The sequence below is a fragment of the Elephas maximus genome, chromosome 5 (assembly GCF_024166365.1).
Source record: "Elephas maximus indicus isolate mEleMax1 chromosome 5, mEleMax1 primary haplotype, whole genome shotgun sequence".
Classification (NCBI taxonomy): Eukaryota; Metazoa; Chordata; class Mammalia; order Proboscidea; family Elephantidae; genus Elephas; species Elephas maximus.
The window spans coordinates 45,648,452-45,752,783 of record NC_064823.1 but is presented as its reverse complement, the minus strand read 5'-3'; the positions used below and the strand labels follow the sequence as shown (position 1 = coordinate 45,752,783).

Below are 104,332 nucleotides of genomic sequence, written 5' to 3'. Positions count from 1 at the left end.
AAAAGTGTTTTGTAATAACCCTTTTATACATATAGGGGTTTTCCAATAACTTGATTGTAATGAAATATCCTTTTCATATATTCCTAGATTATACATGCTGATATTTATTTAGGGCTTTTGCACTGACAGTCATATCTGATATGAGCTGTGTATACATGTGTGTGTTTGTGCACATGTGAAAAGGCTATCTTTTCCAGGTTTAGATATCAATGACTTCTTAGAAATAATTTGCAAGCATTCCATTTTATATTTTAGAAGAGTTTAAGTAATACTGGAATTATCTACTTCTATGAAGAGTCACAAGGGTAGTTCTTTGACAACTACCTCATTTTATTTCAATGGTATTTGTTAGGTTAGGTTTTCTATTTCCCCCTTGAGATTTTTTTTTTATATTCTAAACTCATTTGCATTTCTTCTGTGTCTGAATTATGTTCTTCCTTTTTATTTCTATATTTGGATAGTTATTCGATTGCTTTCTATGTTGTTAGGTAAACTATTGAAATAGTTTTTCCCCCTCAAGAATCAGCTCTTACAGGTATTTACAAATTCTGTTGCTATTTGTTTTCTAATTAACTTCTATTTTTACTTTGCTTGATTCTTTCTTTGTGCATTCTTAGTTTACTTTGGGTTTACTTTTCTAATTCCTCATGTTGAATGCTTAAGTCATATATTATGTCTATCTTTTATTTAGTAATATAGAAATATTAGGTTATGAATTATCTTTTGAGCTTAGCTGTGACCATATCCTGTAGGTTGCTACATATATTGTTTTTATAATTAGTCTTCAGGTATTCAGCAATTTTAGTTTTTATATATAACTTTTGAGTTTGACTTGAACACTGAATCCAATCTCCACTCACCTCCCAAGGTATTTTGCTTGTACAGTGATTCCCTTTCTCTCTGGAATCTTTTGTTCTCACCATTCTACTAAAACTGCTGTTATCAAAATCATCAATTATCTCTTTCCTGTCAAATCTGATGATAACATCTTAATCCTCATCTAATTTATCCTCTCCTGGTTTTCCTATTACATCCCCATCTCTTCAAGCTCATTTCCTTGGTCTCCTTCCCTGCTCAGGCTTAAATTTTGGAGTAAGAGGGTTCAGTCCTTAGTCCTCTTATCTACGCTTCTTTCTGCCACTCCAACATTATGTTATGCATCCCCTAGTGTAGCTCACTCTCTTCCAATCCGAGGGCTTTAAATACTACTTATGACTATCAGACCTCTCCTCTGAGCTCAAGATTTTTACATCTTATTGCCTATTTGACCGCTCCTCATATGTCTTATAGACATCGTATACTCGTTGTTGAGTCAATTCCAACTCATAGCAACCCTATATGAGAGAGTAGAACTGCCACATACAGTTTCCAAGGAGTGCCTGGTGGGTCAAACTTCCAACCTTTCGGTTAGCAGCCGTAGCTCTTAACCACTGTGCCACCAGGGTTTCCAATATGTTGGTAGTAGAGACTCTTAGTTGCTATCTGAGTTTCCAAGGGCTGTGTAATAAAACAGCACAAGGTGGGTGGCTTTAAAGAATAGAAATTTATTGTCTCACAGTTCTGGAGGTAGGAGTTTGAATTCAGGGCATCAGTAGGGCTCTGCTCTCTGTCAGCTATAGGGGATAATCCTTCCTTGTCTCTTTCAGTGTCTGGTAGTCTTAGGCATTTCTTGGCATTCCTCGAGTTGTGGATATACAGTGAAGCCTGGAAAACTGCCTTGTTTTTCCAGGCCTCACAAGTTTTCTACCATTGACAGGGTATAGTTTTAGCAGTTTTCTATCGCTTGTTTTAGTGGAAAATATTCGAGGTTTCCTTCTCTGACAGGTTTCCACCTTACACAGGTTCCAGCTTTCTAAGGTTTTACTGTATCTTCATATGTCATCTTCCCCCTGTCTAACTCTCCATGTCTGTTCTCCTCTTTCACAAAACACCACTAAGAAGGAATAAGGACCCACCCTACACTGGTATGACTTCATGTAAACTTAACTGATAACACCTTCAAAGGAAGTCCCTATTTCCAGTCACAGTCACAGGGGTTAGGACTTCAACATATCTTTCTGAGGGACACGATTCAATCCATAAGAGCTTCTCACTAATCTGCTCTCCACAGTGATAAAAAGAAGGCTGGACATATAACGAGACTATATTTTCCAGCCTCCCTTGCAATTAGGTGTGGTCATTTGACCTTGTTCTCTACAGTAAATACGAGTGGAAGTGATAGGTACTATTTCCTGGCCACAGTCCTTTTGAGAACAGGTATGCCTCTTCCACACTCTCCTTTTTCCTACTGGCTAGAATGAACTATTAGAGTGGGCTTGAATGAGGCAAAGGAGCCCTGGTGGTGCAGTGGTTAAGCACTTGGCTGCTAACTGAAAGGTTGGTGATTCAAACCCACCAGCTACTCCACAGAAGAAAGTTATGGCAGTCTGCTTCCATGAAGATTTACAGCCTTGGAAGCCCTGTGGGTCAGCTCGACTCTGTCCTATAAGGCTGCCATGAGTTGGAATTGACTGACAGCAGTGGGTTTGTTTTTTTTGGTGAATGAGGCAGAGTTCTTGTCAGCCTGGGACCTGAATGGCTGCATGAGACAAAGGGGCCCACCAACCTGATATCTTCACCTCAGACCGTAACATAATGAAGAAATACATTTTATCTTGTAAAAGTCATTACACTTTTGGATCTCTTTGTTATAGCATTTTTAGCCTTTTATCTTAACTAACATAGAAGTTTCAGCTCAACTAACTTCCAGAAGGGATGTTATCTTAAAAAAAAAAAAAAAACTCGCATTTTTTGTGTGGCTAGGCAAGCATGCAGTCAGAGTGACAGGGAGGAAGACAGAGTAAAGACTTCTTAATTTTAGTTCAACCCCGTGCTGAGAATTTACATTTCCACCATGGGATTCTTATAGATTCCCAGTGATTCTTATTTATACATAATAATCACCTGGGAATCTTGTTAAAAATGTAAATTCTGATTCAGTATATCTGGGGTGGAAAGGCAAATTCTCAGCAGGAGATCAAACCGGAATGAACTGATTGAAAGTCCTGGGTAGAACTATAGCCACAAAGTGTAGGCTGGAAACCCAGTGAGATGACTTACACCATTTTGCAAGTAGAAAAGGAAAGACATATGTTAATAAATGTTGGCCTCCTATAATAATAATATAATAATAATAATCTATCGATAATAGATTTGATGCATCGAACACTAATAACAATGTTTGCCTTGTGGCAAAGATCAGAGTAAGGGTGTTGCCTTCCCAAAGAAACCTGTATTTCAGCTAGCCTTGACATGGCCCTATTAAAATGAGAGAGAGAGGTATAGACACAAGGAGGCAAAGAAATAACGCAGGCTTAAGACTAGGACTAGAGAAGACTTTGGTTGTGGTTAACTGCACATGGAGCTAATTGGAAGCAATTAGATCAGAAGCCTACTACGGTTTTCAAGAAATTTTGTTGCCACATAAACCATGAACCTGTCCTGAAAATGTCTGTTTCCATTAGCTACTTAAAACAGCTCTCAGGCTTTCCAAATTTGCACTGTAAAAAAAGGTTTGGGAAAAATGTACAGCCTCCAATAAGGTCATATGCTCCAATAGTCACTTCAGATGCAGCTATGGAAGTTTAATGGACAGGAAGTTCCTCCAGCTTCTTCTTCCTAGTCTGTCTTGATCTGGAAGCTCTGCTGAAACCTGTTCACCATGAGTGACCCTGCTAGTATTTGCAGTACTGGTGGCATAGTTTCCAGTATCAGCAACACGCAAGCCAGCACAGTATGACAAACTGACAGACTAGGAAGAAGGACCTAGCAGTCTACTTCTAAAAAAATTAGCCAATGAAAGCCTTATAAACAGCAGTGGAATACTGTCTGAAGATGAGCACCTCAGGTTGGAAGGCACTCAAAATATGACTGAAGAAGAGCTACCTCCTCAACGTGAAGTCGACATTAATGACATGGAGTAAAGCTTTCCAGACCTTCATTTGCTGATGGAGCATGACTCAAAATGAGAAAAAACACCTGCAAATATCCATTAATAACTGGAATGTGGAATGCAAGGAGTATGAACTAGGAAAATTAGAAGTTGTCAAAAATGAAATGGAATGTATACAGATAGATAACCCAGGCATTAGTGGGCTGAAATGGGCTGATATTGGCCATTTTGAATCATGCATTCATATGACCTACTATGTCAGGAACAACAAATTGAAGAGGAATGGCATCACATTCATTGTCAAAATGAACATTTCAAGATCTATCCTGGAGTACAATGCTGTCAGTGATAAAATAATATCCATATGCCTACAAGGAAGACCATTAGTACAACTATTATTCAAATTTATGCACTGACCGCTAATGCCAAAGATGAAGAAATTGAAGATTTTTTACCAACTTCTGCAGTCTGAAATTGATCAACTGTGAAATCAAGATGCATTGATAATTACAGTTGATTGGAAAGCAAAAGTTGGAATTGAAGAAGGATCCATATTTGGAAGATATGACTTTGGTGATAGAAAGGATGCTAGAGATTGCATGATAGAATTTTGCAAGACCAAGGACTTATTCATTGGAAATATCTTTTTTCAGTAACATAAATGGCAACTATACAGGTGGATCTCACCAGATGGAATCAAATTGACTGTATCTTAGAAAAAAGACAACGGAGAAGCTCAATGTTATTAGCCAGAACTAGACTAAGGGCTGACTATGGAACAGACCATCAATTGCTTATATGCAAGTTCAAGTTGAAGCTGAAGAAAATTGAAACAAGTCTATGAAAGCCAAAGTATGACCTTGAGTATATCCCACCTGAATGTAGAGACCATGTCAATAATAGATATGATGCATTGAACACTAATGACAAAAAAGCAGGCAAGTTGTGGAATGACATCAAGAATATCATACATGTTTACAAGGGTGGAGGGGTGGGGATGGAAAAATACTTAATAGACATAGATAAGTGGTAATTTTGGTGAAGGGTAAGACAGTACACAATACTGGGGAAGCCAGCAGAGCCTGTACAAGGCAGGGCCATGGTAGCTCCATAGATACACTCAAACGCCCTGAGGGACTGAATTGCTGGGCTGAGGGCTGTGGGGACCATGGTCTCAGGGAACATCTGGCTTAACTGGCATAACAGAGTTTATAAAGAAAATGTCCTACATTCTACTTTGGTGAGTAGCGTCTCGAGTCTTAAAAGCCTGTGAGTGGCCATCTAGGACACCCCACTTGTCTCACCCCTTCGGGCGCAAGGAATAATGAAGAAAACTAAAGACACAAGAGAAAGATTAGTCCAAAGGACTAATGGCCCACATCTACCATGGCCTCCACCAGACTTAGTCCAGTACAATGAAATGGTGCCTGGCTACCGCCACTGACTACTCTGACAGGGATCAGGATAGAGGGTCCCAGACAGAGCTGGAAAAAAAAGTAGAACAAAATTCTAACTCTAAAAGAAAGACCAGACTTCCTGGCCTGACAGAGACTGGAGAAAACCTGAGAGTAGGGACCCCAGACACCCTTTCAGCTTGGTAATGAGGTCACTCCTGAGGTTCACCCTTCAGCCGAAGATTGAACAGGCCCATGGAACAAAACAAGACTAAAGGGGTGTACCAGTCCTGGGGCGGGGACTGGAAAGTAGGAGGGAACAGGAAAGCTGGCAATAGGGAACCCAGGGTTGAGACAGGAGAGTGTTGACATGTTGTGGGGTTGTTAATCAATGTCATACAACAATATGTGTACTAACTGTTTGATGAGAAACTAGTTTGTTCTTTAAACCTTCATCTAAAGTTCAAAAAAAAGAATATCACACATGAAGAAAGTAAGAGGTCATTAAAAAGACAGGAAAGAAAGAGACCAAAATGGATGTTGGAAGAGATTCTGAAACTTGCTCTTGAATGTAAAGTAGCTAAAGTGAAAGGAAGAAATGATGAAGTAAAAGAGCTGAACAGAAGATTTGAAACGGCAGTTCAAGAAGACAAAGTAAAGTATTATAATTAAATATGCAAAGATCTAGAGTTAGAAAACCAAAAGGGAAGAACATGCTTGGCATTTCTCAAGCTGAAAGAACTGAAGAAAACATTCAAGCCTTGAGTTGCAATAATTGAAGGATTCTATGGTGGTGTAGTGGTTAAGAGCTACAGCTGCTAACCAAAAAGGTCAGCAGTTTGAATCTGCCAGGAACTCCTTGGAAACCCTATGGGGCAGTTCTCCTCTGTCCTATAAGGTCACTATAAGTCAGAATTGACTCGATGGCAGCAGGTTTGATTTTCAGTTTTATGGTCAAAAAGGAGCCCTGGCGGCACAATGGTTGAATTCTAACCAAAAGGTCAGCAGTTTGAATCCACCAGCTACTCTTTGGAAACCCTGTGGGGCAGTTCTACTCTGATAGGATCACTATGAGCCAGAGCCGACTTGATGGCAATGGGTTTTGTTTTTGGGGTTCTATGGTTAAAAATCAAATGATGCAGGAAACATCAAAAGAAGATGGAAGGTTTGGATGGCTTCGCAGGAGAATTCTACCAAATTTTCAGAGAAGAGCTCACACCAGCACTACTCAAATTATTTCAGAGCATAGAAAAGGAAAGAATACTCCTGAATTCATTCTGTGAACTCAGCATAACCCTGATACCAAAGCCTGGCAAAGACACCACAAAAAGAAAGAAAATAACACGCCAATATTTCTCATGAAAATAGATGCAAAAATTCTCAACAAAATTCTAGCCAAAAGAATTCAGCATTATATCAGAAAAATAATACACCACAACCAAGTGGAATTCATACCAAGTATGCAAGGATGGTTCAATGTTAGAAAATCAATCAACATAATCCACCACGTTAATATAACAAAAGAAAAGAATCACACGATCATCTCAATTGACACAGAGAAGGCATTTATTTGACAAAGTCCAACACCCATTCCTGATAAAAACTGAATATAATAAAGGGCAACTGTACAAAACCAACAGCCAACATCATTCTCAACAGAGAGAGGCTGAAAGCATTCCCCCTGAGAATAGGAACATGACAAGGATATCCTATATCACCACTCCTATTTAACATTGGGCTGGAAATCCTAGCTAGAGCAATAAGGCAAGAAAAATAAATACATAAATAAATAAGTAAAGAAATAAATAAATGGTATCTAGATTGGAAAGGAAGTAAAATTATTCCTATTTGCAGACAATATGATCTCACATATAGAGAATCCAAAAGATTCCACAGGAATACTACTGGGACTAATAGAAAGATTCAGCAGAGTAGCAGGATACAAGGTCAACAAACAAAAATCAGTTGGATTCCTATACACCGAGAAAAAGAACTTCAAAAAGGATATAAGGAAAACTATAACATTGATAATAGAATCTAACCAGAATCTTGTAAAAGACCTATACAAAGAAAACTACAAAACACTGTTGCAAGGAACCAAAAGAGACCTACATAAATGGAAAAACATACCATGCTCATGGACAGGACGAGTCAACATGGTAAAAATGTCAATCCCACCCAAAGTTATCTACAGATATAATGCAATCCAATCCAAATACAAACAGCATCCTATAACAAGATGGAAAAACTAATCACCAACTTTATATGGAAAGGAAAGAGGACCCAGATCAGCAAAGCATTACTGAAGAAAAAGAATAAAGTAGGAGGCCTCACACTACCTGATCTTAGAACCTACTATACAACCACAGTAGTCAAAACAGCCTGGCACTGGTAAAATGACAGACACATAGACTAATGGAACAGAATCGGGAACCTAGATGTAAATCCATCTACCTATGGTCAGATGATCTTTGACAAAGGACCAAAATTCATTAAATGGGTAAAAGACAGTCTTTTAACAAATAGTGCTGGCAAAACTGAATGTCTATCTGAAAAAAAATGAAACAAGACCCATACCTCACACCATACACAAAAAATAACTCAAAATGGATCAAAGACCTAAATATAAAACCTAAAATGATAAAGATCATGGAATAAAAACAAGGGACAACACTAGGGCCCTAATACATGGCATAAATACCATAGAAACCATAACTAACAATGCACAATCACCAGAAGATAAAGCAGATAACTGGGAGCTCCTAAAAATTAAACACTTAATGCTCATCAAAAGACCACCACAAGAGTAAAAAGAGAAGCTACAGACTGCGGGAAAAAATTTTCTTTTTGGCTACATATATCCGACAAGGGTCCAATCTCTAAAATCTATGGAATACTTCAACACCTTAAGGACAAAAAGACAGCCCAATTAAAAAACTGGCAAAGGATATGAAGAGACATCTCACCATAGAAGACATACAGGTAGCTAACAGACACATGAGGAAATGCTCACAATCATTGGCCATTAGAGAAATGCAAATCAAATCTAGAATGATACCATCTCACCCCAACACTGCTGCACAAAAAAAAAAAAAACCCAGAAAATAACAAATGTTGGAGAGGTTGCAGGGAGATTGGAACTCTTATGCACTGCCAGCAGGAATATAAAATGATACAACCACTATGGAAAACAATATGGTCCCACTTAAAAAGCTGGAAATAGAAATACCATACAATCCAGCAATCCCACTCCTAGCAATGTATCCTAGAGAAATAAGAGTCATCACACAAATAGACATATGCACGTCCATGCTCATTGCAGCATTATTCACAATAGCAGTCAGATGGAAACAACATAAGTGCCCAACAACAAGTGAATAGATAAACAAATTATGGTACATACATACAATGGAATATTATGCAATAATAAAAAAAAAACTGTGATGAATCTGGGAAACATCTCACAACATGGATGAATCTGGAGGGCATCATACTGAGTAAAATAAGTTAATCACAAAAGGACAAATATTGTATGAGACCACTATTATACAAATCCAAGAAAAGGTTTACACACAGAAAAAAATCAATCTTTGATGTTAAAAGGGAGGAGAGGGGTGGGGAGGGGAAATCACTAACTAGATAGTAGACAAGTGTTAACTCTGGTGAAGAGAGAGACGACACACAATATAGGGGAAGTCAGCACAACTTGACCAAGGCAAAGTCATAGAAGCTTCCTAGGCACACCCAAACACCTTGAGGGACTGAATTCCTGGGGCTGAGGGCTGGGGACCGTGGTCTCAGAAGACAACTATGTCAATTGGCATAACATAGTTCATAAAGAAAATGTTCTACTTCCTACTTTGCGAGTAGCATCTGGGGCTGCTTGTAAGTGGCCATATAAGATACATCTACTGGCTACATTTGAAGTACAGGAGAGTGAAGAAAACCACAGACACAAGGAATATATTAGTCCAAAGGACTAATGGACAACATGAACCACAGCCTCTACCAGCCTGAGCCTAGAAGAACTAGGTGGCTCCTGGCTACCACCACTGACCACTCTGACAGAGATCACAATAGAGGGTACAGGGCAGAGAGGGAGAAAAATGTAGAGTAAAATCCAAATCTACCAAAAAAAGACCAGACTTACTGGTAAGACAGTGACTGGAGGAATCCCTGAGATTATGACTGCCAGACACCCTGCTATCTCAGAACTGAAACTACTCTCGAAGTCCACCTTTCAGCCAAAGATTAGACAGGCATATAAAACAGACAATAACACACATGAGTAATGTGCTTCTTAGTTCAGACAAGTATACGAGACCAAATGGGCAACACTTGCCCAATGGCAAACACAGAAGACAGGAAGGGACAGAAAAGTAGATGAATGGACACTGAAAACCCAGGGTGGAAAAGGAAATGGGAGAGTGCTGACACATTGTGGGGATTGCAACTAATGTCACAAAACAATTTGTGTACAAAATTTATGAATGAAAAACTAATTTGCATTATAAACTTTCATCTAAAACACATACACACATGAAAAAAGATTACAGCCTTGAAAATCTTTTGGCGCAGTTCTACTCTGTCATATGCAGTTGCTATGAGTCAGAATTTACCAACGGCAATGGGTTGGTATCGCAATCTGTAATTATTTTGTTTCTGTTGTAACAATATTTGTTGAGAAGAAAAAGCACTGAATGGTTTTAGCATCCCCTTCTTGAACGCCCACTAACCCTGTGTTTCTACTGATCCTCCAAAGAGAGATTATGGGAAGCCACATCAGAGGCCACAGAGATGCAAGCAGGGAACAGCAGCCATAGGTTGAGAGTAAAGATGGAAGCCAGGTCACAGAGGGAAAACAGGCTGTAGGGTAGACTGACAGTGGTAATAATAATAATAAAAAAGAAACAGAAAGCCATACAAAGTCTGGGGAAGGACGGAAGGTGCTGGACTAACCAAAGCACATGAGCTGGAGACCCACACTGGTTTCTGTAAGCATGAAAGGAAGTACGCTGTGGTCTGCTAGGCCTCTGCCTGCACTGCCACTGCCCTTGGACAAGCTTCTGCATGGATGAGTGCTCCCCACCCTACTCCCTCCTCACCAACTGGAAGCATTCTCTCTCTCCTCTGTTTGAACAACGATTTCTCACATCACTAGATTGGCATTAGTTGTGCATGTGTGCCCATAATTCCAAGGTTACAGACAAGTGCTGATGTTAGCTGTAACTCCATGCTTTTCTCTGCTCAGGGTGTGCCGTGAGACCAGGAGAACTGGATACTGCCCGGCTATGACTACTGAACGTTTTGATCAAGGATTCTACTGAGGAATACTAGCCAAAAGGGGGGAAATGCAGATCAGAATTAGAAATTATCATGGGCCCCAAACTTTCTGGAGCCATGAAGGCTGAATGAACTCCTGAAATTATTGCCCTGAGATAATCTTTAAACTTTAAGCCAAAATTGTTTTTAGGTGCTGTCAAGTTGGTTCCTACTCATAGCGACCCTATGTAAAACAGAACTAAACACTGCCTGGTCTTGAGCCATCTTCACAATTATTGTTATGCTTGAGCCCTTGTTACAGCCACTGTGTCAATACATCTCACTGACAATCTTCCTCTCTTTCACTGACCCTCTACTTTACCAAGCATGATGTCCTTCTCCAAGGACGTGGTCTCACCATCCTTGCTTCTAAAGAACATTCTGGCTGTACTTCCTCCAAGACAGATTTGTTCATCTTTTGGCAGTCCGTGGTATATTCAATATTCTTCTCCAACACCACAATTCAAAGGTGTCAATTCTTCAGTCTTCCTTTTTCATTGTCTAGCTTTCACATGCACAGGAGGCGATTGAAAACATCATGGCTTGGGTCAGGAGCACCTGAGTCTTCAAGGTGACATCTTTGCTCTTTAACACTTTAAGGCGGTCTTTTGTAGCAGATTTGCCCAATGCAATGCATCATTTTGTTTACTGACTGCTGCTTCCATGGGCGTTAGTTATAGATCCAAGTAAAACGAAATCCTTGACAACTTCAATCTTTTCTCTAGCAGGATGTTGCTTTTTGATCCAGTCGGAAGGATTTTTGTTTTCTTTATGTTGAAGTGTAATCCATACTGAAGGCTGTAGTCTTTGATCTTCATCAGAAAATACTTCAAGTCCTCCTTACTTTCAGCAAGCGAGGTTGTGTCATCTGCATATTGCAGGTTGTTAATGAGTCTTCCTCCAATCCTGATGCCCTGCTCTTCTTCATATAGTCTAGTTTCTTGGATTATCTGCTCAACATACAGATTGAATAGGTATGGTGAAAAGATACAACCTTGATGCACACCTTTCCTGACTTTAAACCATGCAGTATCCCCTCATTCTGTTCCAACGACTGCCACATGATCAATGTACAGGTTCTTCATGAGCATAATTAAGTGTTCTGGAACTCCCATTTGCAATGTTATCCATAATTTGATATGATCCACGCAGCTGAATGCCATTGCATAGTCAGTAAAACACAGGTAAACATCCTTCTGGTATTCTCTGCTTTCAGCCAGGATCCATCTGACATCAGCGATGATATCCCTGGTTCCACGTCCTCTTCTGAATCCAGCTTGAATTTCTGGCAGTTTCCTGTTGATGTACTGCTGCAGCCACTTGTGAATGATCTTCAGCAGTATATTATTTGTGTGTGATATTAATGATATTGCTAGATAATTTTCACAATTGGTGGGATCATCTTTCTTGGGAATGGGCATAAATACAGACCTCCTCCATTTGGCTGGCCACATAGCTGTCTTTCAAATTTCTTGGCATAGACGAGTGAGTACTTCCAGTGCTGCATCCATTTGTTGAAACATCCCAATTGGTATTCCGTCAATTCCGTGGTCTGTGGTTTGAACCCACCAGTTATTTCACAGGAGAAAGATGCAGGAGTCTGCTTCCATAAATATTACAGCCTTGGAAATCCTATGGGGAAGTTTTACTCCGTAGGGTCACTATGCGTCAGAATCTACTTGATGGTAATGTTTTGTTTTGTTTTCTATTCCTGTGCCACCGCTGTATATAGATTACCGGAAGCAATAGCTTGTGTAACAATTTAAATGACACTGACTATGAGAAGTTATATCAGGAACTTGATGAGAACACAGATCTTGCTCTGCCCTCTGTTTGTACACTGTTCCTACCCCAGACTCTCATGTAACTCTTTCCCTCACTTAATTCAAGCTCTGCTCAAATATCACCTCCCCAGAGGTGCCTAATCCATTCCTTCTAAAATCACACCTCCTCATTTTCTATCATCTTATCCTCCCCTACATTTCTTCATAGCCATTACTGTCTTGCTCCCTCATGAGAAGGTAAACTCTTTCAGAGCAGGACTTTTGTCTTGTTCCAAGCTGAATTTCCAGTACCTAGAAATGGCCATCATCCGTCTCTCAGTTTGTGGAGACTCAAATATGCCAAGGATCATGAAGATGGCGCAGGACCTGGGAATGTTTAGTTATGTTCTACACTGGGTTGCCCTGAGTCAGAGGTGGCCTGAGAGCAACTAACAACAGTAACAACAACAACAGAAATGGCCAAGCCATTGTAGGCTCTCAGTAAATATATGCTGAGAAAAAATGGCTACATCGTTAAGAGCTTTTTAATACTAAGTGTCTGAAGTTATGTGTGTTTGGTTCTCTTTTGTTATTTATCTCTATCACGTTGTGATCGAAGATAGATAATTTTATTTGTGTGCGAAAAAACTGAGGTTACTGCTTGTAAGGCGGCATTGCCTGGTACGAACCTAACCTGAAATATGTTCTATTGGAAAAATACAGATATTGCTAAAAGCAAACTGCTTTGATCTGGTCTTACCTGTTTGTTTTTCAGACTGAGATAGTGAAATATCACTTCCATGGGAGCTCTACCTTTTTTTTGGAATGATCACTGGTGGTCACATCTGTAGCACAACAACCAGTAAGACCTTTGGAAAGTCTTTTGAGTCTTCTCAGTTTATGGTTCAACAAAGTCGGATAGAATTAGTTACAGCTTACTCAAGACAGAAGTTAAAATTCACTAGGCAGACCCCAATCGAATCCAACCCGATCACGATTTACTGAATTTAAGCCTATGCTGGGTATTGTGCTGGGGACAAGGTAGGTACTGCTGGTGTCCTCTTCTCAGACTGGTGTTTCATGGGAACACGGAGTGATGTAGGCAATTAAAACATTATGTATTAAAAGCTACACTGTTGTTGTTGAGTGCCATCGAGTTGATTCCGACTCACTCTGACTCATAGTGACCCAATGTGACAGTGTAGAACTTCCCCTTAGGGTTTCCTAGGCTGTAGTCTTTACGGGAGCAGATCACCAGGTCTCTTCTCCAACAGAGCAGCTGGTGGCTTAGAACTGCCAACGTTTTGGTTAGCAGCTAAGTGCTTAAGCATTGTGCACCAGGACTCCTTTAAAAGCTACACTGTGCTGTTGCTGTTAGGTGCTGTGAAGTTGATTTCAATTCATCGTGACCCCACATGATGGAGGAGAACGGCTCCCATAGGATTTTCCAGGCTGTAGTTTTTACAGGAGCAGATCAAGTCTTTTTCCTATACAGCCACTGGGTAGATTTGAACCATCAATGGTTAGCAGCCGAACGGTTAACCGCTACACCACCAAAATTTAAAACAAACAAAAAAAACCATTGAGTCGATTCTGACTCATAGCTACTCTATACGACACTGTAGAACTGCCCCATAAGGTTTCCACGGAGTGGCTGGTGGATTCAAACCACTGACCTTTCGGTTAGCAGCCAAGTTCTTAACCACTGTGCCACCAGGACTCCAAAGCTACACTGTTGTTCTTGTCAGGTACTGTCAAGTCAGTTTCGACTCATAGTGATCCCATGCACAATAGAAGGAAACTGCCTGGTCCTGCGCCATCCTCACAACTGTTGCTGTGCTTGAGCCCATTGCTGTAGCCACTGCGTGAATCCATCTCGTTGAAGGTCATCCTCTTTTTCGCCAACCCTCTCTTTTACCAAGGGTGATGTCCTGCTCCAGGGACTGATCCCTGCTGATAATATGTCCAAAGTATGTAAGACGCAGTCTCGCCATCCTTGTTTCTAAGCAGCATCCTGGCTGCACTTCTTCCAAGACTGACTTGTTTGTTCTTTGGGCAGTCCATGGTATATTCAATATTCTTTGCCAACAGCACAATTCAAAATCATCAATTCTTCTTTGGTCTTCCTTATTCATTGTCCAGCTTTTACATGCATAAGAGGTGACTGAAAACACCATGCCTTAGGTCAGGCCCACTTAGTCCTAAAGGTGACATCTTTGTTTTTCAATATTCTAAAGAGGTCTTTTGCAGCCAATTTGCCCAATACAATGCATCTTTTGATTTCCTGACTGCTGCTTCCATGGCTGTTGATTGTGGATCCAAGTAAAATGAAATCCTTGACAACCTCAATCTTTTCTCCGTTTTTCATGATATTGCTTATTGGTCCAGTTGTGAGGATTTTTGTTTTCTTTATGTTGAGGCGTAATCCATACTGAAGGCTGTGGTCTTTGATCTTCATCAATAAGTGCTTCAAGTCCTCTTCACTTTCAGCAAGCAAGGTGTGTCATCTGCATAACACAGGTTGTTAATGAGTCTTTCTTCAATCCTGATGCCCCGTTCTTTTTCATATAGTCCAGTTTCTTGGATTATTTGCTCAACATACAAACTGAATAGGTATGGTGAAAGGGTACAACCCTGAGGCACACCTTTCCTGACTTTCAAATATGTGGTATCCCCTTGTTCTGTTCGAATGACTGCCTCTTGATTCATGCACAGATGCCCCATGAGCACAATTAAGTGTTTCAGATTCCATTTTCTGCAATGTTATCCATAATTTGATATGATTCACACAGTCGAATGCCTTAGCATAGTCAATAAAACACAGGTAAACATCTTTCTGGTATTCTTTGCTTTCAGCCAGGATCCATCTGACATCAGGAATGACATCTCTGGTTCCATGTCCTTTTCTAAATCCAGCTTGAATTTCTGGCAGTTCCCTGTCGATATACTGCTGCAGCCACTTTTGAATGATCTTTAGCAAAATTTTGCTTGGGTATGATATTAATGATATTGTTCGACAATTTCTGTGTTCTGTTGGATCACCTTTCTTGGGAAAAGGCATAAACATGGATCTCTTCCAGTTGGTTGGCCAGGTAGCTGTCTTCCAAATTTCTTGGCATAGACAAGTAAGCACCTCCAGTACTGCATCTGTCTGTTGAAATATCTCAACCGGTATTCCGTCAATTCCCAGAGCCTTGTTTTTCACCAGTGCCTTCAGTGCAGCTTGGACTTCTTCAGTACCATCAGTTCTTGATGATATGTTACCTCCTGAAATGGTTGAACGTCTATCAATTCTTTTTGGTGTAACAACTCTGTGTATTCCCTCCATCTTTTTTGATATTTCCTGAGTCATTTAAAATTCTCCCAATAGAATCCTTCAATATTGCAACTTGAGGCTTGAATTTTTTCTTCAGTTCTTTCAGCTTGAGAAGTCCTGAGCATGTTCTTCCCTTTTGGTTTTCTATCTTCAAGTCTTTGCATATATCATCATAATACTTTATTTTGCCTTCTTGAGCAATCTTTTGTTCAGCTTTTTTACGTCATCATTTTTCCTTTTGCTTTAGCTACTTAATGTTCAAGAGCAAGTTTCAGAGTCTCTTCTGACATCCATTTAGGTCTTTTCTTTCTTTCTCTCCTGTCTTTTCAATGACCTCTTGGTTTCTCCATGTATGATGTCCTTGATGTCATTCCACAACTAGTGTGGTCTTTGGTCATTAATGTTCAATTCATCAAATCTATTCTTAAGATGGTCTCTAAATTCAGGTGGGATATACTCAAGATCATACTTTGGCTCTTATGGACTTGTTTTAATTTTCTTCAGTTTCAACTTGAACCTACATATGAATAATTGATGATCTGATCCGCAGTCGTCCCCTGGACTTGTTCTGACATGATATTGAGCTTTTCCATCGTCTCTTTCCACAGATGTAGTCAATTTGATTCCTGCATATTCCATCTGGTGAGGTACAGGTGTATCAGTCACAGTTTATGATGGTGAAAAAGGTATTTGCAATGAAGTATTCATTGGTCTTACAGAATTCTATCATGCGATCTCTGGCATCGTTTCTATCACTAAAGCCATATTTTCCAACTACTGATCCCTCTTCTTTGTTTCCAACTTTTGCATTCCAGTCACCAATAATTATCAGTGCAACCTGATTGCATGTTTGATCAACTTCAGACTGCAGAAGTTGGTATAAATCTTCAATTTCTTCATTTTTGGCCTTAGTGTTTGGTGGGTAAATTTGACTAATAGTTGTATTAACTGGTCTTCCATGTAGGTGTATGAATATAATCCTATCACTGACAATGTTGCACTTCAGGATAGATGTTGAAACGTTCTTTCTGACGATGAATGCAATGGCATTCCTCTTCAAGTTGTTGTTCCCTGCATAGTAGACCATATGATTGTCTGATTCAAAATGACAAATACTAGTCCCTCTCAGCTTACTAATACCTAGGATTGGGAAACCCTGGTGGCGTAGTGGTTAAGTGCTATGGCTGCTAACCAAAGGATCGGCAGCTCAAATCCGCCAGATACTCCTTGGAAAACTCTATGGGGCAGTTCTCCTCTGTCCTATATGGTTGCTATGAGTCAGGGTTGACTTAATGGCACTGCACTTTTTTTGGTTAATGCCTAGGATATTGATCTTTATGCACTCCATTTCATTTTTGACAATTTCCAATTTTCCTAGGTTCATACTTTGTACATTCCACATTCCAATTATTAATGGATGTTTGCAGCTGTTTCTTCTCATTTTGAATTATGCCACGTCAGCAAATGAAAGAGCTGAAAGTTTGACTCCATCCATGTCATTAAGGCCGACTCTACTTTGAGGAGGCAGCTCTTCCTCAGTTGTATTTTGAGTGCCTTCCGACCTGAGGGGTTCTTGTTTTGGCACTATATCAGACGCTGTTCTGCTGCTAGTCATAAGGTTTTCACTGGCTAAATCTATTCAGAAGTAGACTGTTGGGTCCTTCTTCCTATTCTACCTTGTTCTGGAAGCTCAACTGAAACCTGTCCGCCATGGGTGACCCTGCTGGTATTTGTATACTGGTGGCATAGCTTCCAGCATCACAGCAACACACAAGCCCCCACAGTACAACAAATTAACAGATGCCTGGGGGCAAAGCTACACTAGGGGAGCATATATGACATGAGTGTCAACGAAGCAACAAAGCAAAGAAGACTTGCTTCCTGGGTAATGTTAGCTAAGCTGGTAAGTGGGACTGTCCAATTGAAGAAGAGAAAGAATAGAATGTTTTCTAACCCAAAGACAAGATATAGAAAAACTAAAATACAAGAGTGTCATGGATTGAATTTTGTCCCCCCAAAATGTGTGTCAACTTGGCTACGCCATGATTCCCAGTATTGTGCGATTGTCCACCATTTTGTCATCTGATGTGATTTTCCTATGCGTTGTAAATCCTACCTCTATGATGTTAATGAGGTAGGATTAGAGGCAATTATGTTAATGAGGCAGAACTCAATCTACAAGATTTGGTTGTGTCTTCAGTCAATCTCTTTTAAAATATGAAACAGAGAAGCAAGCAGAGAGACATGGGGACCTCATACCACCAAGAAAGCAGTGCAGGGAGCAAAGCGCATCCTTTGGGCCCGGGGTTCCTGCATAGAGAGGCTCCTCGACCAGGGTAAGATCAATGAAAAGGACCTCCCTCCAGATCTGACAGAGAGAGAAAGCCTTCCCCTGGAGCTGGTGTCCTGAATGTGTACTTCTAGCCTCCTACACTCTGTTTAACAAACTTCTGTTTATTAAACCCATCCACTTGTATTTTTATTATAGCAGCCCTGGATAACTAAGAGGGCATGCAGATGGGACATTACACTTTGCTCCAGACACCATCCCATTTTCACCTGCCACTATTCCTTTTTTCCATTTCCAGTTTTTCAGCCTGTAGGTTAGCCTTTTCTCCCCACACACCCATTGCTCTGGTAGGGCTTATATGCAAATTCAAACCAGGAAGAAATAAGCAAAGAAAATGGCTAAGGAGTAGCGGCTGGAGCCTGGAACGAAGCCTACATTACGCTGACAAAATTTGATTTTCTGCAGAAAAAATATTTTGATAACCACATTTTTGGACTTCATTAGAAGGATCTGAAATGGATGACACCAAGCTGTTTGCCTAAAATAATGTCCCAAGCCTAAATTGGCATGGATGTTTCCCGAGGTTAAAATAGAAACTTGTTTTGCTAACAGAACACAACTTGGAAATCAAAGAGTCATTTAAGCTGAAACCATTATTTTTTCTTTTGTTGCAGAAAATGACTCTTTTTATACACCCTGAGAAATCAGGAGAGTGAAGTCATCCTGCCACAAAACTTTCCATTAAAAACGTGAAGTTGTAGAAAACTCAAAAAGAAAGAATGAAAAAGTTTTCATGTAACAAATTCATTCCACAAACATTTATGAGTACCCACTATGTGGCAGACACTATTTTAGGCACTAAAGATACCTGCCCTTGTAGAGCTGGCATTCTAACAGAAAAGAAACAAGAAATAAGCAAATTATGTAGCAAGCTAGAAGATGAGTGGTATGGAGAAAAGACAGAGCAGAATAGGGATCAGAGCTGGTCTCATCAAAGAGGTGATATTTGAGCAAAGACTAAAAAAAGGGAGGATGTGAGCCATGCAGATAACCTGGGTGCAGGCAGAGGTAACAGCCAGTCAATGGCCCCAAGACAGGGCATGCCTGGAGTGTGCCAGAAAGGGCGAGGACGCCATGGACTGGAGGAAGAGAATAGATTAGGTCCAGTGGTAGGCAAGACAGCTGATAGAGGCACAGGGGGCTATTTGAAGTAGGGTTTGAGAAGACGGGTGACTTGACCTGATAAATGCTTTAACGTGTATTTTAGGACAACGATTGTGTGTTTTCATATGAACATAGTTCTTTAGCACAATACTTTTTACTTTGCAACAATAAAGCAACGACCGCTTAAAATAGTGTCTAAATGATCTCCTCCACAACATCAGGAACCACAGCACTGCCAAGCAGTAACAGCCTCCCTCTCTGGCAGGCACGTGCCGCTGGAGGGGCTGCCACTGCTATTCTTTCAATGTGCTCAGAGTTGAGCTGGCAGAGATAGAAACAGTCTCCACGTTTCTTCTTCAGCACCCGACTGGCGAGCCAAACATCTCTTTCGGTTGGTTACAAAATAAAAATTATGTCTTTGCCAACTCTGTGGGAGAAGCAACTCCCGGAGTTTGCCTTTGCTAATTTGTCCAAGTCGTGCTGTGGTTTCACTGAAGGCAGACACAGCTCAGCTCCAGCCCCATAAACTTCTCCCGTCTTGGTCTTCTCCGCCTTGCGGCAGAATCTATGGCTAGCCCCTGTGGTTACCACCTGTTCGGGCGGAACCTGCAGAGCGCGCACCTACGCCCCGGGCTCCCTTCCTTCCCGGCTCACCCTTTCTTGCTCAGCACCCTGCTTTCCATCTCCTGGGACCGGCTTGCAACTCTTCTCCCAGCCTGGGGCTCGTCCCGCTTGGCTAGCCCCCAAAAGACGTTGCCTTCCCGCAGCGCCCCCGCCCCGAGTTTCCCGCCCCGCAGGCCCCTGGGAGAGGCCGAGCGCCCTCACCCCTAGCCCGAGCTGGGAGGGCGGCGAGTCGGGCGCACGCGCGCCCCCACTCCCGCGCCCCTCCCCTTGGGCAGCGCGGCTCCCCCTGCAGCGCCTCCCCTCGCGGGAAAGGAGCCGGAGGGGGCTCCCGCCGCCGCGCCGCAGACCTGCTCCGGCTGCTCGCCGCGCCGCTCTCCTCGGGAGTGGCAGCTGTGGCGGCGGCAACGACAGGGGGTTTCCGGGGAGCGCAGCTCGCAGGCGCCGCGGGAAAGCGGAGCTGAGGAGGCGAGCGCGCCTCAATCCCGCGCCCAGTACACACAACCTGTTCTCTGCGCTCGGCTGCTCTGCCTCCAGGACTCGCCGCCAAGCATGGATTTTCTCCTGGCGCTGGTGCTCGCGTCCTCGCTCTACCTGCAGGCGGCCGCCGAGTTCGACGGGAGGTGAGTTGGACCCGGGGCGCCCTCTCCTCCTGCGAGTGCGGGGTTCACGCTCCGTGCTCTGGGGTCACCTCTCCCGGGGGTTACAGGGTGAAAGAGGCGACTCCCCTGCCCAGAAGTTGGGCCACGGATAGGAGAGCCGTCGAGCCTCTCTGAGCGGCTGCGTTCTCCCTGTGAATCCGAGAACCCTGTCGCGGCTCCGCGCGGCTTCCGGAGGGCGGCTCAGCAGAGGGGCGAGCGGCCACTTCGGCTCCCGGCTCGGGAATTAGGCTGGGGGACAAGTGATATTGGAGGCCGGGATCGCGACTCTGAGCTTCAGCACCCTAAGCGAAGGCGACGCGCGGGACATCCCTTGCCCAGAATACTATTTAGACGGCTCTTCAGTGGGGAAAACTTCCATTTACTGGGGCGAAACCTCGGCTTGTAGCTGTCAGGGCTGGTCACACTTAGGGGTGTGAAGCGACTGGGCTACGAGCGGGGACCTGTTTGCCTCCCCATTTTTTTTATTTTTATTTTTGAGGGAGGAGGACTTAAAATAAGGACCAAGGTGGGGGGAGCGCTACGTGTGTGAGTGTGAGTGTGAGTGCGCCCGCACACTGCTCCTGAGACCTCGGGCAGCCTGACTGCTGCGTGCTCTGACAGGTTCCAACAACCCCGGGCTCCGTCTCCGCTGTCACTCAGCCGTTCCTCTGGCGGCGGCGCGCGGCGCCCTCTCCACCCGCCGCCGGATCCGCTCGGGCGTGTGTGTGAGTGTGTGTGTGTGCGTGAGTGTGTGTGTGTGTGTATGTCCGTCGGGAGGCTGTACTGGGTTACCCCACTCCACGCAATTACAGACCCGACTGCCCCGGGGCGCCGGTCGCTGCTGCTAGCGCAGAAACCGAGGCGCAGTCGGGGGTGGGGTGGACGTGGGGGTGGGGTTAACCTGGGTCACAGGGCCACCCAGTCACACTCCTTCAGCGACTCCCCCTTCTGCCCCGCCATGAATCTTTCTGCGCAGTCCCAAAGAAAGATGCCGCACCTGTTTAACCTGCAGTCTTGGAACGAATCAATTCCACGATAGATTGGCTTTCTTGTACCAGGAGGGGAACCAGTGGAGCGCTGAGATGCAAAAGCACAGCTGCTTGTTTACCACGCGGCTGGAGGATATAGGAGGTTCCGGGTTATTATGTTCTTTTTGAGCCTAGGGGCTTAGTAGAGAGGTAAAAGAAAGGGCAGTTGAAAAGATAAGGAGAGTTTAAGAAAAGGTGGCTATGGGCCGGAGGCAAGACTTTTTTAATTTTGATTTTTTAAAACAATTGTTTGCCTAGGCACACATGGATGTGTTTTGCATTTCTTGCTCCCACATTTCCAACAAGAAATACATCAGCTGATTATGCACACGATTTTAGTACAGCTTTAAAAAGGTATTTAAAACACTCAGCTGAAATGTCAGTCCCCTGCACTCTCCCAAAATGTCATTTAGGTGTGAATCTAAACAAGGAAACAATTTACCAAATAAGGTGTCAGGAGTGGAATCTGGTGGATGAATCAGTGTCCTGGAACGGAGCACTTTCTTTAGTCTTTACTTACATTAAAAGCTGCTGCCATCTACTCCATTCCAACTCACCGAGACTCCATAGTACAGGGTAGAACTGCTTCACAAGCTTTCCAAGGAGCAACTGGTAGATTCTAACTGCCACCTTTTGGTTAGCAGCCAAGCTCTTAACCTCTGCACCACCAGGGCTCCTTATTTACATAAGAGAGGAAAACATTATGAATTATTGATGCAGGAAAGTTTCAAACCACAAAGACACTTGAGATGTCAGGTGCACCTTAAACTGTCCTTGGTTTGATTTAGATTTCCTTTTCTGGTACTCTTTTTTTTTTTTCCCCTGGGAACTTTTTCTCCCAGAGTCATGTCTCCAAAAGAATTCTGTTTCATTTGATCCCTTCTTATGCCCCTTCCCCTTTCACCCTTTATATGTGACAGAAATGAATTATTTTCTTCACTGACATGTCCTGCATTATTTAACACTTGTCAGTTTAGATCAGTCACTCAAAAGTGCCCTTCCCCTCCCCTAACAGGTGCCTATCTTTGAGGAATCTGTTTTATTTCAAGCTTCAGAAACCACCCTGTGAGTAGCAGCCCTGAGAATTCTTGATTTAACTGGTGCTATTTACATTTAAGAAAAAAATCTCTCCCCCCTTATGCATTAAGATATGTATGTGTATTTAACTGTCTGAGATTTGGAATTATATCATAACAGAACTATTTCAGTGAGGGTGCTCGATCCCTAAATTTCTGCTGGCATGAAGGAGTTAGTAGGAAATTATTGCATGTGGTTTTAAAAAATTCTAAAATAACAAAAAAGAAATTTATATTTAACTTCAATAGTGTCTTTATTTATTTTGGATCTTTTTGTTTGGTAGGTGGCCCAGGCAGGTAGTGTCGTCCATTGGCCTGTGCCGTTATGGAGGAAGGATTGACTGCTGCTGGGGTTGGGCTCACCAATCCTGGGGACGGTGTCAGCGTGAGTATCATCCCCGAGGCCTCCAGCCACTTGCGAGGTGGGGCTTTCCCCAGTCATTCATGGCTTCACTCTGCACACCAGAGGGCTTGTTACTGAGCATGGGTTGGCTGTATGGGTCTGGCATGTGAGGGAGATTTCAGGCATAGTCCCTGACTCCTTATTCTGCTCCTTATATACAGAGCTGCCTGCATTCAGGTGCAGCTTTGTTGTTCTCAGACAGCCACCTAGGATGCTCATTTTAGCTTTTGCACCCAGTGTCTCCATCTCCTGTTTCTTCAACAGGCTCATTTCTTTCTTTGCTCTAGGCTCTGAGATGGAGGTAAGATAATGAGTCTAGACTGTATTTACACTAAATAAATTCCGAGCTGCATGGCACTTACAAGATCCTTACCATAGCTGTAGTGAGAAGTGGCCCATTTGTAAGTCAGCTTTTGAAGTGAGGTTGCGTTGACTGCTCTAAATGGACCACCTAGGATAATCAAATAAATCCCTGAAAAAAACATCATTCTTAAGTTCTATAAGTAATCAACATCATGTAATAGGTGCCAAGTCAGAAAAATGATTTTACCTTTGCCAGGATCGCAAATGCATATTTTAATGATAAAATTCATAGCCTCATCACAAGAGTTTGGGAAACTTTTTCTAGCATTTTATATGGAGCTCCAATTTTATCCCTACTTGCCCTCCTGCCTCCCCCTCCCCCGCATCCCCAAACAACCAAATACATTCCCAGGACATCTTCAGAGTATTATGTTGGCATGCCTGGTGAGATGATGGGAACTAATGTTCATTCCACATTGGGATGTATGCTCTATTACCCCAATGAGGAAGGGGCTTAGAGGAATAGAGAAGGGTAGTTTAAAAGGCTGGAGGTAACAGGGAAGAACCTTCCTTAGACATGTGTTAGCAGTGTGAGGAGCCAGGTAAATTCAAGTTCAGGGGAGTTAGGAATTCCCTCAACTATCTTAACCTTTAAGAAATACACATGATAACTGTCCTTAATTTTGTGAAGGAGGGAGAGGGACGGTCACAGGTTGACTTTTCTGAGTTGGGGATGGAAAAGTGAAGTGTCTAATGCTTGTCTACTTGCTATATGCAAGCCACAGACCTCGACCCTTGGCAGGTTGGCCACTGAATCTTATTGGAGGGAGACAGGCAAGTCACCATGCTACCACTGGTTACCCTACTTCACGTTGTATTTAAGGGCAGGTGGCCAAAAAGAAGAAAGGTGCCAGCTGGAATTTAGTGTGCTGCCAGTTATACCAGAATGTCAGAGTATTTACGCAGCCAGAGATTGCAGGTGTGGAATTTAAAGGGACATTAGACTCCTGATAACCACAGGGTGAAGACAGGACCATTCTCTTGGACACATGAACACACACACACACACACACACCCCAACACACATCCCTCTTGAATAAAAAATGAGTAGTTTCTTTGCAAGAATGGAGATAGCTTCCTCCTTCTTGGCTGTCTTAATTAGTAGGACACCTCCGTAGTGAGTGTTGAAGTGCTGTGGGGTGCACACAGTCCCTGAGCTCCGCCCAGGACAGGGCGGCGGTGGCAGCATGCCTGGAGCAGCAGTGGAGTGCACCTTCCGAGAAGGCAGGCAGAGTGCAGGCAATCAGGAGAGATGTAGGAGTGTATGTACACTCTGCCATATGTGCTAATGAATTTCAAGAGAAAACGCTTTGGATTCTTAGAGGTTTACCAACTGTGGAATTCCCCAGGAAGAGCCTCTAAGAGCTGTTCTGTTTCTCTTTACTATGTAATTAAGTTTTCTCTACTATGAACTAGCTTGGCTGTTCTGAATTTGAGTGAGCAAAAAGACCTTTCATAGTTACAGTGGCATTACAAAATTTAAACCTCCAAGCTATTTTCTAGTACTTCTCTTTCTGCACAGTACCTTTCTTAGAAGATATGGGACATTATTTTATTGTTTTATATACCTTAATCTTGTTTCCAAAAGAATGCAATGTGGTTACATATAGTATTTGATAGTATTTTCCTTTTCCTTCCTGTTAATCGTCATGAATCTGAGGAAACTGCCACATGACATGAATTAATTTTTGAGATGAAAATGTTATAAAAACATGTAAGATGATACTGCACAAATCACAGTGCTTTGAAAGCATGAAGGTTTGAGAGACAGTATAATGGAGGGGAACATGGATTCTGGAGCAGGACTAAAAACCAAAAACCAAACCCAGTGCCATCAAGTCAATTCTGACTCCTAGCGACCCTATAAACCCAAAACCCACTGCCGTCGAGTCGATTCCGACTCATAGCGACCCTATAGGACAGAGTAGAACTGCCCCTTAGAGTTTCCAAGGAGCACCTGGCGGATTCGAACTGCCGACCTTTTGGTTAGCAGCCTTAGCACTTAACCACTATGATACCAGGGTTTCCCTATGGGTTTAAATTCCAGTTTCACCTCTCATTATCTGTGTGACTTTGGGCAAGTCGCTTAGCCTTTCTGTGCTTCATTTTTCTCATTCTAGAATGGACATAAGGTAGTACATACCTCATCTATCAATACGAGGCTTAAATGAGTTACTATTTTTAAAGCGCTTATAACTATTCAGAGAAAATACTATGTACATGTATCTGGTAAAATTAAAGAAATATAAAAAAATACTGCAACTAAAACTGTTGTGGGTTGGCACACACCCCCTGCCCATCAGATTCTTTGTTCATTAGGCATGCTGTGTATAAATTTTTGCATTTATATTGCCAAAATTAAAAATGGTTCCAAGGTGCTCTGTGTTGCAATGAAAATAAAATCCCTTTACGTTGAAAAGGGCCAGATGGTTCTTTACCAGTAATATTAAAGATGGCAAGGTTGTAAAAATAAGTTAAAGATGGACATGTCCTTCTGTGTGTTTTCATTTTTTCCAGAATCTCAGATGGTCCAAATGTCTTTTGTCAGTTCAGAGTTCTGCCTGCCTTTGTTTTGATGTAAACAGGTAGAGGAATGTGGGGGTGAAAGGTCAGCTCAGAACAGCACTAAGACAAGCTTTGAGGACACATGGAATATCTCTGAAAACTTGATTATTTTCTACAGAAAGCCTTTATGAAATTAAATTCTTTGCCTTTATGAACTTGCATTATTATTCTTGAGCAAGTAAATCTAGTCATGGATTACCTATAAAAATTCCAGAGCGCTTCTAGGAAATTTGATGTAAAAGATGTTTTTTCCTTTCTGACCCTTAGGTAATCTCAGAGCTCTTTCTCCAGAGAAACATTCTCCCTTCCTTATCAAAGGTGCTCCGCTCTTCATTTTTCTGAATAATTCACAACGGAATTTTCCTTTTAGTCAGCACAGCAAAACAGAAGGGACGTATTCCCACCTATACACAGAACCTCCTGATTTATCCCTGAGGTGTGTGTGTAGATGGGAAAAGTGGTACCTTTATTATATTATCTATCAGACCTCACACCCTAGTGCAGCGACCCTTTGGTGAGTGTCTGTTTCATTTGGTTGAGCATTTGTAGACGTTTTGGCTCTATTCTGTGAGTCAAATATACGTGTCGCTACATAGCGTACTGCATTTCATTTTCACTTGCTACTTGCCTTTTCAGGGGCTTGTGGGGAGAGGCTGACTAACATGGCAGGGTGCTAGAGTTGCTAAACTTCCCTTCTGGCTCACTCTGTCTAGGCTCAAAGCCACATTCAGCCAGGAGACTTCCCATCCTCCCATCTGGGACTGAGGAAGGAAGGACCAGAGATGCTACCCAAACAGGCATAGGAGTTCTTCTTCTGCTTCCTGCCCACACCACCCCTCTATCCCAACATTCCTGTCCTGCATGACCTATTCCAGAAATAGGCAGGTTGTGTTTTCATAGTTCTGTTGTAGGTCATAACCCTTGGCTTCTTTCTAGTCTTTGCTTTGCATTCTTGACTCATAAACAAATTTCTGGCATACTGAAAATTCAGGATCTGATCATCTGTCTCGGGCTTTACCTTTATTGACTATTGGTGTGGCTCTTTATTGTAAGGTGGAATTTGCTTAATTTGGTCCTACACTAATGGTTACGTTGTGTACATTCATAGCACACAATCCCTTAATCACTCACGGGTCAGCACAAAATATTTGTGTTTCTTGCTCTGTCCTTATTTTATTCCTTAAGTTTTCCATCATCTCAATGCACATTTCATTTTAGGTATATTAACAATTTCTCTACTCCAACCAAGTGGAGACCTCTGTAATTAAGATTTTTCAGGGTTTGTATGTTTTATTTTTAAAAGCTGTGTATGCTATGGAAACAATTCTTAACAAAGAGCACTAGACAACTTGGGGAGACTTGGGTTCAAATCCTGACTTTTGCACCTGATTAGTTCTCTAACAGCTAACAGGAGCCCTGGAGGCACAGTGGTTAAGCGCTCAGCTGCCACCAAAAGGTTGGTGGTTTGAGCCCACCAGGTACTCTGTAGGAGAAAGATATGGCAGTCTGCCTCTATAAAAATTTAAAGCCTTGGAAGCCCTAGAAGGCAGCTGTACCCTGTCCTGTAGGGTCACTATGAGTCAAAATCGAGTTGACAGCAACGAGTTTGGTTATTTTTTTGGTTTTAGTTCTGTAACGTTTCTCAGCTGCAATTTTTTTTTTTTCAAGCCAATTTCTAAAGTACATTCCAGTTTTAAATTCCATCTGAGAACTTCCTTAAGATAGGAAAGCATATCTAGATCTAGCTATTGTCTCTGTTTACCTGGAGATTTGGCTCTATATGTGGCTTATGACAGTGTGTCTGTTGAAAACACTTTATGGAGCTGTGAAGAAAAATTCAAAATTCAACTAGCTCAGGTTTCAACAAAGCTATTCAGTTTCTGAGTGTTTTGGCTGTCAGTGAGCAATTTGTGGTTTCTAAAGGAAATTATGTGAATTGGGGTGGTTTTGTATCATTTATCCTTAAGACCAGGCAAAACGTAGATGTTTTGCCATGTTTCGGATGGAGATACTGGAAGGATATAAAACCTGCACCAGTGATTGGACTTTGCTTTGTTAGTTCTGACCTCATTTCCTTCTCCCTCCGGCCTGAAGTTAGTAAAGGCTACAGCTGAACAAATGCCATGTAAAGTGAACATTTTCTATTATCTACTTAAGGTAATCTCATAGGTTAGTGCAATATAAATCAAAAAAGCAACATGGTAACCAAGAAATAACTGTTCACTCTGAAGTATTTTAGAGTTGTTAAATAAGATAAAATAAAAGAAATTTTAGTTGGATAATGTATACCACCAGCTAATGATTGTGGACCACTGGAAAGTATAATGAGCAGATAATTAAGTTAATTTTTTCTGCCTTTCGACTGCAAAGACTGTTAGCTTAAGCAGATAATTTTGGTATTTAGTAAATGAAATGCCTAAATTTAGTGTTTCATTTCTTGCTTGTATCTGGTTTCAGAAAGCCCCATTTCAGCCTTGTAGGTTTTGAATACTTTCTTTAAAATATCCAAGAGAAATGAAAAAGATTGGAATCTGGCCTGAAGGCCAAACACAGTGGTCCTCCCAACAGAGAGGTTATTCCTGTGAATGCCCGTCCATTTGTAGTCCACAACCTTTAGTGATAACCTTTATTGAACATAAATTAAGATTTTATACATAAAGCAACTTTTTAATACCTGTACAATCGTTTGGACCCCAGGAGTGTCTGGCAGTCTGAAGGGCATTGTGCTTTCCAGATTTCCGGGGCCAGCTTAATAGAGTTGGGCTTGCGTTACTGTCTTAATGTTTATCAGCTTTCTCCCCTAATATTGGGGTGAGATGCAGAATTTGCTTCTTTTGTGGGGGATAGGAATAAAAGGAAGGCAGTGGAAAATCTTATAGTTCACTTTCAGTGCTAATCCTGAATCCCCAAATCCTTCTTAAGAAGTGAAGTTTTTTGCATAAGCTTATTCAACCACCACTTTCCTTGAAAAGGCTATTTAAGAACACCATGTACTTTGGGTAACTTCAAGTGGTCTTGGAATACAGACTTCAAACTAAAAATCAGTGTTGAAGAAGTCTGACCTTTTGAAACAAGTAGTCATTGAATTTGTGGACTCTTCAAAGTTAAGTTCCAAAGAAATTAGAGTTCTTTCAATCTTTTTCGCCATTAGAACTGATCTTTATATAATACTATTAAGATCTACTAATTTCCTAAGATCCCCTCATAAAGTTAATCCAGGCAGGTCTTAACCTTTACGGATTAGAAATCCTAGCACCTCTCAAGCTGGGAGGTGAGACCAAGCGAAGAGAAGCAGCGCTCTGGTCTCTGCAAGTTCACTGCTAGATGTGCCCTCAGACTCCTGCCTCGGTGATTTGCTGCTTTAAAGCACGCACATACACATTGACACCAGTGAGGTGCTTGGCCTCAGAAACAACACTGCATTTGCTACTTGGAAATTTTTTGATAAGCTTTCATAAAATGTAGGCTTGTTTTTTCTCCTGCTATAGCGGACATATTATCCAACATTTTTGTTTAGTGCTTTTTATTGTAAAGTCCATGTTATATTCATTTTGACTCAGATGAATCAACTGCATGCCTTCAGGTTGATAACCCTGTGGTGCTGGGTGATTCCACTCTGTATCCTTCAGTGAGTGAAGGAGGGAGGATACACCGCAGGGACTGGATGCTCATCGTGGGGCAGGTGAAAGGGAAGGAGGGAAGGTTCTGACGGTCCGACCCTCGCTACCCCCACTTCCACCCTGCACAGGCACTTTTGCCCCTTCCTCATCAATTTTCTGTGGGTTTTCCCCCATCGGTCTTTTAAAATATTTGTTTCTTTTGTAATAGATAATACGTTCATTCCCTCAGCTGCCCAGTTACCTTTCTCAGAGTCAACGTGTATTATCAGTCCTCTTGGATACCTTCCAAAAATATTTTACGTACTTATGGCCAAATTCCTGTGTATCTTCTTCCCCCACCAGTTTTCTACAAATGGGAGGGCACCGTACACACTGTTCTACATCTTGCTTTTTGCTTTCTTAACGATATTTCTATACCATCAGTACATGAAGAGCCTCCTCACTTTTCTTTTGTCTGTTTGGCCAATGGTTTGGCAATTTTGTTGGTCTTTTCAAAGAACCAACTTTTGGTCTGTTGATTCTTTCTATTGTTTTTTTCTCTTCTCTAGTTCATTAATTTTTCCTCTAATGTTCATTTCCTTTCTTCTGCTGCCTGTGGGCTTCTTTTGCTGTTCTCTTTCTATTTGTTCGAGTTGTAGGGCTAATGTTTTGATTTTGGCCTGTTTTTCTTTTTAGAAGTGTGTGTTTATTATTATAAATTGCCCTCTGAGCACTGCTTTTGCTGTGTCCCGAAGGTTTTGGTATGATGTGTTTTCACTCTCATTTGATTCTAGGAATTTTTTTATTCTGTCTTTGACTTCTTCTATTACCTAGTTGTTTTTAAAACCAAAAAAACCCAAACCCATTGCTGTGGAGTCGATTTCAACTCCTAGTGACCCGATAGGACAGAGTAGAAGTGCCCATAGGGTTTCCAAGGAGCAGCTGGTAGATTCAAACTGCCGACCTTTTAGTTAACACCTTTTAGTTAGTGTCTGAGTTCTTAGCAAGGTGTTATTCAGTTTCCATGTATTTAATTTTTTTCCCTTGCTCCTCCTGTTACTGATTTCCACTTTTATGGCATTGTGATCAGAGAGAATGCTTTGTATTATTTTGATGTTTTAGATTTTATTAAGCAGTTACTTTGTAGCCTAAAACATGGTCTGTTCTGGAAGGGAACTGTTGCTGTTGGTGGAGTATTCGGTACACGTCTATGAAGCCAAGTTGGTTGATTGTGAGCCATCTCACTTTTTCATGGATTTATAGTATTCCATCAAAATAACTTATTAACCAGTCCCCTACTGATAGAATTTATGTTGATTTTAATCTTGAGCTAAATCACGAGATTCCAAAATAAATAGCCTTGAGCATAGTTTTGTTTTGCATGTTGACTTAGTAATCTAGTGCTGCTTTAACAGAAATACCACAAGTGGATGGCTTTAACAAACAGAAGTTTATTTCTCACAGTCTAGTGAGCTAGAATTCCAAATTCAGGGTGCTAGCTCCAGGGGAAGGTGTTCTGTCTCTGTTGGCTCTGGAGGAAGGTCCTTGTCATAAATCTCTCCCCAGACTAGGAGCTTCTCTGCACAGAAACCCCTGGCCCAAAGATGCGCTCTGCTCCTGGTACTGTTTTCTTGGTGGTATGAGGTCCCCAACTCTCTGCTTGCTTCCCTTTCCTTTTATCTCTTGCAAGATAAAAGGTGGTGCAAGCCACACCCCAGGGAAACTCCCTTTAGGTTGGATCAGGGATGTGACCTGAGCAAGGGTATTATATCCCACCCTAATCCTCTTTAACATAGTCTAATCTTGCCTCATTAACCATAGGCAGAGATGAGGATTTACAACATTTAGGAAAATTATGTCAATCACAAAATGGAAGACAACCACACAATACTGGGAATCATGGCCTAACCAAGTTGACACATAATTTTGGAGGACATGAGTCAATCCGTGATACATGTGTTCTCATATTTCTGTAGGATAAAGTTTTAGAAATGGTCAGATGACATTTGTAATTTTAATCAAGTGGCCAATTGTTTTTTACTGGATGGTAAGTAGGTAATGGGAAAAACTGGATTGTACTGCTGATTAAATGATCTGCAACCCCATATGCAGAATCCGATGAGTTTGCTTGGTTCTAAAGTGCTCTGATCCCTACTCTTTCCCAAGAGAATTCTCTGATGAGTAAGTGAAGGTCTCTCTAACCCCATCTTTTACTGCTTTCCTCCTGGACCAGAAGCAACTGGTTGATAAAGGTAGGGTGAGATTTGTCCATTTCGATGGGGTCTCTAATACTCTACCTAGCTCCCTGCCTATCAGTGTCTACTTTTTATGGATGTGGGTTCCAAGAAATACTCACAATTTCTTTCAGGAGTTGCTTAATTTATTAATTTTTTATTTAGTTTAACCATTATTATATGTATGTGTGTGTGTGTATATATATATGTATGTATATAAAAACCCACTGCCGTTGAGTTGATTCCGACTCATAGCGACCCTATAGGACAGAGCAGAACTGCCCGGTAGAGTTTCCAAGGAGCGCCTGGAGGATTCAAACTGCCGACCTCTTGGTTAGCAGCCATAGCACTTAACCACTACGCCACCAGGGTTTCCTGTATATATATAAAAAATTTTTTTATAAAAAAATAAACACATCTTGGAGCCCTCGTGACACAGTGGTTAAGCATTTGGCTCCTAACCAAAAGGTTGGCAGTTTGGATCCACCAGCAGCTCCTTGGAAACCCTGTGGGACAGTTCTACTCTAAGTCAGAATCAACTTGACGGCAATGGGTTTTTTTGGTTAGACACATATACGTATAGTGTATGTGCGTGTGTGTATATAAACTGTTCGCTTTTTTACTAGACCCATGGTCTGTTAGAAAGGAGTATGTAAGAATTTGGAGATCTGAATTAGAATTTTGGTCATATCTGTTACCATAAAAAGATTTGTGGGAAATATTAAAACAATCTCGTAACAAAACACTTTCAAAAAGTGTAGTAAAAATATATATATATTTTTCGTTAGTTATTCCATTCTCATTCTTATTTCAATTACATACTTAATTATACACATACACACACACGAAGATAAGTCTTTGTAATGTCCCTGTTTCCCAGTCACTGAGTTCTAATCTCCAACAAGCAACCACTGTTACAGAGATTTCTAAGCATTTCCAAAAATATTACCTTTTTTGTACAAATAATAGCATGAAGTATAAACTATTCTATATTTTTCTGTCATAAAATACTACATTTTGAAAACTGTCCTTAGTATATGAAACCTGACTCATTTTTTGAAATTGTGCACAGTATGCCATTGTTTGGATGCAACGTAAATAACCCCCGTTCATTGATATTTAGAGTTTTTTCCAATATGTTGTTTTTGCAAAAAACAGTGCAATGAATCTTTGTGTATTTGTCATCACTGTTATAAACGTTTAGGTGTGGAGGAATTGTAGGGAGAAGCTGTCTCTATATTAGTATAATAATTGAAGAGTTCCCATTTTATTGTTATAAACTGCCTTATGTAAAATATGTACTTTAAAGAAGGGTAAATAGTGACTAATATCTGAGTGGAAATCTCTGTCTGGTCACTTTCTATTTTTGATTCTTTAGACCAGAACCCAAAAAATTTTTGATTCTTTAGAAGACACTTTAAAAGATCAATAGGATTTTTTAAATTTTATTATTTTTTTCTATTAGTGACTCTATAGAACAGAGTAGAACTGCCCCATAGGGTTTCCAAGGAGCAGCTGGTGGATTGGAACTGCCGACCTTTTGGTTAGCCGCCAAGCTCTTAACCACTGCACCACCAGGCTTCAAAGAGGAATAAATCATGACTAATATCTGAGTAGAAGTCTCTTTCTGGTCACTTTCTATTTTTGATTCTTTAGAAGACACTTTCAAAGATCCATAGAATTGATTTTATTTTTGTCTATTTGTGCCCTGCTTTGTTTGGGGAAGGATTTGAGCTGGCTTCTAGGAATGAATGCAATAAAGTAAAAAAATCGAGTTAACATGGGCTAGAAGGGATTGGGAAGGCGATTATTAATTGGCAGATGTGTGAGCCGTGGAATCCTAAAAATGTTTTACAAATTTGACTCTTGGTTTCTGGTAACCGCAGGAAAAAGGGAAATGTTATTGCTCGTATAATTAATGTTGTTTGTTAGGAAAAAAAGCACCAGTTATTTGGGGGAAATAAAGGATTTTCCTGCGTGTAGTTCTGAAAGAAAACTTTTATGGTCCTTCATATAGTGAGAGTGAATGGTAGAACAGAAGGGCCCTCAGCAATGTTTCAATTGTAAAGGAAGCGGTAGATTTGGTAAAGCTGTTTCATAGGAGATCCTTCAACATAATGTGAGACCCTTGCTGTAAAGTGCGGTCCCTGGAAAGCTGTTCTGTATGCAGCTTAACAAATATTACCTAAATATTTTCTGTTGATTCAGTTAGGTTTAGCTATGTGGTTTGGGCTTTGAATGAACAATTCCAAGTTAGACAAGGCAGTTCAAAGTTATAATCTTTAATGAAGTCCTGAAATTTGCTGTATTATTGACTAAAAAGAACAAACTCATCGCCATCAAGTTGATTCCAACTCATAGCGACCCTATAGGACAGAGCAGAACTGCCCCAGAGGGTTTCAAAGGAGTAGCTGGTGGATTCAAACTGCTGACCTTTTGGTTTACAGCCATAGCTCTTAACCACTGCACCACCAGGGCTCCATTGACTAAAGGCCAGTCCTTATGTTTTAAAGATCAGTCATCAATCGATGGAGGTGGTTTCCAGTGGCATTGTGAAGGCAGTGCAGATAGGTGCCCTCTATGCCCCGGTGTAAGAGAATTCTGCAAAGAAACCAGTGGGAGAATGTTTGGTATCAGTTTTATACTAAGTTACTATCTTTGCATTAATTGGTTTTCAATATGTAAACTCATCCCTGTTTTGCTACGTATTTATACATTTTTCTGCACATATGCCTTGGGATAAGAAGGAAAGGCACAAGCATACTGCACTGCTTCCACCATCATTTATCCTACTTATGTTGACACAGTAAACCCAGGAGTACCAGAATCCTTCCCTTGACCAGCGCTCATTTTCCCAAAGCTTCTGATTGTTACAGGTGTACAAAGGAGCCAGAAAACGAACTAAACCCCATTGCCATCAAGTCGATTATGATTCATAGTGACCCTATAGGATGGACTAGAACTGCTCTATAGAGTTTCCAGGGAGCGGCTGCTGGGTACAAACTGCTGAACCTTTGGTTAGCATCCAAGACCTTAACCACTGTGCTTCCAGGGCTCCAAAGGAGCCAGAGTGACCCCTAATTGTTATATTTGTTCAGCTGAATCCCATGGACTGCTGCTTTATCCTCAGCCCCTTAGGCCTGAATAGACTGAAAGTAGAGTCTGTGGGAAGCACTTTTCCATTTCACCATCCAGTACCCAAACTTAAGTCTTGCTTCTTGTCATTGGGGTATGAGGAAGGCTTGACACGTATTCCTGAGGCCCGAGGAACAGTGGAACCTGAACCTTTGATATACCTGTGCCCGAGGAAACTCTCTTAAGAGTCGAATCCACCTTAGAAAAGATGGTTTTACTCATGCACCAATCCAGTATGTGCTCTTTCTCTTTGGGAGAAGCAGAGAGAGAGGCTTTGAGTGCCTTTCCCCAGAGACTAGTACAAACCAAGACTCTAACCTCTGATTTGCCACCACAGACCAAGTTAGAGGGAGCTGAGGGGCTAGCATTACCAGGGCCAAGATCTTCACTTTTCCTGGGAAGCAATAAATGATCAGTCCCCAAAGAAATTTTGGCCTTAAAAACTTTCAGAGTTATTTTAATCACTGACTATAGCTATATAAAAATACTAGTGGCCCTGACAGGGAGCACAACAGAGAACCCCTGAGGGAGCAGGAGATCAGTGGGATGCAGACCCCAAATTCTCATAAAAAGACCATACTTAATGGTCTGACTGAGACTAGAGGAATCCCAGCGGTCATGGTCCCCAAACCTTCTGTTGGCACAGGACAGGAACCATCCCCGAAGACAACTCATCAGACATGAAAGGGACTGGACAGTGGGTAGGAGAGAGATGCTGATGAAGAGTGAGCTAATTATGTCAGGTGGACACTTGAGACTGTGTTGGCATCTCCTGTCTGGAGGGGGGATGGGAGGATAGAGAGAGTGGGAAGCTGGCAAAATTGTCATGAAAGGAGAGACTGGAAGGGCTGACTCATTAGGGAGAGAGCAAGTGGGAGTATGGAGTAAGATGTATGTAAACTTATATGTGACAGTCTGACTTGATTTGTAAACGTTCACGTGAAGCTCAATAAAAGTTAATAAAAAAAAATTATACATAAAAAAAAAAGTACTAGTGGCATAGGCCTAATGTGATAGTGCATCCTTATGAACCTGCCAGGGCAAATTATGTGCAAAATGTATACTGAGTTACTAAAAAAAAGAAAAAAAAGATCTTTACGAGGTATAGAGTTCAATTAAGTAATAATCAAATATAGAAGTTTTCCATTCTGATGTACTAAAGATTCTTTTTACACTTTCTGATTTCATCACATTTTCTACTAATTAAACAGTTAATGATGGTCATAATGGAATTCTTAATAAAATTCCTAATAAAGTCAGTAAAGGGAGTATGTAACAGCCCAGCTATGATAAAGGAATAAGATATGTGGTATAATATTGACAGGCATCTGTGTGTTCATTGAATATTATTTTGTGGATGCTGTCAAGAATTTTAGTTTTAATTTGGTTTGATAAAATGGAAGGGCAAAGAGGTATGCATAATCACAAAAGGTTTCTTAGCTTTGGAATGTAGTATTTGGTTTTGGAGAAGAAATGGGTTTTTCCTAATTATGTTTTATTCAGAAGCCCTCATTTTCTGCCATACATTAACTCATAAAGAAAAAAAACATTAACTCATACATTTCCTAAATCTGGAGACCACCTTGGTAGTTGTTAGATACCAGAGGAGAGCCAATTCAAGACTAAGGATTTGCCATAGGCAATTTCCATGTGGATAACAAGATTGAAGTAAATATTAAAACTAAACCTTTCATTTGGTCAGTATCTCTAACCATTCTGTAGATTAATGTAGAAGCCCCTGGTTGCTGCAAACAGTTAAGTGTTTGGCTATTAACCAAAAGGTTGGTGGTTCAAACCCACCCAGAGGCTCCTTGGAAGAGAGCCTGGTGATCAGCTTCCAAAAGGTCACAGCCTTGAGAACCCTAGGGAGCAGTTCTACTCTGCACAATATGAGGTCGCCATGAGTTGGAATCAACTCAATGGCAACTGGTTACTAGTTAACTGGTAAGTAAATGACATAACCTCTCTAGAACTGACATTCTTTTCCTATTATAACATCATCAGATCACGAGGTTAGGACTGCCTTTTGAAATATTGATACTTTACGAAATTTTACAAAATATGTCCACCACAGTTTAAATTTGTGCTAATGTACACAGAAGGAAGAAATAATTAGAAATCCCTGAATTTGTGCTTACTTTTCCAAAAGAATATTGTTTCACAATAACCTTTGGCCTTGTTTGTATAAATCATAGTCCTTAAACTTAATTTCTATGGAAGGTCCTCAAATAGTCAAAGGTGTTGTTGCTAAATTCACAGTAATTAACTCAATGATAGACTTTCCAATTATAAACTCCTTTCCACCCAAAATATTTTTCCAAAGTTTTTGGTGCCTCCTGTTTTGTTTTAGTGTGAGCATATAGTAGACACTTGGTAATTACTTGCCAATTGTTTACATGCCAACAAATGACAGAACCATTGATAATTAATAGAAAAGCACAAACCACATGCTTACTTGTTCAGCTTTTTAAAAAAATGTACATGGGTGTTCATAATTGATTTTATATTTTTATACATTTACTATGGTAATAGTTTCTACTGCTTAAATTGTCCCAAGTTTGTGATTACAATTAAGTATCATGGTGTTTCACATAGAGATTGATGATTTCAGGGTACTTTGTCCCCTGGATTGAGTTTTAAAATCATTGTTGAAGTAAAAGATTCGTTGTACATTAGTGTCTATGTAAGGCCAAGAATTAAAACATTCCAATGTATATTTTCATTTCTTAATTAAGGTGGAAGAGTTTTTTTGAAACAATTACTTCTTGGGAAAATTATAAAATTATTAAGAAATAATTTGCAGATTTGCTAAATGGTCTGTTCCCTGACCTTGTGTTGAGATCTGAAGGGCCCTTCTACAGCTTCAATACTTAGAAGGTAATGTACTGAAAGTAGAGATCAGCCACATTCTTGCTCAAAATGTCCTTCATAAGGTCCCTTGTCCTGGATGTTAGCATTATAAATGTGCAGAGTTGCATAGTTGTCTGTGAAGAGACTTTGCCAGGATAATACAAACTCTTCTGGCAATGAGAAATATAGTATAAAATTGAAGGTTGAGGTATGGAGAGTTTCTAGAGTTGTTACTGAAGGTTAGGGTTGGAAGATAGAAGGACAGTGTTAGGGAGGACCTTTTTCTTTCCTGCATGTACCTGGCATTTGTTACCTGTAAGGAGGCGCATGTGTCATGCTGTGCTGTCTGCTCACGAGGCTGTGTGACTCCAGGCTTGGTATTGTAACTGCAAAAGCTGTCTTAGTCTATAGAATTTTATTATTTCCTTTTCAAAGATTTTGCTTGGTTCAACATTCAGACATTTTATAGTCCTTTATAGTAAATTAAACTCTGCACTAGAAGATAGGGGTACTTTTGGGTAAGAGGTGCAGTTCCTTGAGATTTCTTAACTTTCATTTTCTTTAGCACTGTTTAAAGCCCAGAATTGGCTTCAGATCCATAAATCTGTGCTTAACACGAGAGAAAAAAGTAATCCCCAGATAGTTTAGTTTCTCTGGTTTGTATGAGCCACAATTTCATCAGAATCATCTGAGTGCTTATTATTTTTCACTACATCTAATAAAGCACATAACATCACTGGGAATTCTTAGATGAACTGAAGTAGTGATTCTTGGACAGGTCGCAGGAGAAGGCTCTGGAGTTGTAAGCTATAACTGAGTGACTTTGCTGGCAGCGTTGTATGCTTATGCATTTACTCCCATGACCACCTTACAATGGTGGTAGAGAAATAGATTATCAAGAGAAAAAGAGATACGTTTCTATACTACGTGCTGCTAATGAGTCCTATTTTAGTGCTTTCTACTTTGTTGTTGTTAGGTGCCATTGAGTTGGTTCCGACTCACAGCAACCCTGTGTACAACAGAATGAAACACTGCCTGCTCCTGTGCCGTCTTCGCAATCATTGTTATGCTTGAGTCCATTGTTTCAGCCACAGTGTCAGACCATCTTGTTGAGGGTCTTCCCCTTTTTCATTGACCCTCTACTTTACCAAGCATGATGTCTTTCTCCAGGGACAGATCCCTCCTGATAACATGTCCAAAGTATGTGAGATTTTAGTGGGGTTTATATTCCACAAAAGATGCATGTAGGGCATTTATCTTTGGTAACTTTCACAGCAATTGCAATGGTTGCCTATGAAAGTTTCTTCACGCGTCAATGGCAAATAGGCCCCAGAAACTTCTTGGAAATCATCGCTTCCAGGTTTAACCTTGCTTTCATTTAAAATGCAGTTTTGTATAGTTTTGAAAATGCAAATTTCACTTGGTGTGGGTTATTGGCTAAAATTTTATGCTAGAGGTTTTATTTAAGAGGTATACATGTTGAGATGATAAAATTTAAGGCTATATTACATTTAGTGCAAAAAATGTGACCCATGTTTGAGATATTATAAGAAGAAAACAAACTATACAGAACTGCTTGGCTGCTTGGGCACTAATACAGCTAGTTAGAAAATAATGATGTTTGCTATTCTTTGTTGAGTTGTGTTACCTTTGGGTTAAAAGCATTTCAAATATTTCTCCTGTTAAATTATTCAAAATTGGCTATTAAGGAACACTAAAGAAATGGTATCCTTTTATATTTTTCCTTCTCATGCATAACCATAGTCATAATTTTTCTTAATATGTGATCCAGAATGTAATTTGTTACTTATGCTTTGATTTATTTTCAGCTTTTTGCTTAGATTGTACCTGATATATTCCATTATCCTATTTTAAGAAATGTGTCTACATCAAGACATGGTGAGTTCTTTTAAAATTAACAACAACAAAACAAAACACTAATTTGTTATAAATCTAACTAACGTGACAAGCAGATATAATGTACGCCTGTAAAAATACAGAGCAATCATTCTGGATCACTAATTCAAATTATTGCTTTGATTGAATCAAATTGGACTAAGAACTTTTCTTTTTTCTTCTGCTATTACCCCCAAAAGGCCTCATTTGATTAACTTTAAATTATAGGAGCAGATATACACATCAAAATTTAAAGTGTAAATTTTAAAGAGGAAAGGCTTTAATCCGGAAGAGAAGTAATAAAATCATCATTTCTCTTATCTCTAGAACCTCTAGGCTGGTCTGAACACTGACCATTATCAGTAATGTTTCAAGTTTCTTTCCATTACTTTCATCAAACTGGGTTATTTATGTATCTTCAAATGAAATGGCTGAGCTTTCACGGTAATTCTTGTTGCTATTGACAACCAAAGCAGCCATGCAAGAAGAAAATGCCACGGAAGGGAAGGTAAAACAAAAACCAAAAAACCCTTAATATTTCCTCCCCAAAATCGGAGAAAAAAAGAACATACAGCCTGTCAGAAACAGGTAAGTAAAGACGTATCAATCTAAAAATTACCAGCCTTGCTAACTAATGGATTTAAAGTTTTACATTTTTTTTTTCAGATGTTTTGTCCAACACTAATTTAAATAAAAGGATACTGTCTCTAGGAACCAAAAGTTAATATTCTGAAAGTGAAAAATTGGATTGGAAGGTGCAGTGTCACAAAAGGTCTGGAGTATTTTAATTTAGAATTTGGATTACAGAAGAATAGCATAACTTCAATTATTGGTTAATATTTTTGTTACAAAATGTTTTTTAATAACAAAATGGTGACTAAAATATTACTATTTTAAACATGTCCTAGATTTTTTTTTTGTTTCAGAAAAGCACTGAAAGTTGAATGTGTGTAAGTCTCCGGGAATGTAACAAGTTGATAAATACCCAAGTCCAGCCTGGTTACAGAGAAAAGATCTGGAATTTCTTTTTTTGGACATTTGTTTTGCAGCTTTCTACGTCTTAAGGCAGAGAATAGCCAGGATAAGGTGCCAGCTCAAAGGTTAGATGAACATATTTCTTGAAATAATTTTGGCTAATCTATGTCTGGAAAGGCATAACTTCTCAATAATAACTTTGAAAGCATTAAATAAAACTTAACATTTGTTATGTTTTTCAGTTGCTTTTTTGGGGGGGAGGCGGAAACTATATTCCTTAAACATTTGCTTATTCTCTTCATAATTATACTAAGTCAGTTTTAATTTAGTTATTACAGTAAACTTTTCCCTTTCAGTTTATGATTTCTTTCTCCTGTTTTATGATTCTAATAAATTGACCTCTACCCTAATCTAAAGGACAGTTTATATGTTTATTACTTAAAGAAGCAAACATAAAAAACAAAATCCACCAAATGAAATTACTAACACCAGACTATGATTAACCTGAGGGAATTGTATCTCATATTCATTAATTCTCCGTGGAACAATTCAGGTAAGAAATACTTTTATTGGGTAAGATATACAAGATGTTATAATAGCACCTTTGGGTATTCATGCCATCACTTTGGTGCATAAAATGTTCATGGAAATTTTGGGTGAAATACGTGATATTCTAATGTTTTGTGGAATTTATGCCAAAAAGCCAATGTAGTTTAAAACTGACTGATGGAAGATACTATCTCATGTCATAGAAAATCTTTTTATGGTAGGATTTTAGTAAAAACATTTGGAAACAACATATATTGTGCTGGAAATAGAAGTTAAGGAATTCCTTTGTTCAGGCAGACTTATAAAATCAAAGCACAGGTATCTTATAATTATGAGCAGATAGAAGACTGACTAGCAGAGGTGTGGCTGAGGTCATGGAGGCAACACCAAGGAACGAACAGAATGTGCGCATTGTCACCAGCACACCTGGATTCGGGACCTGTTCCTGTGACCTATCAGCTATGAGATATTAAACATTTTATTTAACATTTCTGAGCTACAGTTTCCTAATCCTTGAACCTACTTTGCAAGATCGTTGCTGGCCTGAACTAGAGTGCCCTGTGCAGAACAGTTCTTGATAAAAACTTCTTGTTGTTAATGTGTGATAATATAATAGAATGCAAATGGAGAACTCTGAGCAGTGTTTCACTAGAGTCTATCATAGAATATATAGTATAGATAGTATAAAAAAATTAAAAAATTATTATAGCATTTAATAAATGTATCCATGGAAATATATCCTCTGCAAATAAGCAATTGAAAGTAGAAAAGTTCTCAAATTATATATTTCTGAAATAAAATTTCCACTGGATCCCTCTCTGTGTTTCTGAACCATTCTGCCTCGACTTCACTAATAAGTAATATTCCTCTGTGAAACTCAGAGTGGATTACAGTTTTGTTTGCTCAGCAGTGTTTGCAGGTGGAAAAGGAATTGGAAGGAAATAGAACTGAATTGTAGAACTTCAGCATTTAGAGCTACTATGATTTATTTGGAGCCCTGGTGGTACAATGGTTAAGAGCTGGGCTGCTAACCAAAAGGTCGGCAGTTCAAATCCACCAGCTGCTCCTTGGACACCCTGTGCGGCAGTTCTGCTGTGTCCTGTAGGGTTGAAATTCGCTCAATGGCAAAGGATTTGTTTGTTTTTAGTTTGTGATTTATTTAACAGACATTTGAGAGCTTACAACTAGGGATAAGGAGCTAAGTTAACTTCTGGGAGAGATACAAGAATTACTAAAACATGGACCCTTGCTGGCAAAGAGCTCAATTTGATAAGATAGTTGGCTGTTATTCCTTTCATGAATCTAAGATATGAAAAAGTTAGGGCAAAAGAATTGAGGGAGTTAGGGGAAGAACTGTTTCCTGCTGGGGAGAATAAGGGAAGACTCCATGCATGCAGTGGTTACCAGTTGATTCATTCATTTGACCAATATTTATTGAGCGTTATTATCTGCCTGGTCCTGGACCTAGCGCTGTGGATATCATCACAATAAGATGAAGCTCTGGGCATTAGTATCACTGTCAGTGTTTAAGGCCCACAGATCATGACGGTGGTGATGAGGTGTGTTTTCATACAAGTGTGTTTCGGTATAGGACACTGGGGCAGCATATCTGAGAGTGACATATCCCAGACCAAGAGCGATGGAGTCATGATGGTCCAGCCAAATCCTGAGGGATAAGTAAATCAAGTGAAGGCAGCCTGGGAAGACAGAAAAGAGAATTAAAACCTCAGAAGTGAGAGCGAAGGGGCACATTCTGGGAAACGCAAGAGCCTCAGTTCAGCAGTGGGGTATATGTTTGAAGGGCCTCTCAAGAGAGGTGTGGTGGGAGAAGTAGGAATGGACTGACTCATGGAAGGCCTTTGATGTTACATGAAATAAATAGGTCAGCTTTTATCTGAAAATTACGGAGGACCATTGTAAATATTTGAAGCAGGAAAATTACACAATCAAATTACATAATACAATGCATCGTATTTCATTGTATTATGTTAGCTCTGGGCTGCTAACCAAAAGGTTGGTGATTTAAACCCATTAGAGGCTCCACTGGAGAAAGACCTGGTGACCTGCTTCCTTAAAGATTACAGCCAAGAAAAACCCTGTGGGTAGTTCTACTCTGTCCCATAGGGCCGCTGTGAGCTGGAACTGACTCCATGGCACCCCACACCACCACCACCACCAACAATGTATTTAAAGAGTTTATAATCCGGTCCTGATGGGTCAGATGTAGTTTACAGGTGAATATGGTTTTGCTCACAGAGTGTTCTAACATTTTTATAAATTGTTTGCAATTTCAGTCTTTTCTTGAACAATCAGTAACTCTGCAGTGCTGCAAGGAATAGGTGGCCTGGAGCTGCTTAGCATGCTCCATTTCACCAGGGAACTCATTTCCTCCAGAGCTGAATGCCTGGGACTTAGAGGCATTAAAGGTTCTGGGGCCAGTTTTTGAACATTTTAATCATTGGCGGTATGGAGAATAGACATTTGAGGCTCAGGACTAGAGACTGTTACAGTAAAATCTGGTGGGAAATTAGGCTTTTTTTTTTTTTTTTAAAGTAATTGTGGAACAGAGAGAACAGGAATTGAAAGATACTAAAAAGGAAAGGCTGGACCAGCATATAGTGTAGGGCAGTGGTGGGGAGCATGGGCTTGGCAGACGTTTACACCTGGCTGCTGTAGTGAGCTGTGTTTTAGACAAACTTACCTAACCTGAGCTTTAGTTTCCTTTTTTTTGTAAAATGTAGATAAACATCTTATCTCATAGGGCTTTAAGGAGGATCAAATGACAAAATACTTTCAGTGCACATATTTCAGTAACTGGTTCATTCAACCAAGTGGTGCCTGTGGTGGTGGTGATGATCGTGGGGAGTGAGAAAGATGGAGGAATCAGTGATGACTCCCAGGTGTCTGGTATGTTACTCAGTGAGCCAGAGAACACAGGAGAGGGTGTAGATAATGACTCCTTTTCGGCATGTATGTTTAAAGTGCTTGTGAGACTTTCAAGTGGAGATGTTTGATTTGTGCTTGTATTCTGGAATCTGCAGCTCAGGGGTGAGATCTAAGCAGGGCACAGGCTATGATCTGATGATCTCACCACCACCCTCCCACTCAAACCTTCCTTCCCTTTCATCAACTTCAGTCAGCACTGATCATTGTCCTGACTACCACCTCTATGGAGGATCCACTTGAAACAGTATAAGAAAAATGTGGGATAGGTAGAACGTTGCAAGTGTGCTGCAAGGTTATCTAATCATTTTAAATTCTTGAAAAAAATTCCAGGTTACCATGTTGGTCTATGATTGAAAGAAATGAATAATTCAACATGCATTTATATCAAGGGCTGAAAAAAACTATCCAATATAAACTTTATCTTTTTCCCCATTTGGCTGACTTTTTCCCCTGTTTTATGTCATTTTCAGTTCTAATTCTAAGCAAATATTCTACTGAAAGCAACTCATTGTTGGGACTGAATGATCACACTTACTTTTTTAAATTTGAATTTCCTCCTAGCTCAACACGTTGAAACTCAGCCCTGACTCAAGCCCCAGCTCAAATGCCACTTTCTGCCTAGACCTTCCTGAGTTTTTTTTAGCAGGAATTCTTCTCTCCCTTCTGTACATTTAATTGTTAACACTTGCAGGGAGTCTATCCATTTTACCCTATATTGTGGTTATCAGTGAACCTGTATCATTTGTTCTGCTGGACTGTTAGTGTCTTGAAGGAGGGAGCTGTCTTATACATCATTATATCCAGTATAATAGCTTTGCAATGCTTATTCCAGTTCAGTTCAGTACACTTCTGAATGTGTGAGGACCAGGCACTTCAGGAAAGACAATTTACTAATGAAATGAATGCACTTAATTTATTTGCCTGTCTTACAACCTGATTACTTATCTTAGATCTTCACTCTTGATTGAGGTTCTAAAAAGAAATCGACTTACATGCATGAAAACAAAATGTCATCTGATTGTGTCATCTCCTACTTAAAATCCATTGATGGTTTGCAACTGGGGATACAGTTCCAGTTTTTTGAGTACAAGGCTCTTTAGACTTGGCAACTCTCTTATCTTTGAAAAACTATTTTGTTTGTTTGTTTTAGTACAGGCTTAGTTACAGTGGGCTGTCATTGCATTTCTAAATACCCTCTGCTGCTTCATACCTTTTTGGCTTTGCTTATGTTGCTCATTTCAAGGAAAAGCCCTCACCCATCCCCGTGGTGAGTTCCAGCCTTTTAGATTCAGCTCACACTTTCTCTTCAAAGCCTTTCCTGACATCTTTCCTACTCCCACCTCCCTGCGGAGAAATTCCTTCTGTATTCCTTTGTACCTTGTACACCTGTCATGTCTGTCTTTGCCAGGAGACTGTAAGCTATTTCAAAGCAGGAACTGTGTATTTAAAGAGCTAACAGTGCAGTGGGGGAGCTAGATAAGAAAAATATCTATGACTATATAGTGTGATGTATGTATATAAGTAATATGAACATATCTATAATTTATGACGGAGGCATGCACTGGGGAAGACCACAAACTCAGTAAAAGGGGCTAAAGGCAGTCTTGGAGATGGTAAAGTTTAAGCTGAGTATTGAAGCATGTCTAGATATGAGTCCAGCTGACAAGGGGAAGAGTGGCATTCCATGTAGTAGTGGGGAGGTATTAGAGAGTGTGTTATTTTCTGGTTCGTTTGTGGGAATGATTGGAGATAAGGTTTGTGAAATAGGCAAGAGGCAAATCATGAAATGTGGTGCTGAATGGTGTATCAGGAGTTTGAACTAGTGTGATGATCTAACTAAACATGTTGGGGAGCCAATGAATGAGTGGGTTTGCATGATCCCTCCAATGGCAGTTCAGGCCTGGATTCAAGTGTCACAATACTGAAGGCAGGAAGACCATTGTGCCATCTCTTATTTAACCAATCCCTTATTGATGAACGGAAACCCTGGTGGCGTAGTGGTTAAGTGCTATGACTGCTAACCAAGAGGTTGGCAGTTTGAATCCACCAGGCGCTCCTTGGAAACTCTGTTGGGCAGTTCTATTCTGTACTATAGGGTCACTATGAGTCGGAATCAACTCGATGGTACTGGGTTTTTTTTAAAATTGATGAACGTTTAGGTTGTTTCCAAAATTTTGTATAAAGCTCTCCATCAGATAAATTTGGAATAATTAATGTTTTCCTTTAAAAAAAGAGCCAGAAGGCCAAGCAGACAAATGCCTCATCATATGTCTATGCACAGGCATAAAGTTGATTCCTTTTTTTTTTTTAATTGTGGTAAATATATATGTAACAAAACATTTGACATTTCAACAATCTGAACATGTATTGAGGAGCCCTGGTGGCGCAGTGGTTAAAGCGCTTGGCTGCTGACCGAGAGGTCAGTGGTTCGAACCCACCAACTGTTTTGCTGCAGTCTGCTTCTGTAAAAATTTCAGCCTAGGAAACCCTACGGGGCAGTTCTACTCTGTCCTGTAAGGTTGCTATGAGTCGTAATCACCTCAACAACAGTGGGTTTGGTTTGATTTGGGCTCACATGCACAGTTCTGGGATCAATTATGTTCATTATATTGTTTAACCTTCTCCCTTATTCATGGCTCAACTCATTATAAATTAAAAAAAGGACTCCTTAAAACATAGGGATTTGGGGTGCTGAAAGAGGTGATGATGGTTACATTGATTTTTTTGGCCTTTTGTGATGGTTGCTGACTAAGCCTGCTCAAAGTTAGAGCAACATATCTTCAGCTAAAACAAATGTGATAATCTTCAACTAAAGGAAACTCTGTAATGTGTTCCATTGTCTCCTGATGAATTCTTACATTTTAAAATCAGGTGACTTGTAAATTTTCTTTTTTTTTGGAAGATATTTTGTTAGCACTGCTTCCTCTCTAAAGCTTTTTCTAACTCTTCTGAACCTATGTAATTGATCACGTCGTCTTCTGTATCCTTTACATACATCTGTTATTAAAACCTCTTTGCTTACTTCTGTCTCTCCTTATTAGACTTACCTACTAGAGGATGAGGACTTGGTCTCTTGTTCATCTTTTTATCCCCAGTTGTTAGTAGAGTGCCTTGGACACTGAGGCTTCTCCTCTGCCATCCTTATAACCCTCATCACCACCAGCATTTTATTGAGTTCTTACTATGAGATGGGCACAGTTCTAAGTGCTTTATTTGGATTTTCTCATTTAATCCTCCTAGTATCCCTACAGGTAGGTATGAACCATGTGGATTTACCATTTTTTAAGTAAAAAATGGCAATGTTGGCAACTTCTTAGGGTTCAACCTATGATTTCCATTTGAGAGCACAGAGCAGCTGGGTAATGTGCATAGACCACACATTTCCTAAGTGGTGGAGCTGGGGCTCTAACCCCAGTATTTGTGCTCTCACCCCCTTGTCTGAAGTGTTTTGATAAGTAAACAACTGCTCACACGTTAAATAATAATGGTTGTCAAGGTATGCATACTCATTTGAGTTTATAAATTTTTCCTGTTTTTTAAATTTTCAAATCCACAGAAGAGTTGAAAGAATAGGAAGAGAATATGTCCACATACTCTTTATCTACAAATCTACAATTGTTAACATTTTACACATTTGCTTTCTTTGTGTGCGTGTGTGTGTGTATATATATATATATATACACACACACGTGTATATATGTGGAAGCCCTGGTGGCATAGTGGTTAAGAGCTATGGCTGCTAACCAAAAGGTTGGCAGTTTGAATCCACCAGGCCCTCCTTGGAAACTCTATGGAAACTCTAAGTTCTATTCTGTCCTATAGGGTCGCTATGAGTCGGAATCGACACATATATATACACACACACACATACACTGGTGTGTGTGTGTGTGTATATATATACACATACACTTTACTGAACTATTTGCAAGAAAGTTGCAGATATAATGGCACTTTATGTCTGAGTACTTCATATATCTCCTAAGAACAGGACATTTATTTACAAACTGCATAAAATTAACATTGTTACAATAGCTTTGTATAGTAAACAGTCCATATTTAAATTTACCCCGTTGTCCCAAAATGGGTTTTGTAGTTTTTTTCTTTTTGACATAGATCCAATTAACAGTAGATATTGAATTTAGTTGACATATCTCTTTGGTCTTCTCTTTAATGTAGAATAAATTCTAATTTTTTTTTTTGCTTCTGGAGAGTGACATTTTTGAAGAGTCTAGGCCAGTTGCTTGGTAGAATGTCCCATAGTCTTAATTTATCTGTGGGTTCCTCCTCATTAGATTCAGGTTCAGCCTTTTTTTGCAAGAATTTCACGCGATGGTACATTACAGTATTCCCATTACACGTAATGTCAGTTTGTTCCATGATTGGTGACGCTAAATTTGGTGACTTGGATAAATCCAATAGGTTTTTCTACTGAAGACACACCTTCTTCTCTTTGTAATTTGTAAGTAATCTGTGAGGTGGTACATTGAGATTGCTTGAATATCCAGTTTTCCAACAAAGTTTCACCCAGTGAAAGTTTTAACGTTTATGGATAATCTTTGCTCAAACCAAATGTTTCAGTGATGGTTGCAAAATGCTGCTTTTCAAATTCTATTATTCCTTCTACATGTTAGTTGGCATTCTTCTTAAAAACAAGCTCTGCCCCTCCGTTCCTCAATCACTTTGGACCCACTGATTTTTTAAATTCATTTTTATCAATTGCTATTATTCTTCTTCTTGATGCTCAAATTGCCCCAGATTTCGCCAGTGGGAGCTCCTCCATGTCAGCTCCTATGTCTTTTTCACATGTTCCCATCATTCTTTGCCTATCTCCTTGTTTTTTGCCAAGGCAAAATACTCCAGCCTCCTTGCCCCGGCCCTGACTCTTCTCATTGGGGAATGGTATTTATAAACAAAGATCTGGGACTAGGTATGCTCTTTGCTACTGTTATCCTACTTTAGAAATAAACATTACTTTGCACTTCCAAATAAATAGTAATACTTATCAGTCAATTAATCTAAATTCCACTTTTGTATTGCAATGAAAACAGAAAGTTCAAATTGCAAGTAAATGATAAATGACAAAACTGTTCAGAGGAAGGTTTGTTTTAAGTGGAAAGGTATTGTGCTTAATTGTGATAAATAATAGTTGGCTTGAGATGCACAGATGCAAATGCAATTGCTTGTTTTCCTTGCACTACTTCAGGAATTAATAGTTAAGTAATGACAGATAAAATAGATACTTGAGAATTTATCTGAGTCTGATCCTCCCAAAGACAAAAACACAGTAAATTATTGTCAGACACTCTACGGACCAGAAACCGTTATTTATTTTAACTTTATGCTGTAAATTACCAATTGATTGACTGACAGTATTTGGCTTTACTTTATGGTGAGGTAAGTTCTTAATGACAATAATATCAGATAAAATGTGAGCCCTGAAGCAAAATAATAACTCCTCGATGTAGCAATACCTCAGAAGAGACAACAATCCTATAGTTCATTAATGGTTCATAATCTGGCCTTCGTACAGAACAGGCAACAAAGAGATTTATTTTAAAACGTTTTGGCAAGGTTACTTTGATTTTTTTCAATTATAGATTGTGTTCTTAATTGCAGCTTTTTCTTATTGAAAATGTAATTTAAATACCTTCATGCCTTTAATCACTGTTGACATTCCATACTCCTCCCGTCCTTTCCTGTTTAGTGTTTTACTATAATCTCACTCTCTCCCTCCCAAATCTACTCAAAACACTGGTTTTTCTGGTCTTTTTCTGACAAGCTGAGGAACTAGAGGATTGAGCATGGGACTTGGATAAGAAATTTTCATTGAATTGGTCAAGTCACTTAACCTTCTTTGCTTTCTCTTGTCTGCTGGTAAAATCAGGGATAATTCCTGCCGCTCGCCTGCCTTATATGGGTATTGTGAGAGTAAATCTCGTCAGTCATATGAAATGGTTTTGAGTTCTGTATTCATGAGAGCATTTAATAGGTAGTATTTTATAGTGATGACAATCAGAGAGACACTTTTATTTTGTTTTTTACTGCTACAGGAATTTAGATTTGAACATAGGATAATTCCTTTCTATCTGACAACTAGAATCCAGGGTATTATGAAAGTTGGAGATCTTGGACATTAAAATTCTTTCCTCTAAGTTTTGTTCTACTTGTGATATGCAATGACTCCAGGTACTTTCCAGTGAAGACTTATGAAATTCTACCTATGTTCCTTCCAGGTCTCATTAATACAGAGTGAGTTGTTTCATTATTCTTTCAGCAACTTTCCTTCTTCCAAGGCCAAATGTTCTTTGAAAAAAACAATCATCATGGTGATATTTCTTGTTATATTCTCCTGTTCTCTTCAAATGAGGTGGTCCATAATACCTGAGTTCTGTGAAGCTCTCTACTTGTACTGAAAGCTCTCTGAAATTTCCCAATTTTGTATCTATGCATTCATTCTTCTGCCCTGCCTTTATCTGCTTCAATGTCTCTTTGTTTCTAAGCCACACACCCTGGAGGAGAAGGCTTTTGTCTCCCTTTTAGTGGTGCCATGTCAGAATAACCAGACATACCTACAACACGATGTAGGTAGCAAAAATTACACGTGATTCTTAGGGCTCCAAACACAATCTTATTTGCATTAAGAAAATCTTTCTCAAGTTATTAACAACACCTGAGGCTGGGTTGGTTTTTTCCTTTTCACATTCTAGAGCCACAGTCTGCTTGGGCATCTGAACTTATCTTTATTTTTTAAATGTTGGCACTTGACTCTCATTGTGATTAGCTTACATAAGAGGCATTATAGAGAACTAATTTTCCCCAACTCCTTTGATAACTCACTCAGAAAACATTGTCCAGCTCTCAGAACCACTGCTCCATCAGTTACAACTTTTAAAAATAAAATTTTAGATTGCAGGCATACAGAAGAGGTTCAGATGTATGACACTAAAGTGCTTTATACTTGCTAGTTGAGACTTGTTCCTTTTTTCTAGTTAAAACGACGACTTAGAGGTTACTTTAAGGACATTTTGGGATGTTATGCTGCGGGAATGTTAGAGGGCAAATTTTGTGGGCGTGAATTACCCCTTTGGGCTTAATTCTGGCAACCATTTTATTAAAAAAATCTGTCATTCGTTTACAAGTTGTGACCCTCACTGGCTTTTATTTACTGAAATGCCAAACTGTGGATACAGAGGATATTGAATCATCAAGAAAGGCGCAAACTTCTTTTCTTTCTTCTGCATGAAGGTCAAAGAGGCAATTCTGCTCTTTCTGATTAACCTGTAGCACCATTAGGTGCCTTGTTCCTCTACAGCACGTGCATCATCTATTTCTTCTGTTTTTAGACGACCGATGTGAACTGGATCTCTGAAAACAGACCACTTACCCATTTGTTTGCTGACCAACTATCCACAGAGTAATGGAGGTTGTAAAGGCTGGTTTGTGCCGGCCTCTGAGAGCTCACATTACAGTGGAATGGGCTACCAGAAGGTGGACCAACTTACAAGAAAGCTGGAAATCATGTTTCTCTTGTCTCAGTGTAGGCGTGTGCTTTCTTGTATGGGTTACTGATGCTGAATGACTTAATGATGATAATGCATTTAATTTTTACCATACCCAGGGCTGCATTTAAAGCATTTACTGATTCCAAGAAATTTCTTAGATGTAGAAGTGAAGTTCTTTATATACTCCCATGACTATATGGTAGATATAAAATAACTTTGACAAGCTGTATTTCTATGTTAGAATCTACTCATAATGCTTCTATCTAAGAAAACCTTTCAGCAATATCACTTTGATATTAAACACAGACTAAAGTCCAGATTCCACTTCAAGGGCAGTCAGCTAGTAATTATGTTTGGCTGCAAGTAGTAATGACACTAAGAACAGTGCTAAATTGCTAGGATGGCAGTTTAGTATTAATATTGTGACTTTTTGCTCCACCCTCCTTCCATTTTCAAATCACTTCTTGCTCATAAAGTGGCTACTGAAGCTTCAGCCATTACTTGCACATTCCAGATCAGAAGACATACGAAGGCCTCCTTTTTAAGTAGCAATCGAAAAACTTCACCCAGAAACTTCTGTATATTAGTTTCCAAGGCTGCTACAACAATGTATCACAAACTGGGTGGCTCAAAACAACAGAAGTTTGTTGTTTCACTGTTCTGGGTACTAGAAGTTCAAAATCAAAGTGTCAGCAGGGCCATCTTCCTTCAAAGGCTTAAGGGAAAAACCCTTCCTTGCCCCTTCTAGCTTCTGGTGGCTGCTGGCAGTCCTTCACCTTCCTTGGTCATAGATGCATCCTTTCATACTCTGCTTCCATCTTCACATGACCTTCTCCCCTGTGTGCCTGCGTGTCTGTGTCTCTGTGTTCACATTTCCCTCTTTCTATAAGGACACCAGTCATAGTGGATTTAGGGCCCACCCTAATTCAGTATGACCTCATCTTAGCGTGATTACATCTACAAAGAGACTATTTCCAAATAAGGTCACATTTACAGCTCCTGGGTGGACATGAATTTTTGGAGGACACTGTTCAACCGAGTATATTCTGCTTACATACCATCGGCCAAAATTTAGTCACATGAGACCTGTGTCTACCAGAGAGGGTAGAAAAAGTAGTTTTCCATTGCTAACTCATTCTCCACTTAAAAAAAAAAATTGTTTTGTAAAGAAGGGAAACAAAAATGCCTAAGTATCCAGCAGTTTCTACTGGCCTTTTATGATCTGGTCCTGGCCTTTCTCTCAGTCTCAATTGTTGTTATGAGCACTTTACACAGAAGCCCCAATAACACACTAGCACACTCATTCTTTTGTCACCCCCCCCACCCCATTTTTGCTCATTTCTGAAAGGCTTTTGTCTCCCACCCTCATTGTCTCTGCCTCTTACCTCTAGGGCGTTCCTCAGATCACAGTTCATACATGAGGCCTTTCTGGGACCTGCGGTCAGTTATTACACACTCTCCCCCCTTTCTTTATCTCTCCCTCATAGCCCTTATCATGATTGGGCTGATATAGTTTCACAATTAATTTTTCATATCCTCTGTGACTCTCTCATCCTACCAGATTTGCCTGGTATAGTACTTTGTATATACCAAATGTTCAGTACATGTTGTTGAATTCAATTCCAGACGTAATGCCAGGAAAATCATACAACAAAGTGCTGTTGTCGTTCAGCATTTTCCAAAGGGTTTTCTTTTTTGTAACAATAAGAAAAAAAAAAAAAGATTATAAAAACTCTATCACGTTTAATAGCTGTTGGCTGATCTAAGTGTGGTTGGTTACTTTAGTTGATTTTCAGAGTGCAAATAGCAGTTTGTTTTAAAATACTGACTCCATAAACATGTAAGAAACATTAACAGTCTTGACCTCTTGGTATGTGTACATTTGATGTGCCCAAGATTAGGCACTCCACTGAGAACAAACAACAAAGAGAAGGGGGACAATAAAAACTTTTGTTCTGTAAAGCACCTAAAAGCACTATAAATGAATGATCATTAATTTGGTCAGGGGGTTCAAATGGCAGTACAGACTGGGAGCCTGAAGTTTAATTGTTTCATAATGTGCTTCTCCTAAATAAGTTTTTTCATGTTTTTAAGTGGTATTTTCCCAGTTACTTTATTTTTATTTTTAAGAGATATTTTCAAAGTCTAAAAATTCTTGGGATGGGGTGTTAAATGATTTGACTTGGATTTAATTATTTTAGGTGTTCGCTTTTTCTTTTTAAATACAGCACTCTGGGTGTCTCAGCAATGCTTGATTCATTTAGGGTGTATTCCGATTTTACAGTAAGATTTATAGAACATCTTTTTTTTTTTTAAACACTTAAAAATTTTATTTGTTTTTAGGGCCTGGAGTTATAAAGAGTTGTTTCTAGGCCCTGTTTTTAAAACTTCATATAAACCATCTATCAGATATATAATCGATTGAAGAGTAATATTGTAAGCCCCTCCTGAATAGTTAATTTCTTTTTGCAGACCTGCACAATATTACTTCTCTTTGAATTAGATGACATGTCTAAAATCAGACTTCAAATGTTTTCCAAGTACATTTCTCTACCATTTACTCTCTGCTCCTCCTAAAACCTACTGGGCAGCAGTAAGGACCAGAAGGAGGGCAGGATCCAGTTTAGGGTGACAAGCAAACAAGCAAGAAAGGCCTAGAAAGTAAAATTGGCAAATCAGACTCGTGGAATACCAGGTGAGGCAAGGGCTACTGAGAGTCAGTGAGAACACATAGAAAACAAGAGTAGCATGCACATGTTTCACTGGAGTGTTAACGTTTTGAAGGAAACAATGTTTGAGAATTGTCGGAGAGGAAATGGGGATCACATCCCTGACTGGAGAACAGCAAGAGCTAATGTGGGAATGAACAAGTGTCAAGGGCATCAAAACTCGATGTCATTGTTGACGTTGTTGGAACATGTCCAAACTCAGCCAGTCTCTTCATTGCTGCACTTCCCTCACCTCCAGTCATTGCATGGACCCAGGTGGCCACCACAGCAAGTAGACCAAGTTGTCTGCTCCCCGGCTCCCTTCAATTTCCAGTCCTGTAAGGGGGTTGGTTCCTTTTGATGGGCTCTGACTTTTCCTGCCTCAAGCATCTGACAGCAAACTGCTTGCTTGAAAGTCAGAGAGTGAAACAGTCCCTTTTTTTTTTCCTTCTGAAGGTCTTGTCTCCAGTTCGGGAGGTTCTGCATAACCTTTTCAAATGCAAATCGTGGTGGGACTCAGGTTTTCAACCTAAACCCCCTCCCCATATAGGGCTACTGCATTCAGACAGCCTGTGTTTCCCTTGGGCAAATTCTAGTTCCCCTTTTAGCATATCCAGTCCAGTATTGGCTGAAGGCATGGAGTTACACACTCCCTGTAATCTTTAATACCCAATATTCCTTTCTACCATATAGATCTCCTTTAGAGTACTAGGTGAGAGAAACATTCAATATCCATATTATATTTAGATAAACACGTAACCCTTTTAAAACATTCCAGTTGCATCTTTTAAAACGTTCTAGTTCCACGCCTTAACTATCTTCCCATTCATATGTATACAGCCTTGGGCCTCTGAATGGAACCAGAACATCCTGGGTCCCTATCAATCATCCTGCTTATCTAGCTTGTTTTTTTGCCCCAGGCCACTCCAGATGGGGCTTTTCTCCCTTCAGCTGCAGCATACCCTCCCTTCAGCCATTACAGGCAAGGACAACCAAAGCAACCATCCAAGAATCAAAAGTTTCATTTCCCAAGCTCCTTCATTCTTCTCTTACAAAGTCTTATGCTTTCATGAGTCTGGAGCCATTGCAAAGAATCCCACTTCTGACGCCAACTGTAAAAAATGGGATGGGGGCAGTGTCTGATCTCTAACGTCACAAGAGGGAGAGAGAATCAAAATCAACAGCCTAAGGTTGATTCCTATGAGGTGGGGGTCAGACATGCCTCCTCTCTCTGCCATTTTTACCAATTCTGACACCAGCCATCCCTCCCACAGCACTGTCTACTTCTCTCCTGGGTTTGATAATTCATTGCAATGGCCACACAGAACTCACAGACAATACTCATGATTATAGGGTTTATTAGGGAAGTTAATAGTTACAATTAAGGCTCAGGAACACTCAGGATACAGTTCCTCCATCGAGACAGCCTCTTTTCAGCTATGCTTGCAGGCACACCTCTCTCTGGCCCTAGGCCTCTGCCCAAAGGTACTTAGCTTTCAACCTCTGTGAGCTGGGAAGCCCACCGTGCCATCTCCTGCTGCCAGGCCTCTCCTGCCACCGCTTCTCAGTGTCTTCAGGGCTACCGCTTGCTCTCCATCTCCTGGGTCCAGAAGATTCTCAGCACAGGGATCCCAGGTCCAAAGGATGTGCAGGCTCCTGATTGTTCTTGCTTGGTGGTGGTGGTATTCTCTCTTTCTCATCTCTGGGATGGCTTACCTCAAGCCCAGCAAGATGGAAAAACTGATTAATCCCTTTGGTGGGCCCCAATTACCATATCTGGACAGTCTCACCCAATTACTTGGGTAGAAGTTACAAGATCATGGCTAGAGAGGCCACATGAAAGTGATCCATGGCACCACAATGTTGTTCTGTCTTCTCTGTGTACTCATGTTTTAAGATCCAACTCAGCCCTTTTCTACAAGACTTTCTGTGCAAATCCATATGGATTTTCTCTTTTGACAATTCCTTCACATATATCATGTGTGTCATCTATTTTGCTCATAAATAAATGTTGACTTGAATTAAAAATGTGGTGGTTTTTTCTCTTCATCTAAATTATAAACTCTTTGAGACCAGTGACCGTGCTATATAACTCCTTTTCATCTCTCATAGTACATGACATAGTACTTTGCACACACTTGCAATAGAGCAAGATTTATCAATCTTGGCATCCTGAGATTTTAAATAAAAAAAAAAATAGGCTGGATAATTTATTGTTGTGGGGGTGGCAGTGAGAGCATTTTAGGATGTTTAACAGCATCCCTGGCCTCTACCCACTAGATGCTGCCAGTAGCACCCCTTCCCAAGTTGCAATAACCAATATATCTGCAGATATTGTCAGATGTCCCCTGGGGAGCAAAAGCACACCCAGTTAGTTGTTAAAACAGGATAAACATACCTGTTTTAATAATCTGGTATAGAGTGTTTTATACCACTGGTATAAAGTAAAGGGAATGAATTCCAACTGCTATTTTTGCAGGATGGGAAGACCTGTGAAAAGACTGAGAGATGCTTTAAATAATTTTGAGGTCTTCAGGGAAGAAGAACTTAGTTGATGGAGAATAGTAATGTCAAACTGAGAGCTTTGTACTTTGTATTTGCTGTAATAGACTATAGAAAAGCCATTATAGATTGATGAGCAATTGTGTTGCACCTTGGAGTTAAGGATGATCAAGATGATAGAAGTATTCTTAAACTGACGTTCCAAAAAGTGTCAAGGTTTAGTTTTTATTTCATTTTGTCTTGCTTCATACTTAGTAATACCGTTTCCAATAAAATATTTATTTTATAATTTAACTTGAAATATATCTGGATTCATACATATCCAAAATCATTGGAATAAGAACTACTTTTTGAAGTGTATTTGAGAGAATGAAATTATGACAAGAAATTATAAAATTATAACTTTTGACTAACATCAGTTATGTTTATGCATAGTTTTATATATGTATAAAATATATATGTATATATATATGTATGTATGTATTTTTTATTTTTACTATTGAATGTTGTCCTCAATTTTAGCAAATTTTCCAGGCCCAAGTGATACACACATACACTTGCACGCCCATATACATACATACATAAACATGTAGTTTACACAGTGCTTACCACTACAGGAACAATGATTTTATATATTTTTGCTACTTTGTTGTAAGTTATTTCTTCTGTTTTTCTTTTTTTATCAAAATTTTTCTTTTTTTTTTTTTTTTAGTACATGACAGAGATGCTATGTTGTTGATGTGATGCCAACATAGAAATAATGTGAGATGTCCTTTTTTCACAGCTGTGTGTCAACCACAGTGCAAACACGGTGAATGTGTTGGACCAAACAAGTGCAAGTGTTACCCTGGATATGCTGGAAAAACCTGCAATCAAGGTAGGAGAACAGTCTGACAGAAATACACACTCATAAACTACCTCTATTCCTGCCAAATCTAAAAAACTTTAAATTCTCATCCCAAACCATTCTCTATAGCTATTTTTTCTCAAATATGTGAGCTGTCATTTTGTTAATAGATAAAAATATAACAGTAAATATTTGTAAATTATTTTCAGCAGAGGATAATAAATAATGTAAATAAAAATGTCACTTTTTTTGCACTTTAAATGAAGGTTTACAGAACAAACTAACTTCTTACTAAACAATTAGTACACATATTGTTTTGTGATATTGGTTAACAACCCCATGGCAAGTCAATACTCGCTCGCCCTTCTCGATCTTGGGTTCCCTTTTACTAGCTTTCCTGTCCCCTTGTGCTTTCTAGCCCTTGCCCCTGGGCTAATGTGCCCCTTTAGTCTCGTTTTGTTTTACGGACCTGTTTAAGCTTTGGGTGAAGGGTGAACCTCAGGACTGACTTCATTGCTGAGCTAAAAGGGTGTCTGGGGGCCGTACTCTTGGGATTTCTCCAGTCTCTGTCAGGCCAGTAAGTCTGGTCTATTTTTTGTGAGTTAGAATTTTGTTCTACATTTTTCTCCAGCCTTGTCCAGGACCCTCTATTTATGATCCCTGTCAGAGCAGTGAGTGGTGGTAGCCAGACACCATCTAGTTGTACTGAACTCAGTCTGGTGGAGGCCATGGTAGTTGTGGTCCATTAGTCCTTTGGACTAATCTTTCCTTGTGTCTTTAGTTTCCCTATTCCCTTGTTCCCGAAGGGGTGAGACCAGTGGATCATCTTGGATGGCTGCTCACAGGCTTTAAAGACCCCAGACTACTCAGCAAAGTAGAGTGTAGAACATTTTCTTTAAAAAAATATGTTATGCCAGTTGAGCTAGATGTTCCCTGATAGCATAGTCCCCACAGCCCTCAGCCCAGTAATTCGGTCCCTCAGGGAGTTTGGATGTGTCTATGGAGCTTCCATACCTTACCTTGTATGAGTTGTGCTGGTTTCCCCAGTATTATATACTGTCTTACCCTTCACCAAAGAAAATGTCAGCTTATTCTTATTCTTAATCTCTGAAACAGATTAAAATGTATTTTGAAGAGAAGTTCTGCACCAGGAGAGGTAACTTTGGGCACGCCTTGTTCTTCCATGAACCAGTTGGGTAGACTTGGGCAAATTGTTAACCTCTTTGAACCTCGGTTACTACTTAGGTAAAACCCCCTTAATAACAGAAGGCAGGCAGAGGTTTGACTTGAAATTTTGAGGTTCCTTCAAACCCTGAAAACTTTGGTTCTATTATTAAATCTCCCTTCAATAGCTGACCAGTTTGAAATGTTCCTTTGAGAAATAAAACAATTCATTCAGTAAATCATATTTAACTGGCATCGGTTTCTTATAAAAGCAAACATTTATTTAATACTCATTATGTCCCAGGTATTTTTCGTATATTAACTGCTTTCATCCTTACTTTAGGAGGTAGCATGTTATTTATTATAATTAAGTTACATTTAATAACATTATTATTCCATTTTTCATTTGAAGATACTAAAGCTTAGAGATTTGAAGTGCCCCTACCAAATTCACAGAATTAGTTGGTAAAAGAGGTAGGATGTCAACTTAGAGTATTGTTTTAAAAAATCCACATTTTTTCTACCATATTAATTGTAGAAGAAGAAAATATAATTGGAAATGTGATTGTCTGGCTCATGCTAACAAGTTCAACAAAGCTGTCCTCTTAACTGGAAACTCTGGTGGCGTAGTGGGTAAGAGTTCAGTTGCTAACCAAAAGGCCAGCAGTTTGATTCCACCAGGTACTCCTTGGAAACCCCATGGGGCAGTTCTACTTTGTCCTATAGGGTCACTATGAGTTGGAATCAACTCGGCGGCAATGGGTTTGGTTTTGGTCTTCTTAACTAATTTCAGCCCCCAAATTTCTACCATTAGGACTTAAAAAGCCAGAAATAAAAGAAAGCTGAGCCCTCGTGGCACGGTGGTTGAGAGCTCAGCTGCTAACCAAAAGGTCGACAGTTTGAATCCACCGGCCACTCCTTGGAAACCCTATGGGGCAGTTCTCCTCTGTCCAATAGGGTCACTATGAGTCAGAATGTACTCCACGGCAGTGGGTTTGGTTTCTGGTTGGGGTCAAATTTAGGTAGAAAAATAGAAGAGAGTCAATTTTTACTTATTTTTAAGATTAATTTCTCCTGTCATTTGATATTTGAAACCCTGCTGTGGGGCCTAAATATCCCATGATACAGAAATGATATTGTTGAAATTCTTGTCATAAAAAAAAAAACTCGTTGCCATCAAGTTGGTTCCAACTCATAGCGACCCTATAGGACAGAATAGAATTGCCCCATAGAGTTTCCAAGGAGCACCTGGTGGATTTGAACTGCCAACCTTTTGGTTAGCAGCCATAGCACTTAACCACTACACCACCAGGGTTTCCCCTACATAAAAAAAAAAAAGTTTGTTTTTTTTTTCCCCCTATTCCAGGATACTCCTTGAGGTATGTCATGTGATTTATAAACATAGTTTTCAGCACAATCCAGAATACAATGTTTGAAAGTATGTATATTTTTTCCTGAACTATCAGATGAAATCCATTCTAGTAAAATGTGAGGTGTTCCATGATAGGACGAGCTGTTATTTTAAAGTGGGTTCTTGTTTTATCTGCTACTTGATATATAACTAATTTTTCTAATGATTCTTTTCTAAATTTTCTGTTTTAACATTGGTTTTTCTTTTACCAAATACACCTGGGCAATCTTTTTGAAAAGATGATATTCTTATGATCTCAATTTACTCTTTTAAAAATCCGTTTGATTTCCATTCCCCAGCCTGAGTTCACAGTGGCAACATGTTAGGTCTTGGCTATTGAGTTATCAATGTTCGTATTAGAGTCCCAGTATACTTCTTTTTGTAAAGTGGTGAAAACAAACCATCAGAGGTTTCATTAATTTATCAGCACCACAAAACTTGTTTGTCCTGTTGCCAGAAAATTATATAAAGAGGTCTGATAAAAAGAAACTGTTTTTGAGACTGTAGAAAAATTCATTTAAATTTATTTGCATGAGGTACCTTAACTTGAATATGCTTCAAAGACAGTAAAGCTATTGTTGAAATGAGGATCTGTCACTAGTTATCTCTTATTTTCAGAAAACCAGCTTCCCGTAAGCTTTTGTCTGTAACATATAACTCTTTCTCTAAAGAAAAAATTAGAATATATTAAGTTAAAACATTGCTTTCCAAAACCATATTCCTTAGAGGGAAGAGGATTTCATCGGTAGCAAAACAGGTTTTTACACTTGCAAACCTAGTGCTAACACGGAAAATGTAATATCAAGGCCAATGTTGAAAATAAAACTCAAGCTTAGGACAAACATACCTGTTTTAGATCATCTCTTTTCCCTCCTGACAAAAAAGGCTCCTGATGGATAAAGGTTTGTGCTCTCGAAGAGCAGGAGCCCCTTGTGGTATCTCTCTGATTTCTGGGTTCCTGAAGAAGCCTTGGAAACCCTGGTGGCATAGCAGTTAACCGCTAAACAGCTGCTAACCAAGATGTAAGGAGTTTCAATCACCAGGCGCTCCTTGGAAGTTATGATGCAGTTCTACTCTGTCCTATAGGGTTGACTATGAGTCGAAATTGACTCGATGGCACTGGGTTTATTTTTATTTTTATTTTGAAGAAGCCCTGGTCACTTAACGGTTAAGAGCTTGGCTGCTAACCAAAAGGTTGGCAATTCGAATCCACCAGCCGCTCCTTGGAAACACTATGGGGCAGTTCTACTCTGTCCTATAGGGTCACTCTGAGTGGGAATCGACTCAACAGCAACAGGTTTGGTTTTGGTTTTTTTTGAAGAGCCTATTATTGAAGTGATTTGCACATAAGTGCATATTAAATATTGGTTAAACAGATGACATTTCATATAATAGTTCTTGGTCTTGACACGCATAGGAACGCGAGAGGGTTCCATGGAGTTGTCTGGTCCAGCACCTTAGACAGTTTCTTAATTCTCCACAAAAGCCCTGTCAGATTGAGAGAGACTGCTGTGAGTGACCTGTGTGTGAGAACTACTTAACTAACTAACCAGTTGCTCTCTAGTCAATTCTGACTCATGACAACCCCATGCATTTCAGAGTAGAACTGTGTTCCATAGGGTTTTCAATGCCTGTGATCTTTCAGAAGCAGATTTCCAGGTCTTTCTTTCAAGGCACCTCTGGGTGAATTTGAACTGCCAACCTTTCAGTTCATAGCCCAGCATGTAACTGTTTTTGCTACCCAGGGACTTGCTTAGTGCCCCCATAAAGTCATTAGAGCAAGTCGTATCTGCTAAATAAATTAACTTTGACTTTTTTTTTTAACCCTTGCCCACAAATTTTAATAAAGTGGAAAACGTGCCCCAGAAAAAAAATGCCCCAGAGATATGGGAAATTAAACTGGTTCATTTTTTCTCTAGGTGAGAAATGTCAAGAAGGGGTAAATTTGAAATAATTTCACAGAATTGGAAATTAGCTTTTGATTAAAAGTAGGTTTTGGTATAAGCCAGTATTTGCTGAGAACTTTGTTGTGAGTTAGGTGCTCTAAGAAATAACCCCCTGGAAACATGCTTGGTGGAGTTAACAGCTTGAGTAAATGACAGGCACTTAAGGAGAGCTTTTAGAGCTGTCTGGGGAGCAGCCAGAATAGCAGGGCAAGTTGCATTTTGGAACTGGCTTAATTTAACAGCCTTGTCACAAGCTTTGTGTGAGTCTGCTGTTGGTGATCGCTGTTGGTGCTGTTGCTCTTCCCTCGGAGTCTTTTTCTGGATTTTCTACACCTAGTTCAGCCGTGGAACTCTGAGGGCCCAGTGGTTAAGGGTTCAGCTCTTAACCAAAAGGTCTGTGGTTCAAACCCACCAGCCGCTCCTCGGGAGAAAGCCGTGGCAGTCTGCTTCCGTAAATATTTATAGCCTTGGAAACCCCATGAGGACAGTTGTACTCTGTCTTATAGGGATGCTATGAGTCAGAACAGACTCGACGGCAACGGGTTTGGGATTTTTGTTTGTTTATTTAGATCAGATATAAAACCACAGGCAGGAACTGATCATTACCATGCTTTATGAGGCACATGGTACGTTTCACCGTACTCAAAATTCTAATAGAAACTCTGGCTAGATTTTCCTTGATCATTTATTTCCCTCCCCCCTTAATTTCTCCAGTAATTTTATTCATGGATATTTTTCCCTTCTGTAATTCTCTGTATCTATACAAATCCCCTTCCCCGCCAGCTAAAAAAAAGAATATTATTATATAGCTTTTCCAATGGGGAGTGATCTTGAGCATGTAAAATATCATATTATTGCATGTTTTTGGGAGTGAAAGAATCATTCTTTTGAATTCACAGCATGCTTTGTAAATTTGAGAAAAAGTAATTTACCAGTCTCGATTAATTACTGATGTTTTCACATGGTTTATGTTTCATATATTGAATTCCTTATCCCAGTAAAAGAATTGGTGTCCTGTAGCACAGAACTAGCAAATTTTGGTGGACTAAAAAAAAAAAAAACAAAACTATTTTTTTAGTTTTTTTTTTATTAAAGCTGAAAGTTGATGGCTTTCTAATCACAACAGTCTAAATACTCTAACCCTAATATTAAGGTTGTTGCCGACAGCCTGGGTTTTTGAACGATGTGTAGTTTCAACCCCAGAAACCAATGTTCATTTCATTTGGAAGTTTAATGGACCACTAATAATATAATAGCCTTGAAACAGGATGTGATTTCTTTATTGTCTCTCGACTTTGATTCTCACCCATCTTACAGGATTTTGGTAAGCTAATAATGGCAACGGGTAATATTTTTAGCACAAAACTTCTTACGTATGTTCTGATTAAGTGCCACCTAAATGTAGCATAAGTTCTTATATTTGACTGAAACTCTTGATGATCCATCATGCTATTTATTTATATAAGACCTCTAAGCAAATCATAAATTTGTCCATAATTTTGGAGTATTACAAACTATTGGACAATTGTATTATTGTGCAATATAATAATATAGGAAAAGTCATAAGTTAGTCCATTAAGGCCTCAAGGTCTCTAAACAGAACAGATTGATTGTAACCAATGTTTGTTTAATCTTTTTTTAACTGAGTCTTCTCCTTCTAATTGATGACTAAAATCCTACTTTTTAAAATCATCATGGCTTTTTTTTCCCTCAAGTCTTTTTAAAATTGGTATGCAGATAATGAATTGTGAACTTGTGTGTGTGTCTTCTTAGGTAGAAAGATGTCAGTGATAGATTTTAGGAAAATTAAAATAAAAATTAAAAAAAATGAAAGAACAAAAGAACTGGCAAGTGTTTTTTTGTAAATCATCTAAATGCATTCTTTTTAAATTCCAACAACTTTCTGTAATTGTTTAATATATACTTATAAGGATTTTTAGGGCTATAAATGACATCAGTTCAAAGTTGACTCTTGTTACCTTCTTCCTGGTGTGAAGATGAACAATTCTACCCAACTCCTCTTGACCAAGGCAGTGAACAGCCTCTTTTCCAACCCTCGGATCATCAAGCCACAAGTTTACCTTCAAGGGGTGAGCGTGCATTGTCACAGGTGGTCTGCTCCTTCCACCTGCACGGCTTCCTGCAGTTATGTCCCTTCTTGCACACGTGTGAAGACTAGCCCCAGGAGCGCCCAGTCTTCAGCAGCCTACGCATGTGAAATAAGCAGCAGGGATTGCCACCTGGTGCTGATTCTCTGTGCTCTTTAAAGCCTGGAAGCCTCCACTGTTCTTTCAATGCGTCAGCATCATTGCTCTTCCTCTTCTTTTCTAGGGTTCTCGTGTATTTTAAAAATCAGACATGCAAAATAACTTTGTTTTCATATGTAGCAGAAGTCAGGAATTCCAAAGCAATGGAGATTGGGATTTTGATGGCTTTTACCAAGCAGATTTTAGAAGTGTTCAAGTCTTCTTTTCCCACCATCATCTATTTGGGGTGTAGAGTTTACACTACCTAGAAACCAAGCCTACATCTGCTTCTTTCATTTGGTGTACGTTTTGTAATACTAGAAAGCCCAATTTCTGATACCAGTACGGCCTTTAATTAGCTTCAGAATTGTGAGTAAGCCATTTAAGGCATTTGGGTTTTAGGAATCAAATCTATACCAGTAGGGAGAGAGTAATGCCTGCCTTACTTGAATGCAGGGTTGGTGTGAAGATCAGAACTCCAAAAATAATTTCTGCATGATGCTGGAAAGTTTTATAGAAAAGTAAGGTGGTAGTATTATTTTATAATTCTTCTAAGCGAGTGTATCTCTCACACACTTATAGATTTAGGAACTTAGAATGACTGAATTAAAATAGCTTAAATTATTAACTACTGCCTCTCTACTGATACAGAACTTGATGCATTTATGTATTTTCTACACAAGGGATGAGGACAATGAAATTAGTTTCCGAGTCATTGATAACTTAAAGAATAGAAATAATGACAGTTGGCATATTGACTGCTGTTTGTCTCTGCCTTCCACTTTAGTCAGATAAAATTTAAAAGCTTAGATTTCTGAATCATTGCGTAGTATAAGCCTCAAAGGGAAAAAAAGTCCAAATGCGTTAAAATGAATGAAAGATTATTTTCCTTACAAATTCATTAGGTTTTTTTATTCAATTAATCTCTTCAAGATTTTTCCAGCTAATTTTCAGTAATCTGCATGTTAATAAAATTTCTGATTCTTTTTTTTCCTGAAATGTAATAAGAATGCTATGCAGCTTGCGTTTATGTTCTGGACTAGCTCTCTTCTCTCCACCAACTCCTCCCTGCCCCCCCCCCCAAGCTCCCAAATCCACCAAGCTGCTTAAATGGACTCCTCACTGTAATACCTGCTCTTTAAGCACTGTGTTACATAATTATAGCATTTGAGTGTAAATGGTTTAATTGGAGAGTGTTGTCTTTGGAGTAATAAGAGAGGAACATGATAGATGTCACTAAATATCTTTTCATTACAGATTTTCTTTATAATTATTTGTTATTTCCTTATAATTAATTTTCCTTATAAGCTTCCAAAGAAAGAGTAAACTTTAAAAAAAAAAAAAAAACCTCAAAATAAATTATTCTTTCCTAGGTTCTCTTATCAGCTTTTAGGATTTATGTGAGACAGTGTCATCAAGAGAGTTTTCATGTTCCTAATATTGTTCTGCTTATTAGTATGGGAGCATTTTACTATAATTTGGAAATATCATTTTTGAATTTCTGACTTAATATGATAACACAAGTGTTAATAGATCTGTACGCCAAGAGATTGTGATAAGGAATGTAGAGTTATTGGAAGCAGTACATATTAACGCCATTTCATAAGGCATTAGGTCAATAAGAAAATAAAATATAATAAGAATAGAGTAGAAATTCTGAATAGTATTGAAGAAAAAGAGGCTTACTGTGACACCACATGCTTTTCATTTTTTAAAGCTCCCTGTTGTAGCAAAAGTCCGATATTTGGTAAGTATTGATAATAAGGGATGACTGTGCCTCCTATTTCATAATTTCTGCAGCAGTCTTTGTAACGGTCGTTGTGAAGTTTGTAGGGGACTCAAGCCTGTGACAGATGGGGAAATGATGGCAGCCTAGGGGAGATTGACACTAGCCAGCTGTCAAGGAGTATCATCCAGCCCATCAACAGTTGTGGGTGTACAGTTCCCCCAAATTGCTTTCAGTGCATTTTAATACTTAGGTGCCATTTTAATAATAAAGAGAAGAACATTTTGCCAACAAAATGTCTCTACATTTACCCATTGAACGTTACATGTTTACTTCCCTTTCCAGATTATTTCAGAGTGATTCCCAGTTTTTTGAGGAATAATGACAGCTTATCTTTTTTTTTTTTTCTTTTTCAATATCATAACCCTTCACCCCAAAGTGCTTTTTTTCATGGGAAGGTAAGGAAAAATTTGGGTTGAAGCAAGTCTCTAAGACCACTAGCAGCCCCAGTATGGATCATGAAGATACTCTAAGCAATCCAAAAAAAAAAAAAAATTATTATTATTTTTTTTCATCCTAAGGGGCCCTATATTCCAAGTCTGGAGCCAGATTGTGGAAGAGCTGCCTCAACTGGGCTTCTGCTCCAGTCCATGGATATGGTATCTGATGAGATTTCCATCAGCATTCATATCTTTTGTTTATGAGCTGCCTGGAGCTATAAGCTTCTGACCATTTTCTGTGTATCGTTAGGAACCCACGAAGTTTTTGTGGTTCTTTAAAAATAATCATTAGGGTCCTTTATGGACACATATTTTATATCCATCACTTTCCCTCCCTTGAGATGTAGAACTCAGTCTTACTCTATAGCTTTGTTTTTGTTTAGTGCAGAAAAATATTTAAAACACAAAGCCTTTCTCTAACAATGTACACAGATTTAACTACTATTTGCTATTATACAATTCGGAGCTTTATCAAAACCAGGTGTGATGTATTAGAAATGATGATTAACTCCTCCTAAAAAGTGAGAAAGGATTTTTTGTCTCTAATTTTTAATAAGTATTGAAATACAAGGTAGAAGAATATGGGAAGGTGATAGAATTTCTCAGTCTTTCTTCCTTGATTAAAATTTTTTTACTTGAATTAATAAAGGAAGAAATCAAATTTTTGTTGATAGTGTAATCTACAAAGTACCTTCTATGAGGAAAATTTCTTCTGAAATGTTTTTTAATGTGATTTTGGTGTTGACTGAACAAGAGACAATAAAGTAGAGAATTGAGAAGCATCAGAGATAACACAGGTATCTTGGTTCATTCATTTCACCATCTAGGCTGCACCCAGCTAGGGATCTGCTTACAGTTATGGTATGGGTAGGAAAAAAAAAAATTCAAGGTAGAAAGTCAGTAGAATATGAAACAATTTTAGATGCAATAATTTTCTGGTGATTTGAAAATATAACCTGCTAGTTTAGTAAAGGAAACCCTGGTGGCATAGTGGTTAAGAGCTACAGCTGCTAACCAAAAGGTCGGCAGTTCAAATCCACCTAGGCGCTCCTTGGAAACCATATGGGGCAGTTCTACTTGGTCCTATAGGGTCGCTATGAGTCGGAATCGACTCGACAGCAATGGGTTTGGTTAGTTAAGTGAAATATATAGATTTTTAATAAATGAGATCAGATTTAGATTTGATTAGATTTGAAAACAACTTTGTAAATAGATTTTTTATAATCTGCATTTCTAGTTCAATGATACAGATAAATTAAACAATTATGGTAATCAGGTGGTTCTAGACAAAATAAATATGTGGTCACATTTCTTTTTAATGAAGTCTGTATTTTGAGCACTACTATTTCAGTGTTTATTTGTCATTAGGAGTTTTATATTCACTTGAGGCAGTGCTCCACATGGATTGAAAATTTTTCACAATGGGGAGTCCACTAATTCATTTAACATTGATATTTAAACCAGTAAACCTAAAATGCATAATCATAGACTATTATGTATTGGCCATTAGTATTTCCATATGTTCTCCTTAACTGCTGAATGAATGATAATACCTAGGAGGGGTTTGTTTTTTTTTTTAGTTCATTTGTAATTTGAATGCATTACTAAAGTAAGAAACTGAAGCTTGCTTCTTTTAATCTGAGATCTGTGCAGAGTCTACAGGATTGAACAAGAAAGACCACGATAATGGTGACTATATTTTAGGTAGCTTTTACTCTCTGAAAATAAAGCTTTCCTTTGGGAAGGTCAAAACACTCTAATGCTTTAAAATCTGTGTACTTTCTGTAAAGTAAAATAGGCTCATGTGATATCGCCTTTAAACAGAGAAAGGAAGAAATTGAAAGAGTAAGATCACATTGCCAAGAGTGAATCTAGAAGTAATCTAGATATTTTGAGGATGTTGTCAGAGAAATGATTTAAGGATCCCTGGTGGCACAATAGTTAAGTGCTTTGGTACTAACTGAAAGGTTGGAGGTTCAAACTCACCCAGTGGCTCCTTGAAGAAAAACCTGGAGTTCTGTGCCTGTAAAGAGTACCTGTTGCCATCCAGTTGATTTCAACTCATAGTGACCTTATAGGACAAAGTAGACCCACCCCTTAGGGTTTCTAAGGCTGTGATTCTTACTGAAGCAGACTGACACATCTTTCTCCAGTGGAGGGCTGGTGGGTTGGAATCACCGACCTTTCAGTTAGCAACCAAGTGCTTAGCCACAGTACCACCAGGCCTAGAAAATCCTATGGGGTCAGTTCTATTCTGTCACATAGAGCTGCTATGAGTCAAAAATTGACCTGATGGCACATAACAACAGCAACACCCATGAGGAGATTAGCATTCTGCTCTTTCTAGGGATGACAAGGTAGGCACTGGCCGGTGGGGAGGATCCTCCTAGCCATCCTGTCTGGACAGAGATCATGTGCACCACAAAATTTAAGGCCCAGAAATTCAGAAGACCTTCTCATTGTTATAAGGCTTTAGATCACAAAGGATAGAAAACTCTTGGTCACCTCTAGTATAACCAATATTCAAATTAAGATTGCTTGAACAGGATCTATCTCTTACATAACTCACATTTTGCTGTAGCTTAACCCACTTTTCTCATTTATTCTTCAATACAGAGAAGCATTTTGAATGTTTTACAATAGTGCTGAGGTTTTGTGATTTTTCCGCTTCAACCCCCATTGTTTTCAGATCTAAACGAGTGTGGCCTGAAGCCGCGGCCCTGTAAGCACAGGTGTATGAACACTTACGGCAGCTACAAGTGCTACTGTCTCAACGGATATATGCTCATGCCGGATGGGTCTTGCTCAAGTATGTCAAGAATCTCAACTGTTTTACAAGTGCTTTGGGCTTGATTTCATGCCGTGCTCTGTAACCTGCCTTTGTGAAAGTGGCCTTCCAGGCCTCCTAAACAGGAAGTGTACATGTGTTTATATGCATGCCTGAAGAAATGAAAATCAAAATAAGAGATGTCCATTTTAGATGCATAGCATTCGTTTACCTTGGGTACCAATGTTAAATCGATTTGGAAATGGTGTCTAGAACAAGAATTACAAGACTAAGTGTATTTCTTAATGTCTCTCTCAACATAATTTTCCCTGTCTTTTACCTGGACTTTGAGTAATTATTCCAGATAGAAAAAGAGCCTTAGCGACTCTTTGGGGAATATTGTGCTACTCATAAGGATGCACACTCTATTTGCTGTAGAAAATCCATCAGACGTGTTGAATGCTTGTAAATCATTCATAAATACTGCTTCCATTTTTACCTTTCTTTATAATGGTCTAAAGATTAAATTATTTCTCTTTTCTGAAAAAAATACCTACTTTACATGAAAAAATAAACACCTATATTACAAGAAAAGTAGATTTTATGTGTATCTTTGATGTCTCCTACTATCATTTGAGCGTGTTTATAAGATGAACAGTGCCCTAAAGTTCTCTGCAGGCTGAACATTGAATTGAGGTTGTGGTTATATGATATCTCATCATCGGCAACTTGATTTTTATTGTCACTAAATTATCAGTTAACAATTGCATTTTAAAACAGCAAAAGTTTGGCTACTCTTATTAAGCACTGCATGAACTAAGTGTGGCAGTGATGCTAGAATCTTCTAACATTGTGCAACTCTATGGGAAATCTCCCCCTGTCCTCTGGAGAAATTTAATGGGAAGTTGAGACATTATTTGGATGTTTTAGTTAGGAGCAGCATTCAGCTTGAATAAACTGGAAAAATACCTCAATTCTCAACTTTCCTTGACCACTGGAAAAATTTCCAGATAATCTGTGCTGGATAAGGTTTTAAATTTTTCTTTTAATTCTTCACCAATATTAAAGGTGTCCCCCAGAGAATAGCAAAGCTGGTACACTTCTTTTTAATCATCCCTGGCAGCGTTCTTCTGTCTTCCTCCTCTATTTTTTGACTCTCTTTAGAATGTTGTATATATGAGGCCTGTTTGTCTTCATTGTTGATTCAGTGTCAGTGATTTCTGGAAAATTGAAGAACATAGTTATTTCAGTTGCAGAGTCTGTTCCCTACCCCTCTGAGTCAGCCAGACACTCTGTTTCCAGGTGCCCTGACATGCTCCATGGCCAACTGTCAGTATGGCTGCGATGTTGTCAAAGGACAGATTCGGTGCCAGTGCCCGTCTCCTGGCCTACAACTGGCTCCTGATGGAAGGACTTGTGTTGGTGAGTTGTAAAATCAACATTTCCATCAGCAGCCACTCTTAGATAAAGGAAGAAAGTGAATGGTGATGGGAATAAGGAAAAAAGGCAATTACATCAGTTCATTAGCTATCCTTTAGAAGATCATGATGTTTCAGAAGAGGACTTCTGTCTGTTAATGGGCCGTGGAAACCTGTTTCCCTAAGGATGACAGACAGGAAAAAGCTTCAGGCAGAGGGAACCACATGTGCAAAGATGCTAAAGTTCAAGGGAGAACAATGTTTAGGGAACCATGGAGAACTCAGTCTATATGGAATGTAAGGGGCAAAGGGGAGAAGTGAGTGATGAAGCTGAACACATAGATAGGGCTAGGTTATATGTGTTGTGCTATAGGATTAGATCCCATCCCCCCCACCCCCCACCAAGTTAGTTAGGAAGACAGTGGTTAAGAGTATGGGCTTTGGTTTCAGACCTGGTCTACTGTTTAACAGATACAGAATCTTAGGCAAAGAAGCCCTTGTAGCACAGCGGTTAAAGCACTCTACTGCTAGCCCAAAGGTCAGCAGTTTGAACCCACTAGCCACTCGGTGGGAGAGAGATGTTGCATTCTGCTTCCATAAAAATTATAGCCTAGGAAGCCCTATGGGGCAGTTCTAGTATGTCCTGTAGAGTTTCTGTGAGTTGGAATCGACTCAATGGCAATAAGTTTTAATCTTATGCAAGAGACCTCCTTTCTCTGAGCTTGGGTCTTTTCATCTTTAAAATGGAAGTAATGCCACATGGCAGGAACTATTGTGAGGTTTGAATGAGATCATATGTGCAAAGAGTGTAGCACACTGCCTAGCATGTAGTAAGCTCTCAGTAAATGGAGGTATTTGGTCATTTGACAGATATTTATTGAGTACTGTCTACATTCCAGACACTGTTCTTGGTGAGGTATATACAGCGATAGAAAAAGCAGACAAGAGTTTGATCCTCGCAAGGCACATATTCTAATGGAGGAGACAGAAAAGAAACAAATACCCGATCACATTGCAAATTGTTTTAAAGGTTAACATGAGGCACTAAGAGAAAAACAGGAAAGGTCTACTTTAGAAAACAGTTGTCAGGGAAATCCCTGAAGTAAGACCTAGAGGATAAGCTGTGTGAAGACCAGTCAAACAGGGCACTGCAGTGAGAGAGAACTTGGCTTTTTTGGGATTTTTAAAGGACGCCAACATGGCTGGAGGCAGAGTGTGAATATGAGGGGCAATGGCTTAAAGAAAAGGGGTGAGGTAGATAGGGGCCACATTGCAGGGCCTTCAAGGGCATGGTGAGGAATATGGATTTAATTCATAAAGCAAGTCGAAACCATTTAAGCATGGTCATGATTACCCAGTCTTCTGTTTTAACAAAATCATTTTTATAGTGGGTTAGGGAATACTTCGGAGAGGTAAGACTGACAGCAAAGAGGCCAGTTTAGAGGTTCTTGTAATAGTCTATCCCCGGAGATGGAGGCCTGGACCAGGGTAGTGGTAGTGAATAAAGAGAAGAGTAGTTGTATTCAAATAATTTTTCTGAGGTAGAATTAACTAGACTTGGTGATTTGAAAGTTAAGAAAAAGAGCGTTGGCAAGAGTGACTCGTGTTTATAGTTAAGCCAACTAGGTGGATACAGGTATAGTATGACAGGGTGCAAGAGAAGAAGAACAGAGGGTGAGTTGAATTTTGAAAATGTGGAACTTAAGTTGTGTGTGGAGGCAGGGAGGCAACCATCTGGATAACATTTATGATGAGCTTACTATGTGCCAGACAACTGTGTGCAGATAGTTCAGTTACTTGTTTGACAGTTCAGTCCATCTGAACATGCCACTGCTCTTCCTAAGATGTAACTGACTTATATTTCTAGATATTGATGAATGTGTTACTGGAAGAGCCTCCTGCCCTAGATTCAGGCAGTGTGTCAACACTTTTGGGAGCTACATCTGCAAGTGTCATAAAGGCTTCGACCTCATGTACATTGGAGGCAAATACCAATGTCATGGTAATAAAACTCAATAATTACCCTGTGTTGTTCCTTTCTATAATGCCCCCTGTGGTGCCTTAACTGTGGTGTTGGCTGGGATGTCAGTGGTTGGGGAGAGTATTGGCTTTAAATTAAACAAACAGTTACATGGGCCTTCACATTGCAAAAATAAAAATGAAAAATTGAGTTTTGAAACTATTTTCAGGTCATCATATTCATCTCCCAAATAAATCCCTTCTTTTCCTGCTTTCTGGTGCAGATATAGATGAATGCTCCCTTGGTCAACATCAGTGCAGCAGTTTTGCTCGATGTTATAACGTACACGGATCCTACAAGTGTAAATGTAAAGATGGATACCAGGGTGATGGACTGACTTGCCTCTGTGAGTAATACTTCTCTGCAAGGTCTAAATCCCAGCAGGAAATACAGGATTACACAAAGGCCATTGTGAGGGAAGATGAGAAACAAGGTTATTTATCAAAGATGAGAAACAAGGTTATTTATCAAAGGTTCATAGTTAGTGATATTAGTCTGTGCTTTCCTTAAACAATAAATCACTTGCTCAGGTATTTTTAAAAAGTAAAAATTGAGTAGTACATTCTAATCTTAAAGGCATTCCAATTTCCTTGATGAAAACCTCTCCATAGCTTTTCTTTAGCTAGGAAGGAATAATAGAGCCCTTCCTGAGAATTTGATTTTGTTTAAATAAGAAATAAATATTAGTTTGTCATTGGCATTAGGTTAATCTGAATATAGTCTACATTTTTTGTTCCTCTGCCCAGCTGAACTATGAAGAAAATCATTCTCATATTTATTTTCTCTGCTTTCAAAACTGTTTTGCTTTTTAAATTACTATAAACTATATTTGGAGTAGCAGCTATGTTAGTAGATAAATGTGAAAAAACATATAAACCAAAGGCCAAAATGAAGCATGCATTTTCATGTGGCAATAGACAATGTTTAAAATCTCCTGAGTAAAATATTTACTGAAAATCATAGGGCATAGACCCATGGGGATTAAAAGATTTTTGAAGGGTCATGCAATCATTCTTGGTCTGGAGTATATCATTCCAGGCAGATTAAATATTGATTCTTTTTGGTAAAGATTTTGAGGAAAGATTCCACAGATGATCTTGGTGACCTCTGAAAATGTCTTTTTTAAAAGCTTTTTTTTTTTTATTGTATAAATTAGTGAGGGTGAAGGACAACAGACTATAAAATAATATGTAGAACTTTAATCAAATGTTTTTGCATGAGTTGAATTTATATAAAGTGCAAATGAGAACAAAATTAGTCCAGACAATTCTAAGCATGATTTTATAATATACAGATAGCATAGGGATACTTAACATAGACTCTCTCTCTATATATATATCTCTTATGTTAAAACACAACAACAACAACAAAACTTACAAAGTCTCTGTCCCACCGTGCATTTTAAAAATCATTGTTGATTGATATTTGAAACTATTTTCAGGTCATCATATTCATCGCCCAAATAAACCCCTTCTTTTCCTACTTTCTGATGTAGATTTCCACTTTATAAATATTTAAAACTTTTTGTTTTTCAAATAATACAGATTCATTACATAAACACCAGTGTATATTTTGCATACCTCTAATGGATGAATATATGTGGGTGTGTATGAATGTGTGTATATATATATGTGTATATACACACATATACACATTTATGTATGAATGTATCCCGTATATATGTATATATATGTCTGTGTATGTGTATATATATACCTATATATATAAAAAAAAAAAAATTTTTTTTTTTTTTATGTATACATATCTATAAAATACACATTGACATGTTTTTGTTATTTGGAAAACATTCTGGCTTACAGTAGCAGAATATTCTAAAAGTGAAAAGGAGCCTAGTTGGCATGGAATTTTTTGGGGTGTTTTTTAGTTTGACGTTTTAATTTTCTAGGCAGCAAAAACATTAATTTAAATCTTTTGACTCTTTCAGATATTCCAAAAGTCATGATTGAACCTTCAGGTCCAATTCATGTACCAAAGGGAAATGGTACTGTTCTCAAGGGTGATGGAGGACACAGTAATTGGATTCCTGAAGTCAGAAGTACTAAATGGCCACTGAAGACACCATATATTCCTCCCGTCATTACCTACAGGCCCACTTCTAAGCCAACAACAAGAGCTACACCAAAGCCAACACCACAGCCTACCCTACCCCTACCCCTTCCACCATCAACAGAGTTCAGAACACCTCCACCTCCAACACCACCAAAAAGGCCAACCACCAGACTGACAACAATCACACCAGTCACCAGTACATCTCCAAGGGGGATTACAGTTGACAACAGGATACAGACAGAACCTCAGAAACCCAGAGGAGATGTGTTCAGTAAGTCATTTAAATATTAGGACCCTTCTAATAAGCCCTTTATGATGGCGTTTCAGCCACAGGTTATGCCTTGAATAACAAACTCATAAAAAGAATTATCTGTGCGAAGTATAAAGTCATATATCTCTAAAGATAAGTGTTATAAAGAGCTTTACAAAGAGTCAGTCATTTGGCAAAAAGGAACAAATGTGTGTAGAAATGGAAAGAATATTATGAAGTTATATATAGATCACAGCTCCTATCCAGTATGGGAATTCTCATAACATATTCAGATTTACTGGAAAAACTCATTCAATCAGTGAACATTTTAATTAGCACAATGTGTTAAGCACTGACTACTGTCTGAATGGTTGGTGGTTCAGACCCACCCAGAGGTGCCTTGGAAGACAGACTTGGCCATCTGCTTCCCAAATGTCACAGTGTTGAAACCGTGTAGAGCAGTTCTACTCTGCATCCGTGAGGTTACCATGAGCTGAAATTGACTCAACAGAACTAACAACAAGAGTGCCAGACCCTGTATTAGGCACTGAGTTTATAAAGATAAAACAGGTAAGGACAGGGTCTGGTGGGAAAGACAGTCACCCATAAGATAACTGTGGTGCTGTGTTAGGTACAGTGCAAGAGGTTTGTCTAGGACATTATGGGAGCAGAGAGAAGAGGTACCTAATCAATCTTTGGACAGGGTGTAGACAGTGAGGGCTGTCTGAGTAAAACGATGATTTGCTTGGCTAAAGGAGTTGCAAACATGGGGCATTATAGTTAAAAGGCACAGAAATAAAAAGCAGCAGAGTATATGCAATAAACTGCCAATTAACTGGTGGTTCAAGGCAAAGAGAGATGAGAGACATTGCACAGCTTAGCCCTTTATTTGTTGTAAACTGGTATTTAGATCTAGGCTGGAGCTAGATTTAGAGTAAGGACTTCCAGATTTTAATGGTAACTGGGTAAAGGGTGGTGTCACCAGTGGAGATATAGGAAGAAAATCAAGTTTAGAAGAAAGAAAGTTTTATTCTAAACTAAAATTTGCTTTTTTGTAACATTTGTGTTCCTTGTACTTCGTTATCCATGTGACAAGTTTCACTTTTCTCATCCTTAGCTATCTTCCCATTCATTCCTCCTATCTCTTCTCCTTTCTTCAGTACCTATTTTTTTTTCCTCAGTCCCCCATGAGAGAACTAAACTTGGTTTCTTTTACGTGAAATAACTTTGTAATTTTTTACCAGGTGAAAGAACGCTAAAATTTCTCTTTTCTTAATAGAGAGGAAATGAAAACTTCTGTTTACTTGTAAGTGACTTTCAGATGTTTTTCCCTAGGTTATTGTCCCTTTAAGGAGAGATGAGATGTAGTTGTATATATTTTGACAATAAATATAATTTTAGAGGACTTAGATGGTAGCTCTTAAAATATACATTTAATATGTGTGTGTCTGTTTGAAAAGCATGTTTTTGTAAAGTTCTCCACCCTCTCTCTCTCTTAGTCTTTGCTCTCTCTCTCTCTCCCTGTTTTACTTTTTCCATCTCTGTGATCATACCATGAGGTTTTATTCATGGAAGCTTAAGTAAACCTGGTATTTACATTATTCTGTTGTCTTAAAATAGTGTCTTCAAAAATTGGCTATTTAATGTAAAAAGACACTAATTATCACATAGATATCAAAACTTTTTTGAGTCTTCCTTTTAATGTTTTCTTTTTTAAAAAGACTCTGTTCTCATTACTCCTCTCCATACCAACATAGATATGAATTAAAAATAATATTGAAGTTCACCAATAGAATATAGCAGGGTAAAACGGGAAGTATGGAGTTTCAGTAATGTTTGAAACACCCATTATAAAAGTGTGATCTTAAAGACACACCCTGGGAAAGGATTACCTTGATCCTCTGCCAGGGCTTTTGCCCGCCACAGATAGCATTGCTGCCATCAAGACTCCTGCCAAAAAAATAACATCTACTCTCATTTCATCTGCAGCTGTAGCTAGCTGCTGGTTAAGTTTAGCACATATGAGAATATTTTGGGCACTTCTTACTTAACCTGCTGCCTTGTGATTATAGCATGTACTCTGAATAAAGGAGGTGTTCTCAGTTCAGGGCAGATAACTGGTGTCTATTTACTCTGAAAACAGAAAAGAACCTTCGTACTACTTTAGCTCAACACCATTTCTTCATTGAATATTTTCTGCACTTCTGGCATAACAGCTTCTTAAACCATCCTTATTCTCCACATGTGTGAGAATGGAATGTGGTGGCCCTCCTGTCACGAATTTTCAGGTGATGCTAATTATGGCCACTGTTGGGCAGTCCACATGGCCCCATTCATACTTCAGTTGTCTTCTTACATTTGAAAGAGGTTTTTTGTTTGTTTGTTTTAGATGGAAGAGGTTGTTAAACAGATTTTAACTTATAACTGATAGGTGTATGTTGTCCCTCTGAGAAAAGATTATAGAGATATCCTAAAAGAAAATCAAAGAAGAAAAAATACTAGATACATCTCCAGCCGAGTCATCTCCCCAAACTCTAGACTCATAGATCACCTACCTGTTTAACCTCTTCAGTTGGATGAACATAGATGTCTGAAATTCAGCATATCCGAAATTGTTCCAGGTCTTCCCCCCAAATATATTGTACCTGCAGCCTTCCCCACCCCAGCTGATGGCACCTCCATCCTACCAGTTGCTAAGGCCAAAGAACTTGGAGACATCTTAGATTCCTATTTTCATAATCAACATCCAATCTGTAAGGAACTCTCGTTAGCCCTACCTTCAAATTATACCCAAAGGGAGCTTCTCACCACCTCCAGTGTTAGCACCAGTAACCCATCCCACTATTGGGGTGTTGTTTCTTATATTTAGTCTAAATTCATGAAACTATGGTTTACACATCTTTCATATTGTCAGGTCCTCAAGGGGTAATGGACACAATTGATCATTGTTTCCAGACCTCATATTTTATGTGCCCAAGATATAAATCATGATGAGGGAAGATTTAAATAGTATATGATTAAGGAAATAATATTTCATATATGATGTGAAAATATTAAGTCCTTTTTTTTGTTAATAACTTACTCTGTCAGTGGAGGTTTGAGTGTTATTATTGTGCTGAACAGGTTTCAGCGGAGCTTCCAGACTAAGTTGGACTAGGAAGAAAGGCTTGGTGAACTACTTCCAAAAATCAGCCAGTGAAAACCCTGTGGATCACAATGGTTTGATTCACAGTTGATCGTGGGGGTGGCACAGGACCTGGCAGCATTTTGTTCAGTTGTGCATAGGGTTCCCATGGGTTGAGGGCCAACTTGACAGCAGGTGACAACAGCAATAACTTTGGGTTTCTAGATTTCTTAGGTTGTTATGAATAGAAATAGTAACAGATATATTTGCAGGGCTAGCCTTATAGGTATTATTCAGGCAACACTGAAGTTCCCTAATATAGCATGAAATTCTTGCTCTTTCGCTAATGTGGCAGACCAGTACTTCCTAAAGAGAACATTAGTTTTCTGCGATATTATGCGATTATTTGCTTAAAAAGGTTCTGAAGTCAAATACCTTTGAGAAATCCTAGGAGTAGCCAACTTAAACAGGTTTGTTAACTGCAGAACTTCTCAATAACGTGCTAATGGCCATCGCAAATCCCTAGAAGAGGCATGAATATGCATCATTTCCCAAAGAGAAGTAATCATGGAATTACAGTTCAGTGGGATATGAATTAAGTATAACAAACTTCAGGCTAAGATGGACAGAAGAGTGAGACACACTATGCACAAGGCCCAGCAGTCCTTTCTGGTTAGCTCATTTGCGTGGTTTCTGAGACTAATAGTTTGGTCTTGGACTCTAGGAATACTCTGGTGAGGGGGTGTGAGCTGTAGGGGAGGCCAGAAAGATGCTGGGTAACCTTAGAGAAGAAACACAGATGTAAGTGGTGGGATGTCTGTACAGATGCCAGAGGGGATTGCTGAAAAGTTAGGGTCCAAGCACCAAAGATAAAAGTCTTTACCTAAGCATGATGTCAGAGCAGGTAGGAGCTGCCCCCGGAGCAAAGAAAAGAAAAGAAACTTTACGCAGGCACAAAAGTAAAGGAAGTTGGGGGGGATATACATTCCACTCATGTAATACAATGAGGTATTATGCGATTACTAATAATGTTTTTTTGAAAAATACTCATGTTATGAAAGTGTTAAGAAAAAGACACAAAACCATCTATTGCATATCACTCCGATTAGGTATAAAATCCTTGTATACATATGTCTATGTGTATATACAAGTCTGGAAAAAAAAGGCTTAAACAGTAATCATGGATGTATCCAGTTTTTGATATTTGGGGTGATTTTCACTGTCTTTTTGATATCCTTGTGCAGTGACTTTTAATCTTTCAGTCACTGCTGTCATTGGTAACAGTAATTCCTTAGAAGGAGGAGGCAGTGGTAATGAAATCCCACCCTCCCCACCAGGAGAGGGAGTTGTGTATTTTGAAAAAGTACCTGAGGAGATTCCAGTTCTTAATTGTGTTAATTTTATTGAAAACATTGATTTTTAAAAATTTATTAAAGGTTTTATTAACTTCTATTTTTAATCTCTCAAAATATTCTTAACAACTGTGTCAAGTATGTGCAGGTTTAGCTGGGATAGTCAGGTTACTTCGAGGAATGTATCACTTGGGCCAGAAAGCAAATTTTACTTTTCAAAATGTTGCCAGAAGCTCATTTGAACCAGAATCACCTGGGTCCTTATTTAAGATGTAGATTCCTAATTTATGCAGCACATTTACTAAATCCAACTTTCTAGAGAAGTATTTCTCAGTCTTTATTGTGCACATAAATCACATGGACTCTTGGTAAAACGCAGACCGTGATTCATTAGGTTTGAGGTGGAGCCTGAGGTTCTACACTTCCAACAAGCTCCCGGGTAACGCTGCTGCTCTGCAGACCACGTTTTGAGTAGCAGGGCTCTCTAAACCATAATGGACAACCCCAACCCAGCAGAACTGTGTCTTGGGTGGAGTCAGAGTTAGCCAGATGTAGACTGTTTAAGGAGGCCTGGTGGCCTCAGTGGTTAAGAACTTGGCTGCCTCAGTGGTTAAGAACTTGGCTGCTAACCAAATGGTCAGTAGTTCAAATCCACCAGCCGCTCCTTGGAAACCCTATGGGGCGGCTCTACTCTGTCCTGTAGGGGTGCCATGAGTTGAAACTGACTTGATGGCAATGGGTTTCTTATTTTTATTTTAGATTGTTTAAAATGTAGCAGTTTTGCCTAGGCATGTGTCCACCTGACTCCTATAATGAAAAAAGGAAAGGCATTACAGGATCACGATTATAGAATATAATGTAATATGTATCAGGGGCTGTCTTGAGTCCCCATATCATTATAGAACGTGAGAATGTGTTGAAATTTCAAGTCCCAAGCAGTAGGAAGAAAATTGTTTCCTTGCTGATTGCTGCATGCCGTTTTATCCCGTTACCCTTCTGCAGATTTTATAGAGTCTGTGACTGGTGTGGTCACATTGTTCTCAGCCATGGAAAGATTGTGGTCTCTTTCTGATACTGTGTGGTGATGAGTTAAAAGATTGTTTCTGCTGAGGGGTGAAAAGGTCCTCAAACTAGTTTGCTTTCTAGTAAACAGTAGGGCCTGGAGAGGCCCTGAGAAGATGCCTGACATCTCCCTGAAGATTAAATTTCTGCTCGTGTTTTGAAGGCGCGAGTTATCACTGCTTACAGGTCAGGATCTGGTGAGATGAATTCTGAACACTTTCAAGATTTTTGATTTATATTTTAATTGGATTGTATGGTGGCTGGTAAAAGAAAAAAAAATTTTTTCTCCAGAAAGTACAACTTGAGTTCTTGGTGAAATGTGACCCAAGTCAGAAATTAAATTTTTAAAATATTATATGAACATTTGTTTTGAAAATAACAATATTATAGAGCTATGTTAAAAGGACAGTGCTCATAGCACTCTATGATTTGGGGCATGTTATTACGTTTCCTTCGCTTTTGTTTTCTCATCTGTAAGTAGGGGATACTAATATTCTCTACCTCATTGCGGACCGTGAGAATGAGATGAAAGACTGCATGCAAAACTTACCATAGTGCTTGGTGCATCATAAGGACTCAATACATACTAGCTATTATACTACTATTGTTGAATTCAATTGTATGGTAATAGCATTGCCTACTTAACCTTTAGAAAAAGGCAGCTCTATTTTGTGCTATAGTTCTGAGTTTATATTTTTCTGATGCTTTTTATTACGGTTTGAGTTTTTTATTTTTTTGCCAATCAGATCCTTTTGAAACAAATTGATTTGCAAGTGAGAGCTGTTACATGAGCTAAGAAAATGAAAATAGGAATCTAGTTATTTTGTATATCCTTTATTTATTCCTAAATGATTGGAATACATGTTTTGCTAAGGTGTTTATACTACCCACTTGAACCGTTGGGATGCTAAAATAGAGACAGCGTCACATCAGGTCCCTTGCTGTGCTGAGTGGCAGCAGTCTTTTCAGAGGTGAATGTAGATGGAAACATTATGTAATGGATCTGACGAATATCAGAAATAAAAGTTGTATTTCTTCATTTAAATAGATTATTTTTTGGCCTGAGCCTATTGACATCTGTCCCCTACAGCTGGTGGGCTTCATCTCCACCCCAGAAGGTGTGTGTGCTGCACTCAATCCAAGCAACCTATTGGAGAGTCTTCTTCGCCTGTGCATTCTGTTCTGCAGGACTTGTTCTGATAGAGCCTAATCTTCACAGTTTTCTTTGGCTTAGAGGAGGGAAAGAGAGCAGAACTGTCAAGTGTTCTCCTCATCTGCAGAGGTTATGTTATGATTTGTATGATCATGTTTAGAAAAGGACCACCTTTGAGATATTCTGTTATCCTAGGATTGCTCCAGACAGTGCTTCAGAGCTGTTCTAAAACTTTATTAAAGGAATACAAAAAAAGAGAGTTAGACATGTCAGAAAAATTCATTTCATTACCGAGTAGCTGTGTCTGTTGCTTCAACTTTTACCAGGTATTTTTCTTTTTTTCCCCCCATTTCTGCTCTTTACTCTCAGCCCAAAGTTGTCTTTTTGAACTTTGTTGATTCTTTCTATGGGATGAAGGCTTTAGAAAACAAGCGATTGTTTCTGTGGAGCCCAACCCCCCCCCCACCTTTTTTTTTTTTTTTTTGCTAGTCATCAATAGATGACTAAGAATCTTCTCTAATGTGGGTAAGGAAATTGCAGAAGCTCAGTTCTAATCTTTTTCCTTTTTTCTCTGTGGTCATGTAAAGCTGTAATGCATATGTTCTACATCTGGAGATTGACAGTGAGAGTGAAAGTTAGAGACACAGAGAGAGGAGAGGACTCATAAAGCTCTGTCATCATCTCCACTCTCCAGGCTCTAGTCTCTGAAAACCTCTAGATTCTGCCACCAGAAAGAGCCTTCAAAATATTGGGAAAGTTATGTACCATTTTCTTCAGTGAACTAAGCCCCTAAGCATAGAATTTAAGATACTGTTATCTTTAGTCTTTTGTCTGACAACAGATGCCAGAACTGGCCTGGGCAATGTCATGGGAGCCATTGTAGGACAAAAACTGAACTTGCAAACCTACCTTTAATAAACAGTGCTTACATTTTGTTGTAGTTACTCTTTGCAAGAAGTCTGGCAGAGGGGGAGGTATGTATGATAATATTTACATCTCTGTGCTTACTCTGAATGCATTTTGGTTACAAATACAGTTGATTATTTGGGAAACCTCATTTATGAGTACAAAAAACCAAAAAATTTATGAGTACAGGTTGTATATTAATATCATCACATTGCTGGGATACATGTGTGTCATAGTAAGTTCTGGGCCAGGGTTTCTTAAAGAAGTTTTCTGCTTATTTGTGTGACTGATTCTTCCTCCTGGTTCCAGGGCTTTGTAGTCATTACGAAAGAATACAGTGTCCCTCACCCCAATCCAACCACATTTTTATCCCGTTGTCTTTTTGCTTCAGTAACTGTGACAGTATATCTCCTTTACTTTCAGTTTATGCAGAAGATTGTACAAAGCAATGGGTGAGAAATACATTTTGGTGGTTAAAACATTGACCCATGGAAGGAAATTTTTTAGGAAACAAGTCTTTTAAAGAGTGTATGAACATTCTCTAGTTTATGTTAATTTTGGTCGGAACTGGCCTCTGACTCCCACTCCCACCCCCTTCCTGTTCATTCTTCCCACTACAGACTGAAGGGTGATTATAACATGCAATCCTGATCTTGCACCCCTCTGTTAAAATCCTTCAGAGCCTTCCAGTTTCCACCAGGATAGAGTCTAAAGTATCTACAGAGCTTAAAAAGGCCCTGCACAGTCTGCCTACATCTCCAGTTTCATTTGGTGGTTTCTTCATTTACCCTGCCCTTCCTCCATAGGCTCTCCAGTTGTACTGATGTATTTGATCCACGCTCTTTCTTTTTTTTTTTTTCCTCCATAGGCTCTCCAGTTGTACTGATGTATTTGATCCACGCTCTTTCATTCTCTAGGGCCCCAGCTCACAGTAACTCATCCTTCATGTCAGAGGTTTTTATCACAGCCGTCTTCCCCAAGTTAGCTTAGCTACTCCCCCTCCTGTAACCCTCATGCTTAGATAGCAACCTCTAAACAAAAAACTCACTGCCACTGAGTCTCAGAGAGACCCTGTAGGACAGAGTAGAACTGCCTCATAGGCTTTTTAAGGCTGTAAATCTTTACAGAAGCAGAGTGCCACTTCTTTCTCCTGTGGAGCGGCTGGTGGGTTCAAACTGCTGACCTTTCGGTTAGCAGGTGAGTGCTTCAACTACTCTTCTACTTTTCCTTACAGGACTTATTACTCAGGGAAATTATTAAGTGTCTCCCTTCACCTCTGGAAGCTCTGGTGGCATAGTGATTAAGATCTATGGCTGCTAACCTACAGGTCGGCAGTTCGAATCCAACAGGTGCTCCTCGGAAGCCTTATGGGGCAGTCCTACTCTATCCTATACCCAAAAAACCAGCCCCATTGCCACTGAGTTGGTTCAGACTCATAGCGACCCTATAGAACAGAGTATAACTGCCCCACAGTTTCTAAGGATTTGAACTGCCGACCTTTTGGCTAGCAGCTGTAGCACTTAACTACTAAGCCACAAGGGTTTCCACTCTGTCCTATAGGGTCACTCAGTCAGCTGTATGGAAGTGGGTTTGTCAAGACTCTATTCAGTGTTCTCTTTGAGCAATCAACATACAAATAAGTAACTGTGGGTTAGGGATAAGTATATGTGCTTTGACAGAAAGCTCTTTTCCTTTTTAGGTAATTTTTAGGCAGGTTTTTTTCATCATAGAAATTCTTACTATAGACAATCTTTAAAAAATAGAATACAAAAGACAAAACAAACCAGTGAATGAGAAAACATCAGTTTCATTTCCAGTACTCAGAGACTACCACTGTCAGCATATTGGTATATTTCTTTTTATACTTTTTCTAGCTCAGTTTTTTGTTTGTTTTGTAAACAGTTGAGATCACACTACATGGATGATTTTGTCCACTGCTTATTTCAATTAGTATTTTTGCATAAACCGAATAATATACCAGGGTAGTGTGCCTTTTCTCGACACTTCAGTGGGATGCTCTGAGTGGTCTATTCTGGTATGGGTGAGGGAGGAGAAGTAGTTAAGTAATTTGACAAGATTACAAAGTAGAGCACATAAATTGTAAGAGCTAATAGTTGCTAAGCACTTCAGGTCTCTAAATTCCCTTGACATTTTTGTCAACGAATTGTAGATACGTATATTTTATGATCATTAGCTTCAAGTGCCTCAACCATCTGAGGCTTGCGGGTTATTAGATGACCAATCACTTTGTTTGCCATTCTCCAAATGTGTAACCTAGACCCTTCCTTTCTCTAAAACCACATCCCATGTTACTCACTCCATTTCTCAGTGCCTTCCAGCCACTGTGAAGTCCATCCTCGTTTATAAACATTTGAGCACTTTCTTTGTACTTGCTGCTTGAAACGCTCCATCTTTCTTCACCTCAATGCATCATTTTTTGCTCACCATGTTCTCCAAGTCTCAGTTTAAATGGTAGTCCTCAGAGAGGACCTTCTTGTTTCCCTTTATAAAACACTCCCGTAGAATATGGTACTGCAAGGTATGAGTGATTCCATTCTGTAGATAATTTGTTTTAATTACGAGAAGGGAAGAGAAGAAAAGCATGGATTGTTTCATAGAGTTTTTATAATTTTCTTTGTGTCAAGAGAAATGAACCATGCTTGCCTGCAACTTTGTAATATTTCTAGTAAAGAATATGGCAACCCCCAGGGGCAGTTCTACTCTGTCCTATAGGGTCTCTGTGAGTTGGAATCGACTCAACAGCACTGGGTTTGGTTTTTTTTTTTTTTGGTTTCTCAGAGCTCCAAATGAGAAAAGAAAAGCTGAATGGGCTGTCGTTGCTGTTAGTCATTTGAGATATGAGAGAGGGAGGCTTATTGTCTCACCACCAGGGCACCAGCGGTCCCTGGAGATTGTCTATGGACTAGCTTCCATTCTGCCATCCCTCTCAAGTTGGGTAAATGTGAGTGCAAGAAGTGAGGAGTCCACCGTTTGGACTTTTGAAACACAAAGGAAAAGACTTCAGAAACAGTATGCTAAACGTTATGGGGTTGTTACTTAAAAAGAAATCTTTATCAAAAGTAATAGGAATATTGCTGAAAAAGAACTCTTTTGAATGATATCTGCTTCTTAGTGTTCTAAGTTCATCTTTTAATCCCTGTCTTATAAAAATAGAACTAATTAAATTAAGTTCTGGCAAAGAGAAGGGAGTCTTCTCTGGCATTTGCCGGAGTATTCCCTTTAACCCCACCAATATTCCCACACCTACTTTCTTTCCAACCCAGTTATTTTCCATGACATCATCTGTTTTTGTTTGTTTTTCCTTCCTAAGCTTTATCACAATTTAGAACTATAATACTTATCTACTTGTTTAATGTCTGCCTCTGCCATTAGAATGTCAGCTTTTTGAGGGGCAGGTCCTTGTTGATCTTGTTCACCCCATTCATCCTAGGGCTTAACACAGTGTTTGGCATGTGGTTGGCAATCAAATACACATCGACTGAATGAATAAATAAATGAATTATTTTTTAAAAGTGGATTCTTAAACTCTGTTCCACTTATTTGAGGAATAGGGTTGACAGACCACTTAAGTTTCTGATAAGATCTTTGTATTCATTCAGTAAACACCTGTTGCATGCCTGTGACCAGGTCAAGCCCTGGAAAGGCCACATGTATGAGACATGATTGATCCCCTCCAGGACCTCAGAGACTAGCAGAGGGACAGACATATATGTGTGTAAATAGCTGCAATTCTTTATGAAAGAGTGTAATAGAAGTATGCAAACACGCACTGTTGAAGTACAAGGGGGAAGAATTTAATTCTGTCTGGAGCATCCAGGTTTTCTCAGAGGCAATGATATTTGCACGGGGCATTGAGTGAAGAAGGGAAGTTTGGCTTGTAAATTAGTGGGAACGAGAGCATTCCAAACTGGGGGATGGGGGAGAGAGATATGAAAATGAATGGCATGTTTGGATAGTGTTGTGTATTTTCACGGGGTGGATGGTGAATGCTGTTAAAAAGTTTGGATTTGATCTTAAAGGAGCCATGGAACCTGCTTATATGATAAGAAATATATATTAGAGTGTAACAATGTACAGGGTTCAATTGTGGGGAGTCAATTTTGTTGTTAAACAACCAAACTGTTCATTGTAATTGTAGATATTTTCAGTTAAAACAGCTTTCATTGAGAATTCATAACGATGCATCTTTTCCAGAGATGAATTTTAGAGATGAACTTCAGAATTTCATAGAGATGAATTTTTTGTTAGAAATTAGTAGCTCCTTTAAAATGTGTTTTTCAGATGAAGACTTTTTATGTAGTTTGATGTTGAATTTTAGGAACTTTTAAAAATCATTTTTTTAAAATTGTACCCAGGTAAGTGTTTTTTTTTTTTAAGTGTTATAAAAAAAAAAAAAAAGTTTTTTTTTTTTTTTTAAGTGTTAAGGTATAAATCACTGCAGAGAAAACTTCATAAATCTTCATATGAAACATAATTAAATATTTTGGATTCTTTCAGAGGAGCAAAATGCTTAGGCCTTTTTCCTCTGTCCTTTGTTAAAGGTAATGCTTCCTTATCAATACCTCATTGAAAAAAAAAAAAATCTCTCTTGCAGTTCCACGGCAGCCTTCAAATGACTTGTTTGAAATTTTTGAAATAGAAAGAGGAGTCAGTGCAGATGATGAAGCAAAGGATGATCCAGGTAGACACTTATATTTTTAGTCTCATTGTATTGTAAGTGTTTCCCTCTGTTTCATAAGAATAGGTTTTAAGTTGTAGATTGGTTACATCTGGGAAAATTCTACATCTTTTTTTTTAAACAGGACATTGGTTTCCCCTGTAGTTAACTCAGGTGAGTAAAAATAATTCTGAATCATCACTCTCTTCTTTTTTGAAAATATATTCAAGCAGCCCCTGACCTGTGAGGCCATCACCATGTATAAGTGACGATGTAACAAGGTCACAGTTTGGCAGCACTTGCATGTTCTATTTTTGCAGCTGAGCATGCAAGCACAGTGTGCTGGGAAAGGGTTCCTGTAACTTCCCTCTGATCTCATGGAGGGGCATTCTGATGGGATAGTAGAACATGGGCAGGGAGGACACGTGTACAGATACCTCTTGTTCCCAAATTCATTTCTATTGGTATTTGTTGGGCTTGTGATTTACTCATCTTTCTGGTCATTTCCTTGTAGGTGTTCTGATACACAGTTGTAATTTTGACCATGGGCTTTGCGGATGGATCAGAGAAAAAGACAATGACTTGCACTGGGAACCAATCAGGGACGCAGCAGGTAAAACCATTAAATCTAACTCTCCCTGGTACACATTTCAGCTTGACCTTCTCTGAAGTCCCTAGTTCTGCCAGTCAGGTATATTGTAACACATCTCCGTGTTTACTTAACAAAGAGGGTGAAAAAAAAAAGATCATATACAGCATTTTAAAGTCCATATTCTTTTAGTGAGCTAAATTTGTTGGCTATCAATTAGGATTATATTATCGGAAGATGGGTAGTTAATTAAAAGGCCAGCTAATTTCTCCCGAAAGGTTTGGTAAATAAAACATTTAGACACACTGCAGCATGTGGTTTTCAAGCGACTGTAGTGGTCCCCTCCCAGGGATAACAGGAGTAATAGAGTGGTACATCAGCCATAGTAACCCGTTGCCATCGAGTCGATTCCAACTCATAGCGACTCTGTAGGGAGAGTAGAACTGCCCCATAGGGTTTCCGAGGAGCACCTGGTGAATTCAAACTGCTGACCTTTTGGTTAGCAACGAAGCTCTTAACCACTGTGCTACCAGTGGTTCTTGGTTATTTTCTCAATTATATGTATCTCCACCCACTCCTTTGAATATTTGAGAGTTAGCAGAAGGAAACAGTAGAAATTTCTTTGAGACGGGAAATCTCTCTATGAAAAAAATTTCAGTCTTACCTGAATACTAGAAAAATTAGAGAAAGATTGTTAGAAAAGTGGCTTCAGATATAGTCCCTTGGACTTTTAAAACAGACTTTTAAATTGCACAGTCCCTATCAATTTAAAGTTTCAGTTCTTAAAAGATGTTTTGTCTTCTTGTTTCAGGAAGCAAAACTACATATTGTTGTTGGTTTTCTTCCTCCCCTCAGTAATTAAATCCTTGATGGGTGAGGCCAACTGAATGAAAGGGGGAGGAGTTTGTTTGGTTTCTTTATTTCCTTATTATACTCATGATTCTAGACCTAAAAATGAAAGACGGAAGACGTGAAGAAAAACCTTTAAGCATGTTACTTAATTTATTCTAAAAGCCTAGTGCTTAAGTACTGTACCTGGTATATAGAGAGAGCACAAACCACACAGACTTTAACTTGAGAGAGCAAACCCCCCCCCCAAAAAACAGCTTTTTTTCAAATGTCATTGTGTATACAGTTGACCTGGGAACCTTATTAAAATGCAGATTTTGACACAGTAGGTCTGGCTTGGGGCCTGGGAGTCTGCATTTCTAACAGGCTCCCTGAGTAGAAAGGTATTAAAAATTTAATCTAAAAATCTATTAAAGCCCATAAGATTAAAATATAGCCAAGATATCTAAAAAGGAAATTTGAGGTAAACATTTTTTTTTAAAAAAGAATATTTCATAGATTCAGTAGGCCTTTTAGAGTTTTTTAGCTATAAAATAAAATACCGTTTAATGCCCCCCCACCCCAAACACACACATAAGGCCCTATCTTGCATTCTCACTCTCATTCTTATGTTCACCTTCTCACTCATTTAAGGTTAACTCTGAGCAGAACAACGTTAGCATTAATGTCACAGATATATGTGAATAAGAGAGAAACTAACATTCATTTATTTAATGCTTACTATAAACAAACAAACAAAGGAGCCCTGGTGGCACAGTGGTTAAAGTGCTCAGCTGCTAACCAGAAGGTCGGAGGTTTGAACCCAACAGCTGCTCTGCAGGAGAATGATGTGGTGCTTCTGTAAAGATTTACAGCCTTGGAAGCCCTATGGGGCAGTTCTACCCAAACCCATACTCATTGCCTTCGGGTTGGTTCTGACTCACAGCGACCTATAGGACAGAGTAGAACTGCCCCATAGGATTTCCAAGGAGCAGCTGGTAGACTCAAACTGCTGACCTTTTGGTTAGCAGCCAAACTCTTAACCACTGTGCCACCAGGGCTCCACGGGGCAGTTCAGCTCTGCCCTATAGGGTAGCTAGGAGTTGGAATCGACTCTATGGCAGTGGGTTTGCTTTGGGCTTTGGTTATAAACAAACGAACAAAAAACGCAAGCCCTTTGCTGTCCAGTCAGTTCTGACCCATGGCAACTCCACGTGCTACAGAGTAGAACTGCTCCATAGGGCTTTCTTGCCTGTAATCTTTACAGATGCAGGAGAAAGATGTGGCAGTCTGCTTCCGTAAAGATTACGGTCTTGGAAACCTATGGGACAGTTCTATTCTGTCCACAGTCGTTATGTGTGGGAATTGACTCGACAGCAATGGGTTAATCTTTACCGAAGCAGATAGCCAGGCTCTTTCTGGCAGGATCCCACTGGGTAGGTTCGGACTGCCAACTTTTTGTTTAGTAGTCGTGCACAAACAGTTTGTGCCACCCAGGAACCTAAAGTACTTACTACAGTCTTGGCTTATTCATCATCTTATTAGTTTTATTTAGTCTTCTTACCCCATGAAGCAGGTAACGTTGTCTTTATTTCACAAAGGAAATACTAAAGCCCAGAGAAGTGGTTTAAATTTCCTAAGGCCACAGAGCTAGGGAGTAGTGGAATTTAGTGTCAAACTCTGGTCTTCTGACTTCATGTCCCGGCCTTTCTTTACCGCCCATGTGGCCTCCTAGGCAGTTCGGTGCCCAGAACATCCTGGATTTTTCACTGCTACAGTCTTGCCTCAGGTTCTTGTAGTAGAATGCATGATCTGATTAGCAGATTACAGGCCACTGGATTTGATGGACCACTGACCTGGAGACGTTTGCTACAGATGGAAAGATCGTTGGCAGTCATGTGTGAGGAATGATGAATAAAGTTCATGGCTGTAATGAATAACTCTCTCAAGTAGGGTACGGTAAAGAGAGTAATTCATGCTAAAATTAGAAGAATTCATTGCACTTCTGTGTAGGCAGTCTATGTAGAATACTTGATTTTTAGACTTTCAACACTGTGTTTTAGAACCACTTTAGTACATTTCAACATTTTTTATTATTCATCATATTTGTAAATGTTTAAATTTCTTGTGACCCAAATTCCCCCTTGTGCTCTGATGGAAAAAAAAAAAAAATGATAAGTGGGTTGGCAATTTAAATGGTAGACAAATAAGCTTTGTTATAGTCAGTAGGCTGCGATAGTACAGCACAAATTGAGAGGCACTGGTGGCTATTTGGGTTACTGGATAACTCCTGATGATTGGCTCTGGCCCCAGGAGATGGTATTACAGTGTTGCTCCCAGTTTTTACCAACAGCTTAGATGAAGACGTTGAAAACGTGTTTACTAAACAACTGTGGATGATTCAAAGCCAGAGGGGAAAATGACTGTGTGTACTGACAGAACGAGGATCCAAAAGATTAGGTCCATGGGTCTCATTTAACAGGGTGAAATATAATGATAATGAGTACAAGGTGTACCGCTCGTGGTCTAGAAACCAATTACACAGCTTTGGGAGGGGGAAAGTGTGGCTTCGCATTGAAGTGTGAACGACTTCAGACTTTTAGTAGATAATGAAATCAATTTGAGTAACACTCTGACATCACTGCCAAAAAAGTTATTTTCATAGAAATATGGTTTTTTTTCCAGAATGAGGAAGGGATAAGCCCCACTCATTTCAGGTTGGTTAAACCATTTTGGAGGGCTCTTTCCTGTCTGTGAAGTGTAGAGATAATTGTAGGTCACTCAGAGGAGGATGACCTAGTTGGAAAGGTATCTTGAGGCCTATGAAAAGCAGACAAAGAACTGAGATGTTTAGCCCAGAGAAGAGATAGCAGAGCAGAGCTGCTTTTCAGATAATTGAAGGGCTGTCCTTTGACCATGGTTTAGAGTTTTCTCTATGACCACATGGGATGAGAAGTAGGATCCAGCTACAAGGAGGTCCATTTTGATTCACTCTCAGAAAGAATTTTCCAATAGTTAGAACTATCTAGAAACAGACCAGGCTGACATGGAAGTGTGAGCTTTCTGTGGCTGGAGACATTTGATCTTTGACTGGCTGATACTTGGAAAGATATTGTCAAAGGGGTTTGGGCACTGGAAGTGAATTGGATTAGAAAACCTTGTATATCAGCTCTGAGAGCCTCTGATTCAGAATGGAATTCCCCAGGAAATGTGAAGGAGACCATGAGTAGGTTCTAGCTTGGAAAAATGGATGGGAAGACTGAAAGATGGCAGAGAGTTAGAAGAAGTGTTTAGGCGTGCATGGCAAAATCATTTCAGGATGGAATTGTAGACTGGCTCTTTAGAATATGATGGGAGATTCTAACCATAAACTGATGGAACAATATGAATACAACTTACATTTTCATGGTTATTTTTCCTCTAGGAAGTTCAGGTGGGGTGTTTGTGTGTGTGTGGTGTGTGTGTGTGTGTATCACACGCTAAAGCCAGAGAAGAATATAAGCAATTTAAAAAATTATTCCTGTGTATTATCCTAATCACCAAGCTAGTTGTTTACTTGTTTCTATCTAAATTATACTGTTTATAAAGGAACATCTGTTGTGATTTTCACAGATATGACTGATTTTAATAGTGCATTTCTTTTTCAGGATCCAGATTTGCAAATATTGTTATATGCTAATAGCTCCAGGAAAATCTGCAATTAAGTAAACTGAAAACCTTGAGAAACAGCTGCAAAATAAGTGCATTTGCTAACTGCCCTTTGTGGTGTTCATTCGGTTTTGTTTAGCATAATCAGTCTTAGACGTAATTGGGCAATACCAAAATTAATACCTTCTTCTAAGGAACAGAAAATTGTGCTGCTGACAGGTGTGGTGTCATGCTGGCAACATGAGGGTGTGGCCCCAAGATACACCCTTTTCCCATAGATCTCAGTGCTGGTCCTGGGGCCCTTTTTCTATAGCCCTGATCCCAGGGATCAAAAATTAAAGGCAACTGACTCAGCACTGTGCTACTGATAATTACAAGGAATTTACTTAAATGTAAAACAAGTAAATGTGTACATACAAGTAGGTCTATTGCAGCATTGAAAGCATTATTTTGAAATACTTATAAAAGGAAAATAAATTAACAACAACAACAAAAAGCTCATTCTTGTCTCTGGCCCCTTTCCCCTCCCCGATTGCAGCCAGTTTCTTGGTTATCTTTTCCACGAGGTGGTACTCCTTTTGTCCACACAATGGTATCTTCTTCTGTACCTTGCTTTTGTTACTTAGTGATATTATCTTAAGAGTTAATATGAAGAACATGGACTTTGAAGCTGAACTGCCTGGACTGAAACCCAGCTTTGGCACTTAGTAGCTTTGACTTTGGGAAAGTTACTTAAATGTGGGTAATCAACAGTACCTACTTAACATACATAAAGCCCTTAAAGTAGTGCCTGGCCCAGAGTTACCAGTAAGATAGTATTAGCCATTGTTGTTGAAAATTGTCTGATATCAGTACCTACAGAGCACTCTCATTCTTATTCATGGATAACCATTACTCCATTACATATTAGATACAGCACAGTGTATTTAACCATCCCTCCAAAGAAGAACATTTAAGCTGTTTCTAGGCTTTGTTATTGCAGACTGTGCTGCAGTGAATAACCATGTACATATATCATCTCATGTATGTTTGAATGTATCTCTAGGAAAAATTTCTAGATGTGGAATTAGTGGGTCAAAGGGAATTTGCATTTTGCATTTTGATAGCTATTACTAAATTACCCTTCGTAAGGATTGTAGCAGTTTATACTCAGACCTAAAATATTTGAGTGACATCCCCAAAACAGATATTATAAAAAAAATTTTTTTTAATTCTTGCCAAGCTGATAGGTGAAAAACGCATTTCATTTTAATTTTAAGTTTCATTTTATTGTGAAAATTTTAACATTTTTCATGTATTTTAGAATTACTTTTTCTGTGATGTCTTAGATTTTTATTATTTATTTTTAAGAGCTCTTTTTTAATGTAAAAAAGAAAGACCTTTTTTGTTTGTTGTAAGTAATTTTTAAAATTTTTGCTTGTCTTTCTGTTTTATGGTATTTTTCATCCTTTTTAATAGTGAAAACTTGAAGACAAATGTTCTTCAGTAGAAAACTGAATTATTAATGGCATACTTGCAGCTATGAAAAACATCTTATTTACTGACATAGAAAAATGGCTATGATATATGTATATATAGAGAGAGAGAATGAAAAATATACTGCAAATACAGTATTCCTTTTCTCTCTCTCTCTCTCTATATATATATTCATATGCACTTGTGTACCTGTATTTACATAGTAAAAAGTTCAGAAGTCAAAATGTTAACAGCAGTTTTCACTAGAGTTTGAGATTATGGTTTATTTAAATTTTATTTATGCTTTTCTATTTTATTTCTTTTTTGCAATTGGTATATATTACTTCTTTTTTGGAAAATATTAAGCTATTTGCATTCGAAGCATAAATACCAGCAAACAATAATGATCTTAGTTCTACCTGGGTTTGTTTTTTAGCTAGGCAATAAAATATAAAGAAAATAACTGCGTAATCCCCCACAGGATCCTTGAATATACAGCTAACAGGTTAAAGAAGCCGACGTTATATTATTTTCTTTGTAACTTGAAAAAGTTACAAACCAGTAAAATATTAAAAATATATACATTAAAATTTTATCACTTAAATTTCCGGTCAGATTTTGCAGTGCTTGGCTGCTTACTGAAAGTTTGCCAGTTCAAACCCACCAGCCGCTCCACAGGAGAAAAATGTGGCAGTCTGCTTCTGTAAAGATTACAGCCTTGGAAGCCCTACGGGGCAGTTCTAACTCTGTTCTTTAGGGTTGCAGGAAGTCAGAATTGACTTGATGACAAAGGGTTTGGTTTTTGGTCTTATCATTTACAAAAAAACAAAGGATTATTTAGTTATTATGATGCTTTGAACTGAAACAGTTAAAATATTTAAAATAATTTTATTTTTTAAATAAGTATTTTAGAATCAGAAGCAAATTTTGTTTTAATAGGTAGCTTGTTTAGGGGTGCTTGATCTGTTTATCCCTTTGCTACTGTTCCAACTTTGTGGCATTCCTTTTATTACATGGTGAAAGAATTCATGTTAAAACACACACACTGAGTGCTCACAGAGCAGCTCCACAGAGGAAAATTGTAGCCTCGTTTATCTCATGTTTTATATTATCTGTGCAAAAGGATTATTTGAAACTTTTATTTGGCTGCCTTGGTTTGTTAGCTTGTCTTGTTAGCAGACACTGTCTGGCAGAATAATATTCATGTACATTCCACAGGGAGTTAAGATAATCCTTGTTTTTTAAAAATTTCAGGTTAAGTGTAATAGCCTTATATCTCAGTCTTAACTAAAATACTTGAAGCGATTCAAAAGCTGACTTATGGGGAGACATTTAAAGTCTGTGTAAATGTTTTGGTCCTAAATATTGGTTTAATTAATTCAGAGGGGCGGGGAACAAGGGTAGGAAATTGTGTGTGTGTGTATGTCTATGTGTCTGTGTGTGTGGTGTTTTTGTTCAAGTACATGAGTCAAGGACCTGTTTCTCTGCAGTTTTTGCTGTGTTCGTAGAACATCACTCATTTATTCAAGAAATAGCCTTAAACCCCTACCATATGCCAGGCAGTATAACAGGGTAACTTTGGGGAAAAGTTGATTCTAACTTCAAGGAGTTCACAGTCTCCTGAAGAAGAGAAACATGTAAACCAGCATAGGACGTGATGAGTAGGGTCAAGCCATTTGAAACGCAAATTGTTATTCTGCCACCCACTGGCTGGGTGATACCTTAGGTGACTTAACTTCCCAAAGCAAAAGAGGTGTAACAATACTGTTGACATCAAAGGCCATGGAAAATTGTAAAGGCACCAGCCACCCATTGATCCACGTAGAGCATTTAGCACGGAGCCTGGCACGTAAGAAGGACACGAAAGTCACCTGTTAGATCTTTTGGGAGCTCAGTGGAGTCTTGGTAGAGGAGAAGATGCTTAAAAGTAGGAAGGCATCCCAAATGTTATAATGTTGTCTTATACAAATTAAGCATAAGAAAGAGATAATAGTTTGTCTTTTAACTGAAACATAAGAGGGGTTCCTACCAGCATCGACACACGTGTTCAGCTTCCCAATCACATTTTTCTTAACGGACAAATCAATGTTGAAACACATAGTGTGCTTTTCAGATTGACTGCTCTAAAACAGCCTGAAGGGAGTGACTTCACTGTCATTTGCCCATGGGTTGAGTTTCAAAATACTACTTGCAGCTTTCTCCTTCTTGAGAAGCAGTATCCCGGACTTTGCTGCTGCTTAAACTTTATTATTATTGTTACAGTTTCCCTAACAACAGAGGGAAACAAACTTTTTAGCCCTAGGGATCTGAGGACATCATCAGAGTGGCCTGTCCAGAGTGAAAATTTTTATTGATATTTTCTGTTCATTTATCTATAAGTGGAATATATATATATATGGAAACCCTGGTGGCATAGTGGAGCTGCTAACCTAAAGGTCGGCAGTTCAAATCCACCAGGCGCTCCTTGGAAACCCTATAAGGCAGTTCTACCCTGGCCTATGAGTCGAATTGACTTGAAGGCAACGGGTTTTATATATATATATGTATATGTATGTGTATATATGTATATATGTGTATATATGTATATATATATATCAATGACAATGAGTTTTGAGTTTTTTATACATATATATATAATGTTATGAATTTGTTTTAATATAAAGATGTTTTAAACTACTTAACCTTCAAACAAAGTTGCAGCTCCAGGAGGTTGTGGAGGAATTTTCGTTAAGCCCAGAACACCTCTGCGTATGCCTAGGTTAGGTTACACCAGTGTGAGAAGTATAGGAAATCGACACTTTTTTTTTTAAGGGTCTCTTTTTCAAAATTTCCAAAAAAATAATAAAAAGGCGGAAGAAGGAGGGAATAAATAATCATCTGCTTCATTGCCCTGAGGTTAGCTTTCTCCATAGAAAATCCTTCCTAGCAACGTAGAGTCAGTTATAGCAAACCATCCAGCCGTCTTGGACAACACAACTGTAAATTGGTGAGACTCAGGAGGTGGCAAGTGTGCATATGTGTGTATATGCCCATGTATATGACCGTATTCCATTGGAAATAGTCATCACTTAAAAAAAAAAAAAGAAAAAGAAAAAATTTTTTTTTTTGGATTACTAGTTATTATGTGTCCTTAGAAGAAACGACTCGATGGCACTAGTTTTTTTTTTTTTTTTTTCAGCGTAACTTCTACCTTCTGTAAGTAAAATAAGAGTGTTTGCTGTAAACACTAAACCATAGAATTTTAGACATGCATAAAAATAAGGCATATTTTGCACCTTTCAAAATCTAGATTTATTTACAAATGGCTATCAAGTCTGCAGCTTCTTAAAACAAAAAAGTTAAACTTCTGTCCATGCTGTTTGTGCTAGAAAGGGATGTCGGCATGTACACACACAGCCCTGCTTTTCCCATTCCAGGTGGACAATATCTGACAGTCTCAGCTGCCAAAGGCCCAGGGGGAAAAGCTGCTCGCTTGGTACTACCTCTCGGCCACCTCATGCATTCAGGGGACCTGTGCCTGTCGTTCAGGCACAAGGTGACTGGGCTGCACTCCGGCACACTCCAGGTGTTTGTGAGAAAACACGGTGCCCATGGAGCAGCCCTATGGGGAAGAAATGGTGGCCATGGCTGGAGGCAAACCCAGATCACCTTGCGAGGGGCTGACGTCAAGAGCGTAAGTAGAACCGCAAAGGAGGCAGAGCCTGGCAGTTTTCCTTTAATAGGAGAGCTCTGGGGTCTGAATTTGAAGAAGCCTTGTCTCTTCATAGAAACCCTGGTGGCATAGTGGTTGAGAGCTATGGCTGCTAACGAAAAGGTTGGCAGTTTGAATCCACCAGGTGCTCCTTGGAAACTCTATGGGGCAGTTCTATTCTGTCCTATAGGGTCACTATGAGTTGGAGTTGACTCAACAGCAATGGGTTTGTCTCTTCATTAATTCAAATTCAGACAAAGGTTTTTTTTTTTTTTTCTTTTCCTGGGTCTTATGACTTCATTCATTGTCACTTTCTGTAATTCTTTTCTGCTTCTTCATTGCAATCAGTGAGTACTACCACCCCCACCCTGGCAAGGCCTCCTTTTTCTTAATGTTGTTCTTTAAAAAAAAAAAACAGGAATAGAATGAGTAAAAAATAAATAAGTAAATCAGATATTTCAAAGGGTGGCGGTGATGAGCTTAACCGTACCTGCTTTTCCTTCTCCTTCAATTCCTTCAATTTCAAACTTTTACTATCATGAATTACCCTAGGAGAGTTTTATTTTTCTCTTTTGAATTGTTCGTTTAAAGCTCAGTTTTCTTTTCCTCTGCCTCCAAAGATCATAGTTAAGCAGCCTTGGGTGGAAACCGAGAACAATACCCTTGGAAACACTATTCTACTCAGGACAGGGTGTGGGAAAAGCCTTGATTGACTATATAAATTTTATTCTAAGTAATCAAGGAGCAGGAGAAATGGTCTATAATACCCCACCAAGATCATGATTGTATTTGCAGAAAGGGTCTTCTTTATGTTGATGTTTATACAACTTTTGCTGTTAGAAGAGTCTACATTTATGCTTATAAGATTAGTTCATAGAAACTATTTTAGAAAGAAGATAGACTCCGTTAATACACTCTATAACAGTAGTATTTGGGTTTTGTTTTACTCTTTGATATTTTTTCCTAAATTTTTGCATAATATTTGTATTACTTGGAGAAATAAAGCAAGATAATCAATTGTTTCAAGTCATAGCACTGACAAGTTTCTCTTGTTTTAAAGAACCAGGGATGCTCTATAGAAGATAAAGTACAAGAATAGTGAAAGTTTTTGCTCTTTACATAGGTAAAAATAAGACTGTGATTGGATTATGGAGTTTGATTTTTTCTTTTCCAATTTTAGGAAACAAAGCTATATTAACGCAAAGAGGGAACTCAGAAACATCTAAAATAGGCTGCATGATTATGGTCTTCCAGAGCTTTGGCTCTTAATTTCTGTACTTTTATATTCCAGCACACTCTTCTGACTTCTAACCTGGGTAATCTTTGACAAAAGTATCTGCTTCATAACCCTTCTTAAATTGAAGGAGCCTATAGAGTGTCTTTTTAAACAGTAACTGATTCTGAGTAATGTGCGCTGACAGATTACTGGTGATTTAAGTTCCTACCAAAGGAAAGCCTTTCTTTTTTAGATGACACCAGTTGCCATGCTTCAGTCTTTTCTTCTGTTAAAGAAGTTTAATATTCAGCTGTTATAAAGAAGGCTTGCTAAATGAGTGAGCATCGGAAAGGGACAGAGAGGATGCTTGACTGGTGTATGCATTCTCTCCCTAGGTCATCTTCAAAGGTGAAAAAAGGCGTGGTCACACTGGGGAGATTGGATTGGATGATGTGAGCTTGAAAAAAGGCCACTGCTCTGAAGAACGCTAGCAACTCCAGAACTAGCAATGAACTCCTATGTTGCTCTCTCTTCTTTTTCCAGCCCTCATGTCCTCTCCTCTCCTCTCTTTTATCAGGCCTAGGAGAAGAGTGGGTTAGTGGGTCAGGAGAAAGCCTGGTTGGTGACCCACATCTTGCTGGCCGTTTTTGTGCAATCCCAATGAACAGTGAAACCCTCCTTGAAATAGAAGGGGCACTCGTAAACACATCCCAGCCATCATTCGGTGTTACCTTCCATCCCGTGTCACTTTTAGGAAGGCCTTCTGCATGTGTGACCCACACAACTCTTCATCCTGGTTATAAGGTGCTCTTTATAGCAAATTATGGGAGAAGTTTTCAAAAGAAATCTTATGTGCAAATGGCCATCCCATTATCTGTTCAGTGTTGTACCGTGTGTAGTATTGACTCTCCTTATGATACACACTGTGCTTGGTTTATCCTCTTCATTTAAGTAAGTTCTGGCTTGGACCTGAACTCTGACTTTTACCGCCATTTACTTTATAAGAGAAGGGTGTGTAACATACCAAGGTGCATTTATTCTTACCTTGTTATCTGTATTTTTATTTTAAAGACAATTATGTAGAACAGGCATGGAATCCCTTGTTAGTAGTATTGTGTTTTGTGTAAATGTGCTATTGGTATTAAGTATTTACGTGTTTCTAATATTTACAGACTCTAGTTGCAAAGTAAAAGGCAGCTGGTGATCTCTTCAGTTAAAAAATACGTGGTGAAATGCCAACTAGTTTCATGATCTTACATTGGCAGCAAGAGAAAATTGGAAGAAGTGTCAGGTTGTGATAGTGGAGTGATATTTATATATATATATATATGTTTTTTAATGGTTTTGAGTTTGATTTTTACAAACCATTCAGGTAGACAAGAAACCATTGTTAACACATATACCCCTCCGTGTTTCAAGTTATAATTTCAAAACAACAGCTTTTACCATAATTACATGGCACTCTCTGTTAATATTTAAGAACCTTTGTGAAAATTCTGGTTGTTTTATCGAAGTGATTCTGTTTTGTTTTATGGAAGCATGGTGAGGGAACAGTTTTTCATGCTCATTTTTTTCAGTATAAATTTAGGCAGATCTAGTTCATAACTTATGTGCTATCATGTCAGGATGGGAAAAGAAGTCAGTCCTGTGCTTTGAAGTAGTGGATGTTGGAATGAGATTCACACACATTATCGGAGCGGGATAAGATTAGAGTTCTAAGGTCCATGAACCTTCAACTATATTTCCTCTCTTCATATTTTACCTTTATTTAAAATATATGTATGACTTTTAAAAGGCAACTTACTCCTGAAGTTTTTTTTTTTTTTTTTCATTTCTGCTCAAGTAATCAAAATATTTTCTGCTGTTTTTGCCAGGAATCACAAAGATGATTAAAGGGTTGGAAAAAAAGATCTATGATGAAAAATTAAAGGCACTGGGATTATTCAGCCTGGAGAAGAGAAGACTGAGGGGCAAACCATTGATGGTTTTCAAGTATATGAAGGGTTGGGACAGAGAGGATGGTGACCAGCTGTTCTCCATATGCACCAAGAATAGAACAAGAGGAAACAGGCTTAGGCTGGAGTATGAGGGAGCATTTCCTGGCAGGGACAGTTGTTAAAGTAGAATCCTTTAGAAAAAGAGTGTGAATTTTGTGGTATTTTTTTTTTTTTTGAGGCTTCTTAAAAATGAGATACAAATTTATTTAAGATGGTTAAAGATGTTCTTACCTCAAAGTATTTTGATCCTAATAGTTAATTGAATAGTAATTCAATGAAAATCTTAAGAACAAAGTAATTTGGACTAGGCCACAATGTAATTTAGGCATTTCCCCATAGGCACCCTTATGGTAAGTCATAGAGAGGGGTGAAAGGGGAAGAGCCCACCAAATGGTGAACTCACTGAAATGTCTCTCCCTTTATGGCATGCCTAGCAATATTAGAACAAAAAGAAAAAAAGAAAGAAAACTATTTATTCCAAAAGAGACTATCATGAATATTTTAGTATCTCAATAATGTCCTAATGTGCTGGCAGCCCCCGCCCCAGTAAAGGTTTAATTAAACCTTTAACTTGCTCCATGGATGATGTTTTTGTTTTTCAAAGAGACCTTGTCAAGGGACACAGTTCTTTTCTGGAGTATTTTCTCTGCTTTGTATGTGAGAAATTAATTTGGCTACTGAAAAAAATGCTAGGCCCAGGACTTTCCTTCACCTAATCAGTGTAATTCAGTTTCTCTTGTTAATTGAAATCTCCTAATTCCCACAAAAAAAATTTGTGTGTATGTGTGTGTGCATGTGTGAACAATATACAATAGAATGTCTTTCATAATTTAACTTGGGGCGGGGGAGTTTAGAGGGGAAATATAAATCATTGAGCCTTTGAGTAGAGGCCAGAAAATATGGCCTTAGATCCATGTTTTAATGATTAATTTCCTTTTTGGTCATGTAACTGCACAGCTGAAGAAGAAAGGGGAAATAATTGAAAATTTCACTTTTAGGTGCCAATATTACATTGCACTAAGATGATGGAAGAAGTTATCCAAAGTACTGTATAACATCTTGTTTATTATTTAATGTTTTATAAAGTGAAAAATGTTAGTGGTTTTCCAAAACGGCCAAATAAAAATAACTCTTTGTAAATTAAAAACACTGTTAATAATACTGGTTGTCCATTTCTTCTTGTTTTGAGTTTTATTTTTTGTGATCGGGAGAAGAGGATTGGGATAGTTCATTGATGTTTTCCACAAAAGCCATCTATTGTAGAATGCCCTTTACAGCTTGGAAGACTGAAGACTATATTATTATGCTTTCTAGATGATAAAATATGAGTCATTTTTTCATGAGCATTCACAGGGAAAGAGGTCAGAAGATCACTGTAAGCCATGTCTTAGTTAGCAGGTTGCTTTATGTTTTGTTATACAGGCATACCTCAGAGATACTGCGAGTTCAGTTCCAGATTACCACAAAAAAGCAGATAATGCAATGAAGTAAGTCACAATCTTTTTGGTTTCCCGGTGCATATAAAGGTTATGTTTACACTGTACAGTAGCCTATTAAGTGTGCAGTAGCATTATGCCTATAAAAACAATGTACATACCTTAATTAAAATTACTTTATTGCTAAAAAATGCTAACTATCCTCCGAGCTTTCAGCAAGTCATCATCTTTCCTGGTGGAGGATCTTGCCTCAGTGTTGATGCTGACTGATCAGGGTGGTGGTTGCTGAAGTTTGGGATGGCTGTGGAAATTTCATGAAATAAGACAATGAAATTTGCTGCAGCAATTGACTCTTCCTTTCATGAAAGATGCAGGGCTGTTTGATAGCATTTTACCCACAGTAGAACTTCTTTCAAAATTGGAGTCAATCCTCTCAAACCCTGTTGCTGCTTTATTAACTAAGTTTATGTAATATTCTAAATCCTTTGTTGTCATTTCAACAATGTTCACAGCATCTCCACCAGGAGTAGATTCCATCTCAAGAGACCACTTTCTTTGCTCATCCATAAGAAGCAACTCCTCATCTGGTAAAGTTTTATCATGAGATTGCAGCAATTCAGTTATATCTTCAGGCTCCACTTCTAGTTCTCCTGCCATTTCCACCACATTTGTAGTTTCTTCTTCTACTGAAATCTTGAACCCCTCAAAGTCATCCATGAAGGCTGGAATCAACTTCTTCCAAACTCCCATTAATGTTGATATTTTGACCTCCTCCCGTGAATCATGAATGTTCTTAATGGCATCTAGAATGGTGAATCCTTTCTAGAAGGTTTTCAATTTACTTTGCCCAGATCCTTCTGAGGAATCACTACCTATGGCAGCTATAGTCTTATGAAATGTATTTCTTAAATAATAAGACTTGAAAGTTGAAATTACTTCTTGATCCATGGGCGGAAGAATGATGTTGTGTTAGCAGCCATGAAAACAACAATCTCCCTGTACTTCTCCATCAGAGCTCTTGGGTGACCAGGTGCGTTATCAATGAGCAATAATATTTGGAAAGGTATCTTTTTTTCTGAGCAGTAGGTCTCAGCAGTGGGCTTAAAATATTCAGTAAACCATGTTGTAAACAGATGTGCTGTGATCCAGGCTTTGTTGTTCCGTTTATATAATATAGACAGGGTAGATTTAGCACAATTCTTAAGGACCCTAGCATTTTTGGAATGGTAAATGAGCATTAACTTCAACTTAAAATCACCAGCTGTGTTAGCCCCTAACAAGAGAGCCAGCCTCTCCTTTGAAGCTTTGAAGCCAGGCATTGACTTCTCCTCTCTAGCTATGAAAGTCCTAGATGGCATTTTCTTCCAACATAAGGCTGTTCCATGTACGTTAAAAATCTTTTGTTTAGTGTAGCCACTTTCATCAATTATCTTAGCTAGATCCTCTGGATAACTTGTTGCAGCTTCTTGCTGCTTCACCTTGCACTTCATGTTATGTCTTTCCTTCAACTTCATGAACCAAACTCTGCTAGTTTTAAACTTTTCTTCTGCTGCTTCCTCCCCTCTCTCAGCCTTTGTAGAATTCAAGAGAGTTAGGGCCTTGGTCTGGATTAAGCTTTGGCTTAAGGGAATGTTGTGGCTGGTTTGATATTCTATCCAGACCACTAAAACTTTCTCCATATCAGCAGTATCATTCATGTGTTCACTGGAGTAGCACTTTTAATTTCCTTCAAGAACTTTTCCTTTGCATTCACAACCGGGCTAACTGGCACGAGAGTCCTAGCTTTTGGCCTGTCTTGGCTTTCGTCATGCCTTCTTTACTAAGCTTAATCATTTCTAGCTTTTGATTTAAAGTGAGAGGTGTGCAACTCTTCCTTTTACTTGAATGCTTAGAGGCCATTGTAGGGTTATTAATTGGTCTAATTTCAATATTGTTGTGTCTCAGGGAATAGGTAGGCCCAAGGAGAAGGAGAGGGACGGAGGAATGGCCAGTTGGTAGAGCAGTCAGAACATATACAACATTTGTTGATTAAGTTCGCCATGTTATATGGGCATGGTTC

General features: G+C 39.1%; 1 protein-coding gene across 4 annotated transcripts; it reads left to right on the top strand.

Annotated features, from left to right (window-relative positions):
- The first annotated feature begins 20,016 nt into the window (after positions 1–20,016).
- On the top strand, positions 20,017–101,993 carry NPNT (nephronectin). Of its 4 annotated transcripts, XM_049885578.1 has the most exons (14): positions 20,017–20,424; positions 22,831–22,931; positions 40,641–40,691; positions 57,558–57,650; positions 64,139–64,231; positions 69,303–69,422; positions 70,683–70,802; positions 72,666–72,800; positions 73,042–73,164; positions 74,764–75,159; positions 87,351–87,437; positions 87,928–88,026; positions 97,350–97,606; positions 99,236–101,993. In XM_049885578.1, the coding sequence occupies exons 1-14, from the start codon at positions 20,354–20,356 to the stop codon at positions 99,329–99,331; spliced, it is 1,842 nt and encodes a 613-aa protein (XP_049741535.1). In that variant the 5' UTR covers positions 20,017–20,353; the 3' UTR covers positions 99,332–101,993. The 4 variants fall into 4 exon arrangements, with proteins under 4 accessions (XP_049741535.1, XP_049741536.1, XP_049741537.1 ...); XM_049885579.1 differs by lacking the exon at positions 40,641–40,691 and having other exon boundaries at positions 20,022–20,424; XM_049885580.1 differs by lacking the exon at positions 64,139–64,231 and having other exon boundaries at positions 20,036–20,424.
- Positions 101,994–104,332: the final 2,339 nt, after the last annotated feature.

Excerpts from the sequence above, each read along its gene's own strand:
- NPNT (XM_049885578.1), top strand. The coding sequence starts at position 20,354 with ATGGATTTTCTCCTGGCGCTGGTGCTCGCGTCCTCGCTCTACCTGCAG. Across the intron at positions 72,801-73,041 it reads AGGCAAATACCAATGTCATG|ATATAGATGAATGCTCCCTT; the intron begins GTAATAAAACTC and ends TTTCTGGTGCAG. Across the intron at positions 73,165-74,763 it reads TGATGGACTGACTTGCCTCT|ATATTCCAAAAGTCATGATT; the intron begins GTGAGTAATACT and ends TGACTCTTTCAG.